The 143,005-nt window shown below is 44.2% G+C and overlaps 3 protein-coding genes across 3 annotated transcripts; 2 read left to right on the top strand and 1 right to left on the bottom strand.

Annotated features, from left to right (window-relative positions):
- Positions 1–41,605: 41,605 nt before the first annotated feature.
- On the top strand, positions 41,606–42,619 carry LOC311198566 (olfactory receptor 10AC1-like; the record flags this gene model as incomplete). Its single annotated transcript, XM_084272542.1, has 1 exon — positions 41,606–42,619. One exon carries the CDS (start codon positions 41,606–41,608, stop codon positions 42,617–42,619), a length of 1,014 nt encoding a protein of 337 aa, XP_084128668.1.
- Positions 42,620–55,822: 13,203 nt separating this feature from the next.
- On the top strand, positions 55,823–91,572 carry EPHA1 (EPH receptor A1; the record flags this gene model as incomplete). Its single annotated transcript, XM_084279570.1, has 18 exons — positions 55,823–55,916; positions 58,864–58,931; positions 71,078–71,353; positions 73,023–73,413; positions 79,858–80,013; positions 80,922–81,254; positions 82,415–82,539; positions 82,642–82,801; positions 84,614–84,707; positions 86,597–86,652; positions 86,947–87,069; positions 87,170–87,355; positions 87,762–87,823; positions 88,206–88,415; positions 89,084–89,233; positions 89,950–90,143; positions 90,452–90,607; positions 91,494–91,572. The coding sequence occupies 18 exons, from the start codon at positions 55,823–55,825 to the stop codon at positions 91,570–91,572; spliced, it is 2,913 nt and encodes a 970-aa protein (XP_084135696.1).
- A 5,148-nt stretch (positions 91,573–96,720) lies between these two features.
- On the bottom strand, positions 96,721–104,878 carry ZYX (zyxin). The gene is made up of 9 exons (XM_084279164.1): positions 104,623–104,878; positions 101,607–101,791; positions 100,478–100,570; positions 99,690–100,196; positions 99,261–99,402; positions 99,007–99,176; positions 98,688–98,866; positions 98,297–98,417; positions 96,721–97,886 (listed from the first exon to the last, which is right to left on the bottom strand). The coding sequence occupies exons 1-9, from the start codon at positions 104,870–104,872 to the stop codon at positions 97,776–97,778; spliced, it is 1,758 nt and encodes a 585-aa protein (XP_084135290.1). The 5' UTR covers positions 104,873–104,878; the 3' UTR covers positions 96,721–97,775.
- Between the last annotated feature and the right edge of the window lie 38,127 nt (positions 104,879–143,005).

Here is a 143,005-nt window from a genome sequence, read left to right as displayed (position 1 = left end):
TGTTTTGGGCCCCAGGCTCCTACCTCTCTTTTCCTGTGTGTGAAGCCTTTCCAGTCAGACCAGTCTTTTTCTAGATGAATGCTCGAGGTGTGGTGACCTGAAGTGGATGTTCATGGAAAGAATATAAAGGCAAGTATATAGTGGGTAGTCTCCTCCAGAAATCTTCTGCTTAAACATCGCTTGATGGATTATTTGAATCAGTGTGTTTGTTTAATGGTCTTCAGAGAATTTATTCTCTGCTTGTGTTGTTGATTTTGAAGCCAGGTGGTCCTTTTGGTCTCTGCAACGTCCTGTGGATGCAAATAAATTCTGTATTTAGAGATCCAAAGTGGTTTTGGTTTTGTTTATTTTAAGCTTGCTACCTCCTTCCTTTGAGGTAACCTACTTCTGGTACTATAAGACAGAAGATAATTCATGCTGTGGTCAACCTCCTATACTCTTATTAATCTCTCATGCCCTTCGGTAGTGTATCCATTCTGAATATGATGGCTATCCCCAGGGGGAGCCCTTTCCCCACCTCTGTGCCCTATGCTTCTCTTCTCTTTTCCTGTATTGCCAAGCATTCCTTCGTGTCCTAGCCTGCCTTGGGGTCCTGACTGCAAACACCATGTCTCTTACTCCTCCTCTGAGTCAGTCCCTTGTGCTCAGAAATCTTTCAGCAGGCAAGTTTGCTTCTGAGAAGGGACTGGAAACGTTGCAGAAGCTCTCCTACATGCAGCAGCAAAGCAGCACTAGAGGCAGGTCACTTTGTCAGAGCAGATTCTGTCAGCTTCTACATATGGCAGTCCCTTGTTCACCCATGCATGGGTGAAAACAAAAGGTAAGAAAAACCTTTCACCAGTCATTATGCTTAGCTCAGCAAGCATTATTAGGTATTTTCTGATGCTTTTGGATGCCCAACGTGAGATGTGGACCCTTAAAATTCTGTAACTGTCCATGACTTCAGAAGGGTTGTTAGGTACAAAGATCCCCTGAAAATGCTGGATAGGTTTTATGAAACTTTCCTCTGTTGTGTTGCAAAAGTAACACCCAGTGTTGAGTTGAGGCTCGTCTGTGTCTTGCCTGAAGCAGGCAACTAAAGGGTTTAGCGGTACAACTTGCTAATAAAAGATGAGGAGCACAATGCTGGATGCGTTCTCTGAATGTGTGGCTTCTGTGAGCTGGAGGGACTTTCCCAGCCAAATAAGGTGCTGTGAAGCTAGGACCTTTTGAGGGTCTGTGATGGATCTGCTCTGTAGCTGCATGTACAACTGTATTTTCTGAGGAGTTCTGGTGTATGAAAACCTGTCTTGTGGCCCCTGCTTCCTTGGGAATCCTCAGAGGATTGCACACAGCGCCTGGTCAGCTTGCACATATCCAAGATATATTTGAGATCTACCACTACTGAGCTGGCAGGTATTTGATTTGCTTTCTCCAGTAGCCACAGGATCTTCTCTGAGTCCTTGTTGCAAGCTTTCTCATGTCTGGTGCTAAGAGAGGGACCACTTTCCTCTGAGGGTGGCTTGGCAGGCAAGGAAGCTGGGAAGTTTCTAGCCTTGGAGGTATTCAGAAGCCGCCTGGGCAAGGTGCTGAGCATCCCCATGTACATCTAGATTTAGTCCAGTAATGTCCAGACTAGATACCTCCAGAGGTCCCTTTCCACCCAAGTTTTTCCTTGAAGCCAAGCAGTCATGCATTTGCTTTCACTGGTAGTGCAGCATGTTCAATTTCTTTTTCCAGAATTGTTATCATTTGTCAGACTGTTGCTTGATTTCAAAATTTGGAAATGACTAAGGCAAAAGAAGCCTTTAAAATAAGTCTGTTCTTTTTACTGCTGTGGGTATTTGCAGGATCTAGATTGCTCTTGAACTAATTGTTTTCTTCTTCTATCTTCAAAGATCCAATTGTTTTCCTCCACTGTGGAATATCTTGCCAGCTTGCTAACCAATTAACTTGACTGAAGAACGTATTGGCAGAGTAAACCTGCAATATGAAAATAAGCAAAAATGCTGCCACCTCAGCTCTGCCAGAGCCTCCTTGCCTTGCTTTGCCAGCTCTGCATCCCTTAAACGGTTGCTCAAATGACCATTTAGGTGAGAGAGAGAGAATTTAAAGCAAAGCTACTTAAATGCCACCTCTGTCACTTGGATGTTTCACAGATAAACCCTTTGGAAAAGTAACGTGCATCAGACCTGCTTTCCAGGTAAGCAAGCGTGTAAACTGCAGGAAGCAAAGAAATTCTCCAGCCCGTGCGTCACAAAGCACTTCAGTGTGTTTTTATTAGTGTCATTCAGCTGGCTGCTTCATAATAAAGATAAACCAAGAATCACAGCTCTGAAGTTTTATCAGGATGCTCTTCAGTGGACTTTCAACCCCGAGCAACAAGGTTACTTTGTCGGAAGAACAAAGCCAAAAGGAAGCAGTTAATTATTATTGATCCCTGAAGGTGGCATTGCTCACAGCTTACTTCTGCATACCGGGTGTTTCGCAAGGCTACTGTCAAGCTATAAATACAGGCAAGTGAGCTGCCTCTCACAAACAGCTGCACCTGACCCCGGGAAGTGCTGTCAGCTCTCCCCACTCCAGAGGCCAACATTGAGGTGAGATGCATACTTCTCAGGTGAAAACTTCCAATGGCTCCTTGGGCAGCTGCTATGAAATGAAGTTGGTGAGGGAAGAGGTTGAAGTGTTGGGATAAAAGCTGCAACATGTGTGTGAGCATCTGGTGTCTGTATTTGCAGAAATTTATGCATCTTTTGGGTAATGAAAAGGCAGTGGGATAAACATACCTTAGAAAGGGAGAAAGTGGAGAGCCACTGTTATGAAATTCCAAGGGGTGAAAGTGAGAATATTTTACAAATTAATCCTGGGCATTGAATCTTTATGTTGTGTCAGCAAAGTTAACTTAATATTATTACAACTACTACTACTACTACAATTACTACATTTCTACAGGCAGAAGGTTGTTATACTAGTGCATAAACAAACAATGAATTAATGCTTGGATAGCCACAGCCTCAATAAATTCCATTATAACTGGAAACAAAAAAGTTTAAATGTATCAAATCACACAATGAGATTTTTATTTTTAAAGAGAGAATTAAGTGAGGGTTTTTTATTAAATGTTGATTATATTGTTCAGGTCTTGCAATTTTAGTCTGACTTTCAATCTTACTTGGGCAGATTCTATATAATTCCATAGAACTGTTCCCAAGGGCACATAGCAGTAGGACAAGGGGTACTGGTTTCAAACTAGAAAAGGGTAGTTTTAAGTTGGATATTAGGAAAAAAGTTCTTCAATATGAGAGTGGTGGATCACTGGAACAGGTTGCCCAGAGAGGCAGTGGAGGTCCCATCCCTGGGGATATTCAAGGTCAGGGTTGATGGGGCTCCAAGTGACCTGATGTAGTGATGTACCTACTTACTGCAGGGGGGTTGGACAGGGTGACCTTTAGAGAATCCTTCCAACCTAACGCATTCCATGATTCTATGCAGATAAGATCTTCTCTCACCCCTTCACAGAATCAACTTTAATATCTGTTTCTTTCCCTGGGAGGTATTTGCCCTGCAATACAAACTTTGCTTTGAGTGGTATGTGATTTAGAAAGGTAGCTATGATCTTAATTGGCAGCTTGTTTTTGTTCCTGCAGCTGTTAGGAATAAATACAGTGGTTCTTTATCTGATTCTAGATGATTTTGTGTGGAATTAGATACAATTTGCTACAAAAAGAAATTTACAACCCAAAATGTAGTCTGACTCAAAGAGCTGATGCTTTGAACTTGGTGCTTTTCATCTTACATCGAGAACAAGAATCTTTTGATTTCAATAGAATTTCATATAAAAATATTAATAAGGTATTTCAGTGAGTCTAAAAGTTTAGTTCTGGTCTTAACAGAATAGATTTTTTCTTGTTTGCAAAATGTACTTTCATTTAGAAATTAATCGAATGTCTCAATACTTCTCTGTTTATAATATGTGGAACATATCTAGTCCAAACAATGAATACCAATGGCTAAAAGAATCCTCAAATGCAGTGTCAGTTATCAATTTAAAGACTGATCACCAGTTACATATTTTATTCTATTATTGCATAGGATATACCAATAAAATGTTAAACTAAATGCACAGATGTCCCTCACATATACATGAACCAACATACAAAACTAATTAAAACTAGATAGTTGTGGTGTATATATCTCATTTTACTTTTTTCTTCAAAATTCAAATTTCTATGTCATGTCTTCACTCTTTTCCAGCTGCTGCTATATTTATATTTATACTCTGCTAAAAATATTTCACTTGTCCTTTTTTGCTTTTCTTTTATACCACCCTCTCCAGCATTTTGTGTCTGGCATGAAAAGGCTTCTCACAAGCATTGATTATTTTCTGTTTTCTCTTTCTGCAGGCTGTTGCCCAGCTCCTACAGCCAGAAATCCAAACTACAGAAGTCCTACTGAGATGGGAAAAATCATCATCTATGAGCATGCCAACTTCCAGGGTTACTCCAAAGAGTTCACCAGTGACATTACCAATTTAAAAGATGTAGATTGGAATGATTGTGTCTCCTCAGTGAAAGTAATTGGCCATCCTTGGGTGGCTTATGAACATATTAATTATACAGGCAGGTTCCTGATATTTGAGGAGGGAAATCATAGCTTTGTTGGTGAGGAGATGAACGATAAGATCAGTTCTCTGCAGGCCATCACTGAAGATCTGCATTGTCCCCAGATCACTCTCTATGAACATGCCCAATATAGAGGGAAGAGCAGGGTGATAACAGAAGCAACCAACCTGGGTAGGGGACACGACAATGACATCATATCTTCTCACTGTGTCCAGAGAGGTGCCTGGCTGTTGTGTGAACACAGCGATGGAAGTGGGATTCGTTACATTGCACGAGAAAACGAACAACTTCCGAATTACAATTCAATCAATTTCAATGACAAGCTTTCATTTCTGCGTCCCCTTCTCCCTGGCCACAGCTGCGACTGTTAGGCTGCAAATCTTGCAATGCTGAGTGAAGATGCAGTCCCAGCAACAAATTTAAGCATAGAGGTCTAGCTTTTGTATTGCTTTTTTCTCCCTCTCTCACAGAAACTCTGAGTGGGAGAGTTGTCTTTCATGCTGTATCACAGAGATCTTCTCCAATCCCACAATCCACACGAATGCAAGAAGTATCTTAGTCAAATAAAAGAGACTCAAAGATAAGCCATGTGCCAGGGTGTGTAGCCTATTGCACCTGCAGTAAGCATTCTACGATCCTGTACTATGTAATGGAAAAGCATTGCATGTTGCTTCTGTTGCTAGATGCATAAACAAAATGAGTATAACCTGAGCATAATTTACCTTGTTTTACAATACTCTTGCTTCATCGTGGGCTCTGCCATATTTTGTATTCCATTTGGTGTTGGTGCCATTAAAGAAGCTATTGAAAGCAACAATGGGTCTATTTTATGTGTTGTTTATGGTTTACTATAGGTAAATACTGCCTTTTCATGCTGTATTCAGAGAGCAGTTCATGAATTTGCTTGTAAACGTTTTTCATGCATCTTTCCTGAGTGGTTTTATCTCCCTTCATTCTCACTTCTCAGTAATGTTGGGTTCAGGTTTGACTCAACCAGACTTGGGAGCATGCTGAGTAGTGCTGTGATCCTGGCCAGACTGTCACCTAAAGCCTTTACTACTTACCACAAGGTTGTTTGTATCTGAAGGCACTGGTCATACTAATGATATTGCCTTCTGCTCTCAATCATGTAATCAGAGTTTTGAATTGTCAATTACAGTAGGAAAGCCTGTCTTTTTAAACTTTTTTTATCTTGATATGAGATGAGGTATCCCAGTGTTTCAAGCCGAATAGGAAAATCCCTTCTGAAGTTACCTTCACTGTAATTTTACATTGTTATGGTATTACACCATTATAACAATTTTGAGAGTCACCATGTGTTCTACCACAGGTTAGACTGAAATGCCAGATCAGGTAACTCAGGGTCCTCCAAGCCTTGACAGGGGTTATCACTACCGTAAGCAGATGAGGAATTTTAGCAATCCCTTCTTTTTCCATTACCGATTCCATGGGTACCACAGGACACAGACTAGGTCTTTCACAGGGCAAAGAGGCAAATGGAGGACAAAGATACAGGAGAAGGGTTGCTGAAGCATCTGTAGTTCAGTGTTCTGCAAACTCAACATACTGTTCAGTGTTCATGCAGGATTGTGATGCATTAAAAGCTACCTGACAGAGTCAACTTCAAAATAGCACCGTTCAGAATATAAACTATGCAAGCTCTCTTTCAGGCATGGGATCATGAGTTATTTCAGGAACAGTTTTGCCATGTACAGGTTTACCTGGAGAGTGCAGAATTGCAGTTTTGCATTATCCACTATCTAATAGCAGCTGCCGTGTCCAAGCTGCACTGTGACAGCTGTCACACTGCTCTGCATTGCAATATTTATCTAGCTTCGTGCTGAGGTCCCATTTGCCATGATATTCTTGTCTTTGTAGATAAAAATCAAGCCCAGAACATGCTGTGCTATTGCTGCGGTTTCAGCCCAGCCAAGAGCTGAGCACCATGCAGCCACTCTCTCTTAAGAGGGTGTGGGGAGGGGGAAGGGAAGGAAGGAAAGAGCAAACAAAAAAACCCTGAAATGTGGATTGGAATAAGGTTAATTTATGGCGACAGCAGAGAGAGAGAGAAAAGTAACAATAATAGGTCTTTATAGCAAAATATACAGAACTGGTGTGTTGTAGTTTTGTGTGGCTGGGTTCTGGTAGAGAAGTGGGGGCTGCAGGGGTGATTTCTGCAGGCAGCAGCCAGAAGCTCTCTGCAGGCCCCACAGAGAAAACACCAGCTGGCTGAAGGCTGGACCTGCTGCTGACCAAGGCCGAGCCCATCAGCGATGGTCACAGCACCTCTGGGAATTACATTTAGGTGGAAAAAAAAGCTGCAAGAAGCTGCATTTTGCCACCAGAGAAGGGAGTGAGAAGATGTAAGAAACTGTGCAGACACCAAGGCCAGGGAAGAATAAGTGGGAAAAGAGAAGCCCCAGGTGCCGGAGAGAAAGATGCCCCTGCAGCCCATGGAGAAACCCATGGTGGAGCGGGTGTCCCCCTGCAGCCCATGGAAAAGGCCGAGACCCCACCTGCAGCCTGTGGAGAGGCCCCACACCAGAGCAGGTGGAGACATACAGGAGATGCTGTGACCTGCATTGGAGCAACCCCCTGCCAGCACTTGCAGCCCGTGGAGAGAGATAAAGACACAGAGGTAAGTTGGAGAGATCCATGCCAGAGCAGTTTTGCTGGGGGAGGCTTGTGACTGTGGAGGTCCAGGCTGGAGCAGTCTGGGCCTGAGAAACTGAGACACATTCTGTGATTTATGACTGCACCCCATAGCAGTGACCCATGCTGGGGCAGTTGGTGAAGAGCTGAAGCTGTTGAGGAAAGGACTCACAATGGATAAGTTCGTGGAGGACTGTCTCCTGTGGGTGAGACCCCATGGTGCAGCAGGGGAAGGGTGTGAGGAATGCTCCCCACCCCCCACCTCCTTCTTGGGCTAAGAAGGAAAAACACTTGTGAAGAACTAACAGAAATTCCCATTTCCCCATTCCCTGCTCCACCCTGTGCCACAATGATGGGGGGAGGAGGAAGGGAGCGAAATCATTACTAGAGTGAAACCTGCTAAGAAGTGAGGGGTGGGGAGAGGTGCTTTAAGGTCTGGTCGCACTTCTCATTATCTGACTGGCGTCATTGGGTGTGCAGGGCAGTGTAATAAATTAGTTTTCTTTCTCTTTTATTCTGTGTTGAGTCTGTTTTGCCTGTGATGCTGATTGCGGAATGATCTTTCCCTGTCCTTGCCTTGACTCCTAAGCTTCTCAATATATATTTTCTCCCCTGTCTAGCTGGAAGAGGGGGTGATAGAGTGACTTTGGTGGGTGTCTGGCCTCCAGCCAGGTCTAAACGACCACACTGTTGATACACGATGCAGTTTCTCACTGAACTGCACAACTCAGGCCACACAGCTTGGAGCTGTACCAAAACCAGACCATCCCCAAAACCACATATCCTGTAGTGGTGCACTGCTTCCCTCCACCCCAGTTCCCCTGTATGCTGAGCATGACGTAATTGGCATGGGATACCATCTTCGGCCAGTTTGGGTCACCTGTCCAGGCTGTGTCCACTCCCAACTTCCAGGGTGACCCCTGCCTTCTTGTTAGCAGGGCAACATGAACAACTGAAAAGTCCTTGACTGCCTGGCAACAACTAAAAACATCAGGGTGTTACCAGCACTGCTCCCATCCTAACTCATAAACACAGCACCACACCAGCTGCTAGAAAGAAGATTAACTCTATCCTAGTTGAAACTAGGACGCTATCCACCCCTTATTCCATATCATTTTTGTCTTGCTCAGATCCAACAATTCCCTTAGGCACGACCAGTTTCCTGTTTTTTACACACACACAGGCGCACAGATATCGTTCCCTTGGTCTATGAACCATCCCTCTAAAATGTCCATGACTTTGGGCTCCCTCTGTCATAACAGTCTCTCAAGCAGGAGTGATGATCTGTGCCATTGGATTGTTGCATGCTGCATCCAGGACTCTCAACCGATTCACTTGGCGTGGTTCCATGCTTGTAATCTGCAGGTTGAAGGTGTTTATTTTCAAAGAAGTTTCTGGGTATAAGTTGCTGAGGCCAGTTCTAGTCCCGTCATCCTGGCACTCGTCCTTCATTAATTTGTGTGATTCTGACTCTAATACAGTTGGTACAAGAACGTATAGCAATTGTAGCAATGACAAATATACAATAATAGGGTTATTATTAATATGGTACAATTTATACTTTATTGATTATATTGGCTATTCCCACCTAATCAGATCCCCTTGAGGTACACATCAGAATTCCCAATCCTTCTGCATCACCCACCAAGTGCAGATAGGTCCCTGAACAAAAACAGTCCCACAAATGGGTTTGCCTGTGCCTGAAGCAGGGATCACCCAATCTGTCTTCTCCAACATAAACTTCATACTCACTATTGGGACTTTATCTCCTTCTACAGTATGTGGAAATTTTGACTGGACAGGGCCAGATTAATTGGTAGATTGGGTAGAGTTAACTAACCATGTAGCCTTTGCTACTGCATGGACTACTTCTTGTTTGATCTGTTCAAAGGCTTGTCACTGCTCAGGGCCCCATTGGAAATTGTTCTTCCGGTTTACATGGTAGAGAGGAGTTACAATGAGACTAGTTTGGGATATGCATTCGCCAGAAACCCACAATGCCTAAGAAAACTTGTGTCTCCTTTTTATTGGTTGGTGGAGACATAGCTGCTATTTTAATGATACCATCCATTTGGATCTGATGATGTCTACCTTGCCATTTTATTCCTTAACCTGGATCTCTTGTGCAGGCCCCTTGACTTTGTTTTATAGCTATCAAAAGGTTTTGGACTATCTTTTTTCCTTTTTCAAAAACTTCCTCTTCTGTGTAGCCCCATACAATGTTGTCATCAATGTATTGCAGGTGCTCTGGGGCTTCACCCTGGTCTAATGCAGTCTGGATCAGTCCATAGCAGATGGTGGAGCTGTGTTTCCACCCCTGGGACAGCTGAATTCGTGTGTATTGGATCCCCTCCAAATGAAAGCAAACTGCGGCCCACACTCTGCTGCCAAAGGCATTGAGATGAAAGCATTCACAGTGTCTATTGTGACATACCACTTGACTGCCTTTGACTCCAGTTCATATTGGAGTTCCAGCATGTCCAGCACAGCAGCACTCATGGGAGGTGTGACTTCATTCAGGCCACGATAATCAGCCTCTGCTTTCCATTGAACTGGCCAGATTGGACTGTTGAAGGATGAGCAGGTTCTGCTGATCACTCCTTGACTCTCCAGTTGACAAATCAGCTTCTGGATGGGGATCAGGGAGTCTTGGTTGCTGTGATATTGTCGTCTGTGCACCATCGTGGTAGCAATTGGCATGTGTTATTCTTCAACCTTCAGCATCTCCACAACAGGAGAGTCCAGGAAAAGTAGACAATTGTTACATTTCTTCTGTCTCCAAGGCAGCTATTCCAAAAGCCCACTGGTACTGTTTTGGGTCTTTAAAATACCCTCTAAGGAAATTAATCTATACCCAGGATGCACAGAGCCTCTGTGCCAGTCACAATGGGTATTTCTCCCAATCCTTCCCACTTAAGCTCATTTCAGCCTCTAGCAGAGTCAACTGTTGGGAACCCCCAGAAATACAGATAGGTTCTGCCCCTTCATGATTCAATGGCATTAGGGTACACTGGGTACCAGTATACACCAGAGCCTTGTACTCCTGTGGATCTGATGCACCAGGCCATCGGATCCACATAGTCCAATATACCAGGTTGTCCCTCTCCTCCACCTGGCTGGAGGCAGGGCCCCTCTAATCGTGCTCTTTATTTTTGCTGTTCACTTGTTGCAAAAAAGACTTAGAGGTCCCTTCAAGAGGGTAAGAAAAACCAGACATATAAGTAGGCCTTCCACTTGGTCTAGGGAACTGCCCAATTTAAACCGATGCAGCATTTTTCCTGGCAGAATCGCCTTGTGTGATTATTTTATCTTGCAGCTCGTTTACTCATGCTCAGAGGGTTGAGGTAGGCTGCTCATTCAACTTCCTCATGTCTTCTTCATGGCCACGCAGGGGAAACCACAGCATGCCTTGTGGTGTATATCCTCTATATTGTGTCTCTTGAGAAGAGGGACTCTTTCTCCCAATAGCTGGAACAATTCTCTGTACAGGTTGGGAGTTGGATGCCTTGTCTCTGAGTAGCTAGAACAGTTTCTCTACTGCTGAGGGGAAAAAGAAATGTTGTCTTGGAATTGTCATAGTTGGCTGGGCAGTTCATATACTGTTGGTGCATCTGCATCACCCCAGTCCATTACTGCCAGTGACTTGGTGTACCCTGATGTGGTGGTTTAGCCCTGACTGGAGGCCAGATACCCACCGAAGTCAGTCTATCACTCCCCTTTTCAGCTGGACAGGGGAGAAAATATATATTGTGAGGCTCAGGAGTCAAGATAAGGACAGGGAGAGGTCATTCCGCAAACAGTGTCTGTTACTAACCCCTGATTTTCCAAGGAATGGGTGGGACAGCAAAACCTCATAAAAATACCAGCTTAAGCTCATGTTTGCTGATGTTACCATATCATAAGTGATTTCACAGAGTACAGTAAAGCAAAATACTGGAGCCGGAACCCAGAGATGGCAAACAGCCCTGCACGGGGCACATACAGCACATACTGGTCGAAGTGCCACAGCCATGTGATCAAATAAAACAGCATTGTGACCAGTGAATGCTTAAATCATGCTTATCAAACCTAGTTTTTATTGCAATAGGGTCAGATCTACTTTTTTCCCAACCTTTGGGTGCCACGCTGGGTGCCAATAAATGATTGTCATGGTTTCGCCCCAGCTGAGAGCCGAGCACCACACAGATGCTGTCTCTGAGGGTGTGGGAAGCAATGAGGGGGGTGGGTGGAAAGGAGGGAAGAAAACCCAAAAAAAGTCTCAAACCTTGCAGGTTGGGATAAGGACAGGGAGAGACCATTCAGCAATTAGCGTCATGGGCAAGACAGACTCGACATGGAATAAAAGAGAAAGAAAACAAATTGATGACACTGCCTTGCACACCCATTGACACCAGAGTCAGGTACTGAGAAATGCGACCAGATCTTAAAGCACCTTCTCTCCACCCCTCCCTTCTTAGCAGACTTCACTTGAAGCAACTTCACTGCATTTTGCCACCAGCGAAGGGAGTGAGAAGATGTAAGGAGCTGTGCAGACACCAAGGCTGGGGAGGCGGGGGAAGAGGCACCTCTGGTGCTGGAGACTAAGATGCCCCTGCAGCCCGTGGAGAAACCCTGGTGGAGCAGGTGTCCCCCTGCAGCCCATGGAAAAGGCTGAGACCCCACCTGCAGTCTGTGGAGAGGCCCCACGCTGGAGCAGGTGGAGACATACAGGAGATGCTGTGACCCGCGTTGGAGCAAGCCCCTGCCAGCACTTGCAGCCCATGGAGAGAGACAGAGACAGACAGATGAGCAAGGGAGTGATTTGTGCTGGAACAGGTTTGCTGGGGGGAGGCTGGTGACCCCATGGAGGACTGGGACTGAGAGAAATTGTGATTTATGAGTGCACCCCATAGCAGTGACCCATGCTGGGGCAGCTGGTGAAGAGCTGAAGCCCTGTGGGAAAGGACTCACGTTGGAGAAGTTCGTGAAGGACTGTGTCCTGTAGGTGGGACCCCATGGTGCAGAGTGTGGAATGAATGCCCCCCCCCCTCCCCCCCCCCCTTGCCCCTGGCCAAGAAGGAAAACAACTTGCTTTAAGAGGCATTTGAGAAGGATACAGCACCCTCCCTGGCATTCCCTACTGTACTTATGTGATGTGCATCCCTATTAAATGACACTTTTGCTCAGGAAAGATGCATTGGAATCTCAATCTGCCTCTCAACTCAGGGAACAGTATCTGGAGGCTCCAAGCCCTGTTAAATTACATCTCATACTAATACAGAGTAAAAAGACAAACAACCAGGAAAAAACTTTCACAGAGGTGATTATCACAAATGGATATTTGAACAGAATGCTGAATAAGGAAAGCTGTAAACTGTAATCTATCAAAAGGAAATGTCTAGAGAAGAAGGCTGGGATACTATGGGTATAATTAAGAGGTGATATGGAAACAGACTGACCTTTTCTCTACTTGATTAGCAATATCTACAGAACAAGTTGGGGAATATTTGGGTAACCAGGGAATATAAAACTTCAGCTTAAGGTCAGACCTTGTCTACACGGAAACAGGGTGATGGTTACACATTAACCACTTACCTTATTTTGTAACAATGCTGTGTTGCATTGCTGATGAGACAAGTTTTTCTGAGAACTTCCTAGGAGTGCGTTCCTCACGTGGACTGGGTTCTCAGCCCATGGCTTGGCTTGATGCATTGTTGGATTGTGACTCTTAACTGACAGAACACCAGGTGACTCTCCTTCAGTCTGTGATGTTTGAAGTAAGAATTACATTTGATGTGACTTACAGGCTCTAGATACAAATTTTATTCAGAAAATATCCGAAAAAAGGTGCTGAATTCTTTAATTATCTGTATGCAATCATTAACTGCAAAAATATACTCCTCTCTTCAAAATTGTGTATCATATCACTGTTCTCACCTCCTGGGGGGTTTCTCTCCCCTTATTTACAGCTGATGTTATAGTTGGACATATGAGAACTTCCAGTACAACAACCTATACTCAGATGACCCCACAGGAGCAATTAGCTCTCAGAAGTGAGTATGTACAGGGCTTAAGGCAGCACAAATTTTAATTTCCACCATGAGTTTGGAGGAATTCTGAGGAGAAACTCCACAGAGCTTCAGCAGCCACATATACAGCAATACAATTTTTGGCTGTCCTGTTGTCCAGAGGAGAAGGATCCTGCTGAAGGACTTCATTTCTAGGTTAAAGAACAGCATCCTTGGTAAAACTTACTGGCATTGACATGTTTCTTCAGAGGGAAGCATATGAACCAGTTTTGAAAGTCTTACTGCAAAGGAAATGTATCAGGGTGGTGTAATTTCTTTTATACATATCAATATGTGGGTTGCTATTATTTCACCTTCACATGGAATTATTATTTCACCTTCAAGGGCAGATGACAGTTCTCAAAATCCTTGTTAAAAGCTTTGGAATCTCACAAACAATATCAGTTAGGAGATAGTAACCTATAGCTTGTGTCTTACCATGAAGGAAACTATAGGACCGTAACTCCAAGGAGATGATCAATGCCAGGCCCCTTTGTTTCACTATTTCAGGGCTGTGATGCAGATCCTTTGGATCAACTGTGCACATGAGCAGCTCTAACCCTTAATCTATAGTGGCAGCTCTATTGACCAGGCAGCACAGAATCAGAGGTAGGAAAACAAGAAGACAGGATATTCTGCTGTACATATCTTAATTTTTTTTTTCAGAATAATTTAACACTCACTTAGGGAAACTCAGGCTGTTTTTCAAATAAGAATTCTTAAACTTTCTGTTTGCAAACTCATAAGCTTTCAACATTGCTTTCTGTCCTGCCTATTTAATCCAGTGCTGGTACTCCCCCAGCTTGACATTACAGTGGCTTTTAATCTATGTATTGATCTATGTACTGAAAACCCATTGTAAGAAACAGGGCTTCAGCATTTTAAAAAAAAATGTTTTTCATATACATCTTCAAATACCTTCTCTTTACTCAGCTATCTCCCCTTCAATTCAGCTGCTTATTCTTCCTTTATGAAACAAACACATCTGCAGCAAGTTATTCCTGTAAGGATTTCCCTTTCTTGGAACAAACTTGTCTTTGTTTTTCATATGGCCCTAACACTTTATTCCAGTTCACACAGTCCTACATATTCCTGGAGTGCAGTTCATCTAGCTAAATACAGTTAGCCCTGGAGCTTAGCACAGTCGCACCCTGAATCCCCCAAACTCCAGGCATGTTTATGATATCTATGCCCCACAGGATCTCAAACACAGACAAAGTGTGATGTCTATGTCCCATAGGCTCTGAAACAGCTAAACCTGCTGCGTGGCTGCTGCTGTGAGACACCCTCCAAAAGCAATAGGACCTACGGGGAATAAAGCAGCTTGGTAATCTAGAGCTGCTGAATATCAGTTCCTATTCCAGTGATACTCTGGCCCAAGGGCAACGTGTTCTAATCAGTGCCACAAGATGGAATGAGCTGCTATTTCTGTGCACTACCTTTGTGTGCATTACCAGATGTCATAAATCCTATGGTGTGTTAAAGGAGGCAGATGTCTTTGAAAAGGCTTGGAACAAAGTCCCTTGTATGGGTGAAGCCACAGCCTACCAGCCAGGCTCTTCCCCACTGGGAATCACAACAAATGGATATACCACAGATACATTTCCAGCATGTTTAAGAGAGAACCACTGACAGCAAGACAGGTGTCTACTTCCCATTTTATGCTCCCTTTCCTCCTGTGGTCACTCAGGAGCTGATGGCAGGAGATGTTAACGGAGAGCAACAAGCATATACAGCAGAAGAGAGGCTGATGAACTGTAGCTGGAAGTCCTGTTAACAGCACATCCAATCAGGGAAATGCCCATGATGTGCAAGATGGATCCACAGCCTTGCAACCATCAGCAGTGCCTTCTTTCAGGAGTACAAGTTACAGGAATATGCTGGAAATTCACTGTTGGTTGAGGACAAGTACTGAATGTTGAACCATCAGAGTAGGAGCTCTTGTGCTAGGAGGTCAAAATGACTGGAGGATGGAGGCAAAGGTGTCTTGGCTAAGCTAGCGTACAACGCATACAAACACACAAAGAAATAGCAAACAGGAAGCAGTATGATATCTTCAATTGTTAACACACCTTAACTGAATAAGTCACTGGTGAAGTACTGTTCTTTAGTAAAAGATAAATCTTGATAGATTTCCCTTGAGGCATACTTTCTTTTACAGCATTAGTGCTATGCTACTGACACATTAACTGTTTTTTGCTGCCACACACAGGTTGAATACATGACAGGCCTTATCAGAATTAATGGAAAATGGTGGCAAATGGTGTCCCTCAAGGGACAGTACCAGTACTGGGACTGATATTATTTCATATATTCATCAGCGACATAGATTGTGGGACCAAATGCATCCTTATCAAATCTGCAGATGTCAGCAAGTTGAGTGGTGCAGTTCCTGGAGGGAAGGAACGTTGACAAACTTCATGAGTGGGCCCATATAAACATCATGAAGTTCAAGAAGACCACATGAAAGGTCCTGCCCCTGGGGGTTGGTGCAATTACCAGGACTGAATGGATAAAATGGATTGAGAGCAGCCCTGTGGAGAAGGAACTGGGGATACTAGTGGGTGAAAAAGTCGGCATAAGGCAGCCACATGTGCTTGCAGCCTAGAAAAACAAAAGTATCCTGGCCTGACTTGTTTTGACCAGCTGCTCCTTTACCCTACAGCAAGCTAGTTCCTATTCTACAGTACCATGCTGTTCATCCTATTAGCGACCTGACAAAGGAGATGGAATAATGGGAAATCATTGTCAAGTCTCATTTTCCCCTACTGTACTGTATGGTCAGTAAAGAGTCCTAATGGCAAGTAGCAACTAGCAGGAGATTATAAGGCCCTGAATACTGCCACTGACCTGCTCACTGCAGCTGTTCCTAGTGTAAATGATAGACAATTGTCTTAATGAATAATCCCCCATGTTGACCAACATCAGCAGGATGATTCGAATACCTCTGAGTGTCATCCAAGAGATTGGGTGGGAGTTCAACACCCATCATTTGGCAAACATGGAGGAGAAATGGGCAGGCAAAGGCAGACAACAGGGTTGGGATAAGAACAGTTTGCCGAGACGGCACAGGCAGAGGAAAGCAACAAAGCAACAGCAACAACAGGATTCATGTCAGAATATACAGAAATGGTGACACACAATGTGGTTTCTCACCAAACCACATAACTCAGACCATATAGCTCAGACCTGTCATGAAGCCAGACTGCCCTGAGCCACACATCCTGAAGTCATGCTGCCTCTCACAGACTATCCCTCTTTTGTAGTGAGCATGATGTCATCGGGCATGGAATATCCCCTTTGGCTAGTTTGGGTCACATCTCCTGGCTGTATATCATCCCAGCTTCTGGTGAAAATGAACCTGAACCCAGGATATATGTCTGTGGTACAACTTTAGTTTTGCTACAGCTGAAGGTGAATGGCTTATGGTGGTGGATACAAGATACAATGCTTTTATAGCTCCTTATTAAGCATAGAGGGGATAGCACCTGATTGTAGTGGAGCATGGTGGAAAAAAAATATAAGGAAGGAATGGAAGATAATGGAAGGGTTTCAAATGTGCAAAGGAAAAAAATGAAGATGCAAGAACTTCCTTGTTCATATAATTTCCTGGTTACTGACATTATGATTCAAAGTTTCTTGTGATGTAGCATTTTAGAGTGCTTTTAATGGGAGTAGAATTTATAATTGATAATTGATACTTATTTCTTCTTTCAATTAAAAGATACAAATGGTTAAATAAGTTACCTACTATTAACCTGGCATAACCCAGTTAAAGTGATTTCAGGGATATCAGAAATTGGTTGTATTAACTTCAGAAAGGTTTAATTTACTTGGAAAAGACTATAACTACTCTTACTTTGTCTAAGCAAGTGTTGGAAACATTTAGTGAAGGAAGGAGGGGAGAGTTTTCTGTCCTTTTTATTCTGTATAATTATTAATTGTATTTATACCTATTGGATAAAAACAGGAGGTATATTCAAATTTTTTTAAAAGGTCTGCAAATACCAGTTTGATTGGCTTGCTGTGGATAAGTTCAACTCTTTCCTGTAATCTACATTAGCTCTTTTATGCATTTTGGTTCCCTCCCATGCCACTTGTAAATGTAACTCTTCTGCCAACACCAGCAAGGTCCAGATAAGATTTTGAAGGGGTCACAATGAGCACAAGACCTTTTCTGGGAACTTGGGGAAGTCATCAGTACTTTCTGGTAGTCAGTTAACTAATTTCCTGTGCTTGCAGGCATGAAACACTTGGTTTAGGGAACCCTATTATTATCAAAGAAAGAAAAGAGAAGTCCAAACTGATAGATAGATAAGGTGCCCTGCAGCACTGCTAAGCCACCTGGTTGCCCTTCCTCTCTTACAGTAACACTTCAAGCAGCTGAAGTCCAGGGTGTCTGTCCAAGTGATGCTGGGCTGAAGCATTTGTGGTATCTGTGGTAAGACTTGCTGTCTCTATCAGCTCTCCGTGGCTTCCTGCAACTGTTGTTCTACTTTTCTCACTCACCAACACAGTCACAGACCCTTTCCCAACACTTCCCATCACCTCGGCCCTTTGCAGGATCATTTTCATAGTTTTAAGCTAATAAACCTTTCTCTTCAACACTACTTTCTCCTAGCTTTATGACCAGCACTTGTACAGTCTCTTTATTATCTAGCTTTCTGAAAACTCCTACCCATTTTTTTTCCTTTCCATTTTAGGTACTATCTTCTGCATATCAAAGCTTATGACCTGGGGGTGTTAGTTGACAGCTGGCTGAACATGAGCCAGCAGTGTGCCCAAGTGGCCAACAGCATCCTGGCTTGTATCAGGAACAGTGTGGCCAGCAGGACTTGGGCATGGAATACCCGCTTTGGCCAGTTCGAGTCACCTGGCCTGGCTGTGTCCCCTCCCTTCTCATTTGCAGGGCAATATGAACAATTGAAAAGTCCTTGACTGCCTGGCAACAACTAGAAACATCAGGGCGTTACCAGCACTGCTCCCATCCTAACTCACAAAAACAGCATTCCTTCTGCTGCTAGAAAAGAAATGAACTCTATCCTAGCTGAAACCAGGACAGGGGTGAGCACTTTTTTCTTTAATTTCAAAGTTTCCCTGTTGCCTGTGAAGACCATGGCCAGTCGTGCTTTTGTGTTCACCTCTGTGAACAATTAGCCTTGTCTTCTCTAGGCAGAACAGAACCAGGTCCCTGTGACTCTCCTGGCACATGGTATGTTCCAGTGCCATGGAGCTCTTGCCACTTTGTTCACATTTCTTTTGTAATGGGGCATCTGAAACGGATGCAGTATTCCAGATATGGCCTCAACACTGTGGAGAAGATGGGAATAAACTCTTCCCTTACTCTTCTGGCAGAGAGACCCCATTGTCACAGTTCACCACAAGCAGCACACCCTGTTGTGAAGGGTGTGAATAATATAACATACTATACATTATAATATATGATAGTCAGCTAAGCACCATGTGGCCACTCACTCACCACCCCCCATGCTGTCCTCCCTGGTAGGATGAGGAGGATAATCAGAAAAAAAAAGGTAAAACTCTTTGGCTGGGATATGGACAGTTTATTAGCCAAGCAAAGGAAAAGGAAAGAAACAACAATACTATATAGAAGAATATTAAATGCTGGTGATACACAATGCAATTTGCTCACCATCCAGAACCTGACTCCCATCCCATCCCTGAGCTCCTCCCTAGTCAACCCCCTTTATATACTGGGTATGACATCCCTTTGGCTAATTTGTGTCAGCTGTCTGGCTGTGTCCCCTCCCAGCTTCCTGTGAAAATTAGCTCTATTCCAGGTGAAAACCAGGAAAATTATGTATGATATATTGTATATGCTGTATAATATTTTGTATATAATAGATACTATTCAATATATGAAGTATATATTATTTAATACAATATCTTATGACTATGGTCCTCTGCAGTACCTCTTCCTTCAAGAATGGGGTGCCTGAGTTCTTTTAAGACAGACAGAAAAGCTTGGTGTGAATATTGCTTGTCTTAAGACCAGCTTCTCTATCTTGAGACCCCTCTAGTTTATCAGTGTTTATCCAAATATGTTGTAGAAAAATGTAGTTTTGGTCCAACTTTGCAAGGATCATTCATGTTGTCAAATCTGACCTTGTTGCAAAGAAATGCATTGGAGGTACATTGCTTCAGTTATTGTGCATCTTGTGTTAATCTTCTGAGCTTGGAACTGGCTCCAGAAGACAAACTGTTCCAAAGAACTGTGTTTAGAAGAGGCTTTCTGAAAATATCATATGTTCAGCAAATGAATCAAAACAAAGTGGTACAAATACTTCACACATGAATTTTTCAGCTTAAGAAGAAAATGATCTAAACACTGAAAAATCATTAAATACTGTTTTAAGGTGCTAGGGAACAGTAACAGGTAACCAGCCATCTCATTGCTGTGTTCTCTCCATGCTTTAGTCATTACATAGTGAGCATGTTAAGACCTCATTACACCTCCAGGTATAACCTTGGCATTAAAAACAGCTCAGTTGCAAGGGAGCACTGCTTTTGATAAATCCTGTCTTTTAGCTGCCAATTATTAGCAACTTGCACACATATTACAAATGCATACATGTTACAAAGCTGCACCTGAGTTAATTAGCCCAGCTGTAAATCATCCTCTCCTAGCACAGTGATGGTACCCTACTAACAAGTATACACAACTCTGGGACCCAAGCTTGTATCTTTCTTTAGCACAGTGCTATGCCCTGTAGAAACAGCAGCTCACAATGGCCTCTTGTCAGATAAGCACAACAGAGACTGGTCTTTGAGTGGGTGAGTGAACATGGTAACTGGTGTGTGAACTGTTGGTTGGTCTGAGGCAAAAGACTGCACCTCAGTCTTGTGTTATACCTCTTAATCTCATTTAGATGTACACCTAAGTGACGTGGGATCTTATTTGCTGTCACTTTTCAACAATTGGATTTTTCAAATGTTAGTCTTAGTAAATCTCATTTTTCATTAGCTTAAGTATTAGAATCTTTGGAAGTTTTGCACATATGCTGCATAAGAGAGAGAATTTTTATGATAGAAGACTAAGGTTCTGAGAAAAGGCATCTGGAAAAAAATATCTTTTTCAGTTTCGTTGCTGAGATATCTTTCCCTTGGCAGTTATTACTAATGATTGTGTCAGTTTGAGGAACCCCCTACATGTTCCTAAGAAGTGTGTATGACTGACAGGTTTGAAGAGTATAAAGTGGTGCTCTCCCACCATCTTAGTGTATTGCCACCTGAATCTTCGTGGTTGTTACTCTGTAGACCAGCAGGATCTCACCTGCTGCTAAAATATTTCAGACATTTAAAGTAATGATTCTCAAGCATAAAAAGTATCAGTCATTCATGGGCCAGAACAATGGAGTGCTGACAGTCTATTTCTTGCATATTCTACCCCATCTCTTGGTATACAGGATCATTACCCTTTTTGGCCTGCGCCGTGGTTATTATATTCTTGGTTACTTATTTACTTGGACCCTCAGATGGAGACTTGCAGCCCCCATGTATTTATGGCTGAGAGACAGCCTGGAGGAAGTAGCTTGTTTAACAAGTCCACCTATGACACCACTCAACATCAGAACTTTGTAGACAGCAAGCTGAACATGAACCAAGTCTGCCCTGTCAGCAAAGGCAGCCAACAGCAACCTGGGCTGTATTAACAGTAGCCTAGCCCGTAGGCTGAGGAAAATTATTATGCTCTTTACTCCATGTTTCTTAGACAGTATCTAGAACACTATACCTAGGTTCTTGTCCCCTAGTACAAAAAGATGTTGATAAACTGGGGTGAGTTCAATAGAGGGCTGTGGAGAAGGTCATGGGATTGCAGCACTTGCCCTGTGAGGAGAAGCTGGGAAACTGGGCTTGTTCAGCCCAGAGAAAAGGATTTGGTGGGACCTAATAGCAGCTTTCTAATACCTACAGGGAGGTTATGCATGGTGAGAGGATGAGAAAGTGATGAACATAAACTGAAACAAGAGAGTTTCCAACTGATATAATGAAAAACATTTTCATTATGACATCAGTAAAAGTTTAGATTGCATTGCCCATAGAAGTTGGATAGTGTCTGTACTTTGGAGGTTTTCAAGACCTGATTGGATGAAGCCCTGAGAAGCCATACCTGACCTCATAGTTGTGCCTGTTCTGAGCAGCAAATTGGACTTGATGGTATCCAGAAGTCATTTCCAACCTGAATTATCCTATGATCCCATGATCCTCCTGGGTCGCAAGATCATGCAAGCCCGTTATTTAAGACCCAAGACTGGTGAATTCTAGTATTTCCTGACCATATTACTCCTCAGCAATCTTGCTATAAATAAAGATGATCCATGTCCCTTGTCCATGCCTATTAAGCCATGTCAGACTGACACATTCCTGATCTAGATTCATGTATACTGATATTCAATGAAGTATGTTGAATGTGCTTCTTTGCTTTATCCTAGCCCTCAGCACTTAATTTGTCCCTGAAATTTGTTACTGCTTAGTTTGGTGGTTTTGGCTTTTTGTTTTGGGGTTTGGGTTTGGTTGTTTGGTGGGGGTTTTTTTGGTGTAACTAAGTTTTCAGGATTTTTTAAAATAGCTTTTGACACAGCAGAATTGGAACAGCCCACAACAACTGCAAGAAAAGGGGAACTCAGATGGTATCTGCTGATGTGTAGGGTTCCAACATTCAAGATACTCTTCCAAGAAAGCCCATCACAGTTTCTGTAAGCAGCATGTAAGTACAGTTAAAGGGCATACAGCAGGCTTGAGCCCTGGTAACTGCTCCTGCTTGGCTGCTGGAGCTCAGCCACGGTCTCTGTGTTGAAGGCTGGTGGAGACAGCTGCTGCTTCCCTGGTTGAAGGTTCAGCCAGTTGTGAGTTTGGGGGTATAACTGTTGCAGATGGATTAAGGAGTGAATGCACTTGTTACAGAGAAGTAACAATATTTATTGATATAAAAAGTTAACAGTATCTGATGGTGAATGTGACACTGATTTAACAAGATTTGGTGACACAGTACACTTGGTTATTTACTGCCTAGAGAACAGGGTCTGACAAAGCTTATCAGGGAGACCCTCCCTTTGGGTCACAAGGTTTAGAACGCACCCCTTCGCATTCTAAACACCTTCTCAGAGAGAAGTCTAGGGATGGCTGGATCCAAACTTAGTCCCAGACTTAGTCAATGGTTTATGTCTAAAGGATTTACATATTGTTGCAGCATAGGTGGGTTCTGCTGAGAAGGAGGGGCTGCAGGGGTGGCTTCTTCAAGAAGCAGCTAGAAGCTCTCTGCAGGCCCCACAGAGCAAACACCAGCTGGCTCAAGGCTGGAGTTGTCCTTCGTTGACCAAGGGGTGGGGGGAGCTCTTTTAAGATCTAATCTCACTTCTCCTTATCTGACTGGTTTCACTGTGTGTGCAGTGCAGTGTAATACATTAGAGAGTTTTCTTTCCTTTTTTCTGTGCTGAGTCTGTTTTGCCCTTGACGCGGATTACGGGATGATCTCTCCCTGTCCTTATCTCAACTCCTGAACCTCTCAATATGTATTTTCCCCCCTGTCCTGCTGAAAAGGGGAGTGGTAGAGTGGCTTTGTTGGGCATCTGGCCACACATATATATACGTACAATCAACCCTTTATAACATGTAGCCAGGATTCTTAGAGTTTCACAATTTGCTTACCAAGTATCTAGTGTGATAAAGATTCTCTCAACCTCGAGAGTAACCTTGAGAGGCATTCCTGCTCAAGTGGAGATCCTGGCATGCAGCCCTCTGCTGTGCAGGAGATCTCAATGGGCTTTTGGGCTGTCCACTATTTATGGAGTAAGGTAATGACTTATTGTCACATTTACATAGCAGGTGTGTATTTGGTTGTTGGCTGCTCACTTAGCCCTCAGCTGTGTAGCCCTTGGCTATAGTGTTATTATCTGCTTCCTTGGGAGTTGAATGCAGCCATCTCGAAGCCATACCTATTTGTGTCTGTAAAGACAAAGGAGGAAGGATAATACTGTCACAGTAACACAGAGACACATGTCCATGAAAAGACAATGACTTGGCGAACTGCACAGGCTGTCACATATAAGGTGCTGTCTTCAACAATGCCACATGTAAACTAACATGACTCACATTAAGTGTAGATAGCCAAGTCCCCTTCCTCCTCTTTAGACAATCAAGATTGAGGTCCACCATTAACAATATATACAACCTCACTTTCTAGATCCACAAAGACATTTACTCCTTCAAATATCACTATGAGCCCTCAGCCTGTCCAAAACCATGCTGGGATGTTGGCTCTTTGACAGAGACCTATGTGTCTTCTGGACTGGTTAGTCCAGCTTGATGCTTGCTAGCCAACTGATGCAGACACTCGCACATTCATCCCACAGTCATCCTCACACTCAATGGATGATACTCAATGGATGCCTTGAATATCAGCAGGAGTCCTCTGCCTGTCTGATATCCCTGCCTGGATCCTGGGCCTCCTACTGGGCAGCTAGTCCAGCTTGAAGTAAAAAGGTCTTGGTCTGGTAAAATAATGAAGCAAATTCTCTCATATTCCACATACACTTAACAAGTATGTCTTGCCAAACTTTAAAATTCAGAAGTGCTCCAAGCCCACAGACACAAAGACCAAGATGGGTCTTAGCAGAACAGAAGGAGACACTTAGAGAGTTGGCAACTAACGAGAAGAGACAAAAAAGGCTCAGCAGAATAATTTGATTAGATTTAGACCTGTACAGTATCAAGTCCAACTCCTGGCTCCACACAGAGCCGGCCAAATCAGAGCATGTGACTGAGAGCATCGTCTAGATGCTTCTTGAACTCAGTCAAGCTCGGTGCTGTGACCACTTCCCTGGGCAGCCTGTGCCAGTGTCCAACCACTCTCTCAGTGAGGAACCTCTTCCTAACAGCCAACCTAAACCTCCCCTGTAGCAGCTTCATGCCGTTCCCTTGGGTTCTATCTCTGGTCACCAAAGAGAGGAGATCAGCACCTGCCTCTTTGCTCGCCCTCATCAGGAAGCCATAGACCACAATGAGGTCTCCCCTCAGTCTCCTTTTCTCCAGGCTGAACAAACTAAGGGACATCAGCCTCTCTTCATAACACTTCTCCTCCAGACTGTTCCCCATCCTCACTGCCCTCCTGTGGACACTCTGCAGAATCCGGCACTCGCCCTTGGTAAACTTCATGCTGTCGGTGACTGCCCAGCTCTCCGATCTGTCCAGGTCACTCTGCAAGGCTTCTCCACCCTCAATGGAGCCAACAGCTCTTCCCAATTTGGTGTCATCTGCAAACTTATTAGAGACACCTTTTGGTCCTGTGTCCAAGTAATTAATTAAATGGAACTGGCCCTAAAATGGAACCCTGGGTAACCTCATTAGTGATTGGTTACCAGCCAGATGTAACCCCATTTACTATCACCCGCTGGGCACAGCCCATCAGCCAACTGCCCACCCAAGGCATTATGGCTTTGTCTAGCTGCACACCGGACATTTTGTCCAGCAAGATACTGTGAGACACAGTATCAAAAACCTTTCTGAAAAAAAAAACCCAACCAACATCACCTGTTTTCCCTTGGTCAACCCATCATGACCGCTTAGTGACATGGGTCTCACAGGTCTCTAATGTTTCCTTATATTTTATTTCTGACAGTGAGTGGGCTAGTGCAGTTTCCTCTGGGTGGGCACCAGTAGTGTCTCACATTCTTTCAGCAAAACAGGCAAGCAGAAAAAAACCCCACAAAACCCACAACAGAATCTGGTTTTATTGTTATGCTGAAAATTCATTTTATGCTAACGAAAATTTTCAAGAAAAGTGTTACACGATAACATAAAACGTTTGTGAAAACATAAACCAGAGAGATTTTAAACAGCTGGTAAAGGAAGACTGTAAGGTGATACTGGGAATTGTTCTAGTGAGGATTTTGTAATATTTTCCAGGATACCTGTTAGTTAGTTTCAAAACCAGCAGTGAGGAAGAACATCCTGTAGTTGCATGACTGCGTAAATCAGGTGCCCAGTGATAAACAATAAAAGAGGGTTAAATTAAATTAAATAATATTTATGTTTGCATAGCTAATTCTCTGCAATTCACTGCTTGCTGAATTCGATTCAATAATTCATTAGATGATCTTTCTGGTGCTTCACATTTTGCCAAGTGCACCAGTGCAGAGTAAGCGAAGGCTAAGTCCTGAGCACCCATACTAGAGACGAAAGTCCAGCGGAGTTTAGAGCATGCTGTTTTCTGCAAAGAAGAGTTCCAATATGACTCGAGGCATGTGACCAAGTAATGGTACTCACATCATTCCCATCATCATGTGATTAATGATAATCACACCTCAGTAAACTGTTCTCCCTTGGTGCTCATCGTACGTTGTTCACCATGTCCAGCAGCTTCCTGGAGAAGCGCCGTTGAAGACGGCTGCTGGAGCTGAACTTTTGCGGACTCAACTCGGACCAATGTGATCAATGCTGAGCTCGTTTACTGAAACACACACAGAGCTTATATAGGTTTCTGTATCAGTACACGAGTTGCATTACATTGCTATTGGTTAGACGCCCCATTCACCCATCTTACATGCATCTCTCACTATTGCTAATAATTGGTTGAGGCTACACAGTCACATCATTCCTTTTTAAGGCAGTTGTTAACATTCCTGCAGGTTCTTATCTTGTTCTCGGACTTCTGCTCTTCTCCTACTGCATTCCAATTGTGCCATGACATATCTTCACTCAGTCCCCAGGCCTGATTTTATAGGAGTCGAGCTGTGCAGCAATAAATCTGGGTGGGCCACAGAACCCACTGCTCATACATTGCTACAGATGGCACTCACAGAAGAGTGCTTGTTTCACAGGGACAGATTAGAGTGATCATGTACAGACTGAATTCCCAAGAGCACGCTTAAGGTGTGGCCACTTGTGTGACCACAGAAGAAATACTTTGCTTCAAGCCCTTTGTATCAGTATTAATTTGAATCAGTAATAATTTGAGCATAAGTACTTTTAAAAAGTTCCTTTAATGCACTGCTAACAACTCTTTCTGTGCAAGAAAAGTCTGCTATTTGGGACAATCAAAAACTTGATGCAGGAGATAATTTTTAAGCATGTAGAGAAAAAATAGAGGAGGATGGGGAAAAGAGGAGAAATAAGATCTCTAATTCAGGAATTTGAACAGACAGAAAAATACACAGGGGAAGGATAATCTCTGTTTTCATTAACAGAATGGAAATGGGGAAAAATGTTTGGAGTTGAGCACAGTAATATCGTTCCCTCTTAACTCTGAAACACCGTATCTAAGGGTGTTATTTAATTTCAAAACAGATGGTATAAAGCACCATATGCAACATTTGGTAGTTATTGAAAATGACAATGTATACAAAGATGTGTGTTGGTTTTCTTATGCTCCTGCTTTAAAATACTGAGTTTTAAATCTGTTTTTACAGATAAGACTAATAAGTCTTTATATACACCATATTTCTGGGTTCTACACTGTAACTTCCCTTTCTACTTTTAAGGCAACAATATTGGTGCTTTTAATTATCATCTATGATAGTACCATTTACATGTATTATTACACATATAGATATATATGATTACATATGTCGATATAGACATATTTATTTATACACATATTATTTTCATTTTACTTTGGAAATATATCACCATGAAAGAAAAAAATTTAAGAAAACCAATCTGCAGTTAGTGCAGGGCACATTCACCATTGTTCAACACTGAAAGTTGCCTGTCTCATGTCTTTGCGCTTGGAGGAAAATTTGCCGACTTCAAGCCTAGAAATAGTGGAGAGCTCAGCGGGGTCTGAACCAGAGCGGGTAGAAGGGTCATCGGGGTTGCTTGACCTCTGCTGCCATCGTCTGGAGAGAGACAGGATGTAGCTGCAGCGACCTGAGCCTAAAAGGGATTCCTTTGTATATTTGTATATTCTTGCCCCTAAATTGGAGAGATACAGGTTTGATGGGTGGTCTGTTAGATAGATAAGGAATTGGCTGGATGGTGACTTCCAAATAATTATAGTCAATGGTTACATGTCCAAGTTGAAACCAGTAACAGATGATGTGCCTCAAGGGTCCATACTGGGAACAATAGTATTTAACATAGTCAGCAATGACATCGTGGGATCAGGTGCACCCACATCAAGTCTGCAGATGACATCAAGCTGAAAGATTACCATCCAGAGGGACCTTGAAGGTTGGACTAATATAGACAGCCAAGTCCACTATCTCAGTGCGGTGGTTGCAAAGTTGTGACATCAGACACGTTACATATTTTCTACAGTTGGCTGAATTACTTAGCAGTTCTATTGTTGTCATTTGCAGTTTGGCTGTAAGATTTTTTGGAGAGAAAAAAACTTGTGTTTACAGTTTTAAATAACACACTGCTTTGAGGCTATTCCTGAACTGAGGTGAATCTCAAAAAAACCCAGCATAACAGAGGAGGATGTTTGTTGGTAGAGATGTGAATGCCTGCCTTATGTTGCCAATACATCAAACATCAGAGACTTGGTTGATTATCTGAATTTTCAGACTTTGGATTTTTCTTCCTCAATGTAGTAGGAAAAAAAGAAGAAAAATATGTTGGTTCATTTATCTGGCTGGATATTGTCAGCACACTGTTCTGACTATTCACCTCCCTCGACAAGTTTTAAAAATTCATGATTTACCCCAGGTTTTCTCATTTAAAGAAACACCCTGTGAGCAGTGCTCAGGCTTGGTCTGCTCCCAATTTTATTACTTTTGTTTTGACTAGGGCCTGATGTTGCGAGACATTTACAAATCTCTATTACCAGTGACTTTACAGTTTTCAGGGTGGCCTTGTTCCCTTTTTACTTTCCATGGCATGAATAGCTAATTGACAAGTAGAGACGTTATTTGGATTTCCACTGCTCCACAGTCCTCAACTTCTGATACAAAATGGGTAGCCTTATGTGATCAACATCTCTTAAAATGAGAAATGTGTAGTAAGGCTGGGAAAGCAGTGGTGCTTTTGGGAACAGTCATCAAGCTTCCAGAATCAGACAGGGAGAGTAGTAATTTGAGAAAGCATGTATACTGTTGCTTCATACTTCGTAAAAGTTAAAGCCTGGGTTTGGAGCACCTTGAAAAGAAAAAAAATTGTTTAATTGGTTATCATGGTTCAGCCCCAGCTGGCAGCTGAGCACTATACAGCTTCTCACCCACCACTCCCGCAGTAGGATGTGGCAGAGAAATGGGCAAACTGTGGGGATGGGGTAATGGTAGTTTACTGACACAGCACAGGAAGAGAGAGGCAGCAGAAACAACAACAGAACAGAACAAATGGTGATAACACAAAGCACTTTACTGACCCAACAACTGACTGGATACTCAGCCCATCTTGAAGCCACACCCGCCTCCCCCAGGGGGGCCCTTTTATGGGGAGCATGACCTCACAAGGTATGGAAAACACCATTGGCCATCTCACTTCACCTGTGCTGGCTCCTTGTGAAAATTAAGTCTCTCCTAGCTGAAACCAAGACACTGGTGTAATTTTAGTGTCCATCAGAAGTGTTGAGAACCACATACGGGACTCCTCTATCTCTATGACTGAACTCATGCTACATTAACCCTATTCTAAATTTCAGGCAACAAAAGGCTGCTCTATCCATCAAAGCCCAGAACAAATAAAAGAAGGTTTTATAACATGAAAACTTTGCCAAATGAAAACTCTGGTATTTCCACCTGGTGTCTAAGAAATTTCTGTTAATTTCATTTCCTTCAAAGCCACAGGTAACCCATCCTCATTGTAACTAAGGTCATATTCCAGTGCATGTGATAGATGAGTATTGCTGTATCTTACAGTGTGAATTAGGATCATCTTTCCCAGCTGACTACTCACCTCTTGAGACTGTATGACCTGTTGTAGTACGATCTTCATTTTTCCAGATCCTCAACAGAGAGAGAATAGTCTACATTAGTGCACTTCTGATGACAGGAAAAAATGGATTCCCAACGTTCCTTTCATTTATCTAATTGACAAACTTTCATAACTGTCACCCTTTGAACTGATTACTCTTATTCTGAGACTAGTGAATGAGAGAGATACAATGACTGATGAGCTAATGGGGAGTGAGGGAAAACCAAACACAGAAGAAACATTATAAACAAACCTTTGCTATCTGTGTCTCCCAGGAGTACAAGACATTTGTCATGCACACTCAGTCGCAGTAGGTTCTCCATCTGTCTATATGGGAACCAGAACGGAATTTGGGATATAGTGGAGGCTGAACTCAGATTCACTACACAGCTGCCTGCAGTCAGTTCAGCTGGAGCCATTAGCATTGCAATGCTCTTCTGCCAAGCTTGCTCCATACCACAAAAGTCATTAGGTTTCATGCTTTTCAGTTCAGTACCAGTTCAAACACAGTTGCTCAGCACTGAAAGACTGTTGTCTAATAAGCATGGCAGTTCAAAGGAAGGCACTGCATTTACCGGTGCTTTCTGCAAAGAGGGTCTAGACTTCTCTGTTTCTCTGCTCCTTCAACTTTCCCCTTGTGACTTCATGCAAGAAAGAGCAAAGGTGGCTACTCCCCCTTCTTTATGCTGTTCTAGTAGGCTGTTCTTCAATGTGGTCTTGATGAACTTGACCTTGGTGTTGTGTTTGTGGGGCCTTTTTTGGTTTGTTTGTTTGTTTGTTTGTTTCTTCTGTCTCCTTCCCTTTCTCCCTCTTTCCCCCACATTCCAGTTCCATATAGCAGAGCTTTATAACAGCTCCATTAAATCAACAGTAATGGTCAGTGGCTGTAAAACAGTTTCAGAGGTTCTGACTGGACATTAGAAAAAATTTTCACCAAGAAGGTAGCACAGCACTAGAACTGGTCTCCAGTGTGGTGAAGGAGTCTCCAAGCTTGGAGCCTTTCAAGACTGAATTAGGCAAGGCTGTGATGATATGGTGTTATGGATACTCCAGCTCGGAGCAGGAGGCTGGATCTTCCAGCCTAGATGCTTGTGTTTCTATGATTCAGTGAAGAGCTTCTGTAGGGCTGGAGATCATTTTGGTATCACATCCACTCAATGCCATTTCATTATATTTTACATTCATCCTTGGTTTATTGCATAGGCTCTTGCAATATTTTCAGCTTATGTTTCCTAATTAGGAAAAATTAGCTTTTGCTAATAAAAGAAACTTGCTAAAACTGAATATGGGGAAAGCTCTTCTCAGCATTTGAATATAAAGGAATAGGCATAGACATGCTTCCCAACTAACATGTACTCTAAGAGATTATTTGACCCTGTCTAGAGGCCAAATGCTGACCAGAGCTGAAAAGTAGAGAAAATATATATTGGGAGACTTAGGAGTTGAGATAAGGACAGAGAGGGATCACTCTCCATTTAGTGTCATGGGCAAACCAGATTCAACACAGAATAAAAGAAAGAAAACTAATTTATTACTACTACAACTATACACCCAGTGAACCAGAGACGGGTAATGAGAAGTGCGTACAGGTCTTAAAGCACCTTCCCCCACCCCACCCTTCTTAGCAGAATTAACTTCATTCATGATTTTACTTCCTTTTCCCACCACAACTTGGCCTGGGGAGGGTCAGGAAATGGGGAGTGGGGTTCCAGTCAATTCCTTACAAACTACATTCCTTCTCTGGTTCTTAACACTCCTACTTCCTCCCACCCCTCCCTTCTTTGCAGACTTTAGTCATAAATTTGCTCCCTTCTTCCCCCTCATCGTGGTGTGGGGAGGGAGAGGGAATGTGGGTTTTCAGTCCGTTCTTCCCTAGTTGTCCTCCTTCTTAGCTGGGGGGGGGGGGGGGGGTGGTGTCATTCCATACACACGCCCTTCCCCTGCTGCACCATGGGCTCCCACCCACGGGAGACAGTCCTCCATGAACTTCTCCAGTGTGAGTCGTCTCTATCAGGGAGTCATCTCCTCACCACGTGCCTCAGCACGGCTCCCTTCCATGGAGTGCTGACCTTCGGGCCCAGACTGCTCTGGCCTGGTCCCCCACAGAGTCACAAGTCCCCCGGCAAACCTGCTGAGGCGTGGATCAATCTCTTCACAGGCTGTAGATGTCTCTGCTCCCTGTCCTTATCCACGCGCTGTGAGGGGTCACCCACTCCACCATGGTCTTCTCCACGAAAGGAATCTCTCTCTCTGGCACCCAGAGTGCCTCATTCTCCCCCCCGCCCCCCGCCCCCCGCCCCCACCTCCTTTGGGCCTGGCCTTGGTGTCCACACGGCTTGTTACATCTTCTCACTCCCTTCTCTGATGGCAAAATGCACCTGCCTGCACCCGCCATCTTGGCAGCACAGCTATGCAAAATTGTGACAGCAAGTCTTTGCACCAAATACATCCATAAAAATATGGCTTGGAAAACATTTGGGGCACCAGAGATATCAGGCTTTCGGTCATATATCCAAGGCTTAGGTCTGCTGTATTAGTGAGTAAGCTTGTAAACATGAGCATGGTCTCTTGCTAAAGGGAAGTTTGCCCTCAGGTTTCGTGCCCAGGTGTTGTGGTTTTGTGTGGCTGGGTTCTGTTGGAGGAGGGGGGCTGCAGGGATGGCTTCTGCAAGAAGCAGCTAGAAGCCTTTTGTAGGCTCAACAGAGCAAACACCAGCTAACTCAAGAATGGAGTCATTGTTGACTAAGGCCAAGCCAATCAGGAACTGCCATAGCACCTCTGGGAATCACATTTAGGAGAAAAAAAAAATGCAAGTGGCTGCTTTTTGCCACCAGAGAAGGGAGTGAGAAGATACAAGAAACTGTGCAGACACCAAGGCCAGGAAGGAAGGGGGATGGAGATATGAGGCACTCCAAGTACTGGAGAGAGAGAGATTCCCCTGCAGCCCATGGAGAAGACCATGATAAAGCAGGTTTATCCCTGCAGTGCATGGATGATGATGATGATGGGGAACAGAGAACTCATCTACACCCTGTGGAGGAACCCATGCTGGAGCAGGTAGAGACACCTGAAGGATGCTGTGACCCTGTGGGAAGCTTGTGTTGGAGCAAGCTCCTGGCAAGTGAAACTTGCACCCTGTGGAGAGACCAAGTCATGTCAGAGCAGGTTTGCTGGGGCACTTGTGACTCTGTGGGGGACCAGGCTGGAGAAGTCCAGGCCCGAAGGTTGGCACCCCATGGGAGGGAGCCACACTGAGGCAATTGGTGAGGAGCTGATGCCCCGACAGAAAGGATTCGTGAAGAAGTTCATGGAAGACTGTCTCCCATGGGTGGGACCCCTGGCTGCAGCCAGGGAAGGGTGTGAGGAATATACCTCCTGGCTAAGAAGGAAAACAACTTGCGAGGAACTGACCAAAACCCCCATTCCCTGCCCCTCCCCAGGCCACAGTGGGAGGGAAGAAGGGAGAGAAATCATTAATAAAGTGAAGTCTGCTAAGAAGGGAGGAGTGGGGGGAGGTACTTCAAGATCTGGTCGCACTTCTCATTATTCAACTCTGATTTCACTGGCTGTGTAGTGTAATAAATTACATAGTTTTCTTTCCTTTGTTCTGTGTTGAGTATGTTTTGCCCGTGATGCTAATTGCTGAATGATCTTTCCCTGTCCTTGTCTTAACTCCTAAGCCTCTCGATATATATTTTCTCCCCGGTCTAGCTGAAAAGGGGAGTGATAGAGAGGCCACAATGTTCAGGACTCTGACAGCCAAAGGATGTTCATCAGCACTGTAATGCAAGGTGCCCCACATGGCTCCAGAGAGCCTGGCCAAGCCAAGCACAGTTACTGCCACATCTTTGCTGAGACTCCCAGAATGTGATAAAGGCCTAATCTTTTTGTCCTTAATGTGAAGGTTCAGTGTCACCTGACCTGCTAGTTATTTGGGCTAGGGGAATCCCAATAACCAAACTTGATGCAAACAGGCAGTGAAGCTGTCTGATATAGTTTGCCTGCACAGCAGAAGAATAATATGCTCACTGTCCCCTTCTTCCTCCTGTTCCTCCATGTAGCATTGTGCCAGGAGATGGCTTCTTTCAGATAAGGGATTTGGTCACCCATGGTGCACAATGACGAAGTTGAATACATGACACATCTGTAGATAATAATCCCCACAGGCTGACATCTCTGCACTATCTCTAACAGGACTTCATGCAGAAAAGCTATCTGTCTCTCTTGCATTCACTAATCTCAAGACTATTTCCATCTGTGTTCATTGACAAGTGCACTAATCTGATTTTGTTGCACCTCGCCCTGTGTTCTGCAGCGGTGCTGCAAGGCTTGGCTTTGTTTTAATGACAGCTTGCTGTATTCTCACTGACTTATTTTAGGTTTTGCTCTTATGCTAGGTATGTATGTAGCAATGCTGTGAATACAAGAAACGGAACAACAGAAGTAAATAATGCATATATCATTGTATGAGACAAGTAAGAATTATATTAAAGAATGCTGATGGCAAGAGCTGGATCGCTCTTTGATTGGGCATGTGTTCCCTTGATGTCCAGTACAACAAGCATCTGTATATGTTTTCTAAGCCATAGGTTCTTTCCACCATTTGTGAAAAATTGCTCTGTTTTTTCACCTTCAACTAGCTGCTTGAAACATAGTTTGAAACAACCTCAAGAGTTCAGTGCTAGAATGGATTCTGCACCCCATCTGATTTCTCTGACCACACGTGTATTGGCTGTCTACCACAGTTCCTTTGTATAATGAGCTCCAGTTCATCTGGAATTTGTTCAGTCTGGGATCCTGGTTGCCAGAGTTTACTTTCTGCAATAAACTTCTTTAAAAAAACATGTTGGTCTAATAGCTACTTGCCTTGCTACCCTAAAAATTAGCTATGGGTTCCTAAATGATATTAGGTGCAAAATGTTCACCTAGGTGGCCCAACATGACATGGAAGGAGAAGGAAATGAGTGTTATCCACATTGGGGGTGGGCTGTGTGCAGCATCAGATTGGGATGGTGGTTTCAGTAGAAAACTTCATAAGAGAATGAGCTTTATTTCCATTCCTCCCAGGAGCTGCAGTTGCATCAGATCAAATTAAGCAAAAACAAATTATGTCCCCAGGTGGAACATCTCAGCCACTGCCACCCTAAGGAAGAGCTCAGGTGGCACAATACCTCATTTACCATTGCAGAGGGAACATAAAGAAGCAATAAATACATGATTTTCAGATGTCAACACCAGTGATTCTCATCAAGTCCCAGGGTGCTGTGGTCCCAGTCCTAAAAGATGAGCATTGCTGGGCTCCTTCAAGGACTATGAGAGATACAGCTACTCCACTTCTTTCCAGATGAGCCCCTCTGACTACAGATGACAATTAAAAAACAAACTTGTAATTAGATCCATGGAGACATCCACAAAGTTGTCCAAATTAACCTGAAACTTACTTTCAGTAACATTAAGAGTTGCAATCTCCACATACCTCCTTTGGTCAGCAGCTCGCTTTGAACAACTGGGAAGGGCTTCCAGGGTAGATGTGAAGGGGATTGCAGCCCCCATTAACATCACCTGGTGTTATATATGTACTCCTTTCACATGACTGGGGTGAACTTTCCCACTACTTGGTCTTACAGTGGTCCAGCTCCACTTTCCTCTTCCTCATCCCACTATTTCTAAGATCCTTGTTATTCCACTGGCATTTCTTCACTCTTGCATGTTTTTATGGTATGTGATGGTCATGCTGCTTCTCTTACCCTACAGCAATATGAAGCCATGTCATTCAGTGTCATTGAGTTCTGCCATTATAGGCTCATTAAATTATTTTATTGAGAATTTGACTGATGTAAAGTGGAGTGGTTACAATGAGACCTAATGTGACAGGCTGTCAGACAAAGAGTTGAAAAGGGCAGCTAACAGGCACCTCAATTGTTTCAGAATTAGTGAAGGGTGATGCTCCTAAAGGGCTGTGAAGGGCTGAGAACATCTGTACTGATTACTTCACAGAAATAACCAGATGCCCAGGAAAGCTGAAATCCCAGAATAATCATCAAGCAAGTTCTCAATCAGATGAGAAAACTTAGATCTGTCTTAAGAATGTCATCTTTCCTTAACATTTTCAACTTCTTTCTTGTCTTAACTACAGAAGTTCAAGTTAAGATTTTTTCCAGAGACTGTAGATTAATTTTCAGTTTGTTTTTCCTTTTAATTTTCACTTGTTGTTTTCAGTTTAGATCTTTTCCTCCTCACTTTCATGACTTCCCTTTTCAGATTTGTGCTTTCTGTGTCTAGTTTAAAATGAGTTTTCTTTTAGTAACTTCATTTTTTTTTTCCAAATAGGAAAAGCTTGCATGTTTATTATAGTACTTGCTGATATATGCAACCATTTTCTTAGCAGAGATGCAAGACAATCCTTATGCTGGGTCAGAGTACAAGTAAGTACAACAGAGAGAAAGAAATGTTTAACAAACTGCCAGGCTGCCTACTCTTTTTTGACAAACATCTGATTTGGTTGGTTTATGATGCAGCATCTTTCCCAGAGTCAGTTCCCAGCTAGTGTTTATCCAGCCAAACAAAAGAATCTCAGCAAGAGCAAGGTGATGCTTTTTCTCACCAAGGCAAATTGATGTCAGTCATCCTGCTGTTACCACCTCAGCCATTTTCAGTCCCTGGTTCCCAGAAAGCTCTGAGCATTACAGGAATGTGGAAACACTACTCTTTCTAAAGGAGGGTATGCACAATTGTTTCAGTGTCTTGCCTCTGTGGTAGGAAAGCAATTTTTTGACACCTGTTGACTACTGAATGGGAATCCAGTACCTGTTAAAAAGGTTCTGTTACGATGCTGCAATAATAGCCTGTGGCCTAGCTATATCCTGATCATAGTCAATGTTACTGGAGTCAACAATGCATTTTCTCAAATTATATTAATGTTTATTTTCACACTGCCACTGTTATATTTTCATTAGATTGAATCTTACATTTCATCAGTCACCAAAATTAATTCAAGAAACCTTCCTTAAAATTGCCTTAATTTCTCTTATCAGTTATGTCACCATAAATTTTTCTGAATAGCAAAGTACCTTCTGCTTGTCAACATACTTGCAGCAGAACATCAGTGGAGCTGCTAAAGCCAAAATCTTTGCTTTCTACAACAGCAAGATACCCCAGTGGATCTATATCACATGCTTTTGCATGCAAGGAAGATCTACATTCTTTTTTTGTTGTTCTCTTTATTCTCTTTTACCACTGTCTAGTCACTTCATGTTGCTCGAAAATAATTTTTGGCCTGCTGAAAAGTTTTGCATCTCTCTGTCACGTCAGAGCTGCAGGGCTGTGGGCTGAGAGCTCCAAATTATGCTAAACTTCCCAGTAATACTTCCCTGGCAACTTTATTATTTCTTTTGCCTTCTTTGGAGTGAGCTGGAGAAATTCATGGGTGTAGACAGGCAAGCCTGATGCAGGTCCTTTTTCTGAAGGCCAATGAGAACAGCCTCTGAAGTGTGTTGCAATTGCTGATAGAAAATGATATGATATGATTCATTAACTGTAGCTGGATTCCAAGAAGCTCTTTATACAAATTCAGGCTAAGGCAGGCCAGTCTCAAAACTTTGCAGGCATGTACCAAAAAAAAATTAAAATCACAGAGTGCAGGGAAGGAGAGAGGGGCTGAACTCTGCAGCAAGGAAGAGGGTACATCCCTCTAACATGCTGCAGACTCAAGACATGCAAACATTAATGCTAACATGCAGCTTTTATTAATCTGTTATTAATTTGGCTGTAAGCTGATGCAATGAAAATGCTGGGAACCTGAAAGATGAGGGCTAGAGGAGGAAGTACAGGGTTTTGCTTCATGCTTTGACACGCATACTCTCATCCTTGCCTGCTCATTGTTTGTCTTGTTGATGTCTGTTCTGGCATTGGGATGCATACCTCACTCCAGCTAATGCTCCCCTGTTTGGTGAGCCATGTTTTGGAGGTAATGTGTAGGCGTGTGTTGAAACATTGTAGGGAGGGGTGAGTTGTATGTTAATAAGTGACAGCTTCTCTACAGACACGCACACAAACTGAAACAATATTTTGCATTGCTTATTTCAGTGTAAGGCTGGGCACTATGGTTAAAAAAAAGTTCATATTACTGCTGACTGTATTGGTTACTGAGTATATGCTGACTCACCTAGGTTCACCTCTAGTCCAGCAGAAGAAAAGGACCATTTGAAGATAAAAAAACTGTAACAGAGTTGTCAAAATAGTTCCCTGTAATTATTTTTGCATTGTTACAGGGGTAGCAGATTTTTTCCTGTGGTTTGGGTTAGAGGATAAATACCAGTTAAAGTAAGAAATATCACCTAATCCCCTGAATTTTGTATTTTATAACACAAAGAGAAACTACACACGAGTTAATCAGCTGGTGTTCTGAAATTCTCACAGAATTTGCTGGAAGGAGAAATCTTACTATGCAAAAGCATTTGACTAAAATAGAGTCTTCATTGTAAAGATTTACTTCCGCTTATAATCTGCCCAATTTACTATGTGGTATTATAAAATGGTTTACTCCTGTTACAGCTGCAGGGGTGATGTGCCATAGAGAGAGGCTTCAGCGTCATTGTTTTATTCATTACTGTACAACAGTATCTAGAAATTCCAGCCAGATTAAGAATTCAGTTCTATTATTCTATTCATTCATTAAAGACATTCTGTACCCTGAATTATTTACAGCATCTTAAGAAAAAAAATGTAGGGGAAAAAGAAATTGAAGTAAACAATAGTTTTTAAAGTTGAAAGTTAAGGAAGTAAACTGAGAGACTAAAGAGGATAGACTCCACTGTCATGGCTCCAATTCAAGGAAGTTACATGACAGGTTTAAAAAAAGAGTGAAAACACTTAAATAGAACTTGGGCATTTCAGTTCTGCCTAATTTAAAAATTGTGACACTACAGAATCTCAGTTAGTGTCCTTGAAGGAGCCAAAACTCCACAAGTATTTCAGTTTGTGACAACGAGGCTCCTCAGGTACACGCAGTTCTGCTCCTGTCCATACTGGACATTTGACCAAGGCTGAACAGAATTGTAAACTCAAAGAAAAATTTAGATGGGAGAGAATGTATAAAGGTCTCCAGTCCAAACCCTTGCTCCCAGCACAGCTAGCTCCAGAGCTTGATCAGGATGCTTATGGCTTTGTCCACAAAATACGTGAACATCTCCAAGGAGAAAGACCTCTCAGCCTCTCAGGGCACCTGTTCCAGTGCTGAACCATCCTTATGAGAAGCATTTTTTTTCTTTATGGCCAATGAGATTTTTATTTGATGTGCTTAATTGTGCTCCTCTGAGAAGACTCTATCTCTGCTGTGTCTGTAACCCTCAATGGATAGCTGACCCACAAAGTCATCAGTTAGATTCCCCTTTGGCCTCCTTTTTGCCAGGCTGAACAAACCTAACTCCCTCAGACTGTCCTCAGACATGATGTGCTCCACTTGCACTTGTGATCATTTCTCATATGGGGAACTGCCACAGGGGGGACACAGAGTTCTAGATGTGGCTTCATGTGTGACAGATAAAGAGGAATAATCATGTCCCTTCACCTGCTATTGCAGTCCAGTATGTGGTTGGTCTTCATTGTGTCTTCTTGGGTCATATCCATCTTGCTGTCTATTGGAAGCTCAAGTTGATCCCAACACAATTAGTCCTAAGGCTGTACCAATGCACGGGGTAGTTTTGTCCCCAAATGTCTATGCCATATAGATAAAAAGTTCTAGAAGAATATTTTGAAACACAGATTTCCACTAAACAATGTCCTGCAAAGAAAATTAAGCTACCATATTTAAATGTTTCTGCCAATCTGGGTTAATGGAAAGCAGTTCTATTTCAGCTGTCAAAAATCTTGACTTTGCTTCTTGTTTTACTTATGTAAGCCTATAGATCTCTTTAATGATTTCAGTGTAAGTTGCCAGGTATGAATGTAGCAATAGTAATAAAAATAAATTTGGCCTAAAAAATCTCAGTCCTATCCACTGCTGAGCAGTGATTTCATTGGAGTCAGTACGATATAATGGATTATCTGAACTGGCGAAAACTACACATACAGTTCTACAGATGAGTTTAAACACTGCCTTCCTCCGAAGGTGCAATTACATCCTGTTGCTTGATTTACAGAAAAACTGCAAATCCCTTTTCTTGGGAAGAATGGAACTGCCTGTCATACATGCAGGGAGGGCAGAGGCACTGGGGAAGAGGAAAGACCTGTGTGTCATATTCTATATAAGGAACTGGGTCCTGCAGAAGAGGAGAGGAGAGAGGATGATTATGAAATGCTGAAAGAAAATAGTTGCTCTAGGGATACTCACAGCCAGAGGGAACCCAGACTGGGCAAGAAACAGAATCTCAGCGCAGACTGAATTGCACACATCAAGAGGAAGAAGTCTCTATATCCTTACCTTCTAACCCAGAGACGGTACGTCGTCACTGATGTGATCATCTCCAAACGAAAGGAAGGGAACTCCTGTTTCTTCCTTAATCTTTAGCTTTGTTCCATTTAGTAGAATCCTCTTAAAGTCTCAGTACTTGGAGTGAGGGGAGCTGCAGTTGGTCCCCAGCCTTGAGATCATATATCAAACCCAAACTCCTGATTTCTTTGAAGACCTAATGCTTGCATACAGTGTCAAGAAAGGTTTAGAGCCAGACTGTTTAGAATTGCTGTTGAGGAGGTCCTGCAGCAGCAGAAGGTGGATGTAGGAGTCAGTCATGGCTTTATAACGACTGGGAACAGTGTCTCACATTAGTTCTTGTTGAGTTTCCTGCTTTTGTGGGATCACTGCTACCTCTACATTCTCTAAATAATTCCTTCTTAGTCTTCACTGACTAACCACATTTTTTTTCCTTTTGAGCTTTTTCCATACTTAGTAATTTTGTTCACTTATGCTCTGAAGCACAGAGATTTAATTCCTAGTTTTGCACTTGAGGTAATATAACAGTGGATGTTTTAATTATTCACTTGAGTACCCAGATGTTTTTAATCCTGCTGAGATACGGGATCACAAGGAAACCTTGGGGCAGAGAGTTCCAGCTATAGTTTGCAATGGTAAAAATAAGGGCAAAGTCATGTAGGCTTATCAGAGTCACCTCCTCAACTTTATTGTTTCTTTCTGAGATTTTTTTGAGATGACTGCTTTCCAGGAAAACTTGTGTCTCCATTAACATTTTTTTCCATGAACCTCCCATTCCTTCTATTTGCTCTTGATGGCATTAGAATATTTAATGTAAGTTTCCAGCTTCTTTCATATTTACATTGCTGGGTTTTTGGTGTAGGCAGATGTCTTCAAGGAATCTCTGCTTTTATTCCTGGTTTACAGTAAAGTGTAGAAAGAGTTTAAATTACTCCTTGTAGTAAATATTGCATTACATAATGAACCCATGAGCAATGATCATTGTTCACCTGTGACCAGTATATGTAATTTACTATTATATGGGTCTTTGTGTCCTTACATTTTCTAGATCTTTATAAATTAGACAGCTTTGCAACACACCACATTTTTAGGAACTTTCCATTGTTCCTGTGACAAGCAATATGTCATTCTCTGTAAGTCTAAGATACTAGATTTGTATGGACATCTTTAGTTTTGAATATGGAAGTTTCTTTGATGCACATGGCTGAGCCAGGCAGAAAGATATAAGCAGACAAAATGCCAGCTCTAATTTAGAATCTTATGTCTAATTGCTGACCCCTTCCATTTGAAATCCTGTTTCCATATGAACTGTGAAGCAGATCCATTATAGGAAGGGAGAAGCCAATCATCAAGCATCTCAAATTCCCATTAATTTGACCCAGATTGTTGAGCAGAGGCTCCAGCTCACTGCCTGGTTGCCTTTGTACATCTCTGGCACAGGTGTAGAGAACTGCAGAATAGAGAATGAATGGGTTTTCCCAGGAGTGGAAGCAGTGGAAGGAGCAGTAGCAGAATATCTGCGTGACCTAGGTGTTGATGGTCATCAAGATCCTAACACATCCATCTGAAACTACTTAGGATAGGAGGAAGAGTCCAGTGATGACTCTCAAAAGCAGGACAGGATGAAGTGACTAATCAGTGTCAACTCTTAAAGGGTACCTTAATGCTTGTTCAAAACCTGCACATGCTCACCAACCTCAGAACAACTCAGAAGATGTGATGAAGACGCAACACCTGACATTCTTTATCATCATCAACGTCATGGCAATGAATCCTAAGCAGATCATTTGGACACAAGAACCTTGGTGGTTTTGAGAGTGTGTGTCTGAGAATGTGACTGAGTGAAATCAGTTTTACATTTAAATGAAATCACCTTCCTCTCCCCACAATGAGTTTTACTACACTGGTTCTACAGAACTGCAAAATTACTTCCTATATGGAATTGATTTCCAGGCATAAGGTCAAATTCAACTACCTCCTTTCTGTTTCTCTCCCTGTAGATGCCATGTGAAGGCTGTATGGAGAGGGACAATAAGAGCACTGATGTAACCATGGAGTTTCTCCTGCTCGGCTTCTCTGAGCTGCTCTGTCTGCGGGTCCTCCTCTTCCTTATCTTTCTCGTTGTTCACTTGGTCACATTGGCAGGGAATGTGATGATCTTCATGGCAGTGGTTATGGAGCCTTCTCGTCCTCCTATGCTTTTCTTCCTCTGTCAGCTCTCTGTCATCGAGGTCTGCTATACCTTAGTCATTGTCCCTAAGGCACTCCTCAGCCTGATAGTGGTGGATGGAAGCACCATTTCTTTCATAGGTTGTGCTGCACAGATGCACCTTTTTGTGGCACTCGGTGGAGCTGAATGCTTCCTCTTGGTAGCAATGTCGTATGATCGTTACGTTGCCATATGTCAACCACTTCACTATGTAGCTGTGATGACCGAGGCGTTCTGCCTCAGGCTGGCTGTAGCATGCTGTTTGGGAAGCTTTGCTGTTGCCCTGGTTTTGACGGTGGCTGTTTTCCGTTTACCTTTCTGTCAATCGCATCACATTAACCACTTCTTCTGTGATGTCCCTGCAGTGCTGTACCTGGCTTGTACACAGAGTTACACCCCTGAGCTGCCCTTACTGGCTGCCTGTGTGGTCCTCCTGCTGCTCCCTTTCCTCCTAATCCTGACCTCGTATGTTTGCATTGCTGCTGCTTTGTTACATGTCACCTCCTCTGTGGGAAGGGGCAAGGCCTTTTCCACCTGTATTTCACACTTGGCCATCACTGTGCTACACTATGGATGTGCCACATTCACGTACATTCGTCCTAAGTCCAGTTACTCACCAGCTCGAGACAAGATGGTGTCTCTGGTCTACACAAACATTACTCCATTACTGTACCCCCTCATTTATAGCCTGAGGAACAAGGAAATAAGAGGGGTCCTCAGGAAAATGTTGAGGAGGAAGAAAATAACTCAGCTGAACTGGGATGCTATCAGAACGGTGATGTGTATGTGGGGTAAATTTAAGTAGAACAAATGTGTTTGTTGGAAAACAGCCCCATAACCATGTTAGGACCAGATTCTTTGGAAATTATGGCAAATATCCAGGCAGAATTCAACATGCATCAATTAATTTATAACAAAAAGACATCTCTGCCAAAACCAAATCAACACCACACCCCGCCCCCCTCCAACAAAAAAGAGGTCTCTAACATAACACTTTACATAAAAGTAAATGTTGTAGTGACTTGTAAGGAAGAAGAGCTTTGATCAATTTGGGGTTCCTTTTCTGTGATCATATACATACTCATGCTTACATTGATGGTCATCAACACAAAATTATTAAAAGCTGATGTACGAGCTTTATTATTTTTCTATTGAGATGAAAGTAGAAACTGGAAACTAGGAAGTCAATACAAAAAATGTAGACCAGTAAGTTTATCAGCACAATAAATCTAAAGAGGGTTATTGGAAGGTTAGAAGAAGAAAGCCCATGCCTAGAAAGAAAGGTATATTAGGCTTTGGTCTTCTCCAAATATAGCAGAAGGCTGCACTCCACTCATCACAAGTGGAAGGACCGTTAGTGTAAACTCATCTTATTTTAAATTATTCTAGACAATGAAAATTAAAGTGCCATTGATTTGAGAAGAGTATGACTTTCCTAACTTGTTTTCCATCTCCTTTTATAGGGAGATGCTTTGGATTTGGGTTGTTCCTATGGCAACATAAGGGCTAAGACACTGGTTTTATCATGTGGCCTTTATTAGGAAAGACTATCATATAAATAAGATTAGTAATACCACTGCTACAGTTATTGCAACTGCTTTAGCAAAACCAGTGAGAATTACAGGATATGCTGGGCTGTAGCAGATATAAGACTCTGAAAGGTGCAAAGCAGTATTATTTTGGGCATTTCCTATATGTAGGCAGAACAGTGTGAATCAGACAAAGTAGTGAAGATCAGTTTCGGACAGAAACAGGGGGAAGAAACAACTTCATTATTTTATTTAATACCTCCCTCCCTCATGGCTCTTTAAAACCCCAAACAGACCCACCTCTTACATATCAAATTGTTGAGAAAAAATTAAAAGGATTGCTTCTGTTTCTCTGTCTAATCTAAAGGATTTTCACCACCCCAGCTGTCCTCAGCTCTCTCTTCCTTGGCAGATTGCAAAAGCAGAGTGATATTTGCTTTCTTTGGACTACAATCATTAAAAATTATGTTAAGGGGATTTGACTAATGTAAAAAATTGGCACAGTAACTAAGGAAGTTAACTTGGAGCCATCTGACTAAAGAGAAATGTGGAATTTAAAACTCTCATTAAAAACTGTCTTCAAGTTGACAATCTAGCTGGCCTAAAACATTAACACAGAATATTGGCTCTCATGTCAATGAATGCCTAATTACCGCTGTGAGCAAAAGTTTTGCTGTATTATTTAAAATTATCAAAGTTCCAGTGAACATTGTACCTGTCAGGTGTTTCAAAAAGGAGGGTCTCAATAAAAGGATATTGCATACTGATAGAGAAGCACTTTAGAAGTCCATTAGAGGAGTACTTTGAATCAAATACTGTTAAAGGATTTGAAGATAGCAAATAACTATAATAAGCATAGGATAAAATTGAAGCATCAATTCCAAACCCTGTCAAGCCAAATCATGCTTTGAAGTTAATCCTGCCACAAGAAGTGGTCTGGACTAGAGACCTCCAGACATCCTTTTATTGGAATTTTACAACAGAGGATTCTAACCTGCCTTCTCGGAGATACTGATATGCTCAAATACCTGGCAATAAAACTAAGGGACAGAAAGACTCTAAGGTCTGTAATACTGATCAGTAGAGACCACCATGTGTTTCTGGCAGCTGGGGCATGGGATAGCAGAGATATAAAATCTGCTGCTAGCCGTGAGAAGTTAGCAGTGATGTGTCCTGATCTAGAGATGGTCCTCATGAACAACTGCTGATCAGAGGCACCTTGGCAGACCTTTCCTCACTGTAAAAATATGTCGGAAGGGATGACATGACTTATACAGCAGCCAGACTACAGTCCCACCTCTTTAGTTCTAAGATACACATGGGATGCACAAGAAGCAATGGAGACTTTCTGCAAAGACACTGCCTCCACCCAACTTCCTTGCAGGTGAATGGAGTGAGGCAATATCCCAGAGCCTGAGACTATTCCCCATCCTATTCCCACACCCATTGAAAGCAACTTCGACACTTCTCCTATGTCCAGCTGTGTTGAGTGTAGGGCTTTGCTGCATAGAGAGGACTTGGGGATTAGAGTGGGAAGAGGGAAGCTTATGAGGTATGAACAGCAACAACATGTAAGAGACATCAGAACCATTTTCTTTTTAAATGTTACCTTTCAATTGCCTGGAGCTTCCTGAGTTCTCTTCCCCCCATATCCTTCTACCCCACTCCCTTTATGAGTGGCTGTTTCTGTCCTGGTGACCCAGTATGCTGTATGGTGAGAGATGAAAAGTGCTTAAGTGAAGCAAGACAGCAACATCCCTGAGGTAGGGAATGAGCACAGGAGAAAAAACAAAAAAACTTCACAGGGAACAGCAGGATCCAAGCAGGCAGTGCAGAATTAGACAACTGCATATTGCACCTCCAATATTGGATAGGGCAAAGATCTTTCTGTAGACATCACACCATCTGTTTGATTTGGACAGAGTCTCAAGATTCCCCAGTGTTTGAGTACAGTTAGGCACCTGTTAGGTACCTGTATTCCACAAATGGTCCTGTCCTTTCTTGGAAGCCTGCCTACACCCCACCATTTTCAGAGGCCTGAGATCTGGCAAACAGAGGTGTCATGAAGTTTTCCAACTGAACCAGCTAAGACATCTCTAAGAATCCCTTCATGGTTTATGCAGCCATAAAAACAGACTATTCATCCTTGCAATTAATTTTGTAAAGGCTGTCCTGAGCAATGACACAACAGAAGGAAAGGAAGCCATCCAGAGGGATCTTGACAGGCTTGAAAGGTGGACCTGGGTAAACCTAATAAAGTTTAACACAGCAAAGTGTAAGGTCTTGCACTTGGGCTGGAGGAATCCCAGACATATATACAGACTGGGAGAAGAGCTCCTTGAGAGTAGCCCTGCTGAGAAGGATCTGGGGGTTCTGGTGGATGAGAAACTTAACATGAGCCAGCAGTGTGCTTTTGCAGCTCATAAGGCCAATGGTATCCTGGGCTCCATTAGAAGAGGGGTGGCCAGCAGGGACAGGGAGGTGGTTGTCGCTCTCTACTCTGCCCTCATGAGGCCCCACCTGGAGTACTGTGTCCAGATCTGGGGGCCCCAAAACAAGAAAGATGTGGAACTGTTGGAGAAGGTTTAGAGGAGGGCCACAAAGATGATTAGAGGGCTGGAGCACCTCCCCTACAAAGAGAGACTGAGGGAGCTGGGCTTGTTCAGCCTAGAGAAGAGAAGGCTGCGGGGGGACCTCATTGTAGCCTTCCAGTACCTGAAGGGAGCACACAAACAGGAGGGGTATCAACTTTTTAAAAGGGTAGATAATGGCCGGACAAGGTGGAAGGGATTAAAGCTAAAGGAGGGAAGATTTAGATTAGATATTGGGGGAAGTTTTTTACAGAGACAGTGGTGAGGTGCTGGAACTGGCTGGCTAGAGAGGGGGTGGATGCCCCATCCCTGGAGATGTTCAAGGCCAGGTTGGATGGAGCCCTGGGCAACCTTGTCTAGATCCTGATCTGGAGGTGTGTGGCCCTGCTGGTGGTAGGGGGAGGTGGAACTCTGTGATCCTTGGGGTCCCATACCCAGACATTCTATGATTCTATGATTCAATGCACTGGACAATAACACAGAGCTCACCAGTGGTTTGGTGAGCTCAACCTGTAAGGCCTGTAAGATCACATCAGTGCTGCCCAAATGCTCAAAAATGAAAGGTGTTTGGAAGATGATGGCAGAGACGTTAAATAACATTCAGGGTACTCAAGGTCCAGTACCTTGAATGGTTTATACCATTCAAAGAGGTACCTTCAACTTAAGGAGATACTTCAAAGTGGTACTTTGAGTGCTACCTACTAGTACCACTGCTACTGGTAGTGTACCAGTGAAATTTCCTCTTCAGTGTAGAGAAACTAGTGAAAGCTCCTTCACTTTTGCATACTTTCATGTTTTGCTGGCAATCCAGGTAAGATGTTTCCTAAGAATTTTTACTATAGATAATCAATACCCTAAAAGGATTGCATTAAAATTATTTTCCTACTTTTCTAGGAGTCTAAATAAAAACAAACAAACAAAAAGGGACGTGTTTCTCATATGGGTTAGGGAATCTGCAATTCTGCTTTCTGCCAAAAGTCCAAATTTAAGAGCTTGGAAGAAGTTTCAATGTATTCACCTCCCGTTTACAATCTCATGTTATCACAGCCTATCCGTTTTGGCTTACATGGAAACTGACTCCACCAGCCTCCATTCTTTTGGATTCTTTAAGACCTTAGAAAACCTTCAGATAATCCTATATTTACCCAAATACCTTCTTTGATCTGAAGCAGAGGTGAAATTTATACAGGTATTTGTAACAATGGAGTTGTAGCCAGTGAAAATGGATGTGGAGATAGAATAAAACCTAGAAAGCAGGCTCTCATGAGGGTGTAAATCTGTCGAATATGGTCATTTGCCTTATTGAGAAAAAGACCCTCTTTTCCTTAGGTTTATAATTTGATACGCCAAGGGCAATAGCCATATTGACTTTACTATAAGAAAAACTAGAATGCTATAGGAATTTTTCTTGCAGATATTTATATATAGAAGATTTACAGAAGAGAGATGAATCTCTCATGACATTGCTTTGCGCCATTATATGAGATTACTTACCCAGAATATAAAATCTGATAGGATCCTACATGACATGAAAAAATAAAGTCCACACCCCTATAAACAGGCTAATGAGAACAAATATGCATAAATATTGTGCCCTTCCCTGAGAATAAAAAAAAATAAAATAAATCAAGAGTCTAAAAGGTTTCTACTTTCCAAAAGTGGTGTGCAGGCCTTAAGTCCTCCTTAATGGAAGCAGCCAGGAATGTAGGAAAAGAAATAATCAGGAGACCAAACTAGAGTTGAGGAATGAGCTGAAGTTCCATACCAGCTGGTTGGTTTCAAAATCAGTTTCACTTCATCCTGCAACCATCTTGACATCAAAATCTGTTGTAGCTTTGTGAGGCTGTGCTGCGGTTTTTCTAAGCAGCAGTTAGAGTTTTCTGCCAGCCTAAACTATAAACAACGAGCAATTCAAGGCCAAAGTCGGGGCCGGAGAGATAGTCTTAGTGCCTCTGAGAATCACATATAGGAGAACACAACCTGGAAGTAGCAGCATTTTGCCACTGGAGAAGGGAGTGAGAAGATGCTGCAGACACCAAGGCCGGGAAAGGGCTGGGGAGGAGGCGCCCCAGGTGCCGGAGAGAAAGATGCCCCTGCAGCCCATGGAGAAACCCATGGAAAAGGCCGAGACCCCACCTGCAGCCCGTGGAGGGGCTCCATGCTGGATGGAGTAGGTGGAGACATAGAGAAGATGCTGTGACCCTACGTTGGAACAAGCCCCTGCCAGCACTTGCAGCCGTGAGGAGAAACATGAGAGAGAAATATTTGCATCAGAAAAGTTTTGCTGGGGGTAGGCTTGGAATCCTGTGGAGGACTGGGACTGAGAGACACTGTGATAAAGAGATAAAGCCCTGTGGGAAGGGATTCATGTTGGAGAAGTTTGTGGAGGACTGTCTCCTGTGGGTGAGACCCCACGGTGCAGCAGGGGGAGGGTGTGGAATGAATGCCGCCCCCCCCCACCCCAGCCAAGAAGGAAACCAACTTGCAAGGGACTGACCGAAGCCCCCATCTCACAGTCCCTGCCCCCCGTGCTGCAAGCAGGGGGAAGAAGGGAGTGAAATCATGACTAGAGTGAAGTCTGCTTAGAATGGAGAGGTGGGGGGAAGGTGCTACCGAGAACTCCATTTTCCCAGTCCCTGCCCTCCCTGTACTGCGAACAGGGGGGAAGAAGGCAGAAAAATCCTAACTGAAGTCTGCTCAGAAGGGAGTGATGAGGGGAAAGTGTTTTAAGATCTGGTTGTGTTTGTTTTAAGATCTGGTCGTGCTCCCAACTCTGGTTTTCACTGTTCTTGTAGTGTAGTGTAATAAAGTAGGTAGTTTCTCTCTTCTTCACTGTGTTGAGTCTGTTTTGCCCATGTCAGAATGATCTCTGCCTGTCCTTATTTTGTCTCCTGAGCCTCTTAATATATATTTTCTCTCCTGTCCAACTAAGAAGGGGAGTAATAGACTGGTGGAGGTGGGCATCTGGCCTCCAGCCAGGGCTAAACCACCACAAGGTGCTATTAATCCTGTATTGTATCCCTAATCTAAAGCTCATGGCTCTAAAGATCCTGCCATGCTCAGTTATCTTCTAGACAAGTCCAGGAAAGTGGGAATGGGAAGATCAATACCCACCCTTGCCTTTAACTGCAAAAGCACAAAGATAGCAAACATACTGCTTTTACAAATCTGTATGTAAAGATATGAAACCGCTTAGTTCTACAAACTGTTATGTAAAGGTGAGGGAAGACCAGATAGCTCAGCAGTGTATGTCATGTGCCCAGTCACTGCTGAACAGATGTTACCACAGTCAATGCCCTTTCCACCTGCAAGATGTCGCAGTTTTGCGTAGCTGTGCTGCTGAGATGGCTTCTTCAAGCAGCAGCTAGAAGCTCTCTGCAGGCCCCAGAAAAGTAAACATCGGCCAGTTCAAGGCCAGAGTTGTTGCTGACCAAGTTTGAGACAATTTGTGATGGTCATGGCGCCTCTGGCAATCACATTTAGGAGAAAAAAAAAAAAAACCTGCAGGCAGGTGAATTTTGCCACCAGAGTAGAGACTGAGAAGATGTAATAAGCTGTGTGGACACCAAGGCCAGGCCCAAACAAGGGGCGGAGCGGGAGGGAAGAATGAGGCACTCTGAGTGCCAGAGAGATTCCCTTGCAGCCCGTGGAGAAGACCGTGGTGGAGTGGGTGACCCCTCGCAGCACGTAGATAAGGACAGGGAGCAGAGACATCTACAGCCTGTGAAGAGATTGATCCACGCCTCAGCAGGTTTGCCGGGGGACTTGTGACTCTGTGGGGGACCAGGCCAGAGCAGTCTGGGCCCGAAGGTCAGCACTCCATGGAAGGGAGCCGTGCTGAGGCACGTGGTGAGGAGATGACTCCCTGATAGAGACGACTCACACTGGAGAAGTTCATGGAGGACTGTCTCTCATGGGTGGGAGCCCATGGTGCAGCAGGGGAAGGGTGTGTGTATGGAATGCCCCCCTCCACCAGCTAAGAAGGAAACCAATTTGGGAAAAACATACTGAAAACTCACATTCCTCATTCCCTGTCCCTCCCCACACCGCGATGAGGGGCAAGAAGGGAGCAAATTTATGACTAAAGTCTGCGAAGAAGGGAGGGGTGGGGGGAAGTAGAAGTGTTAAGAACCAGAGAAGGAATGTAGTTTGTAAGGAATTGACTGGAACCCCACTCCCCATTTCCTGACCCTCCCCACGCCATGTTGTGGGGGGGACGAAGGGAGTAAAATCATGAATGAAGTTAATTCTGCTAAGAAGGGAGGGGTGGGGTAGAAGGTGCTTTAGGATCTGGCCGCACTTCTCATTACCTGTCTCTGGTTCACTGGGTATATAGTTGTAGTAGTAATAAATTAGTTTTCTTTCCTTTATTCTATGTTGACTCTGTTTTCCCCATGACACTAAATGGAGAGTGATCCCTCTCTGTCCTTATCTCAACTCCTAATACATATTTTCTCTCCTTTTTGGCTGAAAAGGGAAGTGAGCGAGCAGCTTTGGTGGGCTTTTGGCCTCTAGTCAGGGCCAAACCATAACACAAGACAGCAAGGCCTATCAGTTTCAAATTTCTTCTCTCGATGTCAACACTGAAACCATTCAGGATGAACATAGGTTTTGACCAGTGGCACACTAATTATTTTTTTCAGTGTTGATGAGGTATTTTCACATTTGAGCATAGTTAATTGAAAAGAACAGCTAGAAAATATGAACTAACTACAAATTACAGAGATATGTATTTGCTTTGCAGAGACTACTATTGCTATGTTTTGACCTGTGAATCAACTAAAAATATTATGGTCCTATTTTTTCTACAGCCTAGTTGAAGCAGTTAGGAGCATCTCTACTAGAAATCAAATTTCTCTCAGTCAAATTTTATGTTTATCATACATGTGCTGTTGTGTTAATAATACTCAAGGAGAAATCTCATCTTGTTCTTAATTTTTCTTCTTTTTTCTTCCTGAGGTCTGTAGAAATAATAAAGAAGCAAAAATACAATCCTCCCAAGATAAATAAATGTCTTCAAACATGCAGGCAGAATGTGCTCTCAAAGAGGAGTGATAAGTCTAGAACTGGACTTTTTTGAATTATAAATATATAACATGCTATAGTATCTATTAACTATTGTAACCCATATTTGTTCCACTTTAGGGCAGTTTTATGGATGGGAATATGAATCATCTTATGTTATGGCTGGGTTTGCATTGCTTTCCATTTGTCTATCCAAAATACTGCATCTTAACATACGTGAAGCCTTGTTTACTTAGACATACTTTTCTTGTTGCAATAGATTGCTCAGTCCCTCAGGGTTAATGCCAAAGCTGTGTTAGGTTGCTCAGAGCCTTGTTCAGGCAAATTCTGTACATCTCCAAGGGTTTATGTCTCTTGATATGTGAGGAATAGAGAGTGAGGGAGTGCCCTCTGCTTCTACTGGGAATGAAAACCCAGACCTACAACCTGCCTCTTAACATTTTCATTTGTTCTTTTGCCCTTGTTATTCTTCTCAGGGAAGAAAGATAACTAGCTTGACTACTTGCGCAGTCAAGTCTTCAAGTCCTTAAGCTAGGGATGACCGCTTCTGTCTGATTGAGAGGAGTCACTTGTCTTCTTTGTAGGAGTTTAAAATATCTGTTTAAAATAAAGCCTGAGTTTCCGAATGAAAAAAGTCCATGTACAAAACTAATTTAACAGCTTAAACCACTAGATGGTAGAAGTCTATTTTCTGCAGAATGACTGTCTGAAGTCAATTGTTTGAAATATTTGAAGACAATTGCTGGTGGAGTAAATCCAGAAAACTTTCATAGATAAAAAACACTGGAATATTAAACTGTGGTCACGGAGGTGGTCATAAGAGAGAGCGTGAATTCTCTACAGGTAGTGAAACATAGAAACAGAAGGTCCCCTATGCTCTGCAGAGCTGTCATAGATTTTTCTTGTAGTGGTAATGGATGAAAGGATTGAATCAGACACTACAGAACAAGGCCAAATTCCTCTTCTAGACTGCAGAATGTGATTGAGGCCCCTGGGAGCCCTATATATCTATGTTACTGTAACACCTTACTGAAAGCCAGATCAAGATGCACAGTTTCAAGTTATCAGTACCAAAGGGATGCTTTGATAGTTTGGGAAGCTATGTCAAATAAGGAGCTTCAGAGATTATGACTCAGTTTCATTAATAGCCTAGAAGGACATTTAACAGCACAATAGTGAAACTTACAGCTCTTTCTAAAATGCAAAAAACAGCAAAAACAGTAGACAAATTATAAGAAACATATGAAAGAATTTTGTCTCAACAGCAATTCAAAAGCAGCACATCCCAACTCAGTCTTGGGAGTGCCCTTAGGCTGTCCCAACAGTACATCAAGACAGGACCTGGTACATACCATATACCATTCTTCCTCACTTCCCTCACCACATGCCCACATATCTGCAGGAGGAAAGCCCAGGTGTGTTGTTGTGTAGCGATATTTTCCAGGTAGACACCTAATCTCAGTGATGCATGAAACAGGATACTGGAAAATGGAAGGAAAATATATGCCCTGGCATTCAGAAACACTGGATGCAATTCAACCCAAAGTCATGCTGAGATTAAGTTTGGGTGGCCAAGAAGGCCAACGGCATCCTGGCTTGCATCAAAAATAGTGTTACTAGTAGGAACAGGGAGGTAATTGTCCCCCTGTACTCAGCACTTGTGAGGCCGCATCTTGAGTACTGTGTTCAGTTTTGGGCCTCTCACTACAGGAAAGACATTGAGGCCCTGGAACGCGTTCAGAGGAGGGCTACTAAGCTGGTGAGGGGTCTGGAACACAGGCCTTATGAGGAGCGGCTGAGGGAGCTGGGATTGTTCAGCCTGGAGAAGAGGAGGCTCAGGGGAGACCTTATAGCTCTCTATAACTTCCTGAAGGGAGGTTGTAGTGAGCTGGGGGTCGGCCTCTTCTCCCGTGTAGACAGTGACAGAACTAGAGGGAATGGTATCAAGCTGCGCCAGGGGAGATTCAGGCTGGACATTAGGAAGCACTACTTCTCTGAAAGGGTAGTCAGGCACTGGAATGCACTGCCCAGGGAGGTGGTGGAGTCACCGACCCTGGGGGTGTTCAAGGAAAGACTAGATGTTGTATTGAGGGACATGGTTTAGTGGGAGCTAGTAGTAATAGGTGAATGGTTGGACTAGATGATCTTTTAGGTCTTTTCCAACCTTGATTAAAAAAAAAAAAAAAAAAAAGATGCAGTTATCTTCTTAATATGAAAAAGCATGCCAGAGATGGGAAATGCACCAGGAAGCCATGACAGTGAAAAGGTCATGGATTTGTAAATCATATAATCATAGTATATGATTGTAAAAATAAAGGTTTTAAAAAAATTATTTCCAATTAATTTTTTAAAAATATTTTTATAATAAAGATTTTGGGGAATTATTTAAAAATATTTTTTTTGCATTAAACACTTGAGGAATTACTTTTGTCCAACAGTTTACAGAAACAAAATCCAACCTTATGACGCATAAGGAAAAGGACCTTGTCAATGAAATACTCAGCAGAGTTGTATGAATAACTCACATGTAGCACTCTGCTGTACTGTTTCTGAGCAGATTTCCTTTTTCCCTTTGGATCTGCATTTTGGTGCAGAGGACACATGGCAAAGCAACACAGCAGAGCTTTTTACAGGTGTCACTGAAGTTGCAGGCATTTGTGGTTTCTACTTTTTAATGCTTGTATAAACACTAGTTTATACATTTGCTGCAGATCTTAATCTTGCTGTAACATTATATCATATTTTGACTACCATTGTATACCTCCTGACTGGGACCTACAGTAGGTGAACTCCAAGCTACAAAATAGCAATACATACGATTCCTGACAACTGTGATCTGGAATACCTCAATTTCTGGCCTCAATCAGCCAAAAAGGGTGAGAAAAAGAAAGTAAATTTTTTAGGCCACTTTATCCAGTAAGACCCAGTAAATCTGTTCTTGCCTATTTGAAATAGCTTAGATCAAAAGTCCTGAGTATCTGCCCACTAATGAAACAGAGACAGGGAATCCCCAGGTTCTTTACCCCAGAGCTTTGGCACTTCTGAGATTCTGTGGATGCAAACTTGTGTAGCCCTGAGATGCTGAATGTAAGGCTTCAATACTGATTCCACCCTCCACCCCCACCCCCCTGCCTTAGGAAGGATATGAGCCCCTGAGCTGTGCTAGAGCCTTACCCTCCAGTTGCAAGTGGTTCTTTCCCATTTCATGTCCGTGTAGGCCTTGCCTATGTTGTCCCACCACAAAAAAGTTAGCTGTGGGTCCATCTGCCCAACTGTTACATCACAGAATGAAGAAGGTTCAGTATTGTACGAATGAAGACTGAAACAGAAACATTCCACTAGTGCAAACTCAAGGTATATAATGCAGAAAAGGAAACCTTACACTGTTGTTGCAATTGGAGATATTCAAATATTGGCAAAAGGTGAGCAAAAAAGTTTGAGTCTTGGGACTGTAGACCAAGAAAAAGCACTTTAAACAGGCTTAAAATGGAATAAATTTAAGATATAACTACTCTGCATGACATTAACATTTGACTTATTTGCACTGATATTTTACCTCATGTGCTATGTAAAATGTAAAGCTTAGTACTTTAACCATTTGTTCTCAAATTTCTCTTGCCCATGTTCAAACTTCTTGGGATAGATTTTGGTTTTCCAAGATGTATGATGAGAGAACTCCTTGAAAGATCTAGATGCAAAGGACCTCTGGAGGTCTGTAGTCCCAGCCCCCACTCACAGCAGGCCAGAGGTAGGTAGGTTTGTCGTGGTGAGAAACATGCCCTAGTGAGCCTGGAACATCTCCAGGGGTGGAGATCCCCCAGTTTCTCCAGGCAACCTGACAAATTCCTTTCTTTAGCCTCCCTTGGGGAGGAGAAGGAAAAGAGCAGGAGGACCACAGCCTTGCAGCAAGAAGATGAATAATGCCATCTGCATTTTATGGGGAGGGGTGTATGAGTGGGATGAGTGCCACTCATCAAAGACAAATGGCAGAAGAAACGCAACAAAAGCAAGTTCTTCCACGTTTAAAAGTCCCTCAGGCAGGAAAGTAAAAGTCTCGTAAGGTCTTCCTATGTAGAGAGAATCCTTCTGGGTCAGTTCCTGTCACATGACTCTTTAATTGAAAAGCAGGCACGTTCCATCGGTGGTGAGGAGCTTCTAAAAGAACAAACAGTAAGTCTGCCAGATAAAGTGTCATGGCTATTGCTCTCCGACAAACGAGCTGCTGCCTATCGATGCAATTCCTAGGGTCAGTGGGTTTAGCCGCCCTATCACAGAATCATTAAGATTGGAAAAGACCTCCAGGATCAACTAGCCCAACTGAAGAGGACCGAGCAGTCTCTTAGCAGTGACTTGACACTCCTTACCTTTGAAAGCTACCAGTCGCCTCGGGGCGTCTGGGGGCAGGGTCTGGGGCCGGCCCCGGCCAGGCTCGGCCCCTCCCCGAGGCACCCGGGGCATCCTCGGGGAGCCGCCCGGCGACTGCGGCGGCGGCAGAACAAGAGTGGAGACCGTGTCGATGGCTGCCCAGGAGGTGGCAATCGGGAGCCTCTTACGGAACTGGAGCAAAGGTGGAGGGAGGCTCCCAGGAAAAAGGTGGCTGCCTTTAAGGTGGGTTTATTTGCCTGCCAGATGGGAAGTCTGTGACCAGCCCCTTTAAAACAGGTAAAGGCAGTAAGGCTTCTCCACCCACTCGCCTCGCTCTTTCATCATAACTGTGGGCCAGGTAAGAAGGTTGTGCAATGTGCGCGCTCCAGTCAGGAGGCTGCAGGAGAGGTTCATGCACTACGAGAGAGAGCCGAGGCTCAGAGGCCTGAGCTGGGAGAGCAGGCAGGGGCTGGAAGCCAGCTCCCCTCTCCAGCCAGCATGGAGCTGAGGAACTGGAGCAGTGGGATCAAGCTCTTCCTCCGGCTTCTTCTCTTCTGGGTGCTCTTTCCTCCTGAAGTGCCGGGAAAAGAAGGTAAGCATAAGATCCACTGTTCCCAGTCTCTGGAGGGTTGGGCTTGGGCAGCTAGGTGGAGAGGGACCTCTCTAAGGGGCAGGGAACAGGGCCTGGCCAACAGGTGTGGGGCCCCAGGGACACCACAGCCCACCTGGAGAATCTAAGGGGTGGGGGGGGACAGGACGGGACACACGGGATGGGACGGGGGCGTGGGGGCAAGGGGCGGGATCGAATCCCATCCAACTCTTGGTGACTCGGTAAACTGAGCCCAGATATGTGTGTGTCTGTCCCTCTACGCTCTCCCAGTCGAAGCACAAATGCCTTAGCATATTCAGTGATCCAAGAGAATTCTGCCTCTGTTTGCCTTAAACACAAGCGCTGCAGATAACAAGTTTAAACACAAACTCAGAAAGTTTCTGCCCCCTCCCCCCACCCGGCAACACCTCCACAGTTTCCTCAGGAAGCCCTCTTGGGAATTAACCTTTGTGAGCAAAAGGACAGTCATTTTTTGAGAGGCTTCAGAGATGAGACACACTCTTTCACCTACCTTAGTGTTGGAAGGTAGAGCTGAGCTTCAGAGTTTCTTCTACCATCTCTTAAGACCCCTTGCTTCCTTTCTTTGTTCCACTCAGTCCCTTTTTAAATGTAGCAGTCTTTTTTTCGTACATCTTGATGGTTGCACAGTGGTTATGAAACATCTGGGAAATGGGAATTTTAATAGAGAGATAAGGAAGAGTAAATATGTTCTGTTCCTTACCTCCTCCTGCAGTGAATTTCTGCCAGAGACTTTTTGTCTTGGTTTTGCACAGCGAGAGGTGACGGGGCTTTTCCATCCCAAGGGCAGCCCTCTCCTTTGCTGCTGCAGGCTGCCAATGGAGAGGATTTAGTCATAGCTGGCAGTTCAGCCATGGGCTCATCTCAGCCTCTGTTAGTGCTGAGCACTCTTTAAAAAAGTATTCTTAACAAGCTCGCTTGTATTGAGAATCCAGCTATGTGGATGCATCTAGCAGAGATTGTGTACATGGCCAGCCTAAGTGAGAAGTAATATATGGTAGCGCCACGCAGTCTGTTTGCCATAGGTGTTTGCCAGTAGTTGGCAGTAACACTCAGGGACTTCTCTGCCAGCTTCTTGCCTATCTCATCCATCTCGTTTGGGCTGTGACTGTGATCTACACTTCCTTAACATGTCTATCTGGAAACAGCTCATTTCCATCGTCCTCTCTTATCTGAAGTCTTTCTTCTTTTTGGGAGGACCACCTCTCATGTGGCTGGACAGTCACGTGAGATTCCTAGCAGTAAGACTATGGGCCAAAGAGCTAGTAGCCCCAGAGCTTTCCCTGTGCTTTTGTAGTATTGCTGATTCATTCTGCCTTTCTTCAGAGAACTACTTTTGTGGGCTTCACTTTGAGACATAATTCTTTGAGAAAGGACTTTGCTCCTTCCAGTGGGCACTAAGCAGGGAAGGGAGCTGCTGCTGGCAGTGCAGGGGCATGGCATGGCACATGGGCTCTGCAAGGTTCCCACCTGGCTGCTTCTGAGTTCGTTTTCCCTTGCTCTGCTAAAACTTGCCGTGCTGCCCCTCTCACTTCCACATCACTGCTTCAGGCCTGTAGTGCGTGGGATAGATATTATCTGGGTGACGGTTCTTGAAGGACAGGCTACCTCACCCTGGGAGTTTTTTGAGCCAACAACACAAGAATAAGTATCTTAAATAGAGAGATTGAGAGCAGCAGGGAAAGTGAGAAGCCTTGTCTGGATGGGGAGTCTGTGAAAGATTTTGCCATCCTGTATTCCTGCTTTTTCCTTCTCTCAATCCCAATCCTGAAGGGCTGTTTCAGAGGTGAGAACAACAGTGCAATCCCTCTTATCTCTCAGTTCTGAGCCCGCAACCTGCTTCCTCATTCCACAGGACTCTTGCTGATCTGCACTTTACACTTTATTACTTGTAGTTGGCAGGCAGTAGTTGTAAAGCAGTCAGATGAGGGGGAGGAAATCTGGTTACTTAAATGTCATTTAAAAATTTCCCCCTCCTACCTTCACCTTCATTTTTTTGAGATGTTTAGAAGTGACCCCTCTGAATACACACTTGGGAATCTGAAAGGGAATCCAAGGAATTTTTCCTGTTTCCTGTGTTTCAAAGCTGGGGCTGCGATAGCTGCACTGCAACCAGCTGTCTGTTCTGGCAGCAGCCAGAATTTCTCCTTGGTCACATAAGTCCAGGAGCCAAGGCTTAACAACACAGCTATGCCGTGCAATTCTGCAAGAGGTAGCAATGCGATTATGCCTGACAGCCGTTATTATTCTCTTGCTGTCGTGGCTAAAACAAATCGAGGGTGGGGAGAGAGTGCAACGATTTCTAGATGGTGAGCCTGGGCAGCTGATCAATCTGACTTTTGGGTACTGTGATGGTGGAAAGCCCCTTCTACAATTTCCCATTGTCTCTGTACTTTCTCGGTGTTTCAAGCACAGAATAGTACCTCTGGGTGACACTGGTTGATCTTTTGTATTGGTAATTTATTTGATCACCCGCCTCTTCATCTGTTTTGATTGCTGCCTTCCTATTCCAAAAAGAAAGATGCTTTTGAGCTGTTAATGCTGGATTCTCCTTTCAATAGGCTTCAGCCTCTTGCTGTCATTCTGGGAAAGCTTTAGAAAGAAGAAAAAACTGTCAGGGTTGTATGTTTTTGAATGTGTGTGAGCATTACTTGGGAAGAGGCTGGAGAGGGAGTGTATCATACATGAGGAAAATCTTTTAAAGTCCTGACCAGTTGCACTGCTTGTACCTTGTATCCCATCCTTCCTATAGGCAAGCTTCTGAAATTTTTTGAAGGTCACAAAGGATGTAGAGCTGAGAGGGGAAGTGCAGGCTTTGCCTTTTCTTACAAAAGGAGGATGAATCCAGTTCACAGGCCATGAGTTGGGTCACTGATTTTTAATTTTTTTTTTCCCTTCTTTTGGTTTTCAGTGGATCTACTTGACACAAGCACTGCGCAGGGTGAACTGGGCTGGCTTCCAGACCCTCCAGAAGTAGGGGTGAGTATGTGCATTCAACGAAGGGATGCTGCTAGGAGTACTAAACAATGGAAAAACATAATGCAAGTTGAAATATCACTCTGCCTCACAAAATCAGGCTTTTGCAGCTCCACCCTCTCTTGGACACTTTATGCGTTCTAAGTCTCTCTCCCTTCCAGCCCCTTCACTTCTGTAGCCTCACCCACTAGCCAGCTGTTTGAGGACTGATGCTTCATTTACTTCTTGTAGCTCTTCTGATGCCTACTGACTTCCAGTAACTGTCAGTGATTAAACATGTTCTTGAAATAAATTGTTTCCACGAGGTAATAAAACTCAATAGAGAAAAATTAAAAATCAAGTCCTCAGCCATTTTTTCATTCCAACAGGTTGGAAATACAGGGCAAATAGCCATGCAAGAAGTATTTCTGGTTTTAAGTCTTAAAAATTTAGACTCTTTATCTATTGAAGGTTTTTCTGTCTTTTTTTCCTCTTGAATGATTCAGTTGCACATTTTTTTTACTCGACAGCTGACTGAAGAAATAACTGTTAACTGATGGGGCAGTAATCTGGCCTGCTGAGTGGGCTGCAAGGTTCTAGAACTATACACATAGCCCTAATGCTGCATTTGGCTCACACAGCTGATAATGAGAGTGTATTTTCCTTTGTTTTGTGACTGTAAAATTGAGTAGATGGAAGTGCTTGAAAATCTACTCCTGGAACCACTCACTGCAAATTTGGACCCAAGAGGCAGCTGAGTTCTCAGCTATTTTTGTACAAGCTATTCTGTATGAAGAAGAGTCCCTCTAGTGTCACAGCCTACATATGGAAGATGGTTTCCTCTGTAACAGCAGGACTGTAGGAGTGGTGGAAGGCACAAAGAAAAGGGAATTCAAGGACTATGCAGCAGTAGTTAGAAGGACAAATTCTAGTTCCTCATCCATGCTCTTACCTTTCTACCAAGCCCTAAGCTCTCCTAAGGAGAAAGAGTCTTTACCCATGTTGCCTATAAAGTAGACCTGAGTTCAGCCTATTCATAAGTTTCATAACTTTCCTGTGTAATGTGCTGTGGCAGGTTTAAATTCACCCCAGCCTCCTCCTACTCTTGATAGTCTTGCTGGGTGAACTACAGCCCCTGAGGTTCTCCTACACTGACATAACTGCATTTGTTTCATTTGTACAGCTGTTTTGGTTGCTATTATTACTATTAGATCCTACTCAAAACAGCTGCCCTACTGTGACATACACTTAGATTATGACAACAATGGGGTTGTCCCCACCAACTGTCTGTGTGTTAATTTTAACCTAACATTAAGCTTCAGGTATGTTCAGGATGAATTCTGCCTCTTGAAGAGACTGGGAAAAAAAGCCCAACAAAAGAGCATTCTAAAAATAATCTGATAGAAAGAAGATAAAACCTTTGTTACAGAACATGTGATTTTTGCACAATAGGTTCACAGCAGTGCTAGGAGTTGTCATACTCTTCTGCTTGTGCTACATCTGTTTTTCAAAATAGGTATATTTAAAATGTAGTAGGACTGGGAATAGAAGATGCTGGAAAACATGGCCTGAGAGTAATCTAGAATTATAGATTGGGGTACTGATAACTAATAAACTCATAGAGGAGGAAGAAAATATTTTCAAAATTACTTCAGAACATTTTGACACAAAAGAATGAAGGTTAATACTGAATACCCCAAGAGGCTTGACTAGTAACAGGCTGGAAACATTTGAGCTATTTCGCATACAGAGTTGAAGGCATATTTTATGTAACAGTGCTACTTGTGGCTAACCTCAGATGCCAGAGATTTCCCATCCATGAGGTGGATTTAAGTCAATATGCTTATCATTCAGAGGAGGAGTTGGCTGTGAGGAGTTTTCATGCTTTATGTGGACAAGGTCTCTGAGGCATAGCCCAGCAGAGGTTGGATAATTCTGTGGAGGCAGAATTACATGTTTGTTTTCTCCTCACTTTTAGCCAATTACAATGGATGAAGTGGTTTGCTACGTGTGACTGTTTCATGGTCAGACATGGTCTGTGTCCAGTATAGACTGAACTTCCATTACCAAATGCTCAGCCTGAATGCTGAACTGTATACCAGTCAGTTTTGGACAGCATGGGTCATTTTTCTGCACTTTTAGAGTACATTAACTGGCAGTGAAATCTTATGTAAGTGTAAAGGTAGACTTTAAAGTGTCTGTACTTTAAGTAAAATGTTGCTGTGTTGTCTGAAAAGCACATTCATTACCTGGTGTGCAACAACTCAGTTCCCACACACAGGGGAGATACTGCTTTTATTCAGGCCTGGGTGTTCAGTGGATTTCCAAAAATGAAGCACACCCAAAGCCATTGGTTTCATTATATTTATATAGAAATGTTACAAGGTAATGTTACGCTCCCAATTACAACGACTGGCTAGAAATTTACATATAAGGTATAATAATTGCTGTGTCCTCTTCTTCAGTCACTGTAGCTGCATAGAAGAAAGGTGGTCTTGACCTGTGGGTGCGTGTTTTTTAGTACTATAATGAAGACAGTTCAGTTAGGTATCCCTGTACTTCAGTTTTCACTGCCAAACTGGCTATGTGTATTAGATGTTCCTGGTGTTCTAGGACAGTTAGTTTACCAGTGTTCCTTTAAACATTTCCCTTTTCTTAGCAACTACCTAGCAACAATGTACAATAATTCTTAATTACGGAGCAATTGTAATACAGAGCCATGGGTAACTTTTAAGTTTGATGATAGATATCATATAGAAGTGTGTTTGCTAAAGGGTTTGTGCTAGCTTGCTTTATACTAGTTGTTTAGAAAAAGTTTAATTCATTTAGAAACTGGTCCCTTACAAAGTCAGACTGTAGTTCCTATAATCACTATATTTACCTTACCATCCTCATCCCCCTATCATTTAACAAATTTCTTGATAATTTTTTTGTCTTTGAAGTCTTGAGACAGCAATACCAGTTGGGCATGGGGAGGTGCATTCCAGTACTAGTTGAAGATTCCTATCTTCTAACATATATTAGAGAGCTAATGATGATCAGTTTGAAGGTGTCTGGAGTCCAGATCTACTTGCTCTGACATTTCTTTGAGGTTCCCTGTGGTGCACAAACAGCCTGGCCACTTGAACTGATTAAAAAAATTATTGAATCTGTCCCAAAAGGACTTCTGAAATCTTTTAATGAACAAATTCAGTTACCAGCCATGGTAGCACCACTTCTTGGCAGCTTGTAAACTGTCAGTATAAAAAGTTATTTATCTCTCTTTTGCTTTCAAGTGTAAGTGCATCAGCTTTGAACAGATGGTGATGAGGAGTCATATTATCTTGCATTTTGCTTTTAATAGACAAGGCCCTGAGCAACTCAGCCTGGCTTTGAAGTTAACCCTGCTGTGAGCAGGGGATTGGAGTAGAGACCCAAAGGTCCCTTTCCACCTAAGTCTTTCTGTGTTTACATGGCATTTTTGCATTGTTTGTTGATTAGCATTCTTAGCACTCTGAACTTGCATTTTTAGAATATGCACAAAAGGTCCTTCCAGTTTTAGCTGATGTAATGTTTTGAACTCTTTATGTAGACCTATGATACGGTCTACTGGGCAACCCAGTATTTGCCTTCAGCTACTGTGATTATTTCAAGATAAAAATTTTAAGATATGCAACTTGTGGGCCTGTCTTGAAATTTTAATTTTGTTCACTAGTTTCCTTTTTGTGTATGTGAATAGTATTTGAACAATCCAGTGATACTTTCATGAGTATATCACAGAATCACTAGGTTGGAAAAGACCTTTGAGATCATCAAGTCCAACTGTTCCTCTCCTCTATTAAACCATATCCCTAAGCACCTTGTCAACCCATCTTTTAAATAGATCCAGAGTTGGTGACTCAACCACCTCTCTGGGCACCCTGTTCCAATGCCCAATAACCTTTTCGGTGAAGAATTTTTTCCTAGTGTTTAATCCGAACCTGCCCTGGCACAGCTTGAGGCCATTCCCCCTCATCCTATCACCTGTCGCTTGGGCAAAGAGACCAACACCCATCTCTCTACAACCTCCTTTCAGGTAACTGTAGGTGGTGATAAGATCCTCCTTCAGCCTCCTCTTCTCCAGGCTAAACATCCCCCGCTCCCTCAGGTGCTCCTTGTAAGGTTTGCTCTCCAGCCCCTTCACCAGCTTGGTTGCCCTTCTCTGGACACGCTCCAAGACCTCAATGTCTGTCTTGAAGTCAGGAGCCCAGAACTGCACACAGCAGAACTCCAGGTGCAGCCTCACCAATGCCGAGTACAGGGGCACAATCACCTCCCCAGACCTACTGGCCACATTGTTTCTGATACAAGCCAAGATGCCATATGTGACTACTTAAGTTCCTAGCAATTTATACTGTAGGATGCTGCATATTGGGCCTCTCAATATGACTTATGTCTCTATGCTGTTGAATGAATTGTAAATTAAACACACTTTGTTCTTTTTTAGCTGGTATGTTTTCCTGGGAAGCATGCTTTCACCAGTTCTATGTCTGTCTTTGCTTGTAGAAGAGTTATTTTTCACAGTGACTTTAAGTTGGATATCTGTTATCAGAAATCACATAAACTTTGCTGATGCTACTAATTGCCAACTTGTGTCATATTTTTACATATTAAAGTTTTAGGAATGCTCAGTTCTCAAGTGGTAGCTGGTTTGTGGAGCTTACTTTTTCCTAAATTATATCCCTGCATTGATCATGGTATTATTAAAACTTCCGGGTGTTTTTCTTAGTCTCCTTTCCAGACTTTCATTGTTTTTAATCTCCTATATGTGCTGAGGTAGAGGACATAATTTTTTTCCCTGCCTATTCCATTCTCTTGCTTGTTTCCACACATACTTGAAAGTGCTGCTATCAGTTTCAATCTTTTGTCCAGGTCTCCCAGTGACCTAATGTATCCTAGAGCCACTAACTGAAGTAGTGTGACTCTAAAAACACTTGAAAAACTTCAGAAATGATGGAATTCTTGTGCAGTTCTGCACCCAGTGTTTCACATGAGGTCTCATTATGAATATTGCAGCTGCCCAAGCTATGTGAATGCAATGTGATTAAGCCAGTGATCAGATTTACTTTTTTTTGGGGGGGGGGGGGGGCATTATTAAATGGGGATTATTATTAAATCCCAGACATAGTACATATTCTGTACTGATTAATTATTTTCTTTAGCTAATTGACTAGATCAAGTACCTGTGACCTATCAGCATCTTTTATATCACTGACCAAATGATAAATGTTTACATGTCTTCAGGTTCTAACAAGGTGTGGTTGTGTTCCACCGGACTAAGAGGTCCTAGATTTTAATAACATTTGATGGCTGGTTTCTGTTTTTACCACTTCTGCTCAGACAGACAGGCTTGGTCATGAAGGAAATAGTGTTGTGGGATATGCAGCCCTCAACGTGCAAGTGATTCCAGCACTGTTTCATTAAACTTGGGCAGTTCACTTCATCAGACTTCTTGATATCTTACTCAGAGAGCCTTACTTGGAATGAGTCTCAGCTAGTCAGCTTTCTGTAGCATCTGAAGGTGGAGTGAAAAATAACCATCAGAAATGCTATTGTCTGCATTTCTTCCTACAACTGTTGACAATGCATGTCCTTTAGAATCTAACCCAAAATAATATCATCAACTCCGAACCTGGACTAGAGTAGACTATGTATGTCAGAGTGCTCTCAGTTTAAGTGTCAGGCATAGGGGATTAACTCTTCCAAGTGAACAGGATCTGTATAGAAATAAGGGACAAATGCCTAGGAAAGCCCACAACTAACTGGAAATGGGAACAGTTCTGGCATTGGGGTCATATCCTAACATACCTTGCTGCTGTTGACATGTGGACTTTTAGAAATACTTGGTGATATTCTGTTAAGTGAAAATTAGTTATTTTCTGTGGATTTGGGAGGGAATGAGAAAAAAAAAAGAACTTATCTGTATCCATATATATTTTACTTTACTCAGAGGGGAGGGTGGAAAAAAAAGTTAAGTGAGAGGAAGTAAAGTGTAAATTAATAACTGTCCTGTAGGCCAGATTGCATAGGCATGTAGCCTAGGATGAAGTTACTGCCACAGAGCCAAGTAGTAACCTCAGGTATTACACTCAAGTGTTGTGGAATGAAGGGTAGAAAAGACCATGTTCTGAGCCAAAGCAAAGATGCTGTACAATCATGACATTCATCACCTTGGCACTACAGTGATGACAGCATTGTTGCCTAGCAGCTTCAGGAAGCTGATTCACCTTTTTATAGCAGTTGAATGAGAGTGGACAAGGTTCACTGAACTTCCTCACATCAACACAAAAGCACCACGAGTCAGCTGGAGCTTCGAGATGATTCTGCCTATAGCAAGGTCCTCCAAGACAACTAAGAGGCTATTTAAAGTAAAAAGCCAACTTTTATTATAATACCAACCAAAATACTACTGAATTTGCAGGCAGACTGGTTAGAAAGGAAAAGCTTTATATCTTTTGTTGCCTGCTTTGTCCTTGCTGGATGAACCTGTGCTTTGAAGTGTGATTCTTACTATCTTAGAGGCAGTTGAAGAAAAATGTGCTGATTCCCTCTCATCTCTTGGGAAGTTATTTTTCTTGATTCTAAGGCCTAGTTCCTGGCTTGACTTGGAACCTGCCAGCTCCTCACTGTGGCTTTCATGCTTCTGTCTCTTGCAGTTTCTTTTCTCCAGGCAGGTTTGAAAATCTCAAAGAAAAGGCACAATTACCCTGTCACTGTGTGAGATTCCACCTGATCTCATCCTTAAAAGGAATCTATGCAAACATTGCAAATATTGCCCATTACCATCAGACTAATTTCCCAGGTTCTCTGTAAATGCTGGAAGTATAATTGACACACCATACAAAACCATACAAACAAAGCCCTTTACCTTTGGAGGGAAAAAAAACCAACTTCTTTTTACGATGCAAAACCTGGGTTTTCCATTCCTTCTATAACCCTTTTTGTAGTTATTGATATTGTTAGTGGGTGTTAGCAAAATAAGTATACATGAAAAAAAGTGTTCCAAAGCACCTAGGTGAAATGTTGGACTACCTTTTTTACCTCACCTAGTAGCATATGTTGTGACCAGAATGGTTTTCATGCAAGACCTAAATGTGGCCGGACGCTCAGAGAATGAGCAGACAGCAGAACCTGAGTGTGATAAACAGATTCTGTAATCAATGTACTGGAGCTCTGTGGCTCACATTAGCACCTTATCTTCCTATAAGAATCTGAGTACAAGTTAGAAAGGAAGGAGATGGGCGTGATGAAGACCTGAGTGCTAGTGCCCTAAAGGACAAAGCATAATGCAGCTGCTCCTCCCTGCAAATAATAAGGTATCATTGTGGGGGGAAAAAGTATCATCCCACCCAGGAAGATACTGTAGGTGAGTAAACATCTATGATCGTTTGTGTCAAAGACTCCATGATGGTATGATGAAATCAAACTTCCTTGACCATTGCCAAAAGATCAAAGAAATAAAAGCAGCCTCTTTGTTTTCCTCAGATCTAAAGCTATAGGACTCATGAGTTAAGTGTCTAGATGTCATGATCATCATCTAAATTGTTTTCTACACCAACAAAAGTACTTGCCAAGAGTATTGAGAAACATTCTGTGAAGGGTCACAGAAGCTTAATTCTGGAATAGTCAGAACGCCACTGTGGTGCTGCTATTTTTGACTGGCTGGTCTAGCTTTCCCCACTGACAGATTTTTGTCAGATGTATTTTAGCTGAAGAGAAGCTGCTCATCATATTGTGGCACTTATCAGCAAGGTGTCTCTATTGTCACAGTCTTCTGAACCTGTACAACTGCCTTCAGCTCCGAATATATTTCAGGAAGGTTTTTTTTTTTTTTATCACAGTACCATGCAGATGCAACTATATAAAAGTCAAAGGGTTCTGTAGGCAAAAGTGCTGCCAGGAGAAGGAGATAATAATCCAGTGGTGTGTATTCTGCTAGAGGGTTTCAGGCTTGGGAGACCAGTGATGGTTGCTGCTGGAAAAGATTGCTGTTTGGGGGCCCAGTGATATTTTTTTTTTTTTTTTTCCTCTCGGAATAGATTCCGTGGATTAAAATACAAGTCTGAATTTTGTTGCAAATTAGATGCGATTTGCTAAGTGCAGGTACGCTGTAGAGTAGAGACTCACAGTCTTTCCATCGTAGTGCAACCATCTAACCCAAAGTTAAACAGGTCGGTGGTTTTCAGTGTATGAACTCCTGTCTTTTCCAGTGGAGATATGCATCTTACCTTAGTAACTTTAAACGTATTGGCAAGATGTTTGCCTTGTTGTTGCTTTCGTGAGTCTTTTAAAAGTATCATTGTGCCTTTCCCCAGGGTCTACTGGCCACAGACTGGAAGCTATTGTGCTGAGCTAATGTGAAAGCTAATTAAATGTAGGTCACAGCAGGCAGGCTCTGATCTGGAAGGAGATAAGGCAAGTCCCTAGCAAGCTGGAGATGGAGACAGCACTACTGTTGTGAGCCACAATTGAGTCCAATCTGAGCCTAAGAATTCGGGAATACTGCCACAGCTTGCTGCCTCTGTCACTGTTAGCCTGCCTCTTTATTAGCTAGGATGCATTTGGTGTTTGTCATCATAGAAATTCTGTAGGGTTTTTTGTTGTTGGTCTTGTTTGTGGGTTGTTTTTTTTTCTCCTACATAAAAAAGACTAAAACCAAAAGAGACTGCTTTACTGATGTCTGCAGAGCCTGACACAGTAGCTCCAAGGAGACATACAAGTTTGTTTCCATCTTATACCTTATGGCAGATCCTAGGAAGACTGGCCCACAGATGGATGGAGGAATCACAGGTTGCCCTACATAGGCTCCTTGACATAGTCCTAACCTACAGAAGGCTCATTTCCTTACAAGGCAGACCAAACCAAATCAATGCTGTTTACTACAAATACCTACTGTCACCTTTCCAGATTGTAATTCAAGTCCTTCTGAGCTGTCTTCATAAAGACAGCTTGCCTCCACACCGCTTTCTTTATATTGAATCCATCCCAGCAAGGGGAGGAAAGTTGCCTTCCTTTTTCTAAATTTGCAGTGTTCTGAAGTTACTGAGAGAGTACTTTCGCTTTGAGGTTTTCATTCACTTAATACTAATTGCTGTGCTGGAATGATTTTTCTCTATATTACAGCACCAAAGACTTTAAAGAATAAATCTCTGGAACTAAGTACTAGTGTTAGTATATGGGTTCCTAAGAAGTACAGAACACAGTTTTGTTCTCAAATCCAATGGCTATATGCTTAGATTTTTTTAGAAACTCAAGCCACTTATTTATGGCCCTCTCCTGAATACATTTACTTTTGCTTTCTTAGCTTTTTTTTTAAGAATTCTAAATATTTATGAAAGTTTGAAGATTAGTTTAAAGACTGTTGAAACTTAAAAAAAATTAAATTAGTTTAAAAAGAGTTTCAAAGAGTAAAATTTAAAGACTTTAAGAACTCTTTAGCTTGCTTGGAGCATGGAATTGGACTGGATGATCTTGGAGGGTTCTTTTCCAACCTTTCTATGATTTTGAATATATGATTTTTGAATATAGCAGAAAGCTATATTATCAAAGGAGGTTGATTCAATGTCAATGGCAGACAAACTGGAGAGCCAAGTAATTCATATTGATTGAGCCAGACTTTACCACACATGTTCATTACGAACATTATACTAAAAATCCGAGGCATACATTTTGATTTTGCAGCACATTCTTTGAGGATGTGAGCTAGTTGCCTAAAAACTTCTGGACCCTTTCATTAAGTGTTTTATGTAACAGTTTTCCTCTACTACTCTGAATTTAAAAGCTTCACTGAATAATGAAGTCACAGGCATATTTAACAATAGTTCCGTATTGTTAGCATAAATAATATCCTCACTTTACTTCCTTTACCCGTCAGCAGTAGAGTCTAGAAAAACCCAGTTTGACTCCCTTGTTCTTTCTTTATGCCACACTACATATGAAACTGTGCAATAGTCAGTGCTAAGCATCTTTACCCTGAAGAACTCAGCCTGGAACAAGCTGGGCTGAGAGGGTCTTGATATAGGAGTTAGCAGTTTGATCTTTTTCCAGCAGTAGAGTTTAAAGGAATTCTTTTCTGCTAGGGTTGTCACTATCAAAAATGAAATTTTGGTTCTGTATCACTTAAGTTTTGAAAATGGTATATTCGGGGCATGCAGCACAACAGCTTATGTCTTGTAGTAAGACATGCAAAAAATCAATTTCCCGTGGCATTGGCTTAGAATAAACTGCTCATGAAAACATTTCTAACTCAGCCTCTATATGCAATTGTACATTTCCCATCAGCTTGAAGGCAGACATCTATGGAAAAATGCTTCTAAAAGCCAGTTTTTTATGACAGTTATTTTGTTCTTATTCTCCTTTCCAACTTACTTTCTTCTTTTTCAATCTAGTATTTTCCAGAATAGTGAAGGGGGATCAGTTGGAATTGGTTAGTCTGTTTCTCTCTCCTGCTATACTAAGTGACCTCCAGTACATGGAAAAAAAATGTAAATCCTGTGCGGTGCAGGTATATGCCAGCTAGATCAGATTAAAAGGGTGTGGTAACACTGGAGATTAATTACATGGAGAAAAGGAAGAGAGTAGGGACACACTGATACCATCTACAGAACTTCCTGGGAGGAGACCACTAGTATGCACTCAGGTAAATGGCTGAAATCAGCCTGATACAAGCATGTGTTATCAGCAGGGTTTGCCAGCTTGGAGAAAGCACTCTGATACTTTCCAGAATGGGGCTGTGCAGGAGGCATAAAAGTAGCGCCTCCTTTGGCACTCTGTGGGTCCATCTCTTGTATTCTTTTAGCAGAGTGGTCTGTGGGATGAGAAGCTAGGAGAGAGCCTGCAGGGTTGTGCTGCGAGTACAGGAGGTGGTGGTGCTGGAGAAAAGTATGTCTCACTCAGCCCATGAAACTTGACAAGCCTAGAGTTAGACTGAGCCCTTGTTTAAATTGCATTTAAGCTGGGGTGAGATATAAAACTGAGATGCTTAAGCTTGTGCCAATATCTATGTGGGTAGTTGTTTCATTTTAATTTGATTAAACATTTAAAGCATAATGAGAAAGGCAGGCTTAGCATGGGTGGAAAAAGGAACTGAAGTTATTTTCCCTGTGGACAAAACCTTGCTTTCCACATCTTTAGTTCTCATGGTAACTTACTCAAAAGTGAATGTGCTTTGCATTTTGTATCTCACATGGTGAGGAAACAAAACTAGAACCACACAGAATTTAGCAAAAGTGCATGTTAAAATATATATCAAACCCTATTAGTACAAATAGTATTTTTTTTTTAATAATAGTACTAATAGTGCTAGTATTAAAAAATTAGTACAAATAGTATCAATGAGGCCCACATGCTCCTCTCAGTCACTGTTTGCCTGAGGAAGTAGTAGACCCTAGTACGAAGTCAGGAAAATCAACTGAATTTTAATAGTTAAATTAGGGTTTGCAAAATATCATACTTAAGGAAGAGTGTACTCCAAATTGAGTGCTTGCTCTAGCACAGTCCTCCTGCAACTGACCTTCCCCCTGCATTGGGCCATCTTTTCTCTTACTCCAGAGTTCCGTGCATTATTTTCAGGAACAGATAGTAGCCTTGATCTGGGGGCTGCTGTACGCTTTAGCAGTTTCTTATAACAGCTACTTTGCTCTTATTCTGCTTTCTTCTACTTCCATCTACTTCAGGACATGTTGTAAATACTGTGCTGGAGCGTTTTCCAGAAGTTCTACAATAAAACAGTGAAAGGAGTGCACTGTGTGCTTTGTATGTAAATGATGGCAGAGAGAAGTGGCTCATACGTGGGAGCAGAGGGTCTTTTTCTCCGTCTAAGATAGGTATAAATATCTTAGAAAGAGATCGTAAGCAAGGTAGGATGAAGGGTATACGCAGAGGCCCATGCACTGTTGTCCCCTTCAGTTTGTCATACATCAGATCCTAATTCCAGTATCCTCTTTTCTCCCAATGTAAAGAGTTTAGGGAGACATGGGGCTCTAGACTAGATACAGCTTTTGCTCAGTGCAAGAGCCCTTTAAGCGGGGCAGGCTTTGAATGCTATATGAGAATGGATTATTTTTTTTTTTAGGCTACATTGTCATATTTGAAGTGAAATTTCTTTCTCACATATATCTAACAATATGTGTTTTCTTCTTCTCTGGGAGCAGTGGAGTGAAGTACAACAGATGATAAATGGTACTCCAGTCTATATGTACCAGGACTGCAGTGTGCTTTCCGAGGGGGACACTGATCACTGGCTTCGTACCAACTGGATTTATCGGGGTGAGGCAGCCTCCCGCATTTATGTGGAACTGAAGTTTACTGTGAGGGACTGCAAGAGCTTTAAAGGTGAAGTGGTGACCTGCAAAGAAACCTTCAATCTCTATTACATGGAATCTGAACAAGACGTTGGGATCCAGTTCCGCCGCCCACTGTTCATCAAGGTCTGTAGTGCTAAGTTGTATCTTTCAGCTTAAACTAGGTGTATCTTGCTGCTTGGGAAGGCCAGGAGAACCATCCTGGGAGGGGCATGGATAGTAAGCCTTCTCCTTAGAATAAACTTTGCCCCCAGTGCCCTCTGTGATACCCAGAGCAGTCTTTGCCACAGGAGGCACAGGAGTTTTCAAATCAAATGAGATCAGCTCTCCATTCTGCCTAAGCACTTATTTAACTGTACAACAGGTAGGTAAGGATTCAAAAGGGTTATAACAGTGCTAGATGGTTACACCAATTTTCAGAAATAGGAAAACAGAGACCAAAGGGAATTGACTTACTTCAGGTATCAAACCAAGATGATTAGACCAAGTGAAGAACAGAATCTAGTTCAGGTCTCTGCTCCTGATGATTTACTCTGATTGTTAAGAGACACAGGGTCTCTTTTTTTTTTTTTTTTTTTTTTCTTTCTAAAACTGGAGGTGATGGCTTGCTAAAGGAAATTCTCCCTTGTGTGAAAGTATTTAGCACTGCTAAACTTTAACTGCTGTATCCTCCAACATAGTGCCCATTTGCCTTGGAAACATTTGAATTGCAAAACAGAGACCCTGAGATCTTTTTGTAAAGGAACTTATATAACTCAATTCTGCCCTAAGAAAAGCCACAGATCTAAATTATTTGACTGCCCTTTCCTCTGCAGTTTAAATGGCATGTTATCAAAAGAAAAATGGTAAAAGCCACCACGGGCAGAGCAGGACTCTGGTAATGGGTTCCCCTCCCTCCCCAGTGCTCCCCTGCCTCCCCTGAAGCTGGGGATGTACCAGGTGAACTTGTGTGATACCTCCATAACTCCTAAAGCTGCCTCAGGCTCCCGCTGCCAGATGCAGCTGCTGTTCAAATCCTTTCATCCGCCATCCAGCTACGTAGAGCATAATGGGGAGGGGCTGCAGTGGAGACAGTTGGTTATCAGTTACCTTCTCTCTAGGAAGAAAGGCCACCCCATTGTCAGTCTCTCTGGGAAGAAAGGCCACCCCATTGTCAGTCTCTCTGGGAAGAAAGGCCAACCCACCTGCAGTCCAGCTCTTCCACATCACATGGTGTCTTTGAAGTCCTTCCAATTTGCCCAAGCATTGAAAGCATCTATCTCTTACTCTCACCCTTTGTTTGCTGAGACAGCAGGAATGTAAAAGTATGAGAGCATTATTTTCACCCAAGTATCTACAGTGCTGCATGAGTCGCACCTTTCAGTAGATGGACTGATCTGCATCAAGCACAGCCTAGAAGCAGGTGTAATTCACCTGGTCAATTTAAAAACACAAGTAAGCAGTGTTGTGATTTTACTGCATGGAATTTACAAAGAAAAATACCACAGAAGAGAGATTTTCTCCCATACAGGCAGTTTCTAAAGAACTCTGAGATCAGAGACCTAGAACACAGGGTAGTGCATCAGACTGGTGAAGGACTGCAAAGGAGGATGGTGGAAAGTATGGAGGCAAGAAAGGATGTGGATCCCATCATTAACACTTTTTCTTTCACATGCAAAGAAAGTATGAAGTGCACTATAATTAGAAACAGTCAACCATACAGCCTCTAACTAAAAGGTCTTAGTGTAAAAGAAGTTTTGGAGGCACGTGTATCCCAGCTGCTGCTTGGATGTTAATGCTTGTCTCTTTCACCTAGCTCAACACTGTGGCAGCAGATCGCAGTTTCACAAGCAGAGACATTGAATCGGGCACCATGCAGCTGAACACAGAAGTGTGCCCCATTGGGAAGCTGTCTCGTCGGGGCTTCTACTTGGCTTTCCAGAACTCTGGAGCTTGTGTGGCGATGGTGTCTGTCCGAGTGTACTACAAGACCTGCCCGGAGGCAGTGCGGGGCCTAGCCCATTTTCCAGAGACGCTAGCGGGCTCCGAGGGGCTGACAGAAGTGCCTGGAGTCTGTGTGGAGTATGCAGCTGAAGAAGTGGGCTCTCCCCCCAGGATGCACTGCAGCACTGAGGGGGAGTGGCTGGTACCAATGGGTCGATGCCTTTGTGCTGTGGGGTTTGAGGAAGTCGATGGGAGCTGTGTAGGTGAGTATGCTGACACAGGTTTGTAGGCCATGGGAGGGGTTCCAGGGAGCTAGAGATCTGGGCATCTGTAAGAATAAAAAGTGGGATTTGAGGGGTTAGTATTGTCTACCTTGCTTGCCTACCCTCTGTGCCTGCCAGGTGTATCTTTATGCCTTTCTTGCCCTTCTTAGCTTCTCTTTTTCCAGTTGTGATTTTTTTTTTTCTCCTCGTGTCAGGTGTAAGACCTGCACACACCTCTCCACTCCCTCTTGGGCTTCATCCAGGAGCCTTCAGCTCTGGAGCTAGTTTCTGCGGGCTGTAACCATGTGATTGAGACTGACTCACTCAACAACTGGTTCCCAACCCTTAAATGACAGCCTTGTTCTCTCAGGGCAGACAGGTCAGATGCATGAAACAGTGTATTTGTCCTGTGAGTAGAAAGCTGAGAGAGAGAAGGGGGACAAGTTTCTCCTCTGTGTCCCCTCCTCCTTGGACTGGGATGGCTCTTCTGCCATGGAAAACCATGTAAAGCACGTTGCACAATACTGTTGGTGCCTGGCTCATTTCTGAGGACGAACAATTAGCAAGCATAGGAGTCACCAGGCTACTGGAGCTACAGAGCAGACGAGGGTTGCTGGAACAAGCTGTCCAGGGATCTCTCTTTGCCACAAAGGGGACAAGATGCAGCTTCTCAGGGCAACTTTTTGTGTTTGTCAGGGGAGAGGATGTGTGATGTTTTGGAGGATTTAGAATACTGTGGAGAGGTAGGTAAAGGCATATCTCTGCTCATGTTGTCAGAGACATGCACAAGGCTAAGGCAATACAGAAAAAGGAATCCATGTACTGCTCTTGGGGTCATTGGGGTGCCCCATCTCTCTGCTTTGTTCTGCCTTTGCTCCACTACAAGGATCTGGCGTTCCTACCTGTTGCTACTGCTTGCTGCTCAGTTTGCTTGGAGAACTGGTGAAAGTTGAAGCACGAGATCCTTGCCCTTCTCCAGCAATCCCCTCTCCTTGCACAGCCCAGCCAGTTTTTCCACTTAGGTGCTACAGAGCTCTCCCTGCCCTCCTGAGAGCACTCCCCTGGGAAGGGGCAGGGAAGCTGTCATGTCTGGACAGGCCCTGACTGCTATCACAGCACAGGTTCATTTTACATCTGTGCTTTTATCCCACTCCACCCAAGTACAGCTGCATCCAGAAGCTCTGTGGAGAAGGACCTGGGGGTCCTGATGGATGACAGGTTGGCCATGAGCCAGCAGTGTGCCCTGGTGGCTGAGAGGGACAATGGGATCCTGGGGTGCATCAGGAGGAGTGTGGCCAGCAGGTCAAAGGAGCTGATCCTCCCCCTCTACTCTGCCCTGGTCAGGCCCCACCTGGAGTATTGTGTCCAGTTCTGGGCTCCTTGGCATAAAAAAGACAGGGATCTCCTGGAGAGAGTCCAGAGAAGGGCTATAAAGATGATTAAGGGCCTGGAGCATCTCCCCTATGAGGAAAGGCTGAGTGAGCTGGGGCTGTTCAGCCTAGAGAAAAGATGACTAAGGGGGGACCTTACTAGTGTTTATAAATATTTCAAGCATGGGATGCAGGGGGAATCAGCCAGCCCCTTTTCAGTGGTCTGTGGAGACAGGACAAGGGGCAATGGCTGCAAGTTGGAGCACAGGAAGTTTCGCACCAACATGCAGAAGAATCTTTTCAGAGTGAGGGTGACAGAGCACAAGAATAGGCTGCCCAGGGAGGTGGTGGAGTCTCCTTCTCTGGAGATATTCAAGACCTGTCTGGATGCCTCCCTGTGCAATATGAGCTGGGGAGCTGCTTTGGCAGGGGGGTTGGACCCAATGATCTCTCGAGGTCCCTTCCAACCCCTACAATTATGTGATTCTGTGATCTGCCAGGAGAGAAAGGGAAGAGAGGAGTATCTAGCAGGGGTAGGGAGAAGTACCTAGGGCAATGTCTTATCAGAGAATTAGTGAAGATGAATGTAGGTTGCCTGGTGGGGGACTATCTTGGGGTCCTCTCCCCCTGCAGAAAAGACCAGGTGGTGTACCAAGGACTGGGAACACGTCCAGGTGAGGGTAAAGACTGAGTTCAGAGCTTCTGCTTTAGTCCTCAGAAGACAATGGTCTTCAAACATGAGAAGGGGGACAGGATGGATGCAGTGTCTTCTGGTTCTAAGTCTTGCCTTATGTAGTAACAAAAAGAAACACCCCCAAGGCCCCCAGAACAAAAAACAAACAAACAAAAAAAAGAGCTGAACTATAACCCTTGCCACATAACAAGGGCGAGAACCTGAACTCTGTGCAGGACAGAGGGCAATGAAAAGCCAGTGGTTAAGGTTCTGAACTATTTCACTCAAGCCCTCAGTGAATTCCTAGACATAAAAAGCTCTGTTGGGCACACAGTAGCTCAGCTGTCCCATGATCCAGGAAAACTCTCCTGTCCAGAGCATTACACCTCAGCCCCTCATAGCACTGCAGACTTTGCTGCTGATACACCCAGAGTACTGTGATAAACTTTCTGAAGTATGTAATTTACCATGAACACAACAGCTGGCTATGGCCAGCTGATCCCTGGCCTTTACTCTGGCTCCTTGATGGGCTCTGCAGGGTGGTGGGTGAGCTTAGCCCCTGTCAGCTCTGGTCTGCCGGCTGCCCAGTGCACGCTGGCAATCTCCCTGTGAGCCCAGGAGTAACGATTAGAAAGCCCCAGCCATTCCCCCTGTCCTCTGACACGCAGCACTGCGCAGGCTCCTCTCCAGGCCTGTTTTTCCCATCTTGTCGCCTGGAGGGGCGCCCAAGGGCCGGCGAAAGCAGGTGCCGGGGGCCGGAGGGGCTGGGTGGGAGCAGAGACTGCGGCTCTGCGCCTTCTCCGCCAGCTGCGCTCCTGCTGGAGCCCGGGGCAGTCCCTCGTCTTCTGCCCAAGGAAGGGAGGCAGGCTGCGGTGGGAGCAGGGGCCTCCGGTCTGCAGCCCACGGGGCAGCACCTCCTCATGCGGCAACCGCGAACCCCGGCCCGCCTGCGTCTGCCGCCCCCACCCCTCGGCACGCCGTGCGCTCCGGGACAGGCTTCGCACCGCCTCCGGGACGGGGCCGGGCGTCGCCCTCCTGCCCGGTCTCACGGCCGTGGGGTGTCTTACCGGTGCTGTGCAGCCACCTGCCGACCGCTACCGGCACGGCGGCTGCATAGGACCCGCCTGCCGCAGCGAGAGCGCCCAAGAGCCCAGGCGCCTCCAGCGCAACGCTCCGGGCGGCGGGACGGGGCGTCTGGAGCCGGCCGGGTCCGCGCCCTCTCGGACCCTGGGGGCTCTCCCGGGCTGCGGAGCTGGGGCTGTGCGCGCCGCTCCGAAGATGCACGCCCAGGCTTGCCTGCCCGGGGCGGGAGGGCCTCCTCCCTGCTGCCCGCGGAAGCTTGCCCCCACGCTGCGCCGCCTTCCTCCCAGCGGACCTGGGTCGCCTCTGCTTCTCCCGCCCCATTCAGTTTACAGGTCTAGACACGGCCTCGGGTGATGTGACCTGATCCGGCCGGCTGGTGCCAGCACGGTTACCTCCTGGGTTTGTCCCTTTTGCCATGTCCCTCCCTGCACTCCCTCTGCCTGCCAGGCGTGGTGACTCCCTGTGGGGCAGCTGTCCTGTTTGAAGGTTGTCAGGAGCATCTGTGGGTGCTTAGGTTCCTCAGCTTAGGTGTGAGTAACAGAGGACTTACAGAGGCTCTTCTGGGGTTGGAGCTAGTTCTTCTTGCACAGGTCCCCCAACCCCAGGTTTCCTTAATTTACTTGCTGACTTTCTCGGCCTGATAATAACAGGGTGTGTATTATGTCATCTCTTATTTATGGCAGGTAGGAACCCAGATGTCTGGGGAACATCTGAACTCCTGTGTTATACAAGTCAGTGGTCTTGTGCTTGGTTTGTTTCTCATGTTGCTGTCAAAACTCTCCAAATGCAATCTGATTCATTGTCAGAAATTCCAAAATCATGCTGGAGTGACATGGCAGGAGGCCACAAAGCCTAAACGCCAGCATGCAAAAGTGCTTGCAGTCATGAGCAGCCTTGAGACCAAAGTAATTTTTCTTATTCTTGCCTATTTCTGAAGGACATTAGTCTTAAATCTATATGGAATCTCTTTGGGCTGGTGACAATCAGTGCTTGAGCCTTTTAATTCTTTCTACAGCCTTTGCTATCACTGCCCACTCTGGTGGGTTTAGCCTGGCTGGAGGCCGGATGCCCACCAAAGCCATTCTATCACTCCCTTCCTTGGCTAGGCTGCAGAAAATACATGATGAGAGGCTTATGGGTCTAGATAAGGACAGGGAGAGATCATTCTGCAACTACTGTCATGGGCAAAACAGACTCAATATGGAATAAAATGCATCTAATTTATTACCCAATTAAAACACACTAGGAAAATGAGAAATAAAACCAAACCTTAAAACGCCTCCCCCCCACCCTTTCCTTCTTGCTGGGCTCAACTTTATTCATGATTTATCTCTCTCCTCCCCCAGAGCGGCGCAGGGAATGGGGGTTTTCAGTCAGTTCATCATGAGTTGTCTTTGCTTCTCCTTCCTTCTCAGGAGGATGACTCTTCACACTCTTCCCCTGCTCCAGTGTGGAGTCCCACTCATGGGATATAAGACACCAACCCCCTCCCCCCCCCCCCATCCCCCAAACTTCTCCAATGTGAGTCCTTCCCATGGGGGCTTCAGTTCTTCATGAACTGCCCCAGCATGACTTCCATGGGGTGCAGACCTTCAGGCCCAGACTGCTCCAGCATAGGTCCCCCAAAGGGTCACAAATGCCCCCAGCAAACCTTCTCCGGCATGGGCCCCTCTCTCCATGGGCTGCAGGAGCTAGCTCCAGTGTGGGCTTCCCACCGGGTCGCAGCGTCCTTAAGGTGTTTCCACCTGCTCCAGTATCACTCCTTTTTCTGCTCAGCAGCAGGTCTGTTCTTGAGCTGGCTGCTATTGTCTCTGTTGGACCTGGGGAAAGCTTCTGTTCTTGAATGGTTCTGTTATTTCCCAAAATTCTGAGGTGCTGGTAGCTTTACTTCTTGTTATTATTTCTTGGGTTAGTGCTCTTTAGGGTGCACTGCTGCAAAACTTTTTGGCCTCATGGTATCCCCAAATCGTAGGGTGATGGTATTACTATGTAACTGGTTAGGCCACTTGACATCATCCAGTGCTAATGGCACAGTCTGCCTGACATTCCAGGGCGAGAAAGGGGACCAACAATAATGCAATGAAGCCCTTTGTCAGATGACTAGAGAGAGATCTTATTGTACAGTGAGGACGATGATTCTTGCTGAGACTGCGGGTGAGGAGTCTTGTTTGGCCATTGTTAATTGAAGTTTTTTTAGGTCCCTTAGGTGTTCCTCTGTGTCACATAGTAGGAATGGCTGGATTGGTTTCTGTCTTTTGGAAAAAGGCTCATTTCCTATGTCGTGCTGCACTGCAGTAAACCATTTATGTTAGGCTTCTGAGCTTTGGAGTGTTCTCCGCTGGGATCTCCTGAGGAATTACGCAGGACTTTGTTGCTTTTATAGTGCAATATGAAAAGGGATATTCCCTCAATGGTCAAATTAAATGAAAGGTGATAGCTGTGAGAGAAAATTAGTGCATGCATTCCTCAACCATATGATTAGTGATAGGTTGTCTGTTTCTTTAAAGATATTTGATAGATTCATTTGGCACATGCCAATAAACCATTAAATTCACAGGTTAACTCAACCTCTCTCACTCGTTTTCTCCTTGCTACCCATCTACAGAGGTGAAGCATTCACCTTGAGATAACTGTTAGACAAACCAGTTCTGTAGATCAATCTAATAGTAATGCAGCAAAAGCAGTGGGTCAGGTAATATGCTTGGAGAAAGATGTGGCTGCTTACTTTTTGGAGGACTAGAAATAGAAAGCACGTGGCACCTATTCTCTTGCAGTCTGTGTTGGTTCCATAGCCAGTTACACTCAATAGCTAGGTAAAAAGGTGAACTTGCAGTTATTTAGATACTTCCCAGGGGGCTGATAGGTGATGCTCTGATGCTTCTGATGAAAAGCCCAATGGCTATCCCATATGAGGTCAGCAAACTGAGTACAAGGACTTGGAGCTAGTATTTACAGCACTTATGGTGTGGAAAGCTTGAGGGTCAAGGTAGGGACCAGTGTGGGTTTATGTTGAAAGAAGCCTCTGAGGTTAACCAGCTTCTGTTTTCATACAGTATCCATGAGGAATGCGATCCCCCTTCTTCAGTCTACAAGTACTATCATAATATTGATCCTGCCTTGTTCCTATTTCCTCTCTATCTGCTCCAAGAGAATATTTGGTCTACATGACCCCAACCTAAATACTTCTGTGATCTAGGAAAATTGAATAAAAGCAAGTAGATAAAGGAGTGTTTAAGAAGCTGAACAAAACAGGCAGGTGGTTTCTTGTTGTTCTTGATTTCTTGTTGATCTTATGTTGACTTGTTTGTCTCTTTGCAGCCTGTCAGCGAGGATTCTACCGTAATTCCTTGGAGAGTAAACACTGCCTGAAGTGCCCTCCCAACAGCTTGTCCAATGAATCAGGGGCTACGACTTGTTCCTGCAATGCAGGCTACTACCGAGCACCGTCAGAGGGCCAGAACATTTCTTGCACCCGTGAGTCACAGATAGAAAGAAAAAACAATATCTGTAAAGATTGGAGGGTGAACTTATTAAGAACAGACCTACAGAGAAGAACTTGAGGATACTGGTGGGCTAAAAATTGGACATGAGCTGGCAACGTGCACTTGCAGCCCAAATAGCCAACCATAGCCTGGGCTGCATTGAAAGAAGCATGACCAGCAGGTCAAGGGAGGTGATTCTGCCCCTCTACTCTTCTCTTGTGAGACCCCACCTGGTGTACTGTGTCCAGATCTGAGGTCCCCAGCACAGGAAAGACATGGACGTGTTGGAGTGGGTCCAGAGGAGTGCCACGAGGAAGATCAGAGGGCTGGAGCACCTTTCCAAATGAAGAAAGGCTGAGAGCTCAGCCTGGAGAAGGCTCTGGGGGGACCTTAGTGGGGACTTTTGATATCTAAAGAGTGTTTATAAGAAAGACAGAGAAAGACTTTTTTAACCATGCCTGTAGTGACAGGACAAGGGTCAATGGTTTTAAACTGAGAGTAGATTTAGATGGGACATATGGAGGGAAATTTTTTACTATGAGGGTGCTAAGACACTAGAGCAGGTTGCTCAGGGAAGTTCTTGAAGCCCCATCGTTGGAAGTGTTTACAGTCAAGTTGTATGGGGCTTTGAAGAACCTGATCTAGGGAAAGATGTACCTGCCCATGGCAGTGGGGTTGGACTAGATGATCTTTGAAGGTCCCTTCCAACCCAAACCATTCTGTGATTCTATGAATAAGGAGATAGGAAGAAATGAAACGGGAAATGGGGATGAGAGATCAGAGAGGGAGGGGCTGGGGGGACAGAAGGCTCCATTGGAAATGCATCAGCAGGTGGGAAACTGCCACAATACTTTGGGTGTTAACAACTGGATCTAATACTTGCTTTCATGCTTCTTGTAGGCCCCCCCTCAGCCCCCCGCAATGTCAGCTTCTCCCTTCTTGGCACGCAGCTGAGTCTGTGGTGGCAGCCGCCCAGTGACCACGGCGGGCGAAAGGACCTGACTTACAGAGTCTTCTGTCAGCGCTGCCATTTCCTGCTGTGTGAGCCGTGTGAGGCTGGTGTGGTGTTCTCTCCCGGCGCTTCTGGTCTCACCAAACCTGCTGTGGATGTGGATGGCCTAGAAGCTTACACCAACTACACATTTGTTGTGGAAGCCCATAATGGTGTCTCAGGAATGGGACCTGCTACACAGAGAACTGCTCCAGCTGTCTGGGTTGCAGTGGGACATGCAGGTTAGCAGAGAGAAGTTCTTCCTGCTCATCAGGAAAAGGAAGAGGCATCTCTGTGAATGTTTAAGATTTCTCCATCTTATCCTTCTGTCTGCTACCTGTGTTGGTACGGTATAATAAAGACTGTAAGGTACCTCTGCCTCTGGCATGTAATGGCCATCAGCCATATTCCTTGCAAGTCAAGGCAGCAGTAATCATTACCCACCAAGAACTATGAATCCACAGAGGATTTAACAGATGTGAGGAGGGTAAAGCCCTCCCTCTGATACACTGGTGTAGTCCAGCCAGATTATTATTACCTGTCTGATACGAAGAACAGGAACTGTGGCATGAAATATTTCCTGTGACTCAGCAAAAAATCTGGCCAAACACAACAAAAAGGCTTTGAAAGTGTGGAGAAATGGGGATGTTAAAAACATGCGAGTTCTTGCAACATTTCTGTAGTTTAGCTTCAAGCTTGCTAGTTTGGCTGTCCTGTGAATCCTTTCCAGAGTGCTGTGAGATGCGATTAAAGTGGCGCTGCAGTGCTCAACAGACCTCTGTGCTTTCCTCAAGTTTTGATTTAGTGATAAAGTACAATTTTTCTTCCTGATGCTATGTGTGGGCAGCACAACTCTTGCTAATTTTGGCTTGCCTCATCATTTCCTGGTGATGATGAAGGACAAACAGAAACCCAGGCTTGACTCTTCAGTTGCAGACTGTTGAGAATGATCCTTTTATTCATGATTAGCATGCCTTTGCAGTCATCTGAGAGATTTTGAGCACTGAATTTCACCGTACCATTATGAAACAGAGCTGCATTCACAAATCACATAGGATAGTTGTGCTACTGCAGCTGTAAGAGCATAAAATTCTAACATTTTAATTTCATATTGAACATTTTCAGGGCAGTGCTGGATAAAGTGCTGGAGGACAAAGAAAGTTATGCTTCCACTGTTGGGGTGGAAGGGTACTGTTTATGGAAAGCAGTTAACTGCAGCCAGAGATCTCACTTCCCTTTCACCACAGAAGAGAAAGTTAAGGGAGTGTCAGTGGCAATGAGAGTCAGTTCCAGTTGCATGGTATGAATAGAGAAGGAAAGACAAAGCTTCTGGTAGAGAGAGGGGCTAGTCTGTGTTATGTTTGTTCTCTGTTCTTGATGTTCTCTGTTCTCTCCCCTGCAGCTCCGGTGGCAGTATCCCATTTTATCCTGACACAGAGAGATGACAGTAGTCTTTCTGTTTCTTGGCTTGCCCCACAGCAGCGCAGTCGAACCTCAGTAGAGTATGAGGTCATGTTCTTTGAGAAGGTGAGGCTGCCTTACTTGTTCTTCCCCCTTTCATCCAAAGGGGTGGAAGTATTTGCTTTGTTCAGTGTATATTTGTTACTTTACCCTGTTTGACATCTGCAGGGAGAGGAGGCACGTTACACAGTGAAACACCTTCTTGAGCCAAATGTCACTCTGACAGACCTGCAGCCAGACACAGCTTACCTGCTTCGTGTGAGATCCATCACCCCCCTTGGGCCTGGGCCCTACTCCCCAGAGCAGGAATTTCGCACCCTTCCCCCAGGTAAAGGACAACCACTGGTATTTCAGGGAAACTCCCCTTTTCATCAGATTGTATATTCACACAGTACATGGATCTCCTTTTGTGTTCTGCTAGTGGTAAGGCACAGACACTGCACTCCTGAGTTCCTTGTCAACAACAAGACCAAGCTTGCTGCTTTGTAAAAATGTAGAACAAGGAGACATTTATCCTGTTTCTTTGCTGTTGTATAAAATCCGCTTTTACTTTCCTGTTCAGAACTTGTCAATCTCAGGTTTGTGTGTTGTACTGAACCAGCTTTTCACCTAGTTCTCCTGAAAGATGTTTTGATTCTGGCTAATGTTTCTAAATTGAATGTTAGCAAAAATTTAGCATATGCCTCCTTTTGTGAGGAAGGTACTAGTGAAAAGGAGAGCGTTTTATCCAGCTTTATAATTTTTTAAACACCAAGTCAAAGGTATTTTGACTGTGAAAGAGATTAAAAAGAAGTGCCAGCAAGGTTTCATTTGGTGGGAGTTCTTTGATAATAGCAGAAACATTGTTTAGCAGTAATGGTCTAGGAATATCAGTGGATGATTTGCAGGGAGAAGCAAATTTTTAATCTGGATTTGAGAATTTAGGTTCCTTAATTTCCTGCAGAAGTGCTATGTTCCTAAAATCTTGTCCATTTTATTAATAAAATATATTATTTAATCTTCTAAATCTTGCAATCTTGATTTTAACAAAAAGGAACATTAGCTTTGCATCTTGATTTCTGCTTAACTAAGACAGTGATTTTAAATAAATTTTAGTGGTATGAGTCAGCATCAAATTGAGCAAGAATAACTAATGTAAATGAGGCTTAATGGATGCTGACCATTGGACTGGATATTAGGAAACACTTCCTGACACAGTTGTCTGTGTCACACAAGCTGTTCCTTGCTTTAAAATCTGGTAATTTATTGAAACAATTTCTTTAGGAATTTTCTTTCTTCTTGGGGTTTTCCTAAATCACTTCAGGGAAAATATATGGATGTGAAGACTTTTCATTAATGTATAAGTTTTTTAAATATTTTTTTAAGTTATGAGAAATAAGATTTGAAAATACATGCTACATGACCTCTGCTGGTGAAGTATTTCCTCTGATTAATTCAGATATACTGTATGGAAATGGATGGCTTTATCTTGGGAATCTAAATGGAAGAAGACAACCTGTGTTATGTGAAAACTATCTGAACATTATCCAATCACAAAATGAAACCACCTCATCCTTACTTTTGAGAAAGCAGGAATAGGATGCTAGACTGAAAGTTCATAAGTCAGCACTTGCTCATTTCAAAAGTCCTAAGCAAACAGTACCTTATGTTAAGGCAATTTGGCAAAGAACCAACCCCAGATATTGATGGAAGGGGAGAGGGAAAATAATTTCATAAACAAGTAAAGAATGAAATTAGACTGCTAGGGAAAATCATGTCTTTCCTGTGCTATAGTCTAAGTCAGCTACTGAGCAGGGAGAAGAGTCTGATCTGAAAGAGTAATTGGAGAGGAGTGGGGGGGAAGGAACATCTCTTCATTTTTGAAAGTGTCACGGAATATATGTGGGCAATCAGGCATAGAGATAAATCAACTCAACTGAAAGACCAGGATTGTAGATAAGAGTCAATCAGATATCCACCAGAAGGTGGTCCATGCACATGAATAAACAATTACAATTGGACTCAAATCTGGTGGCTCTGCTGCTTAGAAGACAAATGACTGGAGCTTACCTAATACCATTGGCTGGTAGGAGCTGATTGATACATTCCAGTCAAATAATTCTTAGTCTTTTAAATAAGGTCTTTGTCTCTGTTTATGCAGAAATGGGAGCTCTGTCTGGTGGAGTCATAGTCTCTATTATCTTCGGAATTCTACTGTTTTTGGGGCTTCTGGGACTTCTTATCTTTCGGCGAAAGTAAGTGTTGATTTTTGGTACTGATTAAGGTACATATGTAGGAATAGCTGAGCTATGGGAGCTTCAGAAAGGAAGGAAGGCCCTGATTTTGCACAGGATATTGGATAGGTAGACGTTGGGTAGGGAAGAAAGAGGAAGACCAGCATGCTGTGGCAAGATGGAATGAGTGTAAGCAATTTTGATTAGAATCATAGAATATCCTGAGTTGGAAGGGACCCATAAGGATCATCAAGTTCAACTCCTGGCTCCACACAGGGCCAGCCAAGTCAGAGCACGTGACTGAGAGCATCATCCAGACCCTTCTTGAACTTAGTCAAGCTCGCTGCTGTGACCACTTTCCTGGGCAGCCTGTGCCAGTGCCCAACCACCCTCTCAGTAAAGAACCCCGTCCTAATATCCAACCTAAACCTCCCCTGTCGCAGCTTCATGCCATTTCCTTGGGTTCTATCTCTGGTTGCCAAAGAGAGGAGATCAGCACCTGCCCCTTTGCTCCCCCTCATCAGGAAGCCATACACTGTGATGAGGTTTCCCCTCAGTCTCCTTTTCTCCAGGCTGAACAAATCAAGGGACATCAGTCTCTCCTCTTAAGACTTCAACTCCAGACCCTTCCCCATCCTCACTGTCCTCCTCTGGACCCTCTCCAATATTTTTGTGCCCCTCTTGTACTCAGTGCCCAAAACTTCACCCACTACTCGAGGTGAGGTTGCACCAGTGCAGCGTTGAGTGGGACAGTCACCTCCTTGGCCTAGCTGGCCGTGCCGTGCTTGATACACCCCAGGGTACCGTTGGCCCTCCTGGCTGCCTGGGCACACTGCTGGGTCATGTTTAACTCTCTGCTGACCAAGACCCCCAAATGCCTCTCAGCATGGCTGATCTCCAGTGTCTGATCCCCCAGTCTGTCTGTGCAGTCAGGGTTGCCCCTTCCCAGGTGCAGAATCCGTCACTCACCCTTGTTAAACTTCGTGCTGTTGATGACTGTCCAGCTCTCCAATCTGTCCAGGTCCCTCTGCAAGGCTTCACCACCCTCAATGGAGTCAACAGCTCCTCCCAGTTTGGTGTTGTCTGCAAATTTACTGAAGACACCTTCTAGTCCTGTGTCTAAGTAACTTATGAAAACGTTAAAAGGAACTGGCCCTAAAATGGAACCCTGGGGAACTCCACTAGTGATTGGTCACCAGCCAGATGTAACCCCATTTACTGTCACCTTTTGGGCCCAACCCTACATCTAGTTGCTCACCCAGCGCATTATGGTTTTGTCCAGCAAGATACTGTGAGACACAGTATCAAAAGCCTATCTGAAATAAAAAAAAAATTAGCAGGATTGAGGGGGTGATTGATGTGTCTGCAAGATAATGCTTGTACCATTAGACTGCTATAATGACATATGAATTAAGGTACCGTTATAGTAGAATTGCTTCTATAACCACTGATTGATTGTTGGCAATATATGTATCCAGTCATTTCAAACCATTTTCCATATACCATTTCTTTAGGGGTCCTCTAACCAGATACGAAATTCTACTTCCTTTCTAAATGTCTGTAAGGCTGCTGTTGGTTGGTTTTAAAAAGATGAAGCATTATACTGAAAGTGTACAGAAAACGTAAAATAAATAGAAATTAATCTGTAATTCATTAAGCGGAATGATAAGCAAAATTTCCTTACGTGGAAAGAAAGCTCTATTTCTAAATGTAAATGAAGCATCACATTTCCTGCTATCTGTACTCTACCAAGTCGGTGAAGTGTCTGGCTCTGCTTTGTGTTACCCTGAACTCGTGCTACCCTGAACTCTGTCCCTGACCAACTTAGGGCAGACACCCTGGAAGTCTTGCTTTTTTCTCTTTGCTGTCTACTGACCATTTTATTTTCATGACTGCTTCTTACATTCCAGGCAGGCTCGTCGGAGACAAGCGCGGCCAGATTACAATACTTCAGGCTTTGATCGAGGTGAGCTTCAAAGGGGTAGCAGAACCAGGGAGAAGCCTGGAATGAGTTATGAAGAATGAAGAAAAACAGTAGTTTTAGACTAGATACTAGTATTGATTTTCTGATGATGATTATTTTTCATTATGAGTTTTCCTCTTCCCATAGCAGCTCTAGTGTTAAATGTATGTTTGGTAAATTTGTTTACTGCCATTGTCAGAATCCTATGGATTCATCTCTGCTTATGTAGCTTTGCCCTACAAAGCTTATTCAAAGAATTGACAGATTAATTTGTTCTCTTGTTTCCCTTTACTGTAGAGAAGGTCTGGTTGAAGCCCTATGTAGACCTGCAACCATATGATGACCCCAGCAGAGGAGTACTGGAATTCACTAAGGAACTGGATGTCTCTTGTGTCACTATGGAGAATGTGATTGGAGAGGGTGAGCTTCTTGTCATTCTCTCCATCTTCCGTTTCCCCACAGTTATTTTGCTTACTGTTCCTGAGTTCATCTGTGACCTTGTGTCTCTGCTTGTCCCCAGGGGAGTTTGGGGAGGTCTATCGTGGGTCCCTTCGACTCCTAGGGAAAGAACGTGTTGTGGTTGCCATCAAGACCTTGAAGTCGACATACTCAGACTCACAGTGGTGGAACTTTCTGCGCGAGGCCACAATTATGGGGCAATTCAACCACCCGAACATTGTGCGTCTGGAAGGAGTTGTCACCAAAAGTAAGAGTGTGTGGGAAAGATTCCTGGAATGAGAGCAGAAAGTGGCATATTTCTCAGGCTGTTCTTAGGGTGATGCCAAAGAGGCTGTGCAGGGAGAAAACAGGCATTGTCATGTTAGCCTGTGGCAGGGAATGAGGAAGGGAGGGGAGGTATGGGTTTCCAATAGTCATGAAGCAGTGTCTTCTTGAGTTGGTGAGTGGATGAGAAGTTGACATAGTTTAAGGGCTGGTGTAGTTATGTGTGACACAAGGCAGGTCTAAAGAGAAGGGTCAGGCAGCAACACAAGTGGAGTGGGGATGTTGGCCAGGGATGGATATGGTTCTCTGTGTTGGGGCAACGTGGAGAGCATTGAAAGGCAAGAGTAGGAGGATTGAAAAACATCTGACACCTTCTTGTCTTCATCAAGGGAGGCCTATGATGATCATCACTGAGTATATGGAGAATGGCGCGCTGGATACCTTCCTAAGGGTAAGATACTCCAATCTGTAATAGGCTGAAACTTGGCTTTGACCTGGATTTAGGACCCTGAAAAAAGACTAAAAATAAGATCCAGACATCCACTTAGGTTCTCCTCACTAACTTTTATAGTCCCAGCAGTTGAAGCTTGCTGCCATCCAGTTTGCTCAGTGTCCAGAGTGCTGTCTGTGGTACTTTTAGTGCAGGTGCGTAATGATTATTCTGGAGACCACCACCAGGCCCCTGGTGAGAACCTGTTTGTTCCTTTGGGCTGCAGCATTGCCTTTTTGCTTGTTTTCCAATGCCCAGTTTTGTAAGTTAATAAGGCCAGTAACTAGAAACCAAGCAGATTCATGTCAGTTGACCAGGATCTTCTCTTACTTCTTCCATGCAGGAGAATGAGGAAAAATTAAGCCCTGTGCAGCTTGTGAGCATGCTGCAGGGAATAGCTTCTGGCATGACCTACCTTTCAGAACACAATTACGTGCATCGGGATCTGGCTGCTCGCAACATCCTGGTAACACGCAGTCTTCAATGCAAGGTGTCTGACTTCGGTCTCGCCCGAATACTGGAGAATGATGCAGAGGGAACCTATGAAACGAAGGTAATGCAAAAGCAATCTCTCAGTCTTCTAAATGAGCTATAGTCTCAGGGGGCTTTGGATTCTGCCGGGTAAGAATGGCAGAATTTCTTCACAATAGGGAACACCAGGCCAAGGGAAGATTTGGATGGAAAACCTTTGAGGGAAACTCATAGTAAAACTGCAAGTCACAGTGTGGATAGTTCAGAAGGTGGTACTTTCCTGTCTGGAGTCCATGTTGATTTTTTTTTTTTTTTGCTTAGGAGATTCAGAGGGATCGTGGTTTTGAAGCGAGAAGTAAAATAAGAGGTCTGATCTTTTGGGCTCAATTCATTAAATCTACCTTTGAATACAGCACAGTATGTGATCAGGGATTTGGACTACAAGCATCTATAGGTCTCATTGAAAGTTCCAGTGATTACAATGTCTGGTGTTGTTCGAAGTAAGGCTGTGACTGCTGTCAGGCTCTTACTCCCACAGCAGTAGTTTTGTGTAACACTCAACTGAACAGAGGGCTTAAGCTCATTGACTTTCCAAGAACATTTCTGTCCTCTTGAGAAATTTCCCCAGGAGTCGTTACATATCACTACATAACAAGCAGGACCCGTCTTTGTAAGCTCTTGCCTGAAAGCACTGGAGAAACAAAACTCAATAATACATGCTGGATACACTCTGTCTCTGCTCTTTCACAGGGTGGTAAGATTCCCATCCGATGGACAGCCCCAGAGGCTATTGCTCATCGGATTTTCACCTCAGCCAGTGATGTCTGGAGCTTTGGAATTGTTATGTGGGAAGTGCTGTCATTTGGTGACAAGCCATATGGGAACATGACCAATCAAGAGGTAACACACACTGAGCTCAAGTGCTCCTTTGAAAACATAAAGAAGCCATATAAGTCCAACTTTTGTAGATCTCTCTTAGCCTGCAGTCTTGACATTCTTTTGAACATGTAATGACTATGTCTTTGCTCCTGCTAAAAATCAATGCAACTGAGAGAAGTGCAGTAAGAATGTGGGACTCTGAACCATGTTCAGTGTCAACAGCAGTGAGCCAAATTAGAGACTGGTTAAATCAGCCATGGTGTTTGGGTCTGGAGATGTTCTCTGTTGGTTTCTTTCTCTTCTTCCTCTCAGTCTGGATTATTATGTCTGGCCTCCTAGTTTCAGCACATCTCTGAAGTTAGCACATGCTGTTGAAATTACTCCTCAGAGTCTGGTTCCCCTTTTCTCACCGTGCCTTTGACAGGATCATTTGGTTCTCATTTCTCATGAACACATGCCCTGAGTGGGATGCTATATGAGCATCCAATGCCAATGGCAAATATGGGCTAAGCTAGTAGAGGATCCAAAGTATGTGTATATGCCACTTCACTTTTTGACATCCTTTAGGTGTCCTTATCCTTTGCTGTGCTGTTCAAACAGGTGATCTGTATTCACATACCCTGCCCCCTGGCTGCACACTGCAAAATGGTGAATCTCCTCCTCCCAGCCCCACGGAGACCTCTGGCTCCTCTTTCACACTCTCTGCTCCTGGCCAGATTTCTCTATCCTCTTTGCAGGTGATGAAAAGCTTAGAGGATGGGTACCGTCTCCCCCCACCTGTGGACTGCCCATCTATCCTTTATGACCTCATGAAGAGTTGTTGGTCACATGATCGGATGAGGAGACCTCATTTTCAGGAAATCCGGGCACAGCTGCAGCATTTCATCTCAAGCCCCCAGCTCCTCCGGCCTGTTGCAGACTTTGATCCCCGGTAAGCAGGATGTCGCTGGAGGAGTGAAGGTTACCTGAGAAGGAGCTTTTCACCTCTTGGTCTCCAGCAGGGGAGGAGGTCGTGCTGGCAGTGGAGGCTGGCAAGGGGGACCTTGAGTGCTGTGTGCAAAGAAGACAGCAGACATCTCTCTCATGGTGACTGCGGGCATAGCCGCTGGCCCGGGCAGTCTGACCCTGCTGTGGAGAGAGCAAAGTTGACCTGGCCCTGATGGAGGGTGCTTGCCCTTTAGCTGCTATCTCATAGTTTAAGGTAGTTGCCTGGCTAATGAAAGTTTTATCTATCTTTAGGGTGACGCTCCGGCTCCCCAGCTGCAGCGGATCTGATGGGATCCCCTATCGATCCATCCCCGAGTGGCTGGAATCTATTCGCATGAAGCGCTACATATCCAACTTCCGCACTGCTGGCCTGGACACCATGGAGTCTATTCTGGAGCTCACTGCTGAGTAAGGGCAGGCTAAGCTCCCACCTGGCACCCTAGGCTATGCTACAGATAGCTGTGTCTGTCCCTGTGCTATCTGAACGGGCACTCATATTTACTTGGAAGGCTTCTCTCCCTACTCCAGTTAAATGGAAGTGGTCTGGCTTCTTGCCCTAAAACAGAAGAATCAGCTCAGAAGACTGGAAATCATTACAAAATGCAAGCTTAATTCCCTAACTGTCCATGCTTGAGGCTCTTCTGGGGGCCTGAGCTACTCACATCAGACACAAACAGCAAGGGGAAACAATAGATGGTAGACTGTTCTCTAGCCTGAACATCTACCCACCCTTGTAGGGCTTCTTTGTAAGATAATTTTCTTGCCTTGAACTCCGCAGGGGCTAGTGATCCCTCCTCCGCCCTCCTCCCCCCCAACATCAGCCTGACACTGTTCTATCATAGAGCAAAGTCCTTCTGTGCTCCTTGGAAGCATTTGGGTCAGATGATTTCCCAGCACAGCCATGTTCACTTGCAAGATCAGGGATGTATAGCCAGCTCCAGCCAGGGCAGTTGCATAAAACAAATAAGCAGGTACAGTGCAGGGACAGACCTGCTATAGGATTGAGATATGAGATACCGAGATATCACGAGCTGATATGGACACAGTCCTGATTTAATGGGAGCACAGGCCTAGTCATGAAGTGGAAGAAGCCAATTGAGTAGGTTAGCAGAGGTAGCCAGAGAAGGGGGAGGGCATCTTGAAGTTTCTTCTCTCTAGAGAAGAGGTAGGTATTTTAGGAGGCACTCGGGGAAAGCAAGCTTTCTGAACTTAGGCTTGGCAACTCTTTCTTCTCTTACCCATAGCCCAGTACCCAGCAATTAATTTATTTTCCTTTCTTTTCCCATTCATTCAGGGACTTGAAACAGATGGGAGTGTCACTTCCAGGTCACCAGAAGAGGATCCTGTGTAGCATCCAAGGCTTTAAGGAGTGATCTCTTGGCACTCTCTTAAACTTGCTAAATTTTCATTCTTTCCAGATATCACTTGGAATCATTCCTATGGCAATTGCTTCCAAATGAGTGACTGGGACAAGCAAAGCAAAACAGTTAAAACTGGAAAGGCTCATGAGCCAATACCACCTGCTCTCATTTCTGTTCCCCCCCTTGCTTTGGCTCTACAGAAGCCATCAATATGCTCCTGAGCACTGGTCTTAGAAACTGTTCTTGACCCTGTTTTCTGTAGTTTGTTCTGTGCATCACTAAGTAATCCCTGTAGTCTACATACTGGAATTTCAGATGCTCAGTATATCACATGGAAACATAAGTGGGTTGAGGTCAGTAGATAATGTTTTAAGATTGGAGATGAGGCTTCAGATAGACTGGGACATTCAGGGAACACAGTTGAGGACACAGACATGTACAGATCAGGCCCATTCACTCCCTGATGTACATCCCTTCTCACTTCAGCAGCTGTCTGTCTTCCTTATTTTACAACATGAACAAACTATTCATTCTTTCAGAAGGCTGCTGATAAGGGATATATTTTTAAATTCAGTTATTCTTGCTTTAAACGCCAACTCATGGTGTACTTCTTTCTCTGGAGGAGATGTTGGGAATAGCAGCACACCCTGCTGTAACTTGTGTGATCAAGTAACTTCAGCATGTTGCTGGTTTTGCATATGCACACTTCAGCAAGGAGCTTTATATCTCCAACCTGCTTAATGTCTTTCCTTGTGCCATGGAGAGAAAAAAACCTTTAGGTATCCATTTTTCCCTGGCCCTTTTAAAAAGAGAATAGTCTTGTTTGGCTGGATAAAGTATTTGTAATGGAAAAAATGTGTAGATGGTCTGTCTTATTCCTTCTCTGTGGAGGAAATGTTATTATTTATAAGAACTCAAGACAGTTATAGACTGTAAATAATATTTTGTAAATAAAGCTGTGGCAGAGCAGGCTGTGTTGGGAGTTCTTTGGCCTATTTCAAGTATGAGTGGGAGTTTTACTTTAGCATATATGAGTTCCATCAGGGTCCTTACATCCATGTTTAGCTGTTTCAGCAAATGTTTTTGTCCATTTAGCTGCAGATTTAATACGGAAATGCAGTTGCATTCAGATGAAAGAATACAAATGTAGCTGATGACCAGACTTTTTTCTCTAAACCCAGTTACAGCAGCATCCATCACTTAGCCAAGTTTAACTTTTTACAGCTTATGTGTTTATTCCTAACCCATGAAAAGTAGAAACTACTGCTGTAGTTGGTGATCTACATGAGCAGTACTTCCTTCTCCTGCAGAATAGACTGCCCAGAGGGAAAAAGGAAAACAAACCTCATACAATATAAAAACACCAACAACCCAGTCCCAACTCACTGATGTTCCTAAGACTACCTGAGTAGTCACCTCAAGATTTATTTTTGAATGCTTGACCTAAGTCCAGGTTGATGAAAAAGGTGAGTACTAACCCTTTAGCAATCAGTTACTTGCTATAGCTAGCTATCAGCTGAGGAATAGCCCCGTGCACCTGCTGGAAAGCAGCTTGGCAGGAAAGGAGTTGCAGGTCATACTGAACAGCAAGTTGTATTTGAGACACTGTGGTGGTTAAGCCCTGGCTGGAGGCCAGATGCCCACCAAAGTCAGTCTGTTACTCCCCTTCTTAGTTGGGCAGTGGAGAAAATACATATTAAGAGGCTCGGGAGTCAAAATAAAGACAGGGAGAGATCATCCTGTCAGCAATAACATGGGCAAAACAGACTCAACACAAAGTGAAGGAAAGAAAACTACCTAATTTATTGCACTACACTACAAAGAACAGTGAAACTGGAGTTGGGAGCACGACCAGATCTTAAAACAAACGCGACCAGATCTTAAAACAAACGCAACCAGATCTTAAACACTTTCCCCCCACCACTCCCTTCTAAGCAGACTTTAGTTAGGATTGTGCTCCCTTCTCCCCCCCCCCCCCCCCGTTCACAGTACGGGGTGGGGGGGGGCAGAGACTTGGAAAATGGGGTTCTCAGTAGCACCTTCCCCCCACCCCTCCATTCTAAGCAGACTTCAGTCATGATTTCACTCCCTTCTTCCCCCGATCGCAGCACAGGGGGGCAGGGACTGAGAAATGGGGGCTTCGGTCAGTCCCTTGCAAGTTGGTTTCCTTCTCGGCTGCGGCGGGGTGGGGGGGGGGAAGGGGCGGGGACATTCATTCCACACCCTCCCCCCTGCTGCACCATGGAGTCCCACCCCCAGCAGCCAGTCCTCCACAAACTTCTCCAACATGAGGCTTTTCCCACAGGGCTTTATCTCTTCATCAGCTGCCCCGCTGTGCATCGCTGCTATGGCAGGCAGTAGTAAATCACAGTGTCTCTCAGTCCCAGTCCTCCACAGGATTCCAAGCCTACCCCAGGAAACCTGTTCTGATGCAAAACTCTCATCTCTGTGTCTCTGATTCTCCCCCTGGCTGCAAGTGCTGGCCGGGGCTTGTTCCAACGTAGGGTCACAGCACCTTCTCTATGTCTCCACCTGCTCCATCCAGCGTGGAGCCCCTCCACGGGCTGCAGGTGGGGTCGTGGCCTTTTCCATGGGTTTCTCCACGGGCTGCAGGGGCATCTTTGTCTCCGGCACCTGGGCTGCCTCCTCCCCAGCCCTTCCCAACCTTGGTGTCTGCACAGCTCGTTACATCTTCTCACTCCCTTCTCCAGTGGCAAAATACAGCTGCTTCCAGGTTTTTTTCTCCCACATGTGATTCTCAGAGGTGCTATGACTTTGAGGCTGGCAGAAAACTGTAACTGCTGCTTACAAAAACTGTCTCAGCAGCACAGCCTCGCAAAACTGCAACAGTCATGTGCCCAGGTATCAGAGGAGACAAAAGCTATCTGGGCTGCACTAGTAAATGCATCATCACCAATAGCTGGAGGGAGGCAATTCTTCCTCTCTATCTAGCACAGGTCAGACATCTGGAGTGTTGTGTCCAGTTTGGGATAGCTGGGACTGTTCAGCATCAGGATGAGGTGTGGGTGGCTCTTACCATTGCATGAGCGTCAAAAAGGAACCAGACCCTTGTCAGTGGTATCCAGTGGAAGAGGAAGCACTGAGAACATCAAAATACAGTAAGTTCCATTTGAAGGTAAGAAAAAATTTACTGTGAGAGTTGTTAAATACTGGAACAGGTTATGCAGGGAGGTTGTGGTGTTCTTATTCTTGGAGGTATTAAAAAAAAAAAATGATGATGTACGGTCCTGAGCAACCTGCTCTGGTTGACCCTGCTCTGAGCAGGGAGGTCCCTTCTAACTTGCTGGGAGCTGTTGACTCAGCTGGCCTGATGGAAAAGAGGCTGCTCAGTTCCCTGTCTTCAGGTACAGCCAACAGCAAGCCTGGGCATGTATTCCTAATAGGCACTCATGCACACAAAATACACATGTATAATATGTGTATGTATATATATGCACACACGCTCTGTATGACTGGCCTGAGGCAGAAAACACAAGCAGTCATGCAAGCACAGCACAAGCAGCTCGATCCTATTCCATATTCTGGCTGATCAGGATGAACCTGTTAGAAGGAAATATATATATATACACACACACACACACACACACACACACACACTGTGGATTCCTCTAGCACCTAAGACCAGCTAACAGACACACAGTCAACTACAGTGATTAGCCTTAGACATTGGGTCTACCCAGCACCTGGCCCCAGGATTCCTTGGTCTCCCAATCACCTCATGCACAGGTCTCTGATCAAGTCTTACTAGTAGCTGACTTCCAGATTTCAGAGTAACTGGCCTGGACCTCCTGGGAACTCTAGCAGATGACTGAGTGGTCTTTCCAGCATTTGGCCAGACCCTCAGCGATGTCAACTCATGGCTCTCAACTATCTTACCCTACTTGCTCACCAGTTACTCTGATTTGATCTTTGCTAGTGATTACACAGATATACGCACACCCACCCCCATAATGTATTCCAATCAAGTATTTCCAGTTCCTGATAACTTAGATCTTCTCATGCACTGAACAAATTCCTGTGACACAGGAAAAAAAATAATTAAAAAACATCCCCCTCCCCCCCCCCCCAAAAAAAAACCCCAACCACCACCACCCCACAAAAATAGGGAAGTGTTTAGTAATAAGACAGGACAGACTGCACTGACAACATGTGAGATGGTCAAACAAGCAAACAGCATACATGCAGCCAGCTGTTTCCACACTCACATTTTCATATGCTGCTTCCTCTTCTTGCTCACTTCCCCTTTTCCTGCCTTCAATCCTACCACTAAACATCCCATAAAAAGTGCTGTTAACAGTCCCCACATGCTATTCTGTACCTTACTACCCTCAGAGGTGCTAACCTCCCCTTCATCTGCAAGATACCCCAGATAACCTTTCCCATTGATATTGTTGGACTGGCTTCATATCCAAACACCAGGGCTACAGCCCCTGCTCTGGGAGAACCTGGTTTCAGAGTGCTTGTCTCCCTTGTCGTTTCTTTCCTCTGTGCTCCTTGGTGTTTGTGAGCATGAGCTTTTAATCACGTATCTAGAAACAACCACTCAAAACAATGCCAAAAACCCAGCAAGAAGTCAGATAAGAAAAAGAAAGCAAAGGTACAATTTGTTTGCTCTTTTCTCATCATAGTATTTACTGGATCAATTTGCATGGAGTCATTAAAGATTCCCCAAAACTGGCAAGAGAACAAGAGTAGCTTTCACATCTTTGAAGTGTGGAAGCACTGATACCAGAGAAGTTTCACTTACAGTGACCAAGACAGTATCATGCTTAAAACTATAAACAAGAAGCCCAAACACTTTCCAAGTAGCAATAAAAGCAAAACAAGCAGATCACCCACTTCATTCCAGTCTGATGCTAACAGATTATAACAACTCACCTCCCACTGACACATCATGCAGACTACAATCTTGCTGTACTGAAATGCAGTCTTACACTGCTTTAAATAACAGCTAGTCTTTAGGCACAGAAAAGTAGGAAACTAAACAGTTTGAAAAGGAGACCCAGAAGTGAAAAGAGAGTGAAGGGCTGTTTTCAGACTTCTCAGCTCTGGTAGGTAGGTGGAACAGCAATCACACATTCTCTACTGCCCAAGACAACAGTTTTCATGGTAGTTGAACAAATAGAGCAGACACGTTAATGGGAAAAACCTCCACATTTTATTGACTGCATACAGTGGTTGGACAGGGTAATTATTCAAAAGGCTTGTTCAGTTTGAGAGTTTCCAGTCCAGGAAATGGGGCTCAATGCAGTAACACTCAGAGCCAAACAGTACATTGCAATTACACTACAGCTTCCACATACAACAGTGAAAGAACCCCTGCTGGAATGGGGAGATGTTCCTTGGTTTGCTGAATCCCCATCCATGCACTGAGACACCTCCTCACCATGCACTGCCTGTCATTTGTAAACGTGCATTCTTTGGACTTCTTTGATACTGCGGTGCCCAGCCTGGCTGTCCAGAAATCATACTGGGAAACTATTCATTTGGGGGAGGAAAATATACTTAAAAAAAGTTTCCAAGCTCAGGAACAGGGAAGGATTCCAACCATCAACAGTTTAATCTGGTTAAGGAAAAAAAAAAAAAAGCAACAAGACAGCCAGTAAAACCCATTAGAGACAGAAAGGCTTAGTAGGTTAGGTTTTTTGCAGCAATGACAACAGAAATTCCCAATACTCCACACTCTAACCCTGGTGTGAGAGAGGAGGCATGGGAAGACATCCTGATAACAAGGCGGCACATGAAAAAAAAACCAAAACAACAAACACAAAACTCAAAGACAGAAGTGGTGCCAAGATGGAGGTTCCACCTTCTAAGGTCAAGTCCTTGTTTCCTGGTTCAGTGGAACAGGAGAATGCTCAGTCCCCCCCCAGTACCTGCCACCAGGTCGTTCTTGCTACTTCCACCAGATGGTGGTGGAGGTCTAGTCTTTCTCCTCCAGTCTTGAGAGCCGCGATTGTGCATTCAGCTTGATCACAACCCCCAGCTAGGAAGCAGCAACAGGAGAGGAGGTCCTTTCTTAGTGGCTGTGCAGAGTGAAATCTAGGAGTGGCAAATACTACGTGAATTAAGAACTGCGCTGGCATAGTCTTCATTGGTAGAATCTGCCTTGTCAAGCAGAGAGATAGGACAATAGTGGGGAGGGGAAAAGTATTGAGTGCAGGGGTTTCAAGGGTATGGCCACTCCAAGCTCCTCAGCGTGCTGTTTTGGCATGAATGGTGTGACATTTGATACACAGCACGTGCCCATCCAGTGGGAAGCACCCATTCTCATCTGCTTCAATGGACAAGGGTTTCCCACAGTCCTAAACAGGGAAAAAAAATAGAAAGGGAGCTCAACGATGGCCCACACCATGGTAAATGCATTCAAGGATGTAAGAAATGTCCCACCAGCTCAGTATAATGTCTCATCCCACTGCTCCTTCTCTGATGGTGCTGATGAGACATGGTATTTTAAGGGATAAGCAAGCCCCCTTCTGTGATCCCAGCATGTTCCCTGAGTATACCTAACTGCTGTGTTAGGGATCCTAGAGACTACAACCCTACACAGTCCTTGTTCACAGACCTGTGGATATCTCTTCTCCTGAATCTGCTTCAAAAATGCTCCAGATTCATTCAAGGAAAATTTACTGTTTGGTCAGAATAGACAACAAAGGAGCCCAGTTTCTGGCGATGGGCGTGGAAGAGCTGGAAGGGGTGGGGCCACCAGGCTTACCTCACACTTATAACACTTCATGTGGAAATTTTTCTCCAGTGCAACCACACGCACTGTCTCATCCTTCCCTGGCTCTGGCATGATAGGCTCACTACAGACAGAGCAGCGTGGAGCATACTTCCTGCAACACACAAAACCAGGGAGGAGACCGTGACCCACCACAGTCACATTCAGTGCAAGCTTCTCATTGCTTTACAGCAGAGGAATAATAAATCACTAAGAACTTTTGCTGTGAAAAGATCTTCATTGCTGCAAGGTGCATTGCTGACTGATTTTTAACTTCACATCCACAAATCACATGGGCAATCCAACCCCACACTGCAGCAAAACTAAACAGTTGTGAGGGAATCTGCCCTCTTTCAGACACCACACGCACATATTCTCTGCATACCTATGGTAGTCATCCACACAGTGAGGCTGGTTGGCCTGGTCCACAATAAAAGAGGCCCCCTCAAGAGGGGTATGGCACATCACGCAGGTGAAGCACTGGGGATGGTATGAGTTACCAGTGGCCTTCAGCATCCGGTCTGTGATGGTCTGTTTGCAGACACTGCACTTTTCCAAGGTCCCCTGAGCCCAAAGGAAACAAGTAAGATATGTTAATCCAATCCCCCACCCCTGGGAGGCTACAGAACAGATAGGCAAGGTGGAAGAAGGGAAAGCAAGAGAACCACCACAGCAAGCTCAGCTGTTTCATCCTAGTGACTCACAGCATAGCAATCCTCACAGAAGGGCTTCTCATCCACATTGTAGAACTGCTGCCCCTGCAGCTGCTTCTCACATTTGAAGCAGGTGAAGCATTCCACATGGAAGAGGCAGTCCAGGGCTCTCACAGCTGGCTGGGTTCGTGATAGGGGCTTTCGGCAGAAGCCACAGAGCTCTGTTAATGGAAGAACAAAAGGATTAGGAGAGATGAAAACTCACCACAGTCTTCATCCTACTGCTGACCACTGAGGAAACACACCAGAAGTAGCAGCCTCTGTTGCAGGCAGATGCTCCATATCCTTCATTAGTTTCTGTGTCAACTTCTCCAGCTCTTCTACCTCCTTCATGGTCAGACAGGAATTTCCCCTAGGTGGATCTGCACTGGAGCCTGTGGGTCTATGCTGCAGGAAGATGAAACATTCAATCCCAAAAGACACATGTAGGCACACTCCTTCCCACCCTGTCCCTAATAAACCTACTTCTGCCTCTCTCGAGAACAATCTGCCTGCACTGCGCTTGCTTCTTTCCACCTTTACATGGACAACTATCACTCTCCACCACTGCCTCTCATTCCATCTCTTTCGGATGGGTAAGACCTACACCTGTCCCCCTCCACTCCCATCTTCCAACTCTGCTCACAGTGACCCTGCATCTGTCCAAAGACTGTTCCCATGGTTCTATTCCTTACGGTGTCTTTTGCAGCAGCCAGTTGTTCAGTGGGACGTGGTTTCTCCTGCACTTGGGGTCTTTCCTTCTGCTGGGCATAGGTGAAATTGGGAGGCTGTGGCTGAGAGGAGGAACCTGAAGGTGAAGGGCTTGTGAACTGAGTCTGAAGAGAGGTAGGATATCTTACAGAGTTTGAGTGAGCCATTGGAACACTGGCACCTGATTGGGGCCCAGATTTAGGAGAGCCAACAACACAGGGTGGGGATAATTTAGGGGTAGGCTGAGCAGGAGAAAGAGAAGGAGGTGAAGGGACAGGTGCTAGGGGCTCCTTGTGTTGCTGTGCGGCTGCCCATGGGACTGGGGTGGGTGTCAAATCCACTCCAGAAGGCTTGAAAGGTAAGCTTCCACTTGGCTTTGGAGTGAACTTGGAAGGAAAGCAATGAGGAGTATCTCTGGGTGCAGATGGTATTTCCACTGGGGCTTTGGGGGCTGATGGTTTCTTCAGTGAATCTGTGCATCCTGGAGATGACTGTGAAGTGAAGCAGCAGAGAGAAACAGGCTGTTATCAGCAAGGGAAGATAAAATATGCTGTGTATAACAGTAAATCAGCAGTTATCTCAGATCCACAATACTAAGAGTTCCCACAGTTACATATTTAGCAGTGCTGACAAGTTGCTTGCTGATCCTTCATGCACACTTTCTCCCTGTGGTTTATGCAGATGTTTTAGTCTTTAGTAGCACCGTTCTCACTACCTCTGTCCAGCAAACCTGTCATCTCTCCTTCTACCTGTGACTTTCTGGACTGCTCACCCGGGATTTGAAGGGATCATTCTTCTCCATGTCATCCAACATTACGGACAGTGAGTCAATCTCACGATCAATGCTGCTCATCTTGCCACGTACCTATACCACCATCCATGAGGAAAGAGGGAGCAGAGCATGTTACAGGAACCACCAGAGAACTGGGTGTATTCCCCAAAATAGCAGATTAAAACACTCTGGACTATGTGGTACACATCTGCTCCTTGCTTTGAGTGGGCAGCAAGTTGGTGACGATGAACAGAGCACAGTCTCCATGGTCTACAAACAGTGGGAAAATGCACAGCCCCAAGAAACCCACAGATTCAGGGGAGAAAAGACATCTGGAGGTCTCTAGTCCAACACCATGCTCACAGCAGGGCTAACTCCCAAGGCAGATCAGGTAGCTCAGGGCCTTGTCCAGGTGGCTTCTGAACATCCAAGGATGCAAATTACCCCAGCCTCTCTGGGCACACATGCCAGTATTGAGCCACTCTTGGAGGGGAACAGGTTTTTCTTCTGTCCAACAGGAACTTCCCTTGCTGCAACTTGCATCCATTGTTGCTTGTTCTCTTGCTATGCCCCAGTAAGAAGAATCTTCTCTCCAGCACTCCTTTAGGTATTACAGACTGCTGTTAAGATCCCTGCCTTGGCCTCCTCTTCTGCAGGCTGAACAAACCCAGCTCTCACACCACATGCTCCAACCCCCAGTGATCACTATGACCCTTTGCTGGATTGCAGCTAGTTCAGTATTCCTCTGGAGTTACTGCACTGGGAAGCCCAACTGGAAACAGTCCTCCAAGGTGCAGCCTCACTAGCACTGAAGAGAGAAAAATCACTGCCCTCATCCTGCTGGCTACACTCTCACCAACGCAGTCCAGCATATGGTTGGCTTTTATTGCCACAAGGGTGCATTGCCAGATCACATTCAACTTGCTGTTCACCAGGAACCTCAGGTCCTTCATCTACAGAGCTGCAGCCCAACCAGTTCACCCTAACCTATCCTGGTCCACAGAGTGGAGGAGCATTTTCTCCTTTCTGACATCTCAGGGCTTCCTGCTACTGAGTTCAGGGAATAGGAAGCAGCTGTCCCAACTCCCAGAGCAACACAAGAAACCATACTTCCCTTGACATCACTCACCTGTGGGGCAGGTACCTTGCTCACAGGCCCTTCATCAAACATCAGTGGAGGAGGAGGAGAAGGAAAAACTTCTTCTGGGGCTGGTGGAAAAGGCTCTTCAAAAGGTGGTGGGGGTGGAGGAAAAGCACAGTTTGAGGAGAAACTTACCTCCTCTCCAGGTGGGGGAGGAGGTGGCAGTGGCAGGTCTGTGGGAAAGAACAAGAATAAAAGCAAGTTTGGATTGTTTCTTACTCTTAACCAGTACAAACTCCAGGAGTGGTCCTGGAGTTACAACAGCAAGCAGTTCCTCAGTACTGAGGGGGCCCCGGCACCAGTTGAGGACAACTGAAAGCCACAGGCTGACCTTCCCTTCTCCAAAGCTCTTTGCCATCATGTAAACTTTGCTCTGTAGCTACTGCAATTAGTAATTGGGAACAGTTAGTGTGTAACTGGGAAATACATCTTACTATGACCTTTCCCATTTCTCCTCTCATTTTTGGTACCTAGCATGTGTTCCTCTGGCAAGGAACTGGCTCAGATTGTGTAATAGAGAGCAGCATTTGAAGCAAAGTCAGTGGACAACCCAGGACCCTGAAGAGGCTGCATTATTACATGAAAATAAACCAGCATCTCACAGCTGGCTGGTAACCACTACAAGAAACAGTTGGGAGGAAGTAAAGGAGGAGGCAAGTCAGATAAACTACCTCCTATGGATATGAGGAATCTTAGAAACTGCTTTATTTTTCTGAGAGATGAAAACAGCTTTCCTTTTGGAGACTGAAAGTCCCCATACCTCATACAGGACATGAGAAATCCTCCAGAACCCTTTTAAGCAGGCTGAAAAGAATCAGGAGTGCTTCAGTCTCCTGCAATAAAAAAGCATTGCTTCCACCTATTCATATTTGCTAAAGATGTGGAACAGACAAACAGAAACATTTTATACTAAAACATGGTCAAATGTAAATGCTCTTCCCTTCACCATGCATGAGAGAAGTTGTCCTCTTATCCAAGCAGCAAAGAACTATGAAGAAAAGGGAGGTATAACTTCTACATCCCTTCTTCTGAACACCCACCTCTCTTCCTAGCTAGCCCCATCCAGCAGCAAACTGCTTCTCTCACTCCTGCTACTCCATGTGCAACTTCTAACAGCAGTAATCACATTGTCTCCTCTTATATCCAGCTGTTGTTGACAGTCTTTATTAGGACTTCTCATCTGTAACCTAACGGAGACAATACTGTCCTTTCAGAAAATTAAAGCCAAGAATCTTTTTAACCAGCAGAATGCATGAATTTCACTGTATGCAGCACCTCTTCCAAGTGTTCTTATGCCACCAAAATTCTGCTGGGGGTGGGGGGTGCATTTTTTCAGGAGGCTGGTATTTTTCCATTAAAATTACAGTTTGGGATCAAACGTATACAACCTTGCCTTTTGGTTTACTGAAATGACAAAGAATATTGCAGAAATGGAGCCCTGATCATTCAGGTTCATTGTTTCAGATGCACTAAAAGCCTGTTTTATGAATTATTCATAAAAATTCTCTGCAAAGTTACTGTACTAGATTTATAGAATGATCAATACTAAATATAACATTCCTACAGCAATATTACCTTAGCCCTCTCATCATTAAGACAATTGATATGGTTTTATGTTATGCTACTGTTTGGGGAGCACGTGAGAAAGGGAGAGAAGGACTGAAGAGATGAAATAGAGGATGATCAAGTCAGATGCATTTCTCTCATGACTGAGCTTTGTAGTTTATCTGTACTTCAGATATCTTGCTGGCAACCCTCACCCGGGGTTCTTTTGCAAACCTCTCTGCCACGTTAGTTCCTCTATAATAAGCTTTATCAATCTGCTTTTGTAATTCAGGTAGTAGATTTACATCAGTCTGAGACCTTCTGACAGACACATCTCTCTGCTATCCCAACTATAGCAGAAAACCATAAAGCCTAAGGTGGGACCCTGGATTACAGACACAAAGATTCCAGCCAACAACATATGAGAAAAAAAGTCACCAGAGTTAGCCAGTACAATTCTGGGAGACAGAAGCACTAACACACTGAGGCCCTTGTGACTTGAGAAATGGCAAAAATGGCTAATTTGTTTCCTCTGAGCACAGTACCAGCCCTTCCTACCATCAGGTCAGCTGCTCACTAACTTAGCATGCTAGCCTAGACAACAGCAGTATTGCACAATCTATGCTAGACAGTGAAAGAAATTTAAAATAGAAGTTAGCTTTATCTGAACATGCATGCCCCAACTGAGAGCATGCTGATTTAGGGTAATATGCATCACTGAGCATTATCAACAGGTCTCTAGGAAAGTTTCTGGTGGCCCCATACTGATCAATTCCACCTAGGGAACCACACAACCAGGAACCTTCTGCTTCTTAGAGGACACCAATCAACCAACAAAAAAACCACCGAAGACAGACAGACAATACAGCAAGAAGTAATTTCATACAGAAAAACACATCCAGCCCAAGACAGTAAGAAAAAGCCATACAAATTCTAAGTTTCACTTCCTGTTTGTAATAGCTTCCACCATTTTCCATGTAATTATTTCTTCCACCCCATCTCCAGTAGCAAAGACTGCAATTACACACCCCATGAGAAGACTCTCTATAGTCAGAGACAACAAACTTGAGACAAGAGCAGTCAATAAGAGGAGCATGATTCAATACCATGGTCAGGGTCAACTTACCTGCAACATATTTACTCTCCAACATACTGGCCAGAAAACAACTGCAGTTACACAATTATGTACCCGAGGAATACTATGAAAAATCCATTGCATTCCTCCAGCATCAGTGCAACGCATGATTGCCTTCCTGCTTCCTTTCCTAATTGAGATACTATGTACTTTGAGATCCCTTTGGAATTGTTTCATCTCATTCTGGTACCTGTCAGCTTCTACAGCAAGAGTCATCTGGCACAGCTGTTATGCCCCTATTCTCATGTTTAGCCCAGTTACCAACCTCATACCCTGTGAATTTAGACACTCATATTCACACCTACCATGCCAGCCCCCACCTACCTTCTACCAGCAGGGACACGGACGCTGATGGAATCTCTCCCACTTTCCCTATCTGAGCTCGCTGGGCACCAGCTCCAGGAGGTGGGGCCGGTGACGAGTCTGAAGCACCCCCAGCCTTGAAGGGGTTCACCTTGGGTTTAGGGGCAACCACAGGTGCAAACTTCTTCTGGGGATTGTAGAAAGAAGGGGTAGAAATGTTGATACTGACTGTTGTCGTCATGCGGGTCCCCGGGGCACCTGGGGAGGCCATCTTTTCGGCACCTGGGAGAAAAGAGGGAAGAAGCCTGTATCAAGTCAGACTTGGTCTAGAAGGGAAGCTAACAAAGAACACGTGAAACACAGGGATGCATGAGTTTAAGTCTGGCCAGAGGCTGAGGTGCCCAAGCAGAGCACAGAGCACTTTCCGAATCATCACAGGAAAAAGGAGGAACAGAGTCTGCAGGCTGTTGAAACAGAGCCAGCATGCTTCACCATTTAAACTCTGTATGGCACTAATGGCCACTGAGAAACCCAAGCTCCTTGCTTGCACAAGAACCCTGCATGCACACACACACACACACACATCAGAGCAGACAGCAGCAGGCCACCAGAACAAGCATTATCTGCTGTGCACACTGAACCCCACACACCCTGAAGGGGTGACCCCAGACACAAATCTCCCAAAACTGGAATTTGCATTTCCTCTCCCCCACTTACCTGACAATGCCAGCTGGTTCCTCTGGACCTCAGCCTATGACAGCCCTAGTAAGGACCCCTTTCAATCCCCCAATCCTGGTGCACCCCCTGCATCTTCCATCCTTCACCTCCAGACCCCTGCCTGCCAAAGGAACGCGAGCAGCTGCGACAGCGGCAGAACAGGGCGGGCGAGGAGCAATCTGGTGTCACATCCTCGGGCAGACACCCTTTCTCTCCCAGGTGCCGCCCCCGTTTTCTCTCCACCCTGCCCCCAGCGAGGGTGAAGGCGGCTCCCGCCTCCCCTCACGGCTGCGCCGGCGCCCGCTCCGCCCCCGCCAGGAAGCTCTCCTCAAATGTCGGCGCCGGTCCGCCGCCCCCCGGCCTTTGGGCCTGCGAGGAGCGCGGCTGCTACCGCCAGGACTCCAGGCAGCGCGGTCGCGGACCTGCCTGCGCAAGGGCAGCCTGCGGGCTGGGAGGGAGGCAAGCGTTCCGCTTGCAGCTTGCGGGTGAACAGCCTTCTCCCTTCCTTTCTTTCTTAAGCCGCCGGGGAAGAGTCCCACCAAGTCGGCTGCTTCAGGAGCCGCTGGTCTCGTGAGGAGAGTCACCCTTTTAGGATTCCCTCAGTCCTGTAAGCCAGGCCAGAAGTATCATCCGTGCTGGATTGCTCCATGAAGTCCGATGCTTTGTTGTTAAAGCCTGGCATGCCAATAGGTCCCCCTAACAGGCCAGCACAAAGAGTGCTTCTCTCAGCACAGGGGCTCTGCGCCAGCATTTCAAGTTGGCAGGTTCAATTCAATGCCCCTCCACACTGCTGGCCTCTCTCACACCAACTGGAACAGCTGCAGAGAGAGCGAGCCCTGGTGCCACAAACACTGACCCATACCTAATTCACCCATGGCTGCTAGTAAGACCTGCATGCCCAGTTTAAAGCACTCCTTCAATTCAGTGCAGCATGGCTAAATACAGTAACCTGAAACAGCTTCTCCAGGTCAGAAAGACGTGACAACATCAACAAATGTTAATTCCGGCCTGCAGTTTCCCACTGAGCTACAAAAACTATTAAGAAGGTCTCCAGCCTTTCTTTAGAGAAGATAAAAAGTCATTCTGCCACGTGCCCACTATTTCGCTACCACTTGGGTAGTAGTTCTACCAGAATTGACAGCATTATGAACAGACCACCAGAGTGACATCACTTCTCATCATGATCCATCCTGGTGTTAGCCAACAGTCTTGAGACACTATCTACTTGAGAAAGCACTGTCTTTGCTCCTGGCACTTGCTATCTTCCTTAACCCAAACCAGCCCATTTCCCAGTACTATACCACGGTTAAGTCCCTTTCTGCTCAGAGCTGCCTCCATAGAACAGCTGCCCCACATCAGTGTACCTCCCACAGATCAAACAGGCTAAGAAAGGCTAGCCTTGTAGGAGGGTCATCTCTTCAAGCCCTGCAACGTTACCAGTGCCACTCAGGCCTTACCAGAAACACACAGTTTACACAAGTCCTGTGGCACTATTTGTAAAAGCTGTTGGAGAGGGAACGTCACAACAGCAGACCTAATCTCAAATCCTTCTCACATGTTCCCTGAGGGGAAAGTTTTTTCTGCCTGCTGTACCAGCGTTAAAAATGAGCCTTTAAATTGGAGCTATGAAGAAAGATGCCCCAAAGGACACAGTTGCCTCATACACTGTTTCTGAGAGCAAGAAGTAAGAGCACAGAACGAAGCATCAACTCCTTCAGCAGCAGGACCACCTCCTGCAAGGTACTATGGTGGGTCTGTCAATTCTTACGCATCCAGGCGGCTTTCACTTCATTGACAAGGGGCAACAGGTATAAACAGGAACTCAGGAAGTTCCATCTGAACACGAGGGAACACTTCATTTTGAGGGCAACAGAGCATTGGGACAGGCTGTCCAGGGAGGCTGTGGAGTCTCCATCTCTGGAGATACGCAAAATCTGCCTGGATGCTATCCTGTGCAACCTGCTGTAAGTGATCCTGCTTTAGCAGGGGGCTTGGACTAGATATTTCCAGAGGTCTCTTCCAACCTATACCATTCTGTGCTTCTGTGCCTGGAGATGCCACTTTGTAAAGCTCAGCTTCTTTCCTAGGCCAGCAAAAGAGGAGAACCTGAGGAGGCAAAGACCTGAACATTCTTTTTCACCTCTGTTGGTAGAAAGCAGATTAGCTCCAGCCACACAAGGAGCCACTGTAAATGCCAGCCCAGCACTACAGTCTGACTGGCTGTATGTCTACTTCCCCCTATTTGACAACTTGCTTCCAACTGAGGGGGATTCAGGAGGAGGACTATAGCTGAAAATATAGAATTATGAAGTGAATAGGTTTCATAGACTTATTTTCATTTTCTCATACAGACTAATTCCAGGAAGTTCTTCCAGTCCGGCCCAAAGCGACAAAGCTTCAAAGGGAGCAAAGTCCTATCAGCTATGCAAGCCGCAAAACAAACCGGGCCGGAGGAGGAGAGCTAGGAACTTCTCCCACACATGCTGGGCTTTGCCTCTTTCTTGTGCAGGGGTTGCGTGGTGTAAAATAAAAAGTAATTTAAAACCTCCCGAAAGCTACACAAACATATTTAAAACGTTAAGGAAGTTCTACTACTTTTACAAGACTTGCATCTTCATTGTCTCAGGACACGCCCAGAAAGAAACTCATAAATTAAACAAATTTCGCGCACAAAGAGCTGCAGATGCCTCTCAAGCACATCAGGAAAAAGGCTCCATAGGTGTCTCACTCATCCCCACGCACACAAAAGAGAGCTTGTCCTCTTTTACTACCAGGCAACACCCCCTCCCCACTGCTGGAGCACATAGCTGCTTCAGCTTCACCCAGAGAAAAGAAAACTCACCAGGCTTAAGCGAACCTCTCTTCCACGAAAGGGCAAGCCCCCCTCAGAACCCTCCACAGTAAATTGACCCCAAAGAGGCAAATAAACTTTGTATCAGCCCAGTAACCCTACCGGCGGGCGCGGCCGGAAGCCTGTATCGCCCGGCACGGGCACACACCCTTAACTCGCTCAATGCCAGCCCCAGGGCTGGGGGGGGAAAAGATACTCTCGCTGAGCCGAGGGAAGAGACTCACCTCTGTGGATGAGGCCAAGAAGGAAATGCCGCCCCAGGACTGGAGATGGCGGAGTTGGAGCTCCTCTACCTGCCCCTCCCGAGCCGGCTGCCTCGGCCTGACTGCTAGGAAAGGCAGCGAGAGCTAAAAGGTAGGGGAGCTACTGAGCCCGAGCGCTTCTCACTAACTCGCAAAAAAAAAAAAGCCTCGCCCAGGCAAAGTTGTTTGACCATAAAAGGAGAGAGGCTGCGCGAACAGCTGAGCTCACTCGCTGGGGAATGTAGTAATGAGGTAAGGGGGAAAGGCGTGTACTGCCGGGGATGGGGCTTGCTGAGGCAGCGGCGGGAGCCCCAGGCTGGTACCTTCTGCGCGCCCCCTCTGGGTTTGGTGGGGGTGGTGGTATTATTGTTCTGTCACGAAGAAGAAATGGTTGCTAGTCTTTCCCGCGGTCTTTCGCTTCCTCTTTGGGCGCTCGCCCCAGGCTGGGCTCGCTGCCTTCCATCCTCGCAGAGCTGTGCTCCTCCCACCATCCCTCATCGAGAGCTGCCCATGATTTCGCTCTAGTCGCTGAGCTGGATTTGAGGAAGAAATTTAGTAGCCGTGGTGAGCCAAGGTTCCTACTGGCCTCTTTCTCACGTGAGCCAGCTGTGAGAGCATCTGACTCAAGCTCCCCCAGTCTTTCCAGAAATTAAAGCAAACATCAGGTGACTTCATCATGCGGGAAAGCATCTTGTTCTCGTTGTATTTACTGCAATACTGTTGTATATCAAATGCTCACCACTTGATCTGTTTTGTTGGATTGCCTGTACTGCACATCAGTTGCATTTTTATCCCAGTGCTGGCTGGAGTCCTGCTTTAGACCAGGAACAGCCTGACCCCAGTACAACAGAATGTGTTTTTCAAGCTGTCTTTTCTTCTCCTTGCTTCTGAACCTCTCATGGAGGTGAGTTACCAGTGAAGACAGAATTCCTGTGCTTTGTGCAATCATTGTACTTTGTCTCTGGAACCTGGCTTTAATATTGGGGTTAATACCCCTATTGTTGTGAATTCTCTGGAGAACTGCTGTATTTGGGAATGCTCAGGAGATCTGGGGCTTGTCTGCTCCTAAGACTCAATGTAGGTTCCTTTCAGTACTGGTAACGTACTCGCAGGTGAGTAAACCACAAAACACACCACTTAGACTCCCAATGTGCACTATGGCAAAATGCTTGTATTAGGGAGTGAAGAGAAAAACATAAAAACTAGTTAATCTTGTCAAATAATTGCACATCCTTTGTATAGCTATTTGCTTACAAAGTTCTGCCTGAAGGACTACAATGTTAGCACATTGTGTGCATTGTGACACCTCAGGAAAAACAATTTATCCCTGAGAATGGAGTGATAAAGAGGGAGAAAGAACAGGTCGGCATCTAAGACTGCAGAACAAGCTCTGTGGTTGTGTTAGCAAGCCAAAAGCTAAAGCTCACCAAAAGGACATGTAATGAAGAGGAGTAAATTAAGTAAAGGACTGTCGAATGTCTTTAAAGCCCACCAAGAGATTTATAATGCGTGTGTGGAGTGGAGGATAATGGATTCTTATAACTGAAAAACTAACCGTTTTTTGGAAACCCTATGGATAAGCATATATATCTTGTATAAAAGCTCTGTAATTGACTCTTTACAGTGGGCGCATTAGAAGGAGCGATCCCCTGTACCGCAATAAAGAATACCTGCTTAATTGTCACCGAGTCTATTGAGTTTTCATTTTGGCTTTTCATGGCACCAGGAGCTATGCAAAGAGGTTCATCAGGGCTTAAGAAATCCAGTGTAAACAAATTTTTAATTTTGCAAGCAAGATTTGTACAAAGTAGTAATATTTTTTAATTTAACCAGTTGATACAGGTGAAAAAAACTGGGCCATTTGTGAGGCCCATCATTACATACCATATGAAAATGTCACCCATGAGCATCTCACTCCTTACCCAGCTGCAACCTTTTAACTATTCATCTATATGTGTGAATTACTTAAGCATGTAAAGGTCTTGTATGGGTGCTAAATAATCCTGAAGCTATGACTGCTTTTGTAGGTATGGTGTCAGCCCATTACCTCCTGTGCTGGCTTTTCTAACATTGTCACTTTCCTAGCCCAGACAATCTTTTTCTCTCTTGTACAGGTAACAATGTCAGTGCTGAGCCAAGAGGATTTCATTGTGGAATCACTGAACAAATTCTGGAACATCACAGCACGCCTTACAAGATCAGCCTGACTCTGGAGTACTCTGCCACTGTTCCCTGGGCTAGCCCTGACTCTGAGCTACTGCTGGACATTTAGCATGTTAATATTTGAAAGCGTGAGGAGCTGTGAAAAATGCCTAGGGAACTATAGGGATGGTTCCCTGGAAAAGGAAAGCCCTGAGCCCCAGGGTCAGAGGGGCTGAATGTAGGCTTCATGGGGAGGTTTCAGGCCAGGTATGTCTTTCAGTCCTTTGGTTTGGAAGCTACTGCTGGAAGTTTAGCATGTTTTTTATTGAAAGCTGCTCTGGCCGAGAAGAAGAATGTACTGGACTGTGATTTTAAAAGTGCTGAGAGAATATGAAGAAAATCTGCACACTCATACTTTCTGGTCATGTCCCCATAAATCCAGATACTTGCATACTTGATTTTCTCACCAATGTGGTGATGTTAAAAGCTCAAGAAAGCAGATCAAGCAAAGTGGGAATTATCTAAAGAAAGCAAACTCTCTCAGACATTTTGTATTAACTCCTGTCTATAAGGAAGCAAATATGAAACAAGCGTTCAGCAGGTTGGACATGTGAAAACTAGAAGTCTCCTCAAATCAGAATACACAGGGAGAAATGTTAATCCTATTTTGTGCTTGTCATATAGTAGACTTAAAGTTTGTGCTTTTGCAATCAGAAATGAACTAACTTCCCTATTTTAGTTCTGATTTCTCTGGGGAAAAAAATAGTAAGAATATCTTTAGTGTAGCAAGATTCCTTCATGCAATTAGGGAGGTTCTCCTTCCCCTCTACTCTCCCCTTGTGAGACCTCGTCTGGGATATTGTGTGCAATTCTGGGCTCCTCAGTTCAAGAAGGACAGGGAACTACTGGAGAGGGTACAAAAAAGGGCTATGAAGATGATTAGCAGACTAAAACATCTCTCTTACGAAGAGAAGCTGAGCAACTTAGGACTTTTTAGCCTAGAGAAGACTAAGGGGGGATCTTATAAGTGCTTATAATTAGTTGAGGGGTGGTTGTCAGGAAGATAGGGTCAGTCTTTTTTCAGTGGTGCCCAATGATAGGGCAAGAGGCAATGGGCACAAGCTTGAACATGCGAAGTTCCACCTAAACATGAAGAGGAACTTCTTTACTGTGAGGGTGGCAAAGCACTGGCACAGGCTGCCCAAAGAGACTGTGGAGTGTCCATCTCTGGAGGTAATCAAAACCTGCCTGCATGCTGTCCTGTGCAGCCTGCTCTAGGTGATCCTGTTTGGCGGGAGTTGGACTAGATGATCTCCAGAGGTCCCTTCCAACCCCTATCATTCTGTGATTCCTTGCTTGGTAGAATAGAATTTTTTCTGCTGCAGACTGAAATTAGTGCCTTGAGATGTACATAGTTGCTTCATTAGCTGAAGCAAACTATTAGTCCTGAATAGGCATTTAGCTACCTGGATACAGAGATGGATCAGGAGGTATACTCAACTTGTTGTGCCAGACGTTGTCGGTTCTGGAATTAGCAGTAGTCATCTTCATAAATCACTTTGGCTGTCCCAGGCCATAAAAAAAGTGATCTGATATTTTGGACTATATTGTGGTGTGAACGCTACCCTGCACCATGGGTGAAACGACAGCACGTTACAAAGGATTTAGAATATGCAATTCTATCTGGGCACTTCTTTGAGATGTGTGACAGGAAGCAAGCCCCAGTACTGGCTGTCAAATCAAAGCTTAGAAATTCTTAAGACTTCAAAAGACTGAGTTTTCATGGAGACATACATAAAGAATCTTCACTGGTAATTCAGCTGTGTAATGGAATAAGTAAATAAAGAATAATGGCATACAGAACTGATGTTGCAAATTCATGTACCGTACTGAGATGAGTATGCTAGCAGTGGTTAGGTGCCTATAAAATGAAAACAAAAATAGATGTAAGAGAATGAAAAATAAGTCCTTGAGTGCAAAAGTAAGGATTATTTGCAAGAACACTAATGGGGAAATAAACTTGTGTGGCAGAAAAAGCTGGATTCAATAGGGTTCAGGTAGCTGTAGATGGGAATATTTGTGTTAACAATGGGTTTAAAATCAGAGAAAAGTAATCTGGATGCTGAATAAGATGCTTTAGTTGTGTTAATAATGTAAAATATCTGCAACTTCCATCCATATCAACAGATCAATCAGTGCCATTTTACCTCAATGTTAGTTGATAATTAATGATGCCACATACTGTCCATGTTTTTCCTAACCAACGAAAAGTTCTGACTCATATATTTTGCATCTCTGATAACTTCTTTAGTCATATAACTTGAGTTTAGTCTTACCGCATTTTATTGATTAATGCTAAGCTGCTATTCAAAAGCTTTCCCTGTGCTGTATTAAATGCTGTATCTGGGCCTACTGAAAGAGTTGGGAATATATAATGAGTCCACTTAGGTCCCTAGGCAAAGAGATACAGATGAGGTTAGGCCTTCACTGTCCAGGGCAGTGCCACCTGCAGCAAGTTGTCCACATCGATATTTTATGTTCTCTGCAGGCATAAAATTGTCTTCAGGGGATGTAATGCACCCTGGTAAGAGCTCTCCTGGGTCTGTTGTGCTTCCATAGCACAGCCCTTTCTCAGTTTGCTGCTCCTTCCTTCCATGTATCCTCCATGTGAAAGGCTACATCTGGCATAGGTTGACACCTGTCATAGCTGCTGTTCCCACTCTTTGTGAAAGCTGTGACGTATGCAGAGCTGCCTTTCTCCTGACCAAATGGCAGTTTTAAGTTGGAGTGCCTTAGCCTTACTGTGGGATGTGTGTCAACAGCTGGGTGCTAAACAGAAAGAGCTATGCTGGGGATGGCAGAGTCGCCAGTCCTTATGAGCCTTGTTATCCTACATCTGTGAAACTGGCATGCAGTCAGAAATGCTATTTGCAAAAGTTATGAGTTCTCCTGGAGAGGTCCCTGAACAATCAGCTACCCAGGAAGGTAAGTAGTGTCTCCCTGCTGCTTCCCTTCAAAACAGTCTGCTGTGTGGAAGTGTCTGTCCCCCAGGAAAGGAGGTGTTTTGCAGCGATGGAGAGCCTCCATGATCCCTGAGGAGTGTGACTGCAGGTCTTCAAATCTCACTATGCAAGTCTTGTGTGGTACATGCACACATAGGTACATGCTAACATTAAGATCATACTAACTATAAGACCATTCTAACTATATACATACAATTAGATTACCGTGACTGAAACACTAGAATAGGCCATAAACTGTAAACAATGAACCCGAAATTCCTGCAGTGATAGTGAACACTAGTTAGTGAGGCAAATTGGCCATATACAAATTAGAGGGAGCAACTTATCTGTGGTATGTATGACCTTGGTACCATCCCATGCCACCAGATGGGGCAGGCAGCCAGGAAAGCATGGGTCTGGACTGGTGCCTGTCCAGGGAAGAAGCTCCTTTTCCGGCAAGGCTGTCTTTCCTTAAACAGACCTATGGCAGGGGCTCCTGAGCATGAGGTGCAGCTCCCAGATGAGTTACCGCTGCTCTTATTTTGTCTCTTGAGACCAAGATTGCCTGCTGAGCTGCTGCCTGTGGCCACTTCTTGGCAGGGCAGTAGGCCTTCAACTCCATGGCTTGGAGCTTGCTCACAGGCAGGCTTCTTCCCAGTCACACTGCACTTCCACACCGTTGCTGGGCTTTGCACCTGAGGGATGTGGAAAGCAAGCCAACTGTGCTGTGTTTCTCTCTCCCCCCAGGTGGAGTACGAGCTGTTCTGCAACTCTGGAAAACCATGAGCAGTCACAGCCTGGAGAAGACAGTGGGATGCAGCTGAAGCACAGATGGGTGACTGAGGCACGCCTGTGTATGCTACTGAGTGGGGATGGCCACCAGAGACCACTGTGCTTGGAAAGCAGCCATTTCCACATTCCAAGGTACACTTGCCTTTTCCTCAACCATTTGCCCCACCCTTTGCCACAAGCAAGAAAAGCAGTGACATATTTGGCTGTTCTGTGGCAAAGAACTGACTGTCAATGAAAAGAGATCTGTCAGCCTGCTAATTAAAGAGTTCCTGTGTGTGGTGCAAGCCTCCTTCCAGCCCAAGTGTCATACTCTTGTGGCAGAAATCTCCTTTCTTCACTTAGTTATGTAGACTTGTAAGCATGGCACAGACAAGCCATGCTCCTTCCTGCAAACAAGTGTAATCAGATAGAGGTATGTACTCAGCAGAGCTCAGTGTACACCTTGTTGCATACTGGGGGATTTTGAAAAAAGCTTCCAATAATTTCAGCGTATATAGGGGTGTGCGTGTGTGTGTGGAGAATGGTGTCATATCCTCAGAAAAGGGTTCTTCCCACACATACTTCATGTGACAAAGCTGAAAGGCAAAAGCAGGTTCTCAACTACCTTTGCCTTATATTGTGCCTCCTCCTATGCTATTCAGTATGAGAAGTTCTATAGTGGCCTCCCAGAGAAGCATCTGGTGCAGCTGCCCAGTACTGGAGGGGCAAGCTACAGTCTCTGCAATATTAACCTGGGACAGGATCCTGGTTGCTCCAGTCCCCCCCTTTATATTCCAGTGCTGTGGTCTTCTTGCATGAGTGAGGTAGCTAAATAAGCAGGGATAGGCTTTAGAAACTGCTAATTCTCTGTTTTATAGTGTTCCTACAAAGATGTGCTATGCATGTGCCAGGACATGGTGGATTTATGAGTACATCAGGAATATACAAGAAGATCATTCTGGTCAGGAGAGTGAAGTCTGGTGTAGTCCACACCTGCATTATCATTAGGGTGTGAATTCTAAAGCAAGCTACCCCTTCTTTTGAGCCTCACAAAACCAATTAATTGGTCAACTCCAGACTGGAGTCCTGACAAAACCTAGCGTGTACACAGTGTAGATGATCAAGAAACCAAGGACCTGAAGCAACAAAGCAAACAGGCAATGTAGGCATATGATACAACAGTCTGCTTGCAAAAAAACAACAGGCCAAATATAATCTACAAGCTGCACAATACAATTTGAGTACAGCCTTTAGAGGTGTAGCCCCTCAAGCCTTTCTTTTCCAAAAGCAAGAGATGTGGGGCTACATGAAGTTTTCTGCACTTCCCAGGTTTAGTACATGTGGCTACTAATATGTTTACTAGTTAATTTTCTGCTATGATGAATGAAAGGATAATTACAGACCACACAAAATTCTTCAACTGTTTCATAGGGTTGTCATGATAAGTAGCAGGGCCTTGTAGTGGAGTCACTGTCCTTTCAGGGGCAGCTAGGAATCTGTGACAAGTGACAACTTAGGGGAGAAAGCTGGTCTTCAAGCAGAGGACAGTTTTAAGTAGGTTGAAAATATAAGGTTGGACAGACATGCCTTACTGAAAATTTGTGCAAAGTTCATTCTGTATCTAACAAAGTGATCACACTGTATGAAAGCTGACTGTGGGGGATAGGGTAGTATTAGTTACAGGCCCACATTGCCAAGCCCTTTGTAACTAGTCTAAGTTACGTTGAGAGATCAGTAGCCACATCTATTGTTCAGAATGGGGGAGAGGTCCTCAGAAAGTGTTCTATTCTGTATTATCAAGTCATTGACAATTTACACATTGGGTTCTTCAGAGGTGTGCTGGAATGACAAAGGCATAGTCTAATTTCTGGGTTAGTTGACTAGCACCACTTCAAACCAATGAAAAGGGTTTTTCCTCTCTGAACTGTAAACAATCCTGCCTGTCAGTAGTAGATGTTTGGAAAAGGCCTCAGGTTCAGATTAGATATTAGGAGAAAAAGTTTTACTGAAAGAGTTGTCAGGGCCTGGAACAGGCTGCCCAGGGAGGTGGTTGAGTCACCATCCCTGGATGCGTTTAAAAAAATGGTAGACCAGGTACTTAGGGATATGGTTTAGCATAGGATGGGAACAGTTGGACTCAATGATCTTAAAGGTCTTTTCCAACCTTGTAATTCTGTGATTCAAGACACAGCGTTAAAGAACTTGGCTGTGAATGTGTATTTTTGGAGATATTTTTCCTTCAACCAAGGCATTCCCCAGAGTCCTTGATGAAGGCCAATATGATGACCATGTCTCCTAGGTACCTGGCAAACCTCCTGAACCTTGCTTCCAGTGCTCATGGAAAAAAAACCCAAAAAAACAACTATGACAAAACACTTCAGTTTTCATGTAAGTAACTCCAGGTATGCATTTGCCCAGTTGAAATCTACATGAAGGCCATCAGTGTTCAGGCTTTATATGGAAATACATACTACTTCTCTGGGATTCTGGAGTCCCAGGTGATGTCTGTGACAGTGCTAAAAGTTGGGAGCAGTAGGTACTGAAGGATGCCTGCAAACTAAGCCAGCAGAATCTCATTAGGTTGCTAATGAAAATAAGGTGGGTCAGGCTACAAGGAAAGCCCTATCAAGCTACTTTTTGTGGAGTGCATGACAGTTTCAGAGACAGTTTTAGACTTGCTGCTGCCAAAAGAAATAAATGCAGTATTTACAAAGCTATTTCTCTATATCAGTATTGCCCTTCCTGGCCCTCCTACCGAGACCTTTCTTCCCAGCACCTTGGTACGTAGTGTTCAATGTAATGAAAAGAACTGTTGGGTCCTACCAGCAAAAATCCTTTTGCTTCCTGCTTATTTTGCCTTTATGGCAGTGGTTTCCGAAACTGTGCCCTCCCAAGGTCATCATCAAGCCTCTATCTTAAGAATATAAAATGAAAATGAGATCTGATAAAAAATAAATTCTATCTTTGTATTGAAATCATGTTTTTGAAGTAAAACAGAAAATACTGTGGATTTGTGCGAGGGTGTGGTAAATTTGAAACAGTGCAAGAGCCACTTATTATATCCAAACAATATATAGGCAAGCAGTGCAAGATCACATAACCACAGCAACTGCAGATCCTAACTGGGAAGAAGACTTCTTAGTCCACTTGCTTTGGTCCATGCTGGACAGCCCACATTTCTGTATTATGGCTCAAATTTTTTCCTGATCCAAGAAAAGGAAATCTGCAATGGTCCACATTTGAACGTACATATGGAACATCTGTATCCATTCCCTCCTGAGTTTCAAAAGGAAGCATTCCATAGGAGCTAGTCTACACATGGCAAGGAATCTTCTTGTGAAATGGGACAGAGAAAGGTAGAAGGTATGGTTCAGTATTAAGAGTGCTTTGAAGAATATGGATGAAGGTCTGGTCTGGTCAATACTGTTCATTGCCTCTGAATCCTCAGACTCGATATTGCTGCAGACAGCTATCAGCCCTTCAGTGCCAAAAACTGAAATTTAATTTAATGACTTTAGCTTGTGGTCAAGATTAGAGGGACACTAAATTTTAGACCCTTTTTGACTCTTCCTTCCATGTTCTCAGGCTCCTAGCTTGGTTTTGAGGCTGGAAAGACTCCATTAGACTCAGCATTCCTTGTGTCTTCTAGCCTACACTGATAGGATGCCTAGAGTAAGATGCACGCTATCTGCTTTGTTTTCTCAGATTATACTCAAGTCCTAGAGTCTCCATTTGTGGCTGCTTTTGACTTGGAAACTGTTAATTCTCCAAATCCTTGCACCTCCAAGGAAGGAATGGAATTTCAAGTTACATGGTTAAGGTGCCTGAAGAATTCCACTCTCCTAAACATAGCAATTATTTATATGATTTGATGGACCAGACCAGAATTAATCTACAATTGTTTCAACTCTCTCAGCTGACAGTAAACTGAGAAGTAGTAAATACCAAAGTATGATAAATGTTCTCTTCCCTACTGCAGATTCAAACCAACTTTGGGGAGACAGAAAGGAAGACCAGCTTTCTATGAGAACAGAGAAAATCTAAGATCCCCCAACATGCAAGACCTGCTTTTGCATTAACTGTACTTTCTTTCAGAGCCTTACTGTGTAAGAATGGGCCTACTATGCATGAGAGCATAAGAAGTAGGAAATGTGCTGAAACACTGTGATGGCTGATTATAGTATTATACTGTGAAAAAAGCCCATATATTGAATCAGTGTATGCTGTGATTCCATTTAGAATTCCCTTTTCTGTCAAAACATGGACAGAACACAGTTGACTGAAAATTAAAGATGCTGGGTAAGGACAAGCCACTGACAGGGCTTTGAGCAACCTAATCTAGGGAAATATGTTCCTGCCCATGGCAGGGGGGTGTTTGACTGCATGATCTTTAAAGGTCCCTTCCAACACAAACAAATTTATGAAAAAGTATTTGCAGGCATTTAGAACACTAGTGATTCATGAGAGGGGTACCCAACTACAGTTGCTGGCCTGTCAAAAACTCAATCAGATTTAAAGGAAAACGTCACAACTCTGAATCAATGTTAAAGAAGGCCCTCCTCAGCACTGGCAAGCAGGGATTCTCACCCTGTGGTTGCTTTACTCCGAAGCAAAAACACTCCTTCACAGGATCACAGAATGGTAGGGGTTGCAAGCGATCTCTGGAGATCATCTAGTCCAACCCCCTGGTAAGCAGGATCACCTACAGAAGGTTGCACAGGTTGGCAGCCAGGCGGAATTTAGTATCTCCAGAGAGGGAGACTCCAGAACCTCTCTGGGCAGCCTGTGCCTGTGCTCTGTCACCCTCAAAGTGAAGAAGTGTTTCCTTATGTCCAGGTTGAATTTCCTGTGTGCCTTGTTCCATCTGTATGCCCCTTGTCCTGTTGCTGGGCTCTAATGAACAGTCTGTCCCCATCCTCTTGACATCCACCCTTTATTTACAAGTATTGGTGAGATTCCCCTCTTAGTCTTCACAGGTGTGGGAAGTGACAGTGTTACCAGTTGCTGGGCATAATGCTGCCTGGACTGGTGGTTATTTTGATTTCCCATACATGGACTTCAGGGGCTTTGCCTTAGGCCAGTACCAGTACATATGCGTCCATGTACTGTGTGGTGTAATAATAAACATTATTATCCTTACAGTTTCTAATGGCTCTCTCTAGAATTACATTGGTGCCTGGAAGCGAGGGGATTTTTTTCAAGCATTTGCTATGATCACAAAAGGACAAGTTGCTTTTCTTTCCTGATGTGCTTCTTGTAGGGGAATGCCTCCTAGCCAGAAGCCCCTGAGGGTACCATCAGGATGTCAGGGATTTTGCAAGACAAAAAGAAGAAAAGGTAGAGAGGCAGCTTCTTCTGAGATCTTGTTCCTCAAACTTCAGTAGAGAACACATAAAGAAACAATGCCCAAATGTGCTTATTAAAGCAGTTGTCAGCAGGTGAAAACGTTTGACCTCAGAAGACTTGTAAACACAGATGGGAATAGAAAGGTCCCCTCCAAATAAGCAGAGAGGTGACCTTTCTGGATCCCACCATATTGCAGAGTACAGCAGAGCAGGTAGATGTATTCACATCTTCCAGAAACAGCAGCAGGCCTGATGATTCCAAAAATAGTTTGAGTCAGTGTTGATTTGCCAGAGCCTACTCACAGCAGCTGTGTGCTCTATGTTACAAGGCAGAGGGTACTTTCTGGAGATTTTGAGAGCCATTCTGTCAGTGTGTAAAGTGAATCATTTAAGTCAGTATTTTGCTTCTAGATACGCTATACTATCATTATTCCAGACATCAGAATTTGTCATTGAGGTCACTAGCTTTTTAAATAAGAAGTACTTTCTTTGTCCAGGCTTGATTTTAAGGTTTTGGGTGTTTTCATATGCTTTTATTAAGATTTGTATAACTCTAAAACCATATTACAGAAAGAAAAAGCCCGTGTTTTTGAAAGAGTTGGTATCTACAGTTTTTGTGAACTTCTAGTCCCCCATCTCCACTATATCAAAGGGAAAGAGTGAGCAGATGACAACTGGTATTTTGTAAGGCTAAACATACTGTGTCTTTTTACATAACACTGGGGATTTAAAAAAGCACATAAACTGCTTGCAGATTATTTTTAAAAATGCAGTTTTAGCAACACCACTAGTATAGATTCAACTGACATTTAGGAGAAATAGCTGCTGTATGTTTCACTGTTTGGAAAGGATATGTTCAGTAGAGAATGAAGTAAATACTTAAAAAAAGGGGCAAAGAGACTGCATGAAAGATATCTGCACCAATCTCACATTTATGTCACTGGTGGTGGCTGTTTTCCTAGTGTGTACCTTGCAAAGCCATCTCCTCAGACCTTCCCTGGTGGTGAGGAACATCAGTGTGACTGTCAGAGATTCATCAAGTTCCCTTTCTCTTACATTCCTAGGATTTCCCTTTATTATTTCCGTCTCATTTTCTGCTGGAAAGAGTCCAGCACAGGTTCACTAAGATGATGGAGTGGAACACCTTCCTTATGAGGAAAGGCTGAGTGAGCTGGGCCTTTTTAGCCTGGAGGAGACTGAGGGGTGACCTCGTTAATGTCTATAAATAAGTAAAGCATGAGTGTCAGGAGGTCAGAGCCAGGCTCTTCTCAGTGATGTCCAGCGACAGGACAAGGGGCAATGGGTGCAAACTGGAGCACAGGAGGTTCTGTGTGAAGAAAAAACCTTTTCACAGTGAGGGTGACAGAGCACTGGCACAGGCTGCCCAGAGAGGTTCTGGAGTCGTCTTCTCTGGAGACATTCAAAACCCACCCGTGTGACCTAATCTAGGTGATCCTGCTCTGGACCGGGGTGGGGTGGGGGGGGGTGGGGGGTGGGGGGGGGGTGGTGGGCGGCGGGCGGCGGATCTTGGATTTTTGGAGGTCCCTTCCAACCCCTAACATTCTGTGATTCATTTGTTAGCACCTGCTGAACTCTTCCTGCCAGGAAGGGAGTGGAATAGAGCCTCTTATCTGTGATCTCACTCATCTTCTCATTGCACGTGACACTGAGAAAGCCCTAGGCCATGTCAGACAAAACTTGCATGGCCCAGACTACCTCAAGTCTTACCCTGCAGAAGCAGGCATTTAGCTGGTTCAGACACGAGATAAGGACAGAGGAGGATGCAGAACAGTTATGAAAGATACTTGCCAGAATAGTGTTGCTGAGTGGGTGGAGCTTGTGACAGATGAAGCAGGCTAGATATGCTAATTCTCTGATGCTGAGCTGCTGTTCCAGTGAGCCAATGGTTCTCCGTGCTCAAGTGGAAGGTGATGCATGATAGATGCAGTAGGTCAGCATGCTACCAAGTCACTGGTGAAATGCTGACAGAACAGACTGCAGCACCACAGTTCCACATGGTGAATTCCTTTTCTATGTCTTCTGTTGTCTAGAAATGGGAACTGTATGAAAGATCTTTTTATATATATATATATAATGTGAGGCTTCTGCATGACTGGATAATGATCAAACGTGGATGAAGATGCTGAGAGAATACTGGGCTTGCTAAATATCTGCAAAACTGCAATGTTGTGAAGAAACACGAAGCTACAAATCTTAATAAAGATTAGTGGAAGGCAAATATCAAAATAAGGTGAGAAAAGAATGGCAAACACTAAGCACTGGACATTTATGTAAGTATGTACCAATATGACAAATCTGTGTTTTATGAAGAAAGGTGATTGTATTAAAATAGGATATCGCCAAATAAGTGAGGTTCTAGAACAGGGATCCTGCAGCAGAGCTGTCTGTTGTTAGATTACAGCTAGCCCACTGCTTGCCTGCTTTTATGTATTGGGATGGCATAACTCTCCACTGTAGAAGTTCTTAACATTTGTTTCAGAAGTGTATTTTTGAAAAATCAACTTGCATTGAAATGCATGTGCTTTCAAGGTACCTGGCTAACATCAAAGCATTTAATTCATCTGAGAAAGGTTGTCCTTAATTTGGGACGCTCCATTGATATTCAATTTCCAATAGATGATGCCAGGACATCAAAAGTGTGTGTGTTTATTCTGGCAGCATAGGCCAATTTGAGAACTCACCACGCAGGGGAAGAGGAAAAATAATGTTTTGGTGCTCACAATTACCTCTTTTCAGCAACATGGGACAAAACACTATTGGGAGGGTGTGTTGATTGGTTCTGACTCAGCACTTAACTATTATGCTGTTCTTTTATGACCCAGAGGTGCAGGCAGAATAAAATCACATTTGCTCAGATGGGAGTGTAGGCAAGCATGAGCTGATACCACAACATGTAACACAAACATATCCTACATCTGTACATAATGTTGCTTCAGTTCTTCAGGTGACTCACACAACCTCAAATATTTTTCCAGGTTGAGAGGACCGAGCATTCCCCTTCTGTCAGGTAAGTTGCACCGCTTTCAGAACCTAAACTATATCAGCACTGGGGTTTTTTTCATTTTTTGAACCTCATAAAAAGCCTTTCTCTTTGTATCCTGGACTGAAGGAGCTTTGAACAAGAAAGAATAACCATACGAGTCATTTTGCTACCTCATTTGCTTTTTAGTCCACATCAAAATCCTATCAGTAGCTAATACAGCCTGATGTAGAATTAACTCTTGTGGCATCTATTCCATTACTTCTATGAAACAAATAGAGAGACCTCTGCCAGAAGCAGCATTTACAGGGGAGTCTATACTGCCAGTGGCAGAAGGCCAACAGAGAAACACATTGGAACAACAATTCCTGGAGGACAATTCCTGCCTCTATAGATCTGATAGACATACTATTTTTGTAAAATCTTTTACTCATGAACTTCATAGGCCTGTGTATATTTTCCACAGCTGAAGACACACCTTGGAAGAAACATGTCTGAAATTTCTCCATGTCCTTTTGTGATGGTAGCTGGTGAGGCCACGGGATTTTAAATAAGGATCTTTAAAAGCATCAGAGGAGAAGAAACAAGTGAACAACCGTTTTAAGAACCTTTTTATGGGAGGTTAGACATGGTTGCCAATGAGAGCTCCTGGGACAGAAACTAATATTAAGATGAATTATAGACAGAAGGAAGAAAATTTAAATTATTTGGGGTTGGCAATGTTTACTTGAAACTGGAACATTAGGTGGCAAGACTTATATTAGTAATGTTTTTTTTTCATTTTAACTGGTTTAAATGGCAGCTAATGGAGACAACAGGGGTACATTGCATACTGTGATTTAATCTGCATCCCTAAAAATTAATTGATGAAAAGAATAAATTTACTCAGCAGGTATGACAGTGACAATAGCTCTGTATCTTGTAAGCTCTTATACAGGAATATCCTCTTCAGGATGCCTGTATTTATACCATCTTTATATAGAGCTGTAGGGAACATCTAGAAAAACAGGTTCAATAGGTTCATCAATGGCATACGGAAAAGACAAACAATGCTGAAAATGCCTATCTTAAAAAAATCCAAACAGCTAACAATTTACAGCATAAGCATGTCTTCATGTTTATGGTAGAGGTGCCTCAGTGTCAATTTGAAGAAGCTGTTAAACATCAGAGGTTGTTCTGAAAACACTTTGCTCTATACTGTTACTGATCCCTCCCCCAGGCATGAGGTCATTTTCTTTAGCTTTTCTGGAAGTATGTTTTCCTCCTCCACCCATCTCTGCTTGCACCTAGAGTGGCAACTCTGCCTATGTGCAGAGGTGTTCACCTAGGACCACATGCTTATTGCATTGATTGTGGCATCCCATTTTCTTTGTTGCATTGATGGCAAAGGTGCAGGACTGGGGGAAGAAAAAGGTCATTGTACCTTTACGTTGCCCTTCCACCAGCAGCATCCTTGAGCTTGTTTGAACAGCCTTGAAGCTCTGCAAACAGAAATTCCTAACAGCACAACCTAGAATCCATGACAATTCAACATAGCTATGCTTTTCTTTCTTTCTTGCCCAGAAGTCCTCTCATAACAGGGTCTGTGGAGGGGGAGGTCTCCAACTCTACAATAAACATAATTTCACTATACATTGCCAGAAGCCCCTGTTAGGAGTTTCTAAGTGGCTCTTTCTTTCTGATCCATCCTTCTGAAATACCTGGTTATGTGAAGAATCTGACAAACCCAGGCTGGATGGTGAGGTTAATGTGCTAGAGGGACAGGATGACATCCAGAGGGACCTGGACAGGCTGGAGAAGTGGGCCCAGATGAACCTCATGAGGTTCAACAAAGCTAAGTGCAGTGTCCTGCACTTGGGTTGGGACAATCCTCATCATCAATACAGGTTAGGAGATGAAGTGCTGGAAAGCAGCCTTGAGGAAAAGGACTTGGTGTACTCATGGATTAAAAGCTGGACATGAGCCACCAAAGTGTGCCTGAAGCCCAGAAAGCCAACTGCATGCTGGGCTGTATCAAAAGCGTGGCCAGCAGATCAAGAGAGGTGATTCTGCCCCTCTACTCCGCTCTGGTAAGACCTCACCTGGAGTCCTGTGTCCAGCTTTGGAGCCCTCAACACAAGAAAGACATGGACTTGTTGGTGTGCATCCAGAGGAGGCCCACAAAGATGATCAAAGGTCTGAAGCACCTCTCCTTTGAAGACAGGTTGAGGGAGTCGGGGTTGTTCAGCCTGGAGAAGACAAGGCTCTGGGGGGATTTTATAGTGTCCTCCAGTACCCGAATACCTTTCCAATATAAGAAAGCTGGAGAAAAGCTGTTCACAGGGGCATGTAGCAACAGGACAAGGGGTACTGTTTTTAAACTAGAAAAGGGTAGATTTAGGTTGGATATTAGGAAAAAGTTCTTCAATATGAGGGTGGTGGATCACTGGAACAGGTTCCACAGAGATATAGTGGAGGCCCCATCCCTGGAGATATTCAAGGTCAGGTTTGATGGGGCTCTGAGCAACCTGCTCTAGTGAAGATGTCCCTGCTTACTGCAGCGGGGTTGGACTAGATGACCTCTAAAGGTCAATTCCAATTCAATACATTCTATGATTCTATCTGTGTTTCTGTACTTAAATGTCTCCATCTCCTAACTCTATGAAAACTTGCAAAGATCATTCAGACCAGCATTTAAATCAGCACTAACAAAATGTATTTTGTACACAATTTTCTACATGAAAATATAGCCTCATTGTTAAAAAAAGCTACTCACAATGCTTACAGAAAATACTCAGAACAGAAAGTGTTATAATAGAACAACTTATGTTTTATCTTTTACCTCCTGGTCCTTACAGCAGCAGTGAGAATACTGTTGCTCAGGAAGAGCAAGGACAGAAACAGAGATTTAAGCTCTGGTTTAGTCCCTTGTTTGAAGATTCTGTTCTGTCATGTCCCTCCTACATGATAATTCTCATTAAATCATATTCTCATGAAATCACCTATTTCTTCAGAATGTAAAATAGTGCTTCTGCTACTGTATGATAAATGTATTTAAACCAAATTTAGGAAGTAAAAGTTAGGTACTGGCTTATTAAAAACTAGAAACTGTTGACACACAGAACCTACCGTAAAAGAAGCAAAGCAACTGTGTCAAAACTGACAGCTGATAGACTAATGAAGTCATCTAAACTTCTAATGAGAATGAAATTTACTTTCAATATTGTGGAAAGTGCTAAGAAATGTTGCTTTTGCAAACTGGAAAATGTTATTTTATTCTTTACTGACTTAAAGGACTTAGGCTGCCTCATCAGAGATCCTGCGTAGGGAATTTAGGATAGCACATAAAATAAGGGGGAATACTGTTCTCAAATAAGGGTTCAATTTGAGTACATAGCTCTGCTAAAAGATACAGATGATCCTGGACAATGAGATAAGGGGTTAAATCATGACTGAGGACATGGGCTGGAACTTAAGGAAATCAGGCTCAACGAACAGGCTTCAACCATGTTGATTGTACAACAAGGCAAACAGGAAAAACGGGCAAAACGATGTGGGGTCTGGATAAATCTAATCATTTTGATCAGGAGTGAACAAACCTTTTCAGAGGCTACAAAATCAACATGCGCAATCTGAAACCTGTATGGAGCTTTGACTTCCTTCAGCCCAGGGCCACTCAGTTGCCAGGAAAGTTAAGATAAAGACAACTACTTGCCAATAAGCAGTTGTCCCAGACAAAAGGACTCATACATTTTAATTTTCTTCACCAATGGAAGCGGGAATGTCCCAGACATGCCATGTGTACTGCTGTGGATGGGGCGCCTTGGTTGAGCTTGTAAAATCCATAGTTAAAGAGAGGAAGGAGGTGAAAGGTTCAGCCTGAGGAAGACCTTCATCGCTGAGACCACCGACGACCACTACCACAGGACAATGCGCAGACGCAATTGGGAGGAGTTTATGGAAACCACCTCTTGGAACTCATCTTAATAGGAAGCGGGACAGGTGATGAATACGTATAGATGTATGGTATAAAAATGCTGCAAGCTCTGACCAAAAGTGTGCCTACTTTGTTGGGTCACCTGCTCTTGCAAGAACGTGTAATAAATTACTGCTTCACTGCTTGTCTACCTTAAGTCCTGTTTTTAGGACCTTTTGTCATTTCTAAAAATATGGAGATTTATGTATACAGGGGACAATATGAATAAACAAGTAATAGGAACCAGAAGATGGCGGTGAGTCTATCCTTTGGTTGAATTGACAATTTTAATAATGGCAAAGCATGGTTGCAGGTGCTAAGACAAGTAGTGCTTCTAGCAGCTAAGTTTTATTGATTCCAAATAAAAAAAAAAAAGGAGAGAACTTGTAGCATCAGGACATGTGAGAGAGACATGAGACAGGTCAGTAGGTCTATGGAGTCAATCAACAGACACTGGGGTATAATCCTCCTCCTTTCTAGTTCTCTTTCTCTGTTGTGTATGCCTGACACTTGCATTGTAGCAGCACAGGAGCTTTTCCAGATGCCTATGTAAACTACCACCTCACTAAAGCAGCAGAAGATAAACCCATCAAAAACTGGGAAGCTGCTTTTCAGGCAGGGTGCTAGGACTTTCTCACCTGCTTATGGAATCACACCCTGAGGCAGAAGTCAGAGCAGACTGATATAGACAACACTGTAGCTTAGTAAAAGGAAAGCCAGTTGTGCCCTTCCTAAGACCTGGAATGTGACTTTGAGCTTGAGACAAAGTGACAGACAAGCTAAAAGATCACAGAGCGGGAACTAACTAAGAAGTCAGTCATTTACCTGAAATCTTCACTGTAAATGAAACCACAGCAGCGATCACTCAAAGACGAACAGATTTAGATTGGGTGGATAGGCATGAGGAGGAGGAGGATTTAAAATGAAACCAGAATCTCTCTGAAGAGAGGAAAAGATGTTGCCCACAGCTGCGCCAGTAATACATCTTCTTAAGCTTGGATGAGATGCAAATGCTGTTCGGTGGGGCATGTGGTGAAACTCCTGAGGACAGCTGTCCTGATCAAGCTGTCTACAGGAGACTGTGAATGACAACAGTTGGCTGGGCAGCCACTAGCTTAAAAAATATTCCTCTGAGAGACGTCTTGTGACTTAATATACTACTTGTCCGATTCCAAGTTTCCCTTTACCTGGCCATTAGCCCTGGAAGTCCATATGGATCTGCTTCCCAGTGATGTTGAAACACCTCCATCAAATCTATAGTTTCCCAGGATCTTTACAACTTAGGTTTCAAGAGTGCAGACACATTGGGGAAGATATGTTTAGTGTATCTTTCAAAAAGACAAGATGAAAACTTACAGGTTTGGAAATATATGGGAAAGGTGGAAGGAGAGGTGAAATAGGGAAAAAATTCTAGCTGTGGAAAAACTTCACCCTCAGCAGTGACATAAGGCGCTATACTCAGTGATAAACATTGTAGCATCAGAACAGGGGCCTCAGGCACCCAGACAGGAGGAGGCTATAATCTCTTACACTTCAGCAGTGTCATGTTAATCAACAGTAAATCTTCAATATGATTAAGAAGGAAAATACAGATAGAATAAATCCCAACATATCTTCTTTGGGGTTGGACTCAATGATCTCCTTGAGGTCCCTTCCAACTCCTACGACTCTGTGATTCTTTTCTGCCCACATCCTTCCTACAACCATTTTAGTTTATAAACTGATTTTGTGTGAGTAGACTTCCTACTTATTGTTTGAGGGCCAGGCAACATTTGTTCTACGTGAAGTCCTGTTTTAAAATTTTTTTTTCCCCCTTCCTCAGGCTGACTGTAAGTTGTGAATGGAAAAATAAATTACTGCTGTTAATCAGGGCTGTTCAGCTGTCTTGAGTGACTTCCCAGCAATGCAGACAAAACCTGAATTTTGCAGGCCCAAGGATGAGCACAAAATGGCTCATCTGGGGTCAGCAAAATTAATTTCATTGTTACTACAGATTGGTGGAAGGAAGCTGGTGCAACCCGTGAAGGAAGCACAATGGGGCAGGTAGAAATCACAGGCATTTCAAGGAGCAAATGTGGAAAGAGTCTGTGGTGCTGAGGTAGCAAGCCAGTAGGACACTGCCTGTTGCTGCTATCAGGTGAGGTTGAATTTGGGTTGTGAATGGGACAGACATAACAGTATCTTCTCCACCTGCTGAGATCCCTCCTCACTACCATTTTAGAGGGGAGGATGTGGGAAAGGCCTCATCAGTATTCCACTGGGTTGGACGTGGTTCTTTTACCGTTTTGCAGGTGGATGGGGAGAGGGCAGCTCCACGCACCTGCGCCCTGCGCGTCGGGAGCCCCGCAGCAAGCCCCAGTTCCCCGGGGCTCCAGAAGAATCAGGCAGGGGACCACCGTCCTCTCCCCCCGCCCTTTCCTTCCCGCCCGAGCCCGCCGCTAGGGCCGCTCCGCGGGCCGCAGCCGCCCACCCCTCAGCAGTTTCCGCAGTCCCCGCAGGGATGTGGCGGGGCCACTCCCCGGCGGCTAGGCGGCCGACCCCGGCTCAACAGCGGCGAGGGCGGGGGAGCACGACAGGCCTGCCCCGGGGGAGGTGGTCGCTAGGGAGCTGCCTGTAATTGAGTCGGGCCGAACAAGTGTTAGTTACCGGGAAACCGCGCCGGCCGCCGTCCCCCAGCTCCCTTCACTCCTTCCGGGGACGCTCCCATTCCCCACCCGCTTCCCCCCATCCCCGACCTGCTTGTCCGGCCTGAAGCACCACCCGCTGCTCACCTGTGCCGACGCCAGCCCCGCTTCGCTACCCCGGCAGGCGGGAGGGGCCCCACGCCGCCCGCCCCGCCCCCCCTCCGCACGGCCCCCCACTTGTCCGCCCGCTGGGCTGGCCCTCGCCTCCGTCCTGCCGCCAACCCAGTACCGCACACCCCGAGCGTGGCGGGCAGCACGGCCCGGTCCGGTCCTGCCCTGCCCTGCCTCGCCTCCCCGGGCCGCGGAGGCCGGCAGCCAATCGGAGCGGCGCTGCCGGGCCGGAGCTGTTTACCCAATCTAAATCCGTCTCCCCGTCGGGGAGCCGCCGAGGGGGGAACGGGTGGAGGGGGGCACGGGTAGAGGGGGGCACGGCGGAGGGGAGGGAGCCGGTAGGGGAGCGGAACAAAGCGCGAAGGCGCGGCAGGGGCACATGACAGCCTGGCCTACCGGCTTCCTTCCCGCCTGCGTGGTCCCGGAGGGGCACCCCGTGCTCGTACCTGACCATGACCCCGCTGGGCTACCCCGGCGTTTCTCGCTGAAGTGACCGGCTCCTTTGCGACCACCCCCGCTCCCTTCCTCCTCCGCCTCTTCGCTGTTAAGGCTGCCGCCTCTCCCCGGAACCCTGTCGGAGTGATGGGCTGCATCGGATCCCGCACTGTGGGTAAGGCGTTGGCGGCGACGGCGCTAGAGGATGCTTGGGGCAGTCGCGGCCCCCGCCCGGGTAATGGCACGACGGTCCCTGGCAGGGCGGGTGGCGGGTCGCCTCTCGCAGCTTTGCTCCCGACTCCCAGGGCCCGTCCAGCGCCATTAGCTGAGCGCGACCGTTCCCCGCCTCACCCTGCCCCGGTCCCCCGTGACGCTGCGCGGCGGGAGCGGGACGGCGCGGAGCCCCGGCTGCTGGCCTAGGTGCTGGTAGCGGGGACGGGGGGGGAGTGGGGCTGCGAGGCATGCCCGGCGCTGGAGGGACGTCCCCCGTGTCGGAAGGTCGTGGAACATGTGGGTCAGTGCGGTGCCTCCAGAGAAGGGGGTGGGTGCGGGGCGTGCCTCCCCAGGCGGGATCAGGCGGCCGGTGGCAGCCGCCTTTGCTTGGTAGCAGTTTATTGTTAGCCGAGGATACATAACATTGCATGATGTGCACGTCGTCTTCTCTCCCCCTTCCCCCTACGTAGACTTCACTGGGGATCAAGGAACAAAACTGAATCCTTTCCCTCTTGCGGAACCATTGTGAGGGGGCACAGTGGGAGGAATGACATCTTCCACCGGGCCACGCACATTTCACAGCAGAGGATCCCAAGCCTTTAGGCTACATAACCTAGCTCTCTCCTCCTACACACATGCAGATACCAAAAGATCCCTAAGTGCAGGTGTCTACAGGTAAAAACGGCAGCATTCTGTGGCACGCTCCCCCTGCCCCGCAGGAAAATCTCTTTCTGTGCAAACCACATGTATAAATGTCAGTCACGTGGGGACGTGTCGTTCAAGCCACCAAAACAATCTCAGAGAGAACAACACAGCTCATTTGATAGCTCATGTCTCTCTCAAGCCTTTCCACAAAGCACACAGTCACAGTGACATTTATGGGTAAAGAAGGACCTCTGAGGGCAAGAATAGATCTGAGGGACTGTGTCAAAGCCCAGTGCTGTGACACTTCTTGGCTCAATGGGAAAGCCCTTTGCGACCACTTCCTGGGAACCATCTACTCCTGCAGCAGCCAACTTCAAACTACAGGTTCCAGTTCTCCTCTGGGATTTAATTCTCACATATAGCCTATGTCTTTTACTGGTCTCAAACATCCTCATGAACTAAAGAAATTTCTTATGTCTTCTGTAATGTCAGCATGGCAAAGATCACTGCAATATTTCCCTTCAGATTCTTCAATCTCACTTGGATCTGTTTTTCCATACATCAAAATATGTGTTGCCTCCCTGTCCTGCCTTTCCCATATCCTGTACACACACACATAAACTGATAAGGCCATTATTACCCTGTTAGCTGGCAAATTGTCTACACCCCTTTTATCAATGTCTATCAATGTGTATCTGAACTAGAATTCTTGTTCCTTCTTGCCACAACACTACTCAAATGAAGAACAAAGATACATCTAGTAAATCTAGCAATATCCACTCTCCAGTCCAAAATGTGGTTAAGCACTCATATTTAATCACACAGGTATTTGTTTCTATGTATGGCAGCATTTTTATGATCTGTGACCTGGAATCTGTGTTACAAAAAAAAAAAAAAAGACTTGTATAACCAAGCTATTGCAAGTATAATCTCATATATATTTATTTATGTATTTATAAATGTCATACAGATAGGTAGGCATAGATGAAAATATAGCATTATATATTAAAATTATTATGTAATTGAAAATTCACTTTGCAAAATCGCACTCCTTAAATATAGACATTAATGGCACAGTTATTGCACTTTCAATATTATAGTGACTTTTGTTTTATGCAATATATGCTCATTCTAAATGGCGAAAGCACAGTGGACATTGGGGACATGTTTATACCATTAATTGAGGGATTTTCATTGACCTTATGTTGTGAAGGAAGGTGTGTATTAAGGGTAATTGCACATATGTGATTCTAATCTTTATGGCAGTCACATATAAATGTAGTAATAGTGCCTGATGCCTGCTTCATAGGAAACTTATATTGTTTTGCTTCAGTAGGGTCTTCATCTGTTTTGAGTCCTAGAGGTTGGACTGGGTGAAAGTGGGAGTTTTACTTAGGCTCCTCCATCTAATGAGATTTATTCAGAATAATTCTTATGTGACAGCCTAGATTTTCCACTCTATTCTTCCTGGAGTAATTGAGAGGATTCTTCAGACCTATTTTGGTAAATCAGTGCTTTTAAGGGCTAGGTTTAAGCTCTAGGATGTGGTTGGAAACTACCACTCTAGCATGAATAGAGGTTTGTGTTCTTGCTGCATAGTGTATCTGATTAGATTTTTGTAGAAGTAGTTAAATATCTAGGCTCTATATTGCCTTTCCAGGACCAGGTAGGTTCTAGATATAGAAGAATGGTGGCATGCTTGTATTAGTTTTACCTTCAAATTTTCATGTAGTGGATTTTGGACTCAGAATTTGGGAGCTTTTTATTAGTGATAGAAAGCTTGTAATCAGTCACATTTAGTTTATTCACCATAGAAGGGCCAGTGCAGGATTGTGCCCTGAGCTTGCTCCAGGCCTTTTTCCATTCCAGTTTTAAACAAGCTACGTGATTTCTTCATCTCCTGCAGGGACATTTTACTATGATCTAGTTAGATATCATAGTTTACACATGTTTAGTGATGTGCAACTTTACATTATATTTCCTAAATATGAGTTTTCTGGTTTTTTGTTCCTGGGGAAGAGTAATTGAGAGGGTCATAAGAGAACAGTTACATATGTGTAAAATTGAGTCATATAAATCTTTCAGTCTTATAGAGGAAACCAGAAATCATAACAATGGTGATCAGATTAAGATTTCCTAGGGTATGAAAAAAGCTGAAAAGTGATCTTAAAAGGCTAAACTGATAGCAAATCACCTTCTCCATAGATGCACCCGCTGATACCTCAGTGTCATACATGTGCTTTATGTTGCATGGCATGATAGCAGTTACACAATGAGCGTTGCAGCTGGATTCTGATTCTGATAATATGTACTAGTCAGGTCTATATACTGGTGATAATTACATCATCAGAGTTCCCAGAGACCTGCCTAGTGACTCTCATCATAGCTGGGACTCAATTTCAGTGAGTGTAAATGAGGTTTTCCCTAAGGTTTCTGGACAGTTAAGGCTGCAAAATCCAGCTGGAAACGTGTAGGTATTTGAGTGCCAACTGAATCCAAACATCAGCTTGATTAGTGTCAGTAACTGAATTAGGCAAACTTAAGAATTCCAGCATGCATAGATGTCTGAATGCATTGCAAGTCGTGGTGGTTTAGGCCTGGCTGGAGGCCAGACGCCCACCAAAGTCGGTCTATCACTCCCCTTTTCAGTTGGACAGGGGAGAAAATATATATTGAGAGGCCTAGGAGTCAAGACTCAAGACAGGGAGAGATCATCCCGTCATCAACGTCACGGGCAAAACAGACTCAACACAGAGTGAAGGAAAGAAAACTCTAATGTATTACACTCCTTTCTGAGTCAGGTTAGCCCTGTTGCCTCCTGTTTTGCCAGAGGACTTCAGTATTGTGTGTGTTGTTACTGCATTCCCATACCTTCTCCCCATTACCACTTTCCTTTATTTATTGAGAGTACCATGTTCCAGAAACTCCTTCAACATAATAAACCCAGCTGTCAGCTGAAGTCCATGTATTTTCGGTCTGGTAATTTTGTAAGAAACAGCTCAAGTGATAGCTGGTTTATGCTCATGTATGGAGCATCAGTCCCTGGCCGAGCAGCATGGAAAAGGTAGTGGTCTTCATTTGTCAATCTCTGGGCCAGATCTGATCTGCCAGAGCCAGATAGCTGGCTTTCTGGACTCGCCTGTACAAAGAATGGTCAGTTTACAGTCAAAGGGAAGAATACATACTTTATATGCTGCTTTCATAAAATCATAGGATGGTTTGGGTCGGAATGGACCTTAAAGCCCATGTAATTCCAAAACCTGGCATGGGCAGAGACACCCTCCTCTAGACCAGTTTGCCCAAAGCCCTATCCAACCTGGCCTTGAACACTGCCAGGGAGGGGGCAGCCACAGCTTCTCTGGGCAGCCTCTGCCAGTGCCTCACCACCCTCACAGGGAAGATTTTTTTTCCTTATATCTAATCTAAATTAACTCTCTATTTATTTAAGCCCATTACCCCTTGTCCTATCACTGCACTCCCTGATGAAGAGTCACTCTCCACCCTTCCTGTACGCCTCCTTTAGGTACTGTAAGGCTGCTGTAAGGTCTCCCATGAGCTTTCTCTTCTCCACACTGAACAAGCACAACTCTCTCAGCCTCTCTCTCTTCAGGGGTGTTCCAGGCCTCTTATCATCTTCATGGTCCTCATCTGGACTTGCTCCAACAGCTCAATGTCTTTCTTGTACTGGGGACTCTAGAGCTAGATGCAGTACTCCAGGTGGGGTCTCACAAGAGCAGAATAGAGGGTGAGAATCACCTCCCTTGACATGCTGGTCATGCTGTTTTGATGCAGCCCAGGATCTGGTTCTCTTTCTAGGCTGCAAGCACACAATGCTGGCTGATGTCCTGGTTTGGGCTAGGATAGAGTTAATTTTCTTTCTAGCAACTGGTGTAATGGCCATGTTTGGGAGTTAGGGTGAGAGCAGTGCTGGTAACACCCTAATGTTTTTAGTTGTTGCCAGGCAGTCAGGAACTTTTCAATTGTTCATATAGCCCTGCTAATGAGAAGGCTGGGACATTCAGGAAGCTGGGAGGGGACACAGTCTGGATAGGTGACCCAAACTGGCCAAAGAGGGTATTCCATGCCAATTACATCATGCTCAGCATAAAAGGGAGCTAGTGGGGGGAGGACCACACAGCTCTATGACACATGGCTTTTGGGGACAGTCTGGTGCTGGGAGGGCTCTGAGCTGTATGGCCAGATTTGTGTGGTTTGGTGAGAAGCTGCATTTTGTATATTTTGCTATAAAGTCCTGTTATTGTTATGTCTCTTTGCTGTCCCAGTAAACTGTCCTTATCCCAACCTGCAAGGTTTGTTTTTTTGTAATTTTTTCTTCCGTCCCCTCCTCCTGCCCCTAATTCTCCCTTCCCCACTCTCTTAGAGTGGCTGCATGGCGCTCAGTTCTTGGCTGGGATGAAAGCATGACACTCGCGTTGAGCGTTTCATCAGCCAACACGACCCGAGTCCTTCTCATGGCTGCTCTCAATCCATTCTTCACCCGGACTGTAATTGTGTTTAGGATTGCACTGACCCATGTGCAGGACGTTGCACTTGGCCTTATTTGAACTTCATGAAGTTTACAAGTTTCTCTCAAGCCTGTCAGGGTCCCTCTGGATGGCATCCCTTGCCTCCAGTGTGTCTGCACCACACAGCTTGGTGTTTCACTAGATGTGCTATGCTAAATGTCAATGAATGGATCACAGTGCTTCAGGCTTCTGGGATGAATTCTCCAAAGCCTTATCATCAAGAGTTGCTGGAAATAATGGAAACTTGGGTATGAGCCTTAGCAGGGCTGGTAGTTCCAGGGTCTGGTTGGATACATTGTTTTGTGGGAGTTGTACTTGCTTTCTACTTGGGTCCTGATACAGGCCAAAAACGAAGTTAACTAGAGCAAGGGAAATTCTTAATGTGTACTTAGAAATGTTCTGCTGGCAGGATAAGTGTTATGATAGTATTTTTCTTAAATATTTGCTAAATAAGAAAATTATATTTATGGAGCTCTTTTGGTTCTTGAAAAGATGTTAGTAGCTATGTGATGTTTAAACCTAGTAATTTCCTGTGAGGTTGACAAGAGCACTGGGGCAGACTGCCCAGAGAGATTGTGGAGTCTCCTCTAGATACATTCAAAGGCTGCCTATATATGTTCTTGTGTGACCTACTCTAGGTGATCCTGTTCTGGCAGGGGGGGCAGACTAGGTACTCTTTTGAGGTCCCTTCCAACATATATGTGTGTGTGTGTGATCATGTGTGTGTGGTTGTGCGCGTGTGTGTGTAGCATCCACAGCCAAAGACCCACACACTTCCATTCAGTCGGTAAGCAGCTTGAGAAAGCAGTGAACCCTTCTTCTTACTCATCCTTGGACACATCTGAAAGGTGAGTGGAGTGAGATCTGGTATAGCAAATGTAGTTCATGCATTTGGAGTATGAAAGTGTGAGACATCTAGCCTGCATACATACCACCATATCAAGGGGCCCAGTGTCCAGTTTCTCCTTCCTTCACCTTCAATTCAACATCTAAGTGAGTCAGTGGAAAGAAATAGAGAGAAGCCTAGGAGAGGAAATGGTAGTGCAGAAGGACACTGAATCATGACATTAAAGATAATACGCATTTACTTGCATGCATATAGGTAGAAGGGGAATGAGCATAGAGCTCTGTGTAGAAACCTCCACTTTACAGGCAATATGATAAAAGAGCGGGAATACATGAAGAAGGGCATGTGGGTGTCTAGTGCCTCTCTTTCCTGGGGGAGAGACAAGCAGAACAGAGGGATAAAGCAAGAGCTTTTCTTCCAGATCAGACTACTTTGTGCTTGGTCTCACATCATGCTCCTACTTCTTCCCAGTCTGGCCTTTGTTCTTTTGAGCAGTCTCAATCTGATCATTTTAAAAAATCAACTAAAGAGCTCTGGGATAAGAAGATATTTCTGCCAGTAAGGATCTGAATAGAGACTGTTTCCCGGACCTAACAGCCAATTGTCATGAGTTGTGTATAAACTGATGACCTCTCAGACACCTCTCGCTTGTCAGGATTCTGAAATGGGTTAGTGGTTTCAAAGTTGTGGGGAGGGGCTAACAAATGGCATGACTGTGTAAGACTTTATAAGGAAATCACACTAAAAAACATGTGCAGCATAAGTGTAGGTAAGTGTATCAGCAACAATCATTAGTGAAGAAAATGGTCTTTGGCATATTGCTGATTGAGCTAAGACAGATTGGGTTTTGTTTTGGATGGGTTTTTTTTTGGTTTGGTTGTTTGGTTTTGTTTGTGATGTGTTTTTTTGTGGAAAACAACAGATGTAATTTTGAGGAAGAGAACCGAAGGACAAAATACTGACTTTGTGAACTCTTAATGAACAGTAATATGAGAGTATTATGAGAGAAATTGCAAAGGAGCTGATGGGAAAATAGGAGTAATGAGTAGTCTTTCATTGGCATCATAGAGCTGGAAGTCTGACATGTTCTGAAGCAGAAAAAAGTAGTGAACTAATCAATAAATATTTTAGATCTGTTTTCTTGGGAGAAAGTAGGAGAAAAATAATTTTCAGCTCATTTAATGAGGATATGCTCTCCAACAGCAAACGGCCATGATTTTAGACTGATATGACAGCCAATTCAAGATAACTTGTACTCAGCAGTTTTTTAGCAGTTGGATAAAGAGTCAAAGCTTTTTTTTATATAGTAAGTCTTGAAATACTGAGAAAGATCTAGAAGTGAAAAGCTGGGATTTTATCATAACTGTTCAAGTTTTGTGAGATGACATAGATACTTAATTCTGTCAATCTGATAAAATTCCCAATAAAATACTAGAAAGACAATATGCCAGTCAGAGGGGGTTCATGCAAAACAGATCCTGTCAAGCTAACTTCATTTCTTGACTTCCGTGAGACTCCCTGCCACCTAGTAGTTTTGTGATAAAAGTATCTTTTACAATCACAGTAATGGATCTAAGATACCAGATTTGTAAAAATAAAAACACTCGAGTTACCAAACAATTTAGTACCACAGGATTCTTTGTCTATAATATATGAATATGTTACATTTTAAGTGCATCAAAATTCAATAGATAGCACAATTGTAAAAAAAAGCCATTGTTGAGAAGCTCGCTGTTTTTATGTGATCACACATTTCTCAATGTTGTTGTCAGTACCATGTGACTTTAAAATAATGCTCAAAATCTTGAAGGAAATCTAAAATACTGATAAACTTGGTAAAATCTACAAAGAATGGAAGAACTGTGTAAAAAATGAAAATACAAATGATAAAGATAAATCATTGATATGGAATACTTTGATTCATTTGGAGTACTGAATCTTGACAGACAATGTGTGCTTCAGTCTAACCAAATACATGATCATGTATTTAATGACACAGAGTGAACAGTATTAACAGGACCAGAATTGTATGTTAGAAAGCATTCACACCGAAGAAGATAATAGATACCTGAACAGATAATCAGCTGTGGTGGTTTAACACTGGCTGAAGGCCAGACACCCACCAAAGTCAGTCTATTACTCCCCTTTCAGCTTGATGGGAGAAAATATATATTGAGAAGCTTAGGAGTTGAAACAAGGACAGGGAAAGATCATTCTGCAAGCAGCTTCACGGGCAAAAGACTCAGAATAAAGGAAAGAAAACTCTCTACATTATTACACTATGCTACACACACAGTGATACCAAAGTTGGGTAATGAGAAATGCAGCTGGGTCTTAAAGCACCTTCCCCAGCCCCTCCCTTCTTAGCAGACTTCACTTTAGTCATGATTTTGCTCCCTTCTTCACCCCCCATTGTGGCATGGGGGGCAGGGAATGATGGAATGGGGGTTTCAGTCAGTTCCTCATGAGTTGTTTTCCTTCTTATCTGGGGGGAAGGGGCATTCCTTACCCTTCCCCTGCTGCACCATGGGGTCCCACCCATGGGAGACTGTCCTCCACAAACTTCTCCAACGTGAGTCCTTTCCCATAGGGCTTCAGCTCTTCACCAGCTGCCCCGGTGTGGGTCACTGCTACGGGGTGCAGTCATAAAATCATAGAATGTCTCTCTGTCTCAGATCACTCCAGCCTGGTCCTCCATGGAGTTACAAGCCTCCCCTCCGCCCTCTCCAGAAAACCTGCTCCTGCATGGGTGGGTCTATCTCCCCCTCATCTCTGTCTTTCTTTCTCTCTCCGCCAGCTGCAAGTGCTGGCAGGGGCTTGCTCCAATGCGGGTCACTTCATCTTCTGTATGTCTCCACCTGCTTCAGTGTGGGACCTCTCCACAGGCTGCAGGTGGGATCTCGGCCTTTTCCATGGGCTGCGAGTGGACACCCGATCCTACCATGGTCTTCTCCACAGGCTGCAAGGGGCATCTTTCTGGCACCTGGAGCACCTTCTCCCCCTCTCCTTTTTCACTGACCTTGGTGCCTGCAGTTTCTCACATCTTCTCACTCCCTTCTCTGGCGGCAAAATGCAGTCGCTTGTGGGGTTTTTTCTCCTAAATGTGATTCCCAGAGGTGCTGTGATGGTTGCTGATGGGCTTGGCCTTGGTCAGCAGCAACTCCGGCCTTGAGTCAGCTGGTGTTTGCTCTGTTGGGCCTACAGAAGGCTTCTAGCTACTTCTTGCAGAAGCTGCCCCTGCAATTCCCCTTCTCCACCAGAACCTCGGCACGCAAAACTACAACTGAAGATGCTAAGGTGGTTCTTTGGTCTATTAAGAGATGAATATTGAACAGGAGGAGAGAAGAATGTATTTTTTCTGCATTTGGCACTTGTGAAAAAGTATTTTTCATCTACTTTGTTTAATTGTATTACCACTTTGGGAAGTACTGCAAAACTGAAGAATGGCCAGAAAATAAACATGGACCATGAATAAAAACTTGCAGCAGTGACTCAATAGCAATCTCTAGGTGTTTGAGTGAAGAAAAAACTCTCCAAACCATCCCACTCTTCAACCTAGCAGAAAAGAGTTACAATGTGATGGAAGGATGGTAAATACATTCAGACTGTAAATGAGGCAGAAAATCAAATGAAAAAAATACTTAACTATTTGAATAATATACTAAGAGTTGTACTGAGTCATCTGTCACCTGAAGAAATAAAAATAAATTTAAACAATAACACTCTAGTTCAAGCACAGAAACGAAGTGTAATTAACAAAGGGAATACCTTTTGCTTCTTTTATTTTGGGGAGGTCAGATTACATGGTCAGGACATTTCTCTGAGTTTAAGCTGCAAGTTCTCAAGTTCAGGTGTATACTAGATTTTTAAAGGAAATGTAGTTTCTATATCCTGGGAAGATGTGATTGTATCTACAGATGCTAATGAGACATGGCTTATGGGGATCATTTCAGTGCCAAATTTCCTAACTAATTTTGAGAAGATAGTTTGGTGAAACAAATGCCTAGCATGTGGATTGACGTTCGGCATGGAAAAAACAGTTTTAGGGATTATACTGCTGACCATTTATGATCACTGGCCAGGATGGTGACAGAAGCTGTGACAGCCAGAGGAAGATCACACAGGCTGTGAAGGCAGGAAATGCAGTTATAACAGGGACTTCAGTTAACTCTACATGCAAGCTAGCAAATTAAATGTTTACTTAAGGAGCCATTCAACAAGCCTGTAAAAGATAAATAACTTGCCTTGTGCAATGCTTAGGAGGACTTAGTGCATGATGTTAGTGCTAAAGAAGCTTCAGGTGATTCAGAGAGATTAAGACCATAGCAGAACACCCTCCTCACCCATCACTTCCAACCTCAAAAAAACCCATCACAAAGAACAATTTTGTATCTGTCCATTGTAGAGGAAGTTGTGCAACTTTATCCTGTGGAACTGTCCCTTGAGGATGCATCAGAATATCAGCTTCAAATCAAAGCCTTAGTAAATTAGGGTGTAGAGCAGATAGACAAAAGAGTAGTAAGTCATCAGAAGGCATTCATGCAAGACTTCTGGAGAAATTTGAGGTTGAAAGAAGTAAATGAATGATTATGATTACTTTGGTAGAAGAGGACTGGAAGGTAGCTAATGTGATGCCAGTTTTTAAAATGATTTTGAGATCTGGGAAACTATAGAGTAGTAAACAAGATACACCTAGCAGGCAAGCTAATAAACATCACTCTAAAGAACAGTTAGTGCATGCATGGACAAATAAAATACATTGAGAAAATGTTAGCACTACTGTTATTAAGGGATATTGTACCTCACAAGTCTTAGAAGAGGTCAAAAAGCAGAAGGACATCCAATAGTCTACTGGGATTTGCAAAGCACATTTGTAAACATCTCTCACTTCAGGCTGTTAAAGACACGAATTTGCTGTCAAATCACAGAATCATAGAATCATTAAGGTACTCACCAGAGCTGAATACAGGGGCATGATCACCTCCTTGGTCCTGCTGGCCATGCTATTCCTGATACAGGCCAGGGTGCTGTTGACCTGGGCACACAGCTGGCTCATGTTGAGGTGAGTGTCACCTAACACCCCCAGATTCTTTTCCTCTGTACAGCTTTCCAGCCACCCTGCCCCAAGCATGGTGCCCCAAGGTGCCTGTAGCATTGCCTGGGCTTGTTATGGCCAACGTGCAGGACTGGCACTTGGTCATGTTGAACTTTATCCCATTGGCCTCTGCCCATTGATTCAACCTATCCAAGTCCCTCTGGAGGGCCTTCTATCTTCTGACAGATTGACACTTCCCCCCCAACTTGGTGTCATCTGCAAACTTACTCATCCAAATCATCAATAAAGATATTGAAGAGGATGGGCCCCAGTTCCTCAAGTTTTTAAGTGGCTGGGTAAAGATAGGAAACACGAGTTAGCATGAAATGGGTAGTTTTTCATAGTGGTATTTTTTCAGATTTGTGCATATCCATGAATGATACAAAAAGGGGGGGAGGTAAATAATAATTTAAAAAAGTATGATGATGGCAGTAATCATTTGGGGGTGCAAACAAAAAGCTGTATGCAGATTTTCAAAAGGCTTTCTCTATATCGAATGTCTAGGTGTAAAAGTTATTGGTGAAATTTGATGTAGATAAATGTAAAATGATGCCCACAGGCAAAGCAATTCTAATGTTACATTTGTAATGATGGAGGCTCTGAGTTTGCTGGTTTCATGCAAGAATGTGATCTTGGGGTTATAATGCGTAGTTTATCTCTCACTACCAATGCCCAAAATGCCATAGATGGCATTATGGATTATATTATACATCAATCCATATTGTGCCCTTATTTTGAATATAATGTGTTGTCCTTGATTTCAGAATGGATATAATTAAATCAGAAAAGATTCAGAAAAGGTATGGTGTGGCTTATATGTGAGGAGTCATTTAAATAGACAGGTATTTCTTTGTGATATGAGCAGCATAGAAAAAAAATGAAGAGGAAAGAATATTTCATTGTCAATTTCAAAACAATCTAGACATCAAATGAAACTAGCAAATGGCAAATTTCAAACAAAGAAAAGCCAGCACTTCTTCACATACTGCAGAGTTAAATTGGAAAACTCTCTGATATGGGATGCTATGGGTACTAGAAGTTTCCTTTGGATTAAAAATAAACAAATAAATAGAAGAAAACATATTTAAAGATGACTAAATACAGAGGCAATATCTCTGTCTCAGAACTACCTGAGGTGTAAATTGAGGCAGGCAAGTAGTCTGGGAAAATGCCACTACTCTTTCTCCTGTTCTTATACCCTTTCTTGCACATCCACTCCCAATTTAGGGGCAAGCCGATATCCATCACAAACAAGTAGTAAATGTCTGCTTTCCCACTGCTCCGCCAAAGAAGAAGAGAGTGAAGAAAAGAAACTAGGAAGATAGGAAGACAATCACTGAGGTGGAGTGGGAGAGGGGGTGGAGGAGAAATAAATAAGAAAAGATTACAGGGTAATGACTAACAAGCTAAACCCAGATAGGAACACTGAGCAGAGCATTCCTGTATTTCCATGGCATCTAGGGACTGGCAGATGTTGTCTAGTGATGTCCGGCCCAGAACAAGGGAATAGAAAAAGCACTTCTAGTTGTTGGGGTCTTGGCTTTCTCTCTTCCTGGAGCTGTAGATAGCCACCTTAGTGAGAAATCGGGAAATCGATAAAGAGGGATTATAATTTAGTAGGTCTTGGGATGGGAGCTGTACAAGTAATGATGTGAGAAGTTCAGACAAAACCTTCATAACAAGTTCTGGAGGAGTGAGAAGACTGGCTTGATTTGATGTACAAAGGTATCAGTATCCCTCTCATCATATAAGAGACATGAGTCAGGTGTTCTTTGAACAGACTTGTGCCTTCTGCTTGATGGAGAATTCTTCCAGCTGATGT

Source organism: Gallinula chloropus (assembly GCF_964237585.1).
Source record: "Gallinula chloropus genome assembly, chromosome: 1".
In the NCBI taxonomy this organism is placed as follows: domain Eukaryota; kingdom Metazoa; phylum Chordata; class Aves; order Gruiformes; family Rallidae; genus Gallinula; species Gallinula chloropus.
Note: the sequence above shows the minus strand (reverse complement) of the source record. Positions and strands in the feature narration are given on the sequence as shown.

Excerpts from the sequence above, each read along its gene's own strand:
- ZYX (XM_084279164.1), bottom strand. The coding sequence starts at position 104,872 with ATGGCCTCCCCAGGTGCCCCGGGGACCCGCATGACGACAACAGTCAGT. Across the intron at positions 99,403-99,689 it reads TGGCTGCTGCAAAAGACACC|CATAGACCCACAGGCTCCAG; the intron begins GTAAGGAATAGA and ends ATCTTCCTGCAG. Across the intron at positions 98,867-99,006 it reads TCTGTGAGGATTGCTATGCT|GGGACCTTGGAAAAGTGCAG; the intron begins GTGAGTCACTAG and ends CTTTGGGCTCAG.